This window comes from Phacochoerus africanus, chromosome 8 (genome assembly GCF_016906955.1).
Source record: "Phacochoerus africanus isolate WHEZ1 chromosome 8, ROS_Pafr_v1, whole genome shotgun sequence".
NCBI lineage: Eukaryota > Metazoa > Chordata > Mammalia > Artiodactyla > Suidae > Phacochoerus > Phacochoerus africanus.
The window spans coordinates 138005908-138139629 of record NC_062551.1 but is presented as its reverse complement, the minus strand read 5'-3'; the positions used below and the strand labels follow the sequence as shown (position 1 = coordinate 138139629).

The window sequence follows — 133722 nt, the reverse complement described above, 5'->3', positions numbered from 1 at the left end:
TATTAGGCACCTCTTTTGGGTCACCTCAAATCTTCTTGGTCTCACCATTGGCCATTGAGGTATCCACCATCGCACAACCAACTTCCTACAAGAACGTTTTGACCACACCTCACCTCCTCACAGACCTGGTCCCTGCAGCCTCCAGATCACTGCCATTGGGCACCCCTGTTGTCTTAAGGAGAGATGTCCTAAGTTCTTGCAGCTCAACCTGGCAGCTAACACCTGTGGACCTACGGAATAAATCTTTGATGAATAGAGATCAGGGGCAAGGAACAAGTTCTCCCTTCTCTACCACACCCCGAATGTCCTGAGGCACTGATATTCTCAGGGCCTCAGAAGACAATACAGTGAAACTGACTGAGCTGTCACCCCTGAGATCAAAGAGCACCCAGTTCAACATCACGCTGAGGGATTGGCTCTCCTTCCTCTTCATCACCCCCACATTCCCACTTCCATAGGATCAAATCTTTAAAGAAGCAGTAGCACACGAGCTTTTGCTTGGGCTCTGCTTTCTAGTGAGACACAGCTAGGATACACAGTGTCCAAATACATTGAATTTAAGCCACTAGTTACACTTTAGTAGGGAGTGGTTTGTGGGATGAAGGAGTGAGCAATTGGATAGTTAAATGAGAGGAAGAATGAATTGACAAAGGAGTGAAGAGATTCGGCTGGGCTGAGATCATCATTTTAGCCTCATATCTTTCAGTCCTTTTGTCTCTGTTAAAAAACTGAGGCATATTAAACATTTTAAGAATTTATTTGAGCAAAAATCTATTCAAAGTGGGCGGTGAAAAGTCAGAAGTGGTTAAGAGCACTCTACATAGAGGAACCAGGGGCAAGGCAAGACGTTTATGGAGAAGAAACAGAAACTAAGCAAGAAGTTATTTGATTGGCCTTAGCTTAGTGGTTGCCTTCCTTGGGAAAGCCTAGTTTGCTGTTTGTGATTGCTTGTGCTCAGGTTTTGATTTCCTAACCTTGAGGCATTTGCAGGTTTAGGACTTGGTTTGCTTTGGTAGGCTGCTAAGGCTTTAGAACCACCTCAGTCTGATGGCCTCCTCACTTTTTAATTTAACACTGTTTTCACTCTTTAACAGTTTCTTTTTAACATATGGGGATGTTGTGCTAACCACTAGTGTGCTTGACTATGCCCCTTTGTGAGTAACCTTATCACCAGCAACACTAGTGCTGTGTTAGCAGGGTTTTGCTACCTTTGATCTAAATTTCTCTAAGCTGACTTTTGTTCCTCTCTTTTTGATTGTTCTTATTTCTCTCATTCAGCCAATCTGCTTCCTGATTTTCTACTTTATTAGTATATTCCTATTTGGCCTTCTCATCATTACTGCTCTTCTTTTTTCCTCCTAAGTCGTGCATTCAGTATCTCTGTGGAAATGACTTTGTAAGTGCCCTTCAGGAAGTTCTATCATTTGCATGAAAATGACCAGCTTCCTGGTATTGCCTGGGTACTAACCCCCTACTTCCATCCCAAACAAACTTCTCTATGGGGCTTTTTGTTCTTTCAGTCTAAGGCTCCCTCACCCCTTACTTGGAGGTCTAATGGGTGAAATTATGTCACTGCATTTGTTTTTAACTTTTCAATGCTCATGAAATATGGGCTTCATGCATTTTTTCAGTACCAGTCTCAAAAGAATAAGAAAGCAAAACTCAAATTCTGTTATAGGAGAGCCCCACCTACCGTATTATAGTTCCTCCTTAGTTACAGTAATTGCCTGCCCATCCTTCAAGCCATAGTGCTTCACAAAGAGAACAAGGAAGCTGAATAAAAAAATGAACAAAAGAGGGCCGGATTGGAAAGGCACCAAGTTAGAGGCAAAGACGAGGATGACAAGCAATGAAGTAAAGGCATGAGGACGTTAGTCTGCCCCTCTGCTCTGCAGAACCTCAGATGTGGTTTTTGGCATCCACGTATTCACCCAAAACCTTCCTTCTCCTGTATTACAAAGTCAGTGCATTTTGGGGCAAGTTCAACTGGTCAAATCTATGCAAAGCAAGCACATTTTAAAAAATTCTAGCAATTAAAATAATTGGCTAGCTAAGAAAAGACTGTCCTAGTTAATTGGTCTCCACTGAAGAAACATTAGGCTTTAGGGAAAATGTATGCTTAATAGAAGTAATAAGTTATTAATACAAATGGAAATTCTCAAAATGTAAAATAGTGAGTAGTGAAAACTGTTCAAGTTGCTTGCTAAATCTAAATTAGTTTGTTCATTTCTCCCACACTATCCATTAAGTTGTTAGTTGATTTAAAATATGGATACAGTTCAAGAATCACAGAGAAACACCTCCTTCTTTGCAATTTTCTGTCAGATGTCTTACTACTGTATCAAAAATGATTATTCATAGTATAAGCATATGTTGCAATTAATCACAGCCATATTGTACAACGAACAGGCATGCTTCCAAATATTCTCAGAGTTCTTAGCCTGGTTAAAAATCAGATCCTCTATCCCCTTATAATTTTAAATGATCTGCCTTAAAAGTCATGTTTTCTCTTATTTTTATAGACTCCATAGAGTTCATTTTTCCTGTGGTGCTAATTTATGGTGTTTATTTGTAAACCTGGTATTAATAACTATCCAAAAAACCCACCATGCATTTAAAAGGGGGCTATTAGTAGTGTCTCCAGAGAGAAGATGACTGGTTTGGGGGGCCCCAGGGCAGCCGCCTGTCACCCTGCTGGGAAACTCAGGAGTTTCACAATAGAGTATGCAGCAGGCAAATGAGTGTTTGTTATCTTTAGTTAAGGCTTTGTTGCACGGTGTCTTTGGAGAAGTAGGATAAACCACAAGTGTGTCGCACAGAGTCCCTTTCTCCCACATCAGTGAGGGCAAAGCCTCCTTCACACCCCCTTGCCTCTAGCCCTTACCCTAGTTTCCAGCCTGCTACTCTTTTCAACTTTTTATTTAGATCATCATCACCTCACAGGAATTTGTAAAAGTGCACAGAGAGGTCCTGTGTATTCGTCACCCATTCTCCCTGATAGAATGTGTTCCAGAATGATAGAATTTCAGTTTCCTCTGTCCCTGGCTTGCATTGAAATGGTGGGCATTTTACAAATTTATTAAAGTGAAAGTACATTTTCAGAGAGAGAGAGAGAGAGAGCATGCACGTGCAGGTAAAAAAAGAGAGCCTGCCTTGCTTTACAAGTGTTTTTATATCCCCACAGCTGGACCTGAGTGGGGACCAGATTTCCCCTGCCCCAGCCCCCTATGCTGTGCATAAGGGCTGAGTGTTGTTTGATCTCATTATGGGGCATATTTGATCTTCTGATCGATTTTGCACAGGATATCTTATTTGCATGGGGAACAGGTTATATAAAGGCAGGGTGAGGAATGGGCGGAATTCCTTCCCTAGTAGGGAATGAACTGAACAACCCAGGTTGCTTGAAGTGGGGGAAGGGGCATTACACTAAGACAGGGCCAGAGGCCTTGGGGTTTAATCTCCCTGAAGGGGACTTAAAGCCTACAACATCCCCAGTGGAAAATTTGCATAACTACACTACAATTTCAAAACCTGGAAATTGATGCTGTTCTACTCCCCTGTTTAAAGGGGCCTGTTACAGCCACATGAAAAGACGCTCAACATTGCTAATTATTAGAGAAATGCAAACCAGAAGTACAGTGAGATACCATCCCACACAGGTCAGAATGGCTTTCATTTAAAAGTCTACAAACAATAAATGCTGGAGAGAGTGTGGAAAAGGGGGAACCCTCCTACACTGTTGGTAGGAATGTATGTTGGTGCAGCCACTGTGGAGAACAGTATGGAGGTTCCTCAATAAACTAAAAATAGAGGAGTTCCCAGGTAGTGCAGCAAGTTAAGGATCTGGTGTCATCACTGCTGTGACTTAACTGCTGTGGCATGGATTTGATCCATGGCCCTGGAACTTCCACATACCATGGGCATGGCCACAAAAGAAAAAAAGAAAGGAAGGAAGGAAGGAAAGAAGGAAAAGGAAGGAAGGGAGGAAGGAAGGAAGAAAGAAAAACTGAAAATAGAGTTGCCTTATGATCCAGCAATCCCACTCTTGGGCATAAATCCAGACAAAAATATAATTAAAAAAGATACACGCACCCCTGTAATCATAGCAGCATTAATCACAATAGCCAAGACATGGAAACAACCTGAATGTCCATTGACAGATGTATGGTTAAAGATGTGGTATGTATAGGTTATAGCAGTCATGTAGCTAGACATGAGCAGAGAAGACAGACCACGGGTCAGGTGGCAGGATGCGAACTATTCTATGTAGAATGGATAAACAACAAAAGTCTCATTCTGTAGCTCAGGGAACTATATTAAATATTCTGTGCTAAATCATAATAGAAAAGAATATTTTAAAAGGAATGTGTGTGTATATATGTATGTATAACTATATCACTATACAATAGCAAAAATTAACATGATATTATAAATCGACTCTATTTTAGTAAAAAATAAATAAAAATAAAGGGGACTGTTATATATCCCTAAGCAAAAAGAGGCCCTGAGCCCATCTTATTTCACCAGCTATAGTGGACAAATTGCAATAGAGTGAAAAAAATTGAAAGATACTACTCAGAAGGTAGAATAATTATTTGCTTCTCTACTCAAAAGTTTTATACAACCTAGCTGTTTCCTTGACCCATGTGTGAACTCTTCCTTGGAGTTGAAATAAGGGAAGAAATACCACTAACAAGAGCATTACAATTTTAAATGCCACTAAAAAGAGCATTACAATGTTAAATGCCAATAACAAGAGCATTGCAATTTAAAAATCTCTTCACAATCATTTTAAGACAATTGTGTTAAACCATCATTTAAGAAGCTTAAGTTGTGGAAAAAATTTGTCACAATTGCTAGTATCTTCATAGTCAACCTAAACCTTATTCTTGGGAATTTGTACCTATGAATATTTGAAAAAATACACTATCTTCCTTTACAATTAAATGATGTAATTATTTTGAAGATTGTCAAAAGTATGCCTTTTGTAATAGTAGGACTTGATACTTGGAAGAGCTTTCCCACTACAAGTAGAACCTGCATAAAATTAGATTTTTTTACTGTATTGTTGAACTTGCAGAGAATAAGGAAACGCCTTTTTTTTTTCTTTTTTTTTAAAGTAAGCTAAAATAGTCAGTGATCAGGAAAGCACTGGGGAAAAGCAAGGTTGCCCTGAGGGCAAAGGGATATTTGAACTGAAACTGGGATTAAGCCTTGCACCAACAGTGAGGGGAAAATTGATTAAAGATTGGCACATTACACTGGACCCTGAAAGAATTTTTCCCAAATTGAAATTAACTCAATACTCACAAACAAATGAGAAACAAAACACCACGAATGAAAGTAAACAGAAATAACAAGCTACCCATCCAGACCACTTAAAGATCGGATATTAGAAGAATCAGTTTCAGAATAGAAAATAACTGTATTATAAAGTACTTTAAGAACTTAAAAAATGAAATGAAATGAACTAAGAAAAAAATTAGCAAGCAGTACGAAACCATCAAAAGTGAACAACGGGCAGATTTGCAGTTAAGTAGTTAAAGGAGGGAGTGTTGGAGTAGATTATACAATTAAAATGCCTGGCAATGAAATGAAGAAACAGGTATAGTGTTGGTAGGAGATGTCTGGTGGGTTGGGATATATGCTGAGTGATAAATGGAAATATACTGGCACTATACATCTATCTTTTCATACATGTTTAAGTTTGTTTTGCTCTTACAAGAGAGTTTGCTGTTTATTTTTTATGGCTGAGGAGTATTCAATTGTATATGTGTTTGTGTGTGTGTGTGTGTGTGTGTGATTTAGCTCTTCCCAACCCCTTGGGATCAACTGAGGCACCATTTTCCAGTTGTAGACTGGACAAGTGTAGAGCATACTGGTTAGAGGTACTCACCTGAGAAGTGACCTCTTGACTTGGGTGGCTCAGGGTGCACCAAGCCTTGGGAGACACATAGGAGACACACGGGCTAGAAATTGCCAGGAGCACAACTTCTCCTGTTGAGAAGTGGCACTCAACTCTCCAGGCTGTCCAGAGGCTAAGTCAACCACAAATCTACCAAGACTCAGCTTCACAGAACTTACAGTTTGCAAATGGAGATTACGATTTGAAAAACAACAGAATCTAATTAGTATTGAGAAGCAGTCCCATCTAGAAATAGCCTCAGATGTGAAGGGAAGTATATTTACTGTAGACTAATAGGGTGTGATTCAAATACGACCTCCTCAGGTGACAGAGCAAATAATTCCAGCATTATCCTTGCAACTGTAGCATTGCGTGTTGGAAGCCCTCATCTCTGTGCTGTGGAGGACAGAATACAATCTCTGAAGCAGTGGTTCTCTATCCTAGCTCATGGGGAGCTTTAAAAGGACTGGTACCCAGACCTACTTCTCAGGGACTCTAATGGTCTGGGTGCTGGCTGGGCATCAGGATTTTTCAAAACCACTCAATGGATTCTAATGTACAGTCCAGGCTGAGAACTTTTGAGAACAGTGGTTCTCACACTTCAGCAGGAATCAGTGTCACCTGGTGGGCTTTTTCAAACACAGTTTGAACTCTAGGTTCTCAAGGTCTGGTCCCTGGCTCAGCAACATCAGCATCATGTGGGGACTTGTTAGAAACATAGATTCTCAGGTGTCTTGCAGCCGTAATGAATTGAAAACTCTAGGAGTGAGATCCAGAAAATTCTAATTTAAAAGGTCTTCTAGGTGATTCTAACGCAAGCTATACTTTGAGAACTCCTGCTCCAGATGGAGCCAGTTTGGGGGCGGGGGTGTTAAATCCCATCTGTGACACTTCCTAGCTCTATGACTTGCATATGTTACTTCTGCTTTTTGTGTCTCCATTTCATCATCTACAAAATGGGGCTACCAGGACCTTCTGCACAGCATTGTAAGGCTTCGTGAGTAAATGGTAAAATGAGTAAATTAGTAAAAGCATAATGTGTTAAGCCGTATTATACTAATTTAAATTAGGTTTCTGAAATTACATTTACAGTCTGCCTTTTAATCTCAATAGCTATCCAGAATTGAGATCTGTGGGGCCAAGCCTTGACTACAAAGAGTAATCACCTGGGAAGATTTTTTTTAAATCCTGATGCCCAAGTCTCACCCCCAGAGATTTAAAAAATCTCCTTAGGGGAAATTCTAATGTGCAGCCAAATCTGAGGACCACTGAGTTAGATTTGAGTTAGTTAAGCCGATTTGTATATGCTTAGGTGGGTTTCTAATTTGTTGAATTCTACTGGAAAGTTCTGTGCCAAGGAACCACTAACATTATGGTTAGTTCTGTGGGGAGAGTTTCCATTCATTCTCAGAGCTTCTTCTTTAATCAATAGCAGGTGTTTGTGTGTGTGCCGTAACAGGTGTTTGTGTACGCCTAAAGTAACGAGTATGTGGACTTTCTGCTATCCCTAACCATAAACCTTTGCATCCTCAGTGAGGATTACAAACAGGCAATGTCAAATCTTGGGACATCTGTAATTCAGAGGACCAAAAATGTAAAAATGTTTCACTTCAACCTCATTTGAAAACTTGCATTTCAGTGTTTGCAAAGCAAGAACAAAATGAACTGTTCTAAAAAAACAAAACAAAAAAAAGCCACCAAGTTTTAGAGAGTGAGTTTGATTAGAAGTTCTGTATCTCTAACAAGAAAAATCTGACTAGTGAGAAGCAGCATTGTGAAATAACATAGGCTCTAGACTAAAGATAGGAGTTGCAATCCTGTTTTGTCCCCTCATCAGTCTGTAGCCTATTCCTCAGACCGCTAGGTCTCTGCTTTCTCAACCTGGTACCGACAGTGGTCTTGGTGCAACCTTCGATCTCCAGTGTCGAAATTATTTCTAACATTCTATGAAAATAATGACCACTTTGTCTTCAGTTCACAAGTTCAAATACTCCCTGCATCCTATCCACATCAATTAAATTTAGGCTTAAAGTTCAGAACAACATGTAGCAATATTACCTCTGTGTTTTAGTTCTCTTACTCATTCTTTTACCAGCTATTTATTGAGCATGTGCCATGTGCTGGACACTGTTCTTGGCACAGGGAATTTGAACATGGACCAGAGCAGACCAGATCTTTTCTCTCATAGAGCTGATACTCTATTGCAGAACAAGTCGGCCTGTGTTACAGGAAATGTGATCGTCAGAACTCCACAGTTCCTTTTCCTTTCCTCACAATATCTCACACTTTTATGCTAACAGATGTACCAGAGAAGATGGTGACGGTGTGGAAGGAAGGACTGAAAACCTGGTTAAAAAAAAGCTTTTTAATAATAGTCTTAAAAAGTGAGAAAGATTGTAATAAATTATCTTATTTCTTCAAGGGGTTAAAGGGCAATTAGTTCCTTTGTGCTGCTTGTTTCCAATTGTTTGTGATTAATGTCTAAATGTCTATGGCATATGGGGGAATGGGATAGTAAGGATTAGTTTACAGAGTTAAAGAATTTGATTGCATTTTAAAAGCACAGATTGGAGAGTTCTCTTGTGGTGCAGCAGGCCAAGGATCTGAAGTTGTCACCATGATGGCTCAGGTCACTGCTGTGGCATGGGTTCAATCCCTGTTCCAGAAATTTCCACAAGCCTTGGGTGAGGCCAAAAAGAAAAAATTAAAAAGTAAAAACAGTTGTTGCTGCCATGGCGTAGTGTGTTAAAAATCCAACTGCAGTGGCTTGGGTCACTGCTGTGGAGCAGGTTAGATTCCTTGACCCACACAGTGGGTTAAAAGGATCCGGTGTTGCTGCAGCTTTGGCATAAGTTGCATCCATGTCTCAGATTCAATCCCAGGAACCTCCGTATGCGGCAGGTACAGCCATAAAATGAAAAAATAAGTAAATTGAAAAAAAAATAAAAGCACAGATTGGCAAACTACAGTCCTCAGGAAAAATCTAGCACTCCACCTTTCTTTGTAAATAAATTTTTATTGGAACACAGCCACACACATTTAAGTATAGTTTATGGCTGCTTTTGCCTTTAAATGGCAGGGTTGAGTATTTTTGACTGTATGTCCTACAAAACCTAAAATATATACTGTCTGGTTGGTACTTGAGGGAGAAAGTGTGCTGACATCCTGCCCTTTAGCACTGCATTGCTGTGTGAGCACAGTTGTTGATGCTCTGATTGTGTACTTGGACACACTCAAGGGGCATACTTCCTTCCCTAGAAACAGTCGGGCATTGTGCCAGGACTCAGAGTCCTTCCTTGAGGCATCCCCAAGCTGCATGACCTACTCATTTATTTTTCTATAATAATACAAACAAATACAAATAAGCCAAAACAAACTTTACACATTAATAAAAATTTTTGCAACTTACTGGTGAGGACTGCCATGCCTCATAACTTGAGAAACCTGTTCACCCTGTCCATAACACTGCACAAGTGCTCTTCAAATCGTTTTGCTCACTTAACACTAAGAGAGCTTTGCAAAACTGTCAGTATCTCCTCCCACATTTTTTACACTGACATCTACACATTTTTATAAATCTAAATAGTAGTTACAAATGCAATTTCTAGCATGTTATAAATGGGATGTTTTAAGATTAAGTGATCACATCTCTTTCCTAAATGTCTCCCCCAAAAGTGAAATGACATTACAATTTTTTTTTGTTTGTTTTTTAGGGCTGCACCTGCAGTATATGGAGGTTCCCAGGCTAGGGGTCAAATTGGAGCTACGGGTGCCAGCATACTCTGCAGCCACAGCAATGCCAGCTCTGAGCCACGTCTGCCACCTATACCATAGCTCACTGCAACACCGAATCATTAACCCACTGAGTGAGGCCAGGGATGGAACCCACACCTCATGGTTCCTAGTCAGATTCATTTCTGCTGTGCCACAGCAGGAATTCCAGCAATGACATCACAATTTGATATCACCTTTATCCAAGTAATAGGTGCTATGGCATGCCACACTTGTATATACTTGGCAGCTTGCACATTCATTCTACCTGGAGAGGGGTCATCTGCTGGCACACATCTGAGTCTCTCCCCAGGAAGTGCTTTGACTGAAGGTTGCTGCCTGGTCTAAGGTTATGCTCCCTCCTGGGAATGCAGCCAACATCCAGTGATTGATCTGTTGTGGGGACTCAGAAACCTGGTCCTCTTGCCTTCGTTCTGTCCTTGGAGCTGCAGAGCTCTCCACAGGATGGATGCAGTCTCCAGGGCAACTACATCACAGCCCCCCTTTCCTTTCAACCCATTTCTGCTTCCCTCACCTCCCCCACAGCGTTAATACCAAGAGTACTCCCCAATAAACCTTCTTCGTAAAAACTCTGGAGTGTTTCCTGGGGAACCTGACCATTTTCAATAGTATGAGACTTAAGCTCTCCTTTAACATGAGGTTTTTTTCTTTTTTGTCTTTTTTAGGGCCGCACCCACAGTGTATGGAAGTTCCCAGGCTAGAGATTGAATCAGAGCTACAGCTGCCGGCCTACACCACAGCCACAGTGATACCAGATCCGAGCTGCATCTTTGACCTACCCCACAGCTCATGGCAATGCCGAATCCTTAACCCACTGAGCAGGGCCAGGGATCGAACCCAAGTCCTCGTGAATACTAGTCTGTTTTGTTAACGTTGAGCCACGATGGGAACTCCAAGAGTTTTTTTCTTAGTAAACATTTCCATTTCTCCATGCCCATAGAATTTTTAGCTTACTGTAGTATATTTTCATGTTTGAAAGTTTTTTTATTGATCACCTTGTCATACTTCTCTGCAAATAAATTATTATATACATTAAAGTTTAGTTTAAAAATTTCTTATAACCTTAAGGTTCCATATGGTAAATTTCTTCTGGACTGAGCTATCCCTGCAGTAATTAGTAATGTAGATTTAATCAATACAACCTACATGTATTACAAATTTTGAGAAATCTCACACATGAAAAGTAGAAGTGCATCTTTTTTTTTAATTCTTTTTGTCTCTTTGCCATTTCTTGGGCTGCTCCCACGGCATATGGAGGTTCCCAGGCTAGAGGTCGAATCGGAGCTGTAGCCACCAGCCTACGCCAGAGCCACAGCAATGTGGGATCTGAGCCGTGTCTGCAACCTACACCTCAGCTCACAGCAATGCTGGATCCCTAACCCACTGAGCAAGGCCAGGGATTGAACCTGCAACCTCGTGGTTCCCAGTTGGATTCGTTAACCACTGAGCCACGACGGGAACTCCAGAGTGCATCTTTAAGATGGTGATTTCTAATTGTTTTGTGTATCTGAATAAATATTTCCTGCCAGAATAAGAGTGTTCAACATCAGTTCTATTCCACTTTCTGTTTTATTTGTTTAGATGTACAAGTACAGCATTTGTGCATGTCACATAAACAGGTAGATGGGAATGGAAGTAGTTTGTTATTTTGTGTAGCCATGTTCTACTTTGAATTCCTTCTGACTGATCTTACCAGAAATCAAAGACTGATAAAATACCAAAAATGATTGAAGTGGCTTATCAACTGACAAGTCAATTGGTCCTCATTTAATTTCCTTAAAAACAAGAGTTGAAAACCACTTAACTTGCAGAAGGATTTACTAAGCAGTCATTAAAGTCTCAATGCCTATGTCGTATTTCAAATTGTTCCTTTGCAGTTTGTGTTATCTCAGAGAGGACACAGTAAAATTGGTAAATGGATGAAGAGTTGGCCTCTATTACGAAGAGAGAGTGGGGACTTAGCAAAAAGGAAGACTTTGACCGCTGGCCAGCATTCGGGTCCATCTTCTGATGAAAGTACATGTGGAGATTGACATCTGCCAAGTAGCCTTACCAGTGGATCCCTTCAAAAGCTTCATCTCCCCTCAGAGGTACAGCAACATCAGCTTGAGGGTCTCTGTGTCACATTAGTACCATGCTGCTAAACAACTGTGAGATTTCTCCTATAATATGCCCTTTAGATGGCTAGCTATAATCAAATATTAATACTACCAGGAAATATTTGACAAAAGAGACAGAGAGCTGGTTCTTATTAGATTTTGGTGCCAGCTTCTCTGTCTTAGGAGTTTCTGTGTGTACCTCATTTTCCCTCATAAAAAAATGGAGCTTTGCATCATTCCAAAATATTATGTATTTAAAATATATGACATATATTTAAAACATATAATATATATTTAAAATATATAATATATGAGTTGCATAGATTATTAAACAGTCTGAGACCTCTCATAGGAATTTCAAAAGGAATGTACATTCCCAAACATCCAGCTTTTTATTATAGAGTTTATGCTTTTTGTTATTTTGAAGAGCATAGCTTTCCTGTCACAGGGCATGATATTAGAGGGAAGGAAATAACCTAAAAAAAGGGGGGGAAAAGGTATGTTTGAGAGCAACTTTTAAAGAATTCCAGCTGTGTTTATTCCCCATTCTTTTGTATCTTTTGCTGCTGGCCGTGGTAACTGGGAGCTGACTTCAAATGGCACAACTGGGTAGAACAGGAGACTAGAAGAAAATATTACCCAAGGTCAGACGGACCTCTCTTGGGCTGTCCTTGAAGCTACTGGAATATTTCACAGGCTTGATGAATCTTTTTTTACAACCTTCTTTTCTTTTCTCAAATAACCATTTCCAATGGCAATCATTGGGCCAAAGTTATTGATCTTAGAAGTTTTTTTTTTTAAGGAATTTGACTATAATTTAAATTTATAATACAAGAGTTTACAAAGCCATAGAAAACACTTAACTCAAGAAATTCAAATAACCTAATTCTGCCTATCTTTCCATTAGTTGTCTATTTTTCTCTTGAATTATTTAAATAATCTGCCATATTTTTTGACCCTGGCCGGAAATATAGCTCTCTTCTTATTGATACAGATTACACTAATGAGGATTGATTTTTACTTCTACAAATAAACAAAAATATGTAGAGATTCACATAGTATATCTTAGTATCTATTTAATATGCCTCTTCCTAGAAGGAAATGTATGTGATTTAAAAACAAATCAAAGCTTGGAGGAGTTCCCGTCATGGCACAGTGGTTAACGAATCCGACTAGGAACCATGAGGTTGCGGGTTCAATCCCTGGCCTTGGTCAGTGGGTTAATGATTCGGCGTTGCCATGAGCTGTGGTGTAGGTTGCAGATGCGGCTTGGATCCTGCGTTGCTGTGGCTCTGGTGTAGGCCGGCAGCTACAGCTCCGATTCGGCCCCTAGCTTGGGAACCTCCATATGCCACGGGAAGCGGCCCTAGAAAAGGCAAAAAAAGACAAAAAAAAAGTTTGGAGTAAGAAGACCCAAGATTGACCATGATTTTAGATAAGCCACTTAACTGAGCTTCTATATTATCTATGAAATGTGATAGCAATTTTCCTCTATGACATCATTCCATGTGTGTGAAAGACATATATGAATGCATACAGTCAGTATAAACACACATGCTGAAAAACACAACCCAGCAACCCAGTGAAAATAATTCTCTCTCTTCTACTCTATGGAGTTTAAATTTTGTGAGGAAAGGACAAAGAAGATTGTAAAAGTCTAGTCTTATTTATAAAAGACCATTCATGTCTCATCTGTAAACGTATGGTTTATTCACGCTTTTAATAATGAAACTAGGAAAACTCAGTTCAGTTGAACATACAAATAATTTGACCAACATAGTATTTGCAGAGAAAGAATTTACTTCATCAAAATATCACAAGACTGAATTTCACAAACCCACATGCAGATTGTAGAATAATTTTACATTATGTTTTGACGGAATGTGTTAAATATAAAAATAATCCAATGCAATTTCCATTTAGCACATTGTACAAAACTCATTCTTCAATGGAATTAACAAGTTTACAATCTTTCCCATAAGGTGCTATGTATTCAAAGCACTCTGTAGCAATAAGGTTGAGATCAGTGAAAAAATACTGTAAAATGCCACGGCAATGCATTCAGTAATAAATGAAATTGGATATAAAGGAGATGAAATCCACTCATAAAATGTAAGACAAAGGCGATCTATGATGTGCCATGAGTGATGCTTGTCCTCGGTAGGGGGTGGGCTGAAGGACTTCACGTATACATCATTTTACAGTCATAAGAAGAATGAGTTTAAAGCTGAGGTCGTCACTTTTGTAGTGAGTACCATTTCCTAGGGAAAAAAGAAAGAAGAGAGAGAGAGAGACAAACAGTAAAAGAAAGAGAGACAAAGTTCACAACACTTCTGCAATACATTTTCCAACTGAGACTAATCCTCAACACAATCAATAGTCCGTGACAGCAGTTTTCAGACTATAGTGTACATCAGAATTACCCAGAGGGCTTGTTAAAACACCAATTGCTATGCCACACCCACAGTTTCCAATTTAACAGACTGAGATGAAGGCAGGAATTTGTATTTGGAAGAGTTCTAGGTGATGCCAATATCCTGATCAAGGGACTACATTTTCATGGTCCATTATATCTTTGATCATTGAATGACTCCTTTATTTATTAAAATGAAACTCAACTATGAAGATAATGTGCCTGGTCCCTGGGCCATAGGGCAGATAGCATGGATTGTAAAATGACTAGGGCAGCAATTCTCAGTGTTGGCTACATGGTAGAAATCAACTGAAGAATTAACAAAACAAAACAAGACAGAAAACAGATGCCTTATACCCATCAAACACTAATTAGATCTGAATCTCTGGGGTGGGGCCAGGGGTTGAATCATTCATGAAAGTGCCCCATGAAAGTACAATGTGTAAGGTGGCTGGAGAATCATCTCCTTACATAATGAAAAGATGGCCAAACATATGTGCTCTTTGGGACACTGGTATATGAACAAAAACGTCACAAGGAAACCAAAATCCCAGGAGGCACACTGATATACAATTCTTAGTGATATGGGGGGCGGGTGTAATTTAGAAGGCAACTATGACTGTTGATTTGCAATGCACTGCAAGATTAGTTCACAGGGTTTGAAATAACAGAACTTGGGAAGGTAGGCAGCACACTAATTTAATCCAAGGTTGTTTTCCATTGAATGACATCAACCAGAGTCTAGAGTCTAGAATGTTGACATATGGGCTGATGTGCTATGTTTACCTGCTGTAATGATTGTTACTCATTTTACTCAGCTAAATTATTTACTACTATGATTTAAATTCGAGTGGCCCTATAAATAAGGCCCCTGGGGATGAAATGCCACAAGCATTTACCTGTCAGCATCAGAAAAGCAAGACTACAGAAACATGCAAAAACAAGGGGCATTTTGAAACAAGATTTACACTTCAAATTACACAATTACTCATCTGGCATACACAGAATGACTAATTTCTAAATGCAGGTGAATAAGCATGCCATGGAATCCTTTTCTGGAAGGACTTACAGGTCTGGAGCCATTTGAGTATTGAGTATACCTGGAAGGATGTTTAGGGCTCATTTTCATAGACAAAGCCACAGATTTTAAATAAAAAACTTCCATGTGTGAAACTGGGACTAACGTTGGATTAGAAATAAAAAGGAATTTCAACAAACTCATGGGGACTGGGCCTTTCAGATAATCTTTGGTAAAAGTCAAACCTTTGGAAACTATCTACTGACTTGAATATAGACATCATGTTAACAGTGTTGAACAGCAACAGCCTCACAATCCTCCCCTGGGGCCCAGCACCCTACGGAGGGTCTGCACAGCTCTTCTCAAGGTGCTCATGGTGCTACCGACCAGCACTGTCAGACTGGGAACCAGCTCTGACAAGCACAGGGATTAAAAAGGAAAAAGGTAAAAGCTAAAGTCCTGGGGAGATGCTAGGGGTACTCCTTCTCCTCCTCTCTTTAAGTCTTCCAGAAGACATGCTGAAGATATCCTGCAAAATAATAAAAAGGATAGAACTATGAACATAATCACCCAGGATGGGAGAAACCAGGCACTAGGAAATAGCAGGAACACAAGGAAATGCTAGAAATAAGTTTGGTCTTTAGTTACAATCTTCCATATTTCACGTATATACATCTATTTTACTATGTTTTAATATTTTAATACATTTTACATATTTATGCTATGTATATGATTAAACTTCACAGAATTGCAGAAATGAAGACATAGAGCCCATCTAAAGGCAAATAATTGCAAAGGGAAATGAATTCTGGAAAAGAGTTTGAGCCTCTCCTTTCCTGGCCTGTCCCTATGGCACACTCCCTGAGGGATGGATCTCATCGCTACAGAGAGCTGTGCTTGCAAAGGCAGAGGATGTGACCTAGAATTGCCAAGGGTCCCTGGATGGCTTTGGCCCTGCCTCCTTCTCACACCCCCAATCCTCCTCATCAAGGGCTCAGGGCTAAGCAGCCCAGAACTAGTGTGTGTGTGTGTGTGTGTGTGTGTGTGAGACTGACTCATAAAAGCATGAGCCAGCCCAAAGCGGAGGGATCCCAGGGCTAAGCAGCCCAGAACTGGGGTGTGTGTGTGTGTGTGTGTGTGTGTGTGTGTGAGAGACTGACTCATAAAAGCATGAGCCAGCCCAAAGAACTGGGTGTGTGTGTGTGTGTGTGTGTGTGTGTGTGTGTGTGTGTGTGTGTGTGTGTGTGAGACTGACTCATAAAAGCATGAGCCAGCCCAAAGCGGAGGGACCCCAGGTGGGGGATCTGTTTAATCCAGCAAACAGATCAGGCTTAAACTCACCGACAGCCGTGAAGTCTCTCGGGCCTTCCCGTTGTTCAGAAAACATCTACGTTCTCACTTTCTCTTAGCGCCGTATGCTCTTGCTTTGCTTGGCCTCCCGTGTCGTCAGGGTTTCCGGGGAGTGTCCCCGTGTCCTGTGGACTCTGTCTCCCCTGCTCTGACCCTCTCTCTTGGGAACATTGGAGTCTGAATTCGTCAGCAGCACCCGACTCCTGCCCAGCATCCCAGCTCCCTTTCCCTCCCACCGACTCTGCCTCCCGCGGGGTTTCAGCATCTCCTCCCTCCGGAGCCGGCCCGAGCTGTGCGGCCTTCCCTTCCAGGTCTGAAGCCCCACCCAGGGCCTCGGCCTCAGCTTCCGGCGCCCAGGTCACTGTCGCCTCCTCCCGGCCCTGCGTTATCTCCTCGCCAGCCATCTTCTTTGCAGCTGCCGTTTTCCCAAGCATTTCATCCACTTTGTGCCAAGTTTCCTCCCCGGCAACATCGGACAAGGGGGAGGCTCTATTTGCTTCTGTTTGCCCCTCAGCTGTCTTCGAATCTGACAATGCCTCCCTCTCCATCTCCGCAGCCACTCCTGAATGGAGAGCTTCCTCAGCCACAACCATGCCTTGCACGCTCCTGTCCCCTTCAGTGTCCCCAGTCATCATCACTCCTGCCCCCAGAGTGAACTCTTTACCCGCCTCCTCCGCTGGGTCCTCATCTCTCTCTTCCTGGCTCAACTTTCCCGCCTTGGGAGAATCCCCCTCAGGAACATCTTCCAGGGTCATCGCTGCGACGGCCACTGCCTCTGGCCCCTGCACAGGCCCTTCTTTATCCCTCTCCTCCCAGCCTGCAAGGCCATCTTGACCTTTGTCTGCACACTCCTGGTCCTCGCCTGCAGCCAGGAGCGGGCCCTCAGGTGTCAGCGCCTTCCCAGCTGGCTGACTTTCGGGAGCTCCTGCAACTCCCTCTCCTGCAGGGCCTGGCCCTTCATCCTGCTCTGTTCTGCCCCTGTGCCTTGTGTCCCCTGCTGCCGTCAGTCCCTCCTCTCCTCCCTCTTTCTTCAGAACTGTTCCGTTTTCCAGGGTCTTTGCAAATCCCGGAGCTGCTTCAAACAAGATCACTTCTCTCTCTCTCAGTGAATCTTCTCCTTGCAGCCCCATGTCTACAGTCAGTTCAGATGCCCTCCCAGCTGCTTCGTCCTCTGAATCACGGTCCATTTCATTTTGGGGGTCTTGAGTCTCTTCCTTGGGTCTTACTTCCTTTAGGGGTTCCCCCTCTTCCCCTTTAAACTTTTGCTCTTCTTCTAAAGTGTCTTCATCCTGAGGTGCCTTTGCCCTTCTCACCTCTTCTCTCTCCGTTTCAGTTTCCCCAGGAGGTGTTTTTGGCCTCTCAGCTTTCCTCCTCTCTCTTCCATTTAATTCCTCAGGTAATATTTCTTTGCTCTCATCTTCCTTATTAGACTCTGCATCCATCTCGGCCTCCTCTCTTTCCACATCTTCCTTACCCAGTTCTTCCAGGCTGTCCTCCGAAACCCCCACCCGAGTTGCCTCGGCCTTCTCAGCAGTCAAGGAATTCAAAGAGGTTTCAGATCCCATGACCACCTTCCTCTCTTTGGCTGGTTCCTCTCCCCCCAGTATGGCCTGTTCTAAACCCTCTTCCCTCTTGGATGGAGCATCTTCCATGAGTGCCATGTCCTCTAGGTCTGTGGATGCTTCCTCTTCACTATCCTCCATACCTGGCTTTGCAGACCCAGCCTCACTCATAGCTGCTCTCTCAGACTCTTCTTCCTCCAGCCTCCTCGCCTCCCTCAGGGATGCTGCCTCCTGAGCACCCTTGGAACCCTGCTCCTCTCCAGAAGCTGCCTTCTCCATCTCCGTCATCACTGTTTGCATCAAGGCCTCACTTTCATGAAGACCTCCTGAGGCTCTTGCTGCCTCTGGTCCTCTAGAATTTAAGTCCTCTTTATCTTGTCTTCTACCCTCTTCGGCTTCTGCCTCTGCCCCACTTGCTATCACCTGAGGGATCTCCCTTTCCTCTGTAAATGATCCTGGTGCTGGCTGCTCAGCTGTGGGCTTCCACTGCCCCAAGGGAAACTCTTTAACCCCTGCTTTTCCCCAAAGTGCTGCAGCCCTTTTTTCTTCTGTGTCAGCATCCCTGTATTGGGGAACTTCATCTCCCTGCACTGCTTCTTTCTTCTCCAGGGCATACTCTGCTGATGCAGCTTGCTTGGATTCCTTGTTTGAGCTGAGTACTGCCCTTTCCTCCACCACTAAGTTCCTATTCGGTGCTAGAAAATAAGGTTAGAAAACAAGGTTACTTTCATCAAAAGGCAGGGAGGAGATATTACATATAATCTTATAAATATGAGATATTTATACATAATATCAAGGGGCTAGTCATATTATATAGACAGCATTTCCTGGACTCTCTGATGCCATCAACTGTAATGTGCACTATGATTTAATAATGGCTTTTCATGATAAAAAGAAATGCTATCACATTTAATGGACACATTGATAATAAAGGAAAATTGAGCATGAGAAATGCTGAAAACAAACAAAAAAATCCATGCATTAGAATAATAAAATCTCTTACAGCAGAAATTGACAGAACACTATAAATGAACTATAATAAAATTTTTTTAAAAGAATAATCAAATCTCTCTCTCTCTCTCACACACACACACACACCTCCTACTTTTGTTTGAAATGTTAGGACTTGCAGAAAAACTATGCAACAAGGAAAATAGTGAGTACTTCATCTTCATAGAAATCATTGTTCCCCATAGCACCATATTATGCCTGTTCTCGGTCTATATTTCTTATACTAATGTGGGCATTTAGCAACACAATCATAATACAGTGCCAAGTGATCATTACCCCGTACATTACCCCCACATTTTAAAGCTACTATATCTAGACCTAGTCATCAAATAGCTCTATAGCTCAATGGAAGACTTTTCACTAAAGATATAAATTTGGGTTATAGGTCAGAATACCTCCCATCTACATTCAGAAACTGATGTGCCTTTGCAAAATGAGAGCACAGAGCAAGACCAGACTTTGTAGTCTGGGATAATTTTCAACATAAACAACTTTCTTGAAGTATTTTGTAAGTTTTCACCCATAATTTCCTGGCAAATCTGAGTGTGCTACCTATGATATTTCAATAAATACAAATTCAATTTGTTTCTTTAAAAGCTTCAGATAGATTTCTTATTATTTAACTAAGACATGCATTTCTGTTGCAACGATGCATGCAAAATAAATGAAGGCATGGTAAGCCAAATACCCAAAATACTTAAATTTTCCAACTGCAGAATAGCACTTAGGGAGATCGGAGCTTCTAAAATGGGCATCTCAATACTTTCTATCCATTTAATCTTTTTCATTTATAGAAGACACTGGACTAGGCTCTATAAGTTATCATACCAGGGTGTCAACCTCCGAATGATACACACTTATAAAGTAAGCAAGTATGTCTTCTCATGTTTTTTCTCTTGCTTGCCTCTTTGGCTAGACATCTCACTTCTACCCCATCACCAACAATCTCCCAGAAACCTAAAGTCTTGATTTTACTCACTTTATCCCTATTCTGATACCCCATCTTGGACTGTCTTATCACTCCGGCTCTTCTCCTAATACTACACATGGCTATCTTCTGTTGACTTCTCTTAGACTCTTGCCGACTATTAAAATAAACCATTTTAGGAGTCCCCATTGTGACTCAGTGGGTTAAGAAACTGACAGTGCCCTTGAGGATGCAGGTTTGATCCCTGGCCTCCCTCAGTGGGTTAAGCCACAAACTGTGCTATCACAAGCTGTAGTATAGGTCGCAGATGTGTTTCGGCTCTGGCATTGCTATGGCTGTGGCATAGGGTGGCAGCTGCAACTCCAATTCAAGCTCAAGCCTGGGAACTTCCATCTGTCGCAGGTGTGGCCATAAAAAGAAGAAAAAATTGAAGACAGTAATAGCTGATCTCCATTTCCCTTGAAAAAAAAATGTTTATTTGGAAGGCAATGTTTGATGTTTTCTTTCAAAGGCGCAACATAGAAGTTTCAGGTCTACCCGTGGGGTTGGTGTTGACTTCCATAGGTGGTCCTCAGCATACCACAGCAATTGTTTACTAAAATCGGCATGCTCACTCAGGGAACACGGAACCAATTCATAAGAAAGAATATAGCTCACTTTATTTCACTACGGATTATTACTGGATTTAAAACAAAATTAAATGAAAACCATGAGAAACAACATTTCTCAAGTCTCTTGTATAGTATATCTGTTTCTTTTCAAATTCCTGCTTGAGAGTATATTTAAAAATTATCAGTTAGGAAAAACACTTAAAGAAGGTCCTCTGCTTTGCTAGGCTGACCTCTAAATTTATGGATTAATTAAAGAACATTCAGGAAAACAGGGTAATAAAATTGCCTAGCCACCATATAATAATATACTGTGCCTGAATTCTAGGAGAGAACATACTAATGACACCCAGCTGAGCTACTACACACACACACACACACACACACACACACACACACACACACACACACACACACAGTCAGACATGCCATTCCTGAAGCAAGGGAGAAAGAACGATTGAAGCCCTTTTAAGAAATATCAGTACAAAAACATGACATGTTTGTTTTTGTTTTTTTTGAGAACCACCTCATGGGCTTTTGAGAAAAAAACAAACAAACAAGACATGAGAGCGAGCAATATTCAACAAATGGGGACAATCTGATTTAGTGGATGAGTGTGTACTTGGGAGTCAGACAGACCCGGGTGAGAGCGTCATTTCTGTCACTTAGTTGTATGAACGCCATAACTAACACTTCTCTAAGCCTTCATTCTCTTATCCATAAAACGGGAATAGCAACACTGTGAGAGTCCACAATAAAATGCTTAGCACAGTGCCTGACCCACAGGGAGCCCTAACAAACATTCCTTCCACACTCCCCTCACACTGCATACACTATGTGTGTGTTTTTTTTGTGTTTTGTTTTTTTGTTTGTTTAGTTTTTTTGTTTTTTTTTTGGCTTTTATGACCACACCCATGGCATACAGAGGTTCCCAGGCTAGGGGTTGAATCGGAGCTGTAGCTGATGGCCTACGCCGCAGCCACAACAACGCCAGATCCGAGCCGCATGCGTGACCTACACTACAGCTTACGGCACTGCTGGATCCTTAACCCACTGAGCGAGGCCAGGGATTGAACCTGTGTCCTCAAGGATATTAGTCAGATTCGTTTCCGCTGAGCCACAACGGAAACTGACTTTGTGGTATTTTCTTGCTTGAATCAGACTGGATAGACAACAACTACTCTGCCTGCATTGCAGAAACTTGGGGAAGTACCCTAGAAATCCTCTGGTTGAACGCCCATAATGAAAGACTTGGATTCTCAAGCTCAAGGTCCTTCTCCTGTAACTCAGCCTGTTGCATGTTCAAGTGTCACCCGACCCTCTCCACATTGCCCAAGGGGGATTGGAACTCAGGAAACCAGCATAGGTGCAAATGTCTGGCTACTGCTATTTATTGTGAGTCATATGGTCTTTTTTCTCTGTGCCTTCTGATGCATCCATGAAACTGGCTGGCTAATGTGTTTGCTGGAAAATAGATTGAAGTCTCAGATACCTCAAAGGGCTTGATGTTATCATTAAAATTGGAGAGGAGGGTAATATGACCATAGGATGTATCAAATGAAGAATCCACCCCTGATACTGTCACACACACACATACATGTATTCATCACTTTAAATCATCATCCACTAGATATAGGGAAACCTGATTTCAAGGACACAGGATATTTGACTAGATATGTATGCATCATGGTCTGTTGAGTCACTCTAATTGGCACTCTTGCAGCTGGAATACTCAGCACCAAGAGCCAGGTCATCTGCTAATGGAAATGAATTCTTCCCTAATTTAAAAAAAAAAGGGAGTTCAAATAAATCATCCTGAAATGTGCCTGGGCTTTCTGAGTCTCCAACAGTTCAGTTAGGCAAATCACTTACCTGGTCAGCTAACTGGGAGGCAGGCTATGAAATGACTGGTCTGAAAATCCCTTCCAGTATTTTTTCTTATTATTGGAAGTCCTATTTATTTCATTCTAGGCACCAATGTATTCAACAAAGAATAATAACTTTCATACCTAATGTCAGCTCTAAAGTTCCCCTTAAGACCTCTCAACCATGCCCTGCCGTCATATTCATTAGGCGAAAAAAATAAAGGTGGTAAAAGGAAGAAACAAGGATAGGAACTTGAGAGATGGAAATGGCACTGTCTTTTGCAAAGGATTTCTGAAGTTCTCTCCTAGGTCATGATGGCCCTTACCTGCACCTGCGTCAGTCTCCAACTTCCCTGAGTGTTTCTCTCCTTCATCTGCGCTGCTAACACCAGACTCAGAGTCATAGTGGCAGTGGCAGTGGCGGCCAAGATCCACAGCTTCAGCTGTTACCTGTCCAACTGATTGGAGATCATATAAAATATCAAAAAGTATAAAAATATATCCTGGGAACATTGCAAGTGGTACACTAGCACAAGGGGTTAATTTAAAAGCATTCGCATTAAAATGTGAGCCTGTTTTTAAAATGTATTAAGATTAAACAGCATTCGAGATATGATTTCAAAAAGAAAATACGATAGATCATGAAGTAAAGAAACCCATGCAAAGAAATATTTGCATTTTTTAAAAAAAAGACAACAGACAGAAGCAGTGACAGATTTGCCATATGCACATGCAATGAATGGACTGAAAAGGAGTTTGGTTGCCTTTTCCTTTCTAGAAACATGTGTTAGGGCTTTTATAACTCCAATCATCGCTGTTCTTTCAGATTTCTAAAACTACCAGAACTGACTATACTCTAAGCCTTTCCTCCATTAATAGATTTTAGTGATTTGACCTCAATATTCACTGCATGTGGACAGAGCAAAGAAACAACAACAAAAAAAGCTATTGCATGATTCCTGTAAATTTTACAGTAAAAGCTGTAGAGATCCCTGTTATCTGCAGCTGACTACTAGTCTTGAACTTCAGAAGCACGAAGACCTAAGAAGTTCAGGTCCCATACTCCATAGTAACTGTGTCATCTTGGGTACATTCTTTGGTCTAAGACTCAGCCTCAATTTACTCATCTGTCAAAAAGATAACAACTCAGTGGTTGTACTGGGAGGATTAAATGAAGTAATATCTGTAGAACATGCTTATATTTCACTCATTAGCGAGTGCCTAAGCACCTAATAAATAATAATAGATGACAATGATGAGTCTATTTTAAGGGTGATCACCCAACCTGACATGATTCTAGGTAACACTGTAATATCCCTTAAATTTGTCTTTAGTTTCTGACCAGTCCCTGTCCACATTCCTGGCCTGTCATCCCATGACCCACATCCCTAAACCCCTGACATCTATCATTGTGCCACCTCCTGGCGAACAGAAGCTCACTCAAATAACACTAGACCTGGATTTGCCCTCCTTGATATGAATGTGGTGTCTCCAAAATACCCATTCCTTCCTCCCGCCCTCCTTCTCTATATCCATCTCTTCTTTCTCTACCTCCCTTCTCTCCTCCTTTCTTGCTTTCTTTCCTCTCTGATATTCTGATCCAGGTGACCCAAAGACTGTACTTCAGGAAAAACAAAACTAGAATGTGGTCCCTTCTTCAGGGTGAATTGCTAAGGGGTAGTTAGTTACTTACAGATCCCTCTGTGTTTGGAAACAAATAGTGAAATAGCTGCCTCACATGGCTTTGGGGGGGAGGAATGGAAAGACTTAACTGTATTAACCTTAGAGATCAAATATGGAGATGAAATGAGGTGCATCATATAGTTCAAATATATTGCTTAAATTTTTTTGAATAATAGTTTTCCTCATTCATCCAACATGCCAAATAAAAAAGTTTTTTTAATAATAATACAGTTTAGAGATGACATCACCGCATGACATTTACGTCATAGCTGGGTTTTTTTAAATCGTCAACCTTTATTTTAGTAATTTAATAAACATAGTACATATAAGTTAAACATCATCTCACTTGCTATCCTAATGCTAACACTGTATAACTAGAGAGTTTACATAAACAGTATTTTAGGTCTTTGTGTCTAAATCTGCTTGGCTGACTAAGCAATAGAAATCCCAAGGATGGCAGGAAGAGGTGGGGAGGAAGTCTGATTTGGTAACAATTACGTGAAGCTTTGTTTCATCAAAACTGATGGGACATCTAGGTTTTTTCCCAAGTAGGCCACAGACTATAAAGAAATATGGTTTATTATACAAATACTGAATCATTATGCACTATACCCGAAATTTATATAATGTCGTATGTCAACTATACCCCGATGAGATAGTTTAAAACAATAATAAACAATTAGCAGCTATTGAACCAAAAGACTATTCTAAGAAGCCAAACAGTACTTGCATAATCTGAAAATTACAACTCACTCAGAATTGACTGAAGCATGTAGTCCTTCTGTCTCAGGACTGTGATCACCACTTGCCCACATCAGCTGGCTTTGCCCTGGAGGGTTAGACTTCGAAAGTCCACGAGAGCCTGTACAGTTAGGTGCTGCCTACTTCAGATTCAGGAAGAGTGGGACCCTGACATGACTTATTAGGACTTATCAAGGACTTATTAGATGTGAGATCAGAAAAGGCCTCCCTTGGTCCTGTTTTTCTCAGATGTTCTTCTGAAACTGAAACTTAAGAGCAGGAATTCAGCCAGGGTCTAAGCTTGACTGTTTTCCACCTACTGTAAAGGAGGACTATGCCTGCTGAGACTCCAGCAATGTCAGCAATGTGACCCATCACCTGTTTCCTTTATCTGTTTAGCTCTTCATCCCTCAAGGCTCTGATCCTTCACCTCACTGTAAAGTTGACCATTAGAAAGAAGCAAAGGCAATTGTCAGTTCCCACAGCTTCTGTAGCAAAATGGAAGCGGCTCATACAGAGAACCTCTTAGAAAAACACCTTTTCCATTTCAAATGATATAGGGTATTTTAAGATGTTTTTTAAACATCAAAATAATGTTGTATTGCAAGTTAGATTTTTTATTATGAAAACGAATATTTAAAAATAATACACATTGTATTTTCTCTAAATATGAAAATAGCTTTTATTACCTAAAGCTAGAAAAGATGAAAAAAAGAGTGCAAAGAAGAAAAATTACCCTGGTTTCACCACTGATAAACAATTACTAGTTAACATTTTGGTGGATTTCTATTTTTTTCACTCTTCTCTTAGAGCATCTTGTATCCCGTTATTCAGTTAGCAATATATTATAAATATTCCCACATATCATTAAGTAAGAATGATTCTTCAGTAACTGCATAGAATGCTCTAATAAGGTTTTACTAAAATTTGGTGAATGGACTGCCTGGTTTTGGATATTCAATTGTTTCCATTTATTTGTTTTTTGTGACTATAAAGCTACTTTAAATAGCACTTATAATTATTTTGGAACTTATTTCTGACTATTTCCTTAAGATGAATTTCTGGAATTGAAATTGCTGTGGCAAAGAGCATATTTTTAGAAGCTTTCAATATATGTTTCTCTATGTTTGTCAAAAAAGGAGGTATCAAATCACAGTTTCACCTATACTGATGAGAGGCATTCGTCCCCATACTATTGCCAACAGTGTCTCAATTTCCACTAATTTTTCCTAAATTTGATAACTTAGTCATTGAAAAATGGTGGCAAGGATATTGTTTTCAATATTAGTAGGCAAGCTATCTAAATTTACTCTATCTCCTGCTTGTTTTCAAACTAAACAAACGACTCCCATCTCGAAACATGCTAAGAATCTTGGGCAATTCTATTTCAGAAGAAAGTTCTGCCAAGAACTTTTCATGTGAATTTTAGCAGAGTAGATATATATCCAAGTTCATCCCAAGTTCTCGGTCACCTTGAAAACTATGCCTGTTCATTGATCATTCTTGGTACAGCCAATCAATGATCTTCCCAACAACTCACCATGACAAAATGCACAACTCACATCATGAACCACACAATAAAGATGATCCTGATGCGCTTGTGTTAACTTTGGCATTGAAACATGGATTACATGATTACAAAAACCCAGGATTAATTACAACTCAAGACCACAGCTGTTCGAAGACAACAATTTCAGAAGGCTAAAGTCTATCCTCCACACTGGAGTGAGAATAATCTTTTCAAAACTCTCAGCTCGTGTCATTTGTGTGCTTGAATTTTTCAAATGGTTTCCTGTCTCAGAATAAAATCCTCTCCATGACATATCAGTTTCTCCCTCTGGGCTCTTCTTCTACCACTCTTTGGCTTGTCCACTCTGCTCCTGTCACACTGGCTTCCTTTCCAAACCCTTCTCTCAACAACTACACCCCCAGCTTAGAGTCTTTGCATTTGCTGTGCCCTTGGCTTCCTGTGCTCCTTCTTCAGATGACAGGGTGGCTCACCCCTGCACCTCGTTCAGTCTCTTTAAATGTTCCTTCATTGAAAGAGGCCAGCCCTAAGACACTACCCCTTCCTCAAACCACCACTGTGTCTCCGTACTCTGATTTTCTTTTCTGCTAGCACTCAGCCCAGATACCCCATCACATATTTATTTTATACCTGGTACATATCTCTCCTCCTTGAATGTAAACTCCAATAAAGTGGAGGACTTTGTTACGTTCTCACCAAGAACAGTGTGGCATAAAGCAGACACCTAACCTAATATTTATCTCAGAAGAAACCTACTGAATCAAACGATACATGCTTTCACAATTTATTCAAAAATTCTATTTAGATTGTAACTCACAATACGTGATTTTCTTGTTCTTTTATCAAGACCACTCTATCCTGCCTGCATGATGATAAAATTGCATTTTATTTTAGTCCTAATGTTATTTAGGTTTATATTACCCGGCCAAGCACTATGAGTACCCCTGATTCATATATTAAAAATATAAAATGTCTACCTCTATATACATTTTACATTATACTTTCCTCTGAATATTTTATTTATATTCATAATAAATAAATTACATTAATGCCACAAATTAATGTACCTGAATTGCCCCACCATTAGAACACATAGAACATTATGTGTCACAAAATGTATTAAGACAGCTTAAACTGAAAATAACAGAAAAAAAATAAACACATTAAAATAACACTATGCCCTGCAATACTGAATTAACTCCCAAGGACACTATCTCATTGCAGCTAGCAATTAAAATCTTTTACTTTACCCACTTCACTGCATACAACATATCTTTTATATAAATTCACCTGATTTGTTTTTGGACTGGACAAAGCCCAATTAAGTGTGACATCTTATAAAATAGTTAGAAGGAAGCTATCACTTTATGTTATAGATCTGAAAGGTATGACGGTATTGAATATAGTACTTTAAAGAATTTTCCATTGCTATGATCTCAAGTGACAACAATTCAGATTAAAGCATTTGGCTTAGACACTACAAAACATCATTAATTGTATGTGATTTTTTTTAGCCCCTGGACTTATTCTTAATGTAATCACAATATTTTTTCTAAGTCTGATTGAAAATGATTAATTCAATGCTATACAAATATGAAATAGAATGATTTACACATTATCTCAGCCCCCAGTTCATTTTGACCTAAAGTTCGAATCAGGGATCTAAGTAAAATATACACATTTCAATTTTTGCCAGACTTCTGGTCTAATTTATAAAAGCTGTGTTTTGCAGCATAGTCACCAAAATGACCTTCATTTCAAACTCTGATTCTATTCCTCTCTCCTTTGGCCACCTAACTGAAGACTCAATTACGGAGGAGGAGCTAGCCATAACCTCTTCGCTTGGCATCGGCATCAATATAATGAACCACAAGTTCAAAACTTGGTTTATTTTATCTGAAATTTTCCTAGGACTATTTATTTATAGAAAGCTTTTTAAGACTGTTCATCACTTTCTTTCATCTATTGTCTTAAATATTTACAAATTTATTGCATCATTTCCTTTAGCATATGTCAAAAACACCAGCAGCCAACAGTTATAATCTACTAATCCTTTGGATTTGATAGCATAATCCTTCCTTCTACATCATTCTGAATCTTTGATATGGTCTCTGTTTGGTTTTGCTCGTTAATGTCTTATTTTCCACTGTGCTGTATTCTCTCTGCTTTTGGGCTTCTGTAACCCAGAAATTCTGTTCTTTTGTGGAAAATGGGCCATAGAAAAACTCTACCAGTTCTTACACAGAAGGCAATATATTTTTAAGAAAATTTGCAAAGTTATAAAATGTTAAAGCAATATAATGGCATCACATGTACAGTAAATACAAATAAAGTGCAATTATATATATTAATATGAAAAGATATTCAAGATGCTGTGTTAAGTGAAAAAAAGCAAGTTTAAACAAAATGTATCATGTTTCCATCTGTATATAAATATAATATCTGTATATATATATAAAATATATGGATACATATATATGTGTATATAAATAGAAAATTTTCTGGAATCATGCACACAAAAAAACTTATCCACAGTTACCTACCTCTCAGGAAGAACAGTAAAGTCTGAGCAAGGGGGAGTTCCCATTGTGACTCTGTGGAAAGGATTCTGACTAGAAACCATGAGGATGCAGGTTCGATCCCTGGCCTTGCTCAGTGGGTTAAGGATCCAGCGTTTCTGTGAGCTGTGGTGTAGGTCACGGACACGGCTCAAATCTGGCAGTTGCTGTGGCTGTGGTGTAGGCCGGAGGCTACACCTCTGATTTGACCCCCTAGCCTGTGAACCTCGATATGCCTCGGGTGCAGCCCTAAAAAGACAAAAAAAGAAAAAAAGGCTGGGCAAGAAACTTTATTTTCATTTTATTCTCATCTGTTCTACATTGTATAAGCTTTTCAACAAATCTTTCCTAAGAAAAACCTTTTTTCAATAAAATGTCTATTATCTTTCTCCAGAAATTAAACTTCATGGAACCTACCCTGAGAACACAGTTATTAATTTTAAATTACCTTAAGTAATGAGATACTAGAATACTATTAATAACAGTGAAAATAGGAAAAATAGGGAAATAGTTGAATTATGAGAAAAATCACAGAATGGAATAAACCATAGACATTAAACATATTCATGAAGATAACAATAACATAAATATGCTTATGGTGGAACATTAAGGATAAAAAGCAAAATACAACATTTTATAGAAATATGACAATGTAACTTTGTAAATTCTTAAGTTTAGAAATAAAAAGCTAAAGCAAATGTTGAAAGTAATTTGTGTGTCATGAATCTATAGATAATTTTTTTTTTCCTTACTAGGGCCTCATGTGAGGTATATGGAAGTTCCCATGCTAGGGGTTGAATGAAATCTGCAGCTGCCAGCCTACGCTGCAGCCACAGCAACGCAGAATCTCAGCCACATCTGCAACCTACATGGGCAGCCTGGAGCAACGCTGTATCCTTAACCCACTGAGCAAGGCCAGGGACCAACCTAGCATCCTCATGGATACTAGTGGGATACCCGCTGAGCCACAACAGGAACTCCTATAGATAACTTTTAAAACCGTTTTTCTCTATTTTCTAATTGTTATGTCATAAGCTGTTAAGGAAAAACAGACACTGATGAAGGGGTGTGATACATATATCAGAGCTTAAGAAAGATAAATAGTGGTAGACTTTGCCATCTAGTGTTGAACCCACTTCAATGGAAGGACAATAACAAAATATTCGAAAATTATCGATGTTATCAAGAAAACAGGTTTCCCATAATACTAGAAAAATAATAAATCTATACACTCTTCATTTCAGAAATCCGGGGAGGGGGGAATTCTCTTCCAAGTGACATGAAATTCTCTTCCTAGTCAAATGTTTCTGATTTCTATCTATCACCTAATTAGAGCCTACATCATGTGCATCTCATTTTACAAAAAGCTGTCTACTTTCATAAATTCAGGTTTTGAAGTGGAAGTAAAAGAAATAATAGTAACAGTAATAATAATGTTGACGTGTCTACTGAACGTTAACATCTCTTTTTGAACAGCACTTTGCCTAACTGTACATTTTCTAGATTATACATTGTATGTACCAGAATTGAATAATGAGATCCAAGAGCAAACATTTGAATTATTTTATAAAAGGGCTTCAAACATATTTTAATAAGAATCTTAACTCATATACGGCAAAATCCTTTTGAAAATGTTGGAAGTCTTTGTGTTGTAATTCTAAGGCAGAGGTTGGCAAACTTTTTTTGTAAAGGGCTCCTTAGTGAATCTTTAGGGCTTCGTGGGCCATAAGGTCTCTGTTTCAACTACTTAACTCTGGCCTTAGAGTACAAAAACAGCCACTGAGAATATGTATATAAATGAGCACAACTCTGTCCCAATAAAACCATTTTCTGGCACTGAAATATGAATTTTAAATAATTTTCACATGCCACTATACATTCTTCTTTTGATTTTTCCCAATCATTAAAAAAAAAAAAATCTTAGCTCACAGATCACACAAAAAGAAAAAGTGAGAGGCCAGATTTGGCCCATAGGCTGAAGTCTATCAAACAGTTCATTCTAGAGTTTTTGTCTAACTTACTCCAAGATTATATCCTTTGCCATTTCCCACTATTTAAAGTGCTTTTTATCTTCCTTCACTCCACCTTCAAAATCTTGTCTAACCTTTAAAGCCTTCCTTAAACAAGTCCTTCATGACAACTTTTAAGGTATTCATCAAATGGGACTTGTCTTTCTTTCAAGCTTCATGGCACTTGTACCTTCTGTGGTTTTATACATGACTATTGACCCCTGTCCAGTTACTTGTGTACCAAGCCTTCCTCTTAACACTATAGGAGGAACCTTCTCTTACACATTTCTTATTGACCATGACGCTCCCTGCACATAGTAGTGGAACAGAAAGATAAGTATTCAACAGCCTCAATCTCTAGCTGTTGACCCCAGTGGTTTAATAACAGCTTTTAAGTTCCTAGGATAAGAATTAGAGATGTTAAAATTATTCCTAAGTTTTAAAACAGAGGGATTTTAGTAATACTAAATGTGAACACAAATTTTACCTTGGAGTCAAAAAGAAATGCCCGCCATGTTGGCAGAGGAGACAGATGGGAGGGAAAGGACCAAGATACAGGTTATATATAGGGCACAGGGTGCTATGGGAGGGCCAAACATCTGGCAAGCATAATCCCAATGCTTGAAGGACAAAATTCGGCCCTGTAACTGTCCTCCTAAAGTTGAGAAAAGTATCAGACCTCCCATGTGTCTAAGTACCGGGACGTGATTAATCCTGGGAAAAGCCATAAGACTCTCTATGTCAAAGGGAACCATCCTCCACACCTAGGAACCTCTAGGATCAGGAAGAGAGTTTCAGAGAAGAACTCAAAGTCAAGTTTGAGTTCTCTAAGAAATTCTCCTATTTTTATCTAACTCTAAATTCCTACTGCACAGATAAAATAGGAAATCTTTAGAAACCAGAGCCTCTCTCCTTGAATTCAAATCCTAATAATGCTTTGTATTAGCCGTATAATCCTTGACACCTTACATAACCTCTCCAAGCTACAATACTGTCATCTGTGAAAAAGACATGATGCTAATAGAACCTAATTCATGGGGATATTGGGCTGTTGCGAGGATTAGATGAGTTAATATATGTAAGTGTTTAGCACTGGCACATGATAAGTGATGTTAGCTACAAATACATCTAACTGCATAATGTGACTAAGAACAAGTGGCATTGCTAATATTAAATGACCTATAAAAAGCCACACATACCCTTGCCTTCAGACATGCAGTGTTTTATTTGATTCTTGAGAGAGGATTACCATAGGAAGGAACTTACAGAAAATAGGAAACAGGCTATATAAGAATTATCAAGTAATTTTTAAAATGCAGTAGAAGGAAAATAGCAAGCTGAAAACACATGTATGATTACGTGACAAAGAGAGAAACAAGAAAACATGAATCCCTCTGGCATCATCACAATGGTAATTACCCAAGCTTGGCAGAATGCAATGACCAAAATCAGCTTCCATGCATGGGGACAATCGCAGGTCAACTCAAAGGCCATACTTACCACCTTTATCCACCCTACGGGGACCTGCCTTTTTGTCCTGCACTTTAGCAGTGCTTCCTTCCCAAAGCTTACTCTTATCCTTTTCCTTTTCTTCCTTGGAAACATGTTCCCTGGATTTCTCAGATAGCTCCTCTGCAATCACTCTGGTTCCTTTCTCCACGTCTTCTTCAAGAATGTTCTCCAAGTTTTCCTCTATTGGCAGAGGCTTGGTCTCTGCATCTGCTTTTATTATTTCTTGGTCTTCAATTTCAATTTCCAGAGAACCCTCAATTGGAAGGTGGGATTTGCCTGGCTCATCATTTTCACTCAACTCCTGAGAAGATGAACTTCTGACACTTTCATTCGGACTGTTTTCGGCATGAGCTTCCCTGTCTCCCAGTGCAGATTCATCTTCACTGCAGCTAGAATATTGGTGACTTCTGGATGAGGTTGATGAAGCAGTTTTTATATCTACAAAAATAAAAATGAGGACATCATCAGTTTTCTATAAAGTAATTGGATGATTGTGGAAAGTATGTTGGTAATTAATTACGCTAAAAAATTTTTAATATAGTTTGGTAGATTTGATACCCTTTTCCCATATATTCCACACAATTGTCATGATAAAGAAAAACCCATGTAATCTTTGTATCTATAGAAGTTTGCAATAAGGGAGTTCCTGTCGTGGCGCAGTGGTTAACGAATCTGACTAGGAACCATGAGGTTGTGGGTTCGATCCCTGGCCTTGCTCAGTGGGTTAAGGATCCGGCGTTGCCGTGAGCTGTGGTGTAGGTTGCAGATGCAGCTTGGATCCCGCGTTGCTGTGACTCTGGCATAGGCTGGCGGCTACAGCTCTGATTCGACCCCTAGCCTGGGAACCTCCATATGCTGCGGGAGTGGTCCAAGAAATGGCAAAAAGACAAAAAAAAAAAAGAAGTTTGCAATAGGAAGTCACATTTTACTGAAAACCAGCTGCATTGTATTTATTTTTTGAAAGCCATTTTATTGGAAAATCTTTGTAAGCATCCATTTTGTCAAAGAAGAAATTTAATAATCATTTATTTGTTCGGCAAGAGCACTTCTTTCATTATCATCTTGGATAGCCACAGTATTCGCTGTGCATAAGTTTAAATTTTTATCTACTGTAACACCTACCATTCTAGTATACCCTGGTAGCTGGGTATGGTAAGAAGATCTATGTATTTGCATAATACCTAGATACTACTTAATAAATATTTTGAGATAATGCTCGGGTGTGTACGTGCATGTGTGTGTATAGGTGGAGATGTCTGTCTTTTTTCTGATTCCCTAGCTGAGATGAGGACTCGTGTGCAGGTGATGTATTAAAGATGTGTGCCAGGAGAAACTCGTCTGGGCATGGGGGAAGCAGGGTAAGAAAGCGAAAAAGTCAATCAAGAGAGCTATTTCAGGCAACATCTCAGCCTCAGCCTGATCCCATGAGAACTTCTGGAGTCTAAATTATATTAGAATTTTTCCTCTCTTGAGGAAGGAGCTAGGCTTTCATACTCTGCTCCAGTAAGGGAGGGCTACAGGCCCCCCCCCCAGGGGGGACATAAGCTTCTTGGCACTTCCAGGCTTTTTTGTGCCTGAGGGTGAAGCAACTCTAGTAGCCCAGGGCTGTTCTCTGAAGAAGACAGAGGATGCAGAAGCTGGGAGATGGGCAGAGAGAATCGGAAAAAGATTCTAGGAGATCTAGGCAGTCTACTGATATGATGCTACAGATATGCAGTCTAGAAACTTACTGGAGCCAAAAATGGTTTAGTACTTACTACCCACAAAAACCTGCAAAAATCTCCAAGAAAGTAACATACACACTGAATCTTCATAAAGAAGAGGCACCACCTAAAAGTCATGGCATACATTGCCATGGGCCAGAAAAATACAAACCTGCTTTTGATTTTTTAACCGAACAGATCTGTGTTTATAATTGTTTTTTATAGAATATATTTTTCAAATGAAATAGCCCACACTTTCAAGCTGCTTAGCTTTCTTGTTTTCTCTGTGTGCTCCCGGCTCTCTTCTCTGTTTATGTTTTTTTCTGCTTGGCAGCTACACAGATGGCTATAGCAGCTGATGCAGAGTTTAAGGAAAGAAATACCTGTCTTTACGCTTATCCTCTTCCCTCCAGCCCCAACGGCTCTCCATGACAGGGCTTAGCATTTTAAGTATAGTCACTGAGACATATCAGAGTTTCCACAAAGATTCGAGAGATGCTACACAGCAGTGAAAAACAAACTCTAAAAAGCCTTTAAGCAATAGAACCCCTTAAGTGCAATTCCATTTGTTCTTATCTCCCAAATACCTTGACAGGCACCGGATGACCACTGTTTCTCAAAGGAATCACACACTTCAGCCACTTGTTCTTTATCTCCATTTTATAAAATCTGGATGTGCTATCTCTCTGTGGGGAATGCAGCAGATTAAGGACAGTTGTTCTCTATCTTCTTTGTATTAGTTCTAAAACTTCAGGGACTCTGATCGCCCCCTCCCTTAAGCATTCTCAACATTTGTTTTCTTAATAAGAAAAACAACTCCCATTTGCTAGTGCTTTGATCGGTGGCTTTCCTTAATTGTACCATTAGCGAGGACACAATGTCATATTTGCTTTGCATTTCCAAAAATATTCCTATCTACCATCTGAATGTTGACATGAGGACTCTCCTTTTTCTTTAGTACCTGCTATTAATTGTACTATTTTACTTCAAAAAGCTGAAACATGCTCTGGTTCAATTTTGAGTCTCTCTTTAAGACAAGAAAGATCAGGAAAATGGATGGCCTCTGAGTGGCGAGGGTACCTGACCTCCCATATAAACTCATTTCAGTTTTCAAATTTCTCTCTAACCTCATTGTATAACTTCGTTTCACTCTCATTTCTTACTCTCATTTTCACACAGACACCGGGGCAAGACTTTGCCTGCAAAAAAGCTTGAAATGCTTTAGGGCCATGGAATGGGATTTTCGGCACTCATTTTATTTATTCTCTTTGAAATAAAATTTTTGTGTAAAAACTTTTCTATAAAGGAACTTTTCTATAAAGGAAATTTGAGGGCTGATATGTAAATTGTTTTTCGTCATTAGGAGGGAAAAAGTTGTTTTGGAGGAATGTTAGAAAAAATCTCTGCCTCCTACCCAATTCCATTTGTCTCTTCGGTGCTCCCTCCAGGTACTGATGCTAAGTATCTGCTCTTGCTCTCTGTGGTAAAGACACGACCTGCACCCCTCGCCTGGGTTTTTGGCCAAAACCAGCAAGTTTGGTGACAAAGTTCCACGCCCTGAGCAGGTTCTCTGACTTTTCTTTCTCCACGATCAGTCCCCAAATCCCTCACTGTCTTCCCTGTTCATGGGACAATAACTAACTCTTCAGTAGTAACTATTCCCTCTTTTGCTTCACTACCATTGGATGCAAATGAGATTGAGAGAAAATCCTGTTTTTCTGTAAGACACCCTAGGTGTTCCAATCATGACTAAACTGCTCGTTAACGTTGATTTGCTTATGCTACTTAACTTCTCTAAGCCTCTATTTTTTTCTCTGTAAAATGAGGATGAATTCTAATTGCTTTCCATAAATCACTGTAGAAATTACACGAAAAAATTAATCTCACCAAATCAAATACTCATTTCTCTACGACTTTCAGTTCTCCTCCCTCTCTGATACATACATGGTAAATATATTTGAATACATTTCTTTCGTGTGGCTTCACCCCATACATTATATTAAGAATAGTAATCACAATTTCCATTTATTGAGGAAAAAAAGATAAAACCTGGTTATGATTATGCACCTACTCTGTACCAAACAATGAGGTAAGCACTTTACAAACATTTAATCCCATGGAAAAGTTATCTTCTTTTTCTATATCTAGAAAGTAAGGCCCACAGAAGTTTAAATAATAATACCAAATGTCCATTAACTATAAAGTTGTAATTTTGGTAGAATATTTCTTTTATAATGACCCGGTGTATTAAAACCAAGACCACTCTACCTGCCAAAGACCTTCAAGACAGGGAGCGCCACTGTCATGAGCCCACAAATGCTACTCTTAGCTAAATGTCCACTGTACCATCCCAGGATGACAAATGGAAAATACTTTTATGCTATTTATATATTATATATGTAAAAAGATAAGGTTGTCTTTTTATAAGAAAAAAAATGCTTTAATTGTTATGTTTTTTCCTTTGTATTTTGGGAACAGATTTTCATCCTCTCTCTCTCTCTGTCTCTCACACACACAAACACACACACCACTCCTGGCCTCTTTCTCATAAGGAGCTACTTAGTGTTTACCTCTTACTCATAGGCTCTATCACCCAAAAACTGTCCATAAAGTCTATTCTCAGCAACATGACACTTTTCCCCTCCACCTTATAACATTCATCCATGACAATATATTTTCAACTGGTGAATTAGCCCCTGGGGTTGCCAACACAAATGCAGAGGAAAGGAAGCTGTCATTCTTTTTAAACGATGGGAAGTCTCACCCATCATTCCTAAAGCAGGGTCTTCCCTTAAAGTGGCGCCAGGCCCTACACTCCATCACTCGAGGGCAGCTCAGCACAGAGTATTCATCACAGCGGCCGATGGAATTATTTGCTGGCAGTTTAAATGGGGCCGACTTGTCACAAGAGTGACAGCCTGGGCAATTGTTTGCCCTCTGGGAACAGGTGCAGGCAGGTTCAAATGAAACACATCCAAATACTAACAGCAAGATTCTTAATCATGTCAATAAAAAGGATGCACCAGTGTCTAGGATTCAGTGGTCACAATATGCTTCTTACACTTTGCAAGATGAAATGCTGTCTAGTTTTTCAATAGACTGTTTTAAGGAATCTATCATGTCATTATCATTTTTAATATACTTCTTGTTTGCTGAATGAAATCTGATTCTGATACCCTGCATGCTAAAAAGCATGTTTTTGAATAACACAGGGTCAGGTTATCAAAATAAAAAGATGGAAAAGAAAAGGCCCTGGAAGTGGGAAAAAGAAACAGTAATAAGCAATGAGATTTTATTTTAGGATAATGGCAAAGTTTTAATGTAAATACCTAGAATGCAAAGGAGCTCTAAAAAAAAGACTGTTCAATAACATTATTATCGAAAAAACAAAATAAAATGCCAGTTTAATCTTTGGCTCTTAAGTTTCTCGACATTGTGGACTAGATTTTATATGTTCTGATAGCTTTTATTACATCTGTATTTAAAATATCATATATCCTCTATCTACATAATGTACTTCTATATAATGTTTTTAATAACATTCTGATAATTATCATATAGTGTAGTTGTAACTAGATACGGCACTAACAAAAACGTGTTAGTATTCTTGGGGTTAATCAAGTAATTGCTTAATATTCACAAAATATCTTTTAGGAAATTACCTCTGTGAGGAATAACAAAGACAACACACAGTCCTAAGTTTTGTAGTGTAATTAATTTCTGTGTTATTAACTTGTGTAATTAATCTGAGGAGCAAATTTTAACACCCATGAAATAATAAGTGAAAAATGAACTACTGAATAATAGAGTTTCACAAAATAAAGAGCTCAGTGACGGCTGCCGAAGTAGAAGTCTTACGGAAGAGAAGGGGCTGAGTTGAACTAATAAGCAAAAGGCCTGGGAGTGGGTATGAGGGGGTCCAACCAGGTAGGAGAAAGGTAAATTTGGGTAAATTGAGAAAAATGTCCATTTTTAATTTCCTCTGTTTAAAAACAAGACAAAAAACAAAGAAACAAACAAAACAGAGGCTAGGGAATAGGATAAGCTGAAGTTAATGCCTCTAAAATATACATTCTTAAGGAAAACAAAACTCTTTTATTTGGGGAGTTTGCTTTAATTTTAGATAAGTAAACACTGTCTTACTTGAAGAAATGTTTCTCCAAAATCCAGGCTCTGAAGTTTGCATCTTGGTGCCACCACTTTCTGGCTGGTGAGTCACTTACCTAATCTCACCATTTCCAGTTTCCCAGCATGGAAATTAAAAGTCCTCTTTTTTTGAGGTTGTTTGAGGTAAATCAGATAATTCATGTAAAATATTTAACACAGTGCTTAGCACAAAATTGAGTCTTAAATATCACCTACAGGATTCCAATTATTTATTTGCAAGCAGTATTCAATGTTAAAGTTTACCTATCACTGCCAGTTATTCAATAATTACAGGTCTAAATGATTAAAGCTTTCCTTTCCAAGTAAGATACAAATACTGCCTACATCCCTGTCTGCTTGAATAAAAAACTGCTGTCTTGGAAACGATCCCAAGAACGCAAGTTGGTTATGCAATACACAAATAAGCCCCAGATATATTGAAATAAGGTACCAGCTCTTTATGAAATCAATACTTGATAATTCTCCATCATTATTGAAGACATAAAAATTTGAGTCCTTTGTGTTTTGAACCAGTTATATTTACATGTAAACACACTTTCAATCTTTTCCCAGGTTCAAGTCACTTGTATAGTTTCTTTAAAATTTGACTCAAGGGGCATCACTTTTCCATAGAATTCTTTAAATTTTTCCATGTCATATAGGAAAATAAATTTAAATCCAATATTCGCATTCAAATTGCGAAAAAAAGCTCACATGTTAGACATGCCTAGAAACATTAAAAAATAAGTATTAAAAGAAATTACAGAAAATTACAGGCCTAATTTAAAGCTTTATAAAAAATTTCAGTGCTTGACCATTAACACTGATTAGTTCTTTCCACTCTAATAAAGATGGTAGCAAATCTTGCTTTCAAATTTACTGAAAGTTAACATCATTCAAATTTTTCACATTGCGCTTCACTCTACTTTGACTATCAGGAAGCTTAGGATTACATTTTTAGTTCAAGTACAGTCATGGTTTCATGTTCAGTTCCTGGTAAAATTATCTTTTCTCTTACTCTAAATAATTTCTGTTCTTTATTTTATTGTCTTGAATATGTGTGCATGAAATTTTAGATAGGTTTGCTTGAATCCCTTCTTGAAGAGAATAGAACTGCAAACTAAATATTTGCTCTTGTGCTTACTAGATGACTTATTTATGCTTATATTATCCCAATATATTCCTTGAATTTAAAATTTTGAAATTTTTATATAGAATTTTGAGAGGTGAAAAAAGTGGGGGGAAATGAATAGCAATTCAAAAAGTCATCCATAATGTTATCGCATTCTAAAGCAAATGACAAAGACATATACATACTTAATTATAAGAGAGAGTTATTGTCATTACTGGCAAATGCCCAGAAAGTACCTGGGAAGATCTTTGATTTACTAAGAACCACATAGCCTTGGCCAAACCCTTTGATGAGATAAAATGAGTTCCTTCTTTGGACATTATTTTGGTAACTTAAGATGTTTTAAAAGGTCTTAAAAGTTTTAAATACACCTCAGATGATGAGGGTTTCTTTATCTACCTGAAAAGTTCTGTATTTTCCCTGCGAACATTCAGAGTCATTTTAGGCTTGAAGATTGCAAGGGAGAAACTTTGCCAAGCGCAATAATCCTTCCATAAACTAATATGCCAGCATCCTGTGTTCAAGGTAAGTTAAGGGAAAAAATGAACATAAATAAGGGAGGAACACTGAGTAGATTCCCCTGTGCTATACAGCAGGTCCCCACTGATCTCCTCGATGTTTCATAACATGTGTATATGCATGGCCGAATCACTTTGCTATACAGCAGAAGTGAATACTACACTGTAAGTCAACTTTACTTCAATAAAATGCAATTTTAAAAAATTAATAAATAAGGGAGGAATTTTCAATTTTTCCTTTAATTGAATAAGAGCCACTTTTCATTTTTCCAAAGTCACAAAAATGGTATGTTATTTGTGTGTGTGTATATATAAAGGGACGTAATAGTCTGAGATTTTTTCTTTAAAGTTGTAACTTTGTAAGTAAAAAGAAGATGTGTCACTATGAGCTTTACCTGACGCCCTGATGAAAAGTCCCAGCAAACTAAGGAAACAGAAAGGATTAAAAAGTGACTCCATAATTTGGACATCCACGGAAATGCGTTGATGAGCACCCTCTGCTCAGGCAACCAGGCTCTAAGCAGTCCCCTGAAAGAACATTATCTCATTAAACATAAGAAAAAGAAAAGTAGTGAGTACACTTGCTAAACAGCCTGTGTCACATGATAAGCTAAATAACTTGCCTTGCTTATCTTCTTCCAGTTCACTCTCAGAGCATCCAGCCCCTTCATCCTTCACGTTGTCATCAGCATCTGGTGCCTTCCGCAACAAGGTTTCACTCTCCTTTTCAGGGTCTAAATGATCTTTTTCATCATCTGAGGGTGACTTTGACATCCCATTCATCTGATCATCAGCCTGTCCTTCTTCATTAGCTTTCTCATCTTGTTTCTCCTCGTCGACTTCAAAATCTTCTTCATATTCTGAGAAAAGAAAATCTCCACAGTGAGAATGACAACAGAATGCCTAATACTGAACCAATTTCCACTTTAATGAGAACTTTGACTCCATTATCCTCTCCTCCCTGGGCCTTTCTTTGCTTCTTTTTCACACTATTAGTGAACATGGAAAACTAATAGCAAATGATCAAAGACTGCAATCAGTTACATATACAAGAGCACTAAAGAAATGAAGCTCCAAATGACAAGCCTGAAACTTCATAAAAGTTCATTTACAAATGGACATCATCATCTACCATAACCAAAAAGGACAAGAGAAGAACTTGCTGGAAAACAATAAATTAGAAATAAATTAAAAATGAAGAGAACAGGATTATAATAATGAAAGTTAATTTGGAGATCCAGTGAGGTCATATTTCATAGGAAGAATGTTCAAAATATTTGGATATCAAGTTAATGAATAGTGAAGTGGAAAAATTCAATTAATCAAGCCCAAGGCCCTGAGAAGTAATACTGTGAATAACACATTCTTTGAGAGAACAAAATGGATATCACGAAAAGGCATTATGAAGGAGTCTATATGAAGGCTAAAACTGAAATCGCATGCGTTATTCATCCCGACAATCAATAAAATAATTACATTCTAAGGATAAAAATTCTTATGAAATAGAATATTCCTGTCACTGTCGTGACTGGGCTTCATTCCCTACAGAAGTGCAACACATCTGTAGCAGAAAAAAGAAACTGTCACATCAAGTAAACGCCAGCTGTCCCCTGTGGTTATAATTTTTCACCTTTCATATTTAATTGTTCCCCTTTTTCTTCCACCAAAAACTAAAAATCTTGAAGTGACAACATGCCAAGTATAGAAAGCAAAAGGATTTCATGCAGAACCAATTAAGCCAATAAACAATTATCTTTAAAATAAAATTACAGGGAAAACAAAGGTTTCCCTATTTGTCTTTCAGTTATTGGTGAGTCTGGTTTCTTCTCCAGTGCTAGGGGCCTCTTGGGTAATTACTTGAGAGCTGTCCATCCTGCCACAATGAAAGAAACTTAATTTAGAAATGCATGCCTTGTGCATACAAAGTTCTGTTAATGCAAAAAGTGTATGAGGGCCATGTGAGAAGAAAAGTGAAATCAGATTCTGCAATGAAAAAAGGCAAATAAAGAGAACTCATCACGAGAATGTTTTCATGAAAGAGATTTAATATGGAGAAAGAGAAATGTGACTTATTATCAGCAAAACAAAATTATAAAATAAGTGAGAAGATAAAAAATTTTACTTGTATTGCATGACATAAACAGGAAATACCAATAAAAAATATTTTGATTAAAATATTTCAGGGCAAGTAATAGGAGAGTTCCTAACTTGGCCCAGTAAACTGTCAATAAGTCTTTACTTAGAACCTTTTATGTGGAAGAGGATGCAATTGAAAGACATTACAGTAACACAACTCCACTAAGGTAGCTCCAATTTTTGTTGAGGAAATAAGATGTAGGTACATAAGAAATACTGTATGAATATTACAATAGTTTTTATACATAGTCCTCAGTAATGTTAACACTACTGGGCTCAACTGCTGTGTATTTTTATGTAGGGCTCATGATTAATTATGTGAAAGAGTGTCAAATGAATGGAATGGAATCAAACAAGAGTGGAAAGTCATTTGGAGATTATGGAAAACTTCCTAGAAGGAATAATTGATATTAGCCACAGAAAACACACAGAGAGAGAAACACATTAGAAACACAGAGATATTTGCTGCTGGTCAACAGATAATCAGGGGCCAGACAGTAGATGAATAAGGGGCTGTAATTCCATCAACAGTATTACATAGTGGTGAATAGGAGGGTTTTGAAATATGTGCCCAGGTACCAATTAAAACACTTAGCTGTGTGACCTTAATCCATCTGATCCACATCATTAAAATTTAGTTTCTTCATCTGTGATATGGGTGGCACCTGCCTCACAAAGCTATGGTGAATATTAAAAGCGATAATGTAACTGGGCAGGGCCCTATGGGGCTCCTGTGCACAAAAGCCTATGTCTCCCATTGCTTTTTAGGAACTAGGCCTCACTCATCCTCCTTTACCTTCCCTGAATTCAAACAGTTGCTAATCAGAGAAGGAAGGAGCTGCAGAGACCAGGGAGGAGCAGTCCAGAGACAAAAGTACAGCCTTGAAGCAGGGTCCTGGTCCCTCCTCAAGGAATAAAAACAACAATATCTTGGAGTTCTTCTACAGAACTAAAGTCCCCAACGAATGGAAGATGTTAATGAAGCATTCTTCATTCCGGAAAGAAGGACTCCCAGAACTAGTCCTGGGACCACTTAACACCAACTCTGAAAAACAATGCAAGCTTGCACCTACCCTGATCCTTACCTGTGCCCTATTTTCCACTCCTAAACTATAAAAGTACTTCCTATTCTCTCCCAAAGGGGGGCACAGTCTTTAGGGCATTAGGCTGCTGTCCCCTCCTTTGCCTGGCAAAGCAATAAAGCTATTTCTTCTCCCTCACCCAAAACTCAAGCCTCCACATTTCTATTCGGCACTGGTGAACAGAGGCCTGAGTTTCGGCAACAGTAATTCCTAAAATATGCTTCGTACGGTGTCATGGACAGTAGTTAAAGCAGCTTTGATTCCGTGGTGGAGGGAGTTGGTCACAGAACAGAGGAAATCACATACAATATGTGCTTTACTGACAGCAATAGACTTTAACGGAGGCACCTGATTAAAATCGAGAAGTACGAGTGTCCACAATTAGGGCACAATTTCAGTTATATTATTGAAGCAGAGGAGAAAACTGAAGGACCAGGGAGTCAACCACAAGAACAATCTGTGCATCCTATTTGGCAGAAGCATCAATGTTTTCTCTTAAAATAGGAAATTCAAGGCTGCACTGGCTTTGTTCTACCCACCAGGATCATCGCATTCAAATATTAGCCTTCTATTAACCATGAGCACTATATCAGCATCACAGCTCAAAGCACACCTCTTGTGTGTCACCTACTCCTGTTTTCAATATGAATGCACTAGTGGCATGCTTTCTGGATCCCTTTTCATAATTTCTTCTGTTTCCCCGTCTCATCTTCCTTCTTCCAGAGAATGTAATTAGCTTGTTGTTTACCAACCCCACTAATGAGGAAAGCGAGTCAATGTGAGGTCAACATCAATTCAGCAGCAGCTCTCCCTGGCTGACCTCCACACAGGCTTCTTGCTGCCCTGACCATCAGTGGCTGTTCTACAGAGAGCTGAAGATGGGCTCCACTTTTTCTTCTTTTTAAATGGAAATGGGCATTTAAAGTCCATTAATGAGCCAACATAGAAGAAAGATGTAGGGAAAAGCTGTATCACAGGCATAAAGTATGCTACTCATAGCACTGGCTATGTTGGTTTAAGAAAAAAAAAAATGCAGAAACTGAACATGGCCCAAATAAACATAACTATACGTCCTGAAAGTTAAAACACATGAAAACACATCCCACTTATTAATCTTTCTGCTGTTGCTGTTGCTATCTATAGATACTTAATATTTTACAGTCTAAGAATAACGACTAGAAAGGCTCATGCAGAGAGGTAAATTGGGTCAAAGGGTTAGGAGTGAAATCTTTTTTAGATAGTCACATTATTTCAGTAATACACACACATAAGACCCCAAGGCTGTAACAACTCTGTAATTACTCCCTTGGATTTCTGAAGCCATTGGGCAGCAGCTGGATAAGGTGAGGAAGAAGAGCTCTAGGATCTGCCCCATTCCTGATGCCAGCCTTCCCCAGCCAGCCCAGCCCATGGTTATTGCTCCTTTAATCCAGGCTTTGTCTCCTGGGTCTAAGAGGGACACAAAGGCAGCTCCTCCTTCCTGATTCTTTGCACAGTTTCTTGTTTTCCTTTCCTACAGAATGCATCCTAATTCTGCTACCTTCTCTGTATATATCTGAGCCTCAGTTTCTTAACCTGTAAAATGGAGAGAGTAATAATATCTACCACATCAAAAGGTGAAGATAAGATGAAATGGTGTGTGGAGAGTGCCTGACACTTTTATTGTTATTATTATTATTACATATTATTGTTATGTGTGTGTGTGTGTGTGTGTGTGTGTTGAGGTGGCGGGGAGAAAGAATAAGAGGAGGGGCAGAAGGCAGAGGAGGAGGAAGAAGAGGAAAAGGAAGAAGGAGAGGGGAAAGGGGAGGAAAGAGAAGAGCAGAGTAAGAAGACAAGAAAGGCAGACAGGCTCTAGGGCCCCAGGCCTACATCAAATGTTTTTTATCTACGGAATACTCTATCACTGTACAATCATATAAGTTGTGCCTACCTGATGCCAAAGCATCCATTTCACCAAAGCAAGGTACATTCAAGAATGGAAAAAACAGGCAAAATTCCATTTGGTGAAAATGGTCTCTCCCAGCAGAAGTAAACAGAACCTCTGGACTGTGTCTGGACAGAGACACACAACCTCCCCTCCCCCACTCCCCAACAGAGACCTTCGACCCTCTGGACTTTGGCTGCCCTCCTCTAAGGTGGGCCACGCAGACCTCCTTACAAAACTGTCAGGGGTTCCTCAGGTGTAACAGAGCTGCCTGAAGATCAAAACTGAGTAACATTTAATGGATAATTTTGCAAATGTGTAACATCCACATTTTAAAGACTTAACCCAACAGCAGCAAAAAAGAACCTGGTGTTGGTCCTTACCGCATTTAAATATGTTTTCTTGGTCAACTTCCCAAACATCTTGTCCTGGCTTTCCTTTTCGTTCCATTTCTTCAACAGCAGTTCTCACTTCATCCACCTCTGTGTTGAGGTCCTGAGCTGAAAAAATGACTGAAGCAGAGGCTTTGCTGCCCTCCATGTCTCTCCTTCTTGGTGTCAGGTACTCTTTGCTCCTCCTCAGCTTCCCCTCACCCTTCTTCAGTTCCTCTCTTTTCTCACTACTCCTTTCTTTCCTAGGTTTTGGTGAAGTTGTTTTTTTGTCAAGGCCCATTGCAATAATGCACCTAAGAAAAACATTAAAGTTGTTGATTAGCCTTTATATAGAGCACAGTGGACTGCAAAGCTCTTTAAACCACTTATCTCTTATTCCAGAAAGAAACGTTACAAGAAACATTTTTATTATAGCACACATAGTAAATTAAACTATTTTCTCTTTATTAGTACTGAAATCTTGTAAACACAACAAATTCTTAATAGCTTTACCCACAATAATGAACAAGAGAAGAAAGTAACTTAAGAACTTAGTCTCAAACTAAATCTTGTGCCTTAAAGTATATTTGTAACCTTATAACAGAAAAATTTATATATATATATATAAATTTAAGTCCTTAAAATCATTTGCTAAAAGAACATTCAAATCTATAAATAAGAGGAAGCTAAGATAAAAATTATCATCAGAAGAAAGATGTCATTCTATCTTTGATAATTTATTATTCCAAAAATACAACAACAAAAGATTAAATACAAGGTGAATCTAAGAAACTAGCGTTCCCATCATGGTACAGTGGATTAGGATCCATAAGGATGCAGGTTCAATCCCTGGCCTCGATCGGTGGGTTAAGGATCCAGCATTGCTATGGCTGTAGGGTAGGCTGGCGGCTACAGCTCCAATTCCACCCCTAGCCTGGGAATCTCCATATGCTGCAGGTGCAGCCCTAAAATGCAAAATAATAAGAATAATAATAATAATTGATTTTTTAAGAAAGACACAGTCAAATATCATCATGCTCTTTAAGTAAACACTTCAGGAGCCTGAATGCTTATTTTAATAGAAGTGTCATTACTTTTAGAATGGCATTTTTAAGCCTATATTAAAATCTTTTGGTGATTTTTGCTAGCAGAAGCTTTTTGTTCTTTGAAAATGGCAATAATCTATAGAGGTTATAAAGTCATCCTAAGTCAAATCTGGTGAGCCAGCAGATGATCTGTTGTGAGCCACACGGGAAGTCCAGCCAGCAGATGATCTGAATTAAGGCGTTAAAAAATACCTTAAAAGATATGTTATAACAAAAGTAACACGAATAAATTCTCCTGTAGCTTTTTCCTGTCAAGTTAAATACCACAATAGGAATTCCAATAATGATAAGGTATGCATCATTAATAAAGATGACAGTTATGATCATAAGGCAAGTATTGAGCACTCCCTCTGTGCCAAGCCCTTTGCTGGGTACTTTACATACAGTATCTTCTAGGATATATTACTCCCACAGACCAGGACCTTAAGAACTATCATCACCACTCTACAACTGAGGAAACAGGCTTCAGGTGTTCCATGACTTGCCCGAGATCACCCAGCAGGTTAGGATGGAGCTGGATTCTGCTCAGGACTGTTAGACTCCCCCACCTCACACTAATGTACACCCACATTGTTAGACGACAGGTATAGCCCTCTCCAATGACTAGTTACACAGGCAAATGTTACCCAGGTGGGCTTACCATCAGGGCCAGTATACACACTCTCTTCACCAGAGACTAACACAATCTGCAGAAGTTTTCATCAAGGCCTGGAGACAATCCCTGCCCTGAAAGAGGTGCCTGGCAGTTGCCAGTCTCCACGTCTGTCCTCCTTTAGAAGGTCACGTGTCCCCTTCTCTCCATGTCACACAATTATCAGGGAACTGAGCTATTAGAGTGGGATCAGAAGGCAGTCAAGACTTGCCAGTTCAGGAAGAATAGAAACAATAGGTAAAATCTGAAAATTGTCTCAACGTGAATCAAACCCAATGGCAATTTCTTAAGCAGAAGATTTCACTGTATTTGAGCCCTCCCTAGACAAGCAGTGGCACAGGAATTGATCTTAATTAATTCTCCCAATAAGCAAATACGAGAACCCAGTTATATCACTTATCCTTTCACTATCTCCTTATACAATAAAGCTAAAAGGATATCCACTCAAAGTAACTATAGGCTGTGAAAAATGGGATAGTAAGAACACCCATATTAAGTATGATAAATATTTCTTGACTATACTGATATAATTGCTTTCCTTGGAATAAAGGCGTCATGAATCTTCAGAGACTATGATTACTAGCATCGCCTTCTGTTCAAGCTGTTCTTCCCTTATCAATGGCAACACCAAATCTATTGATTTTGAGCCTCTGATATGCTGTTACTTCCAGTTTATGTTGTGACTGTGTAGAGGTTTTGATGCCTCCCTACTGCACGCACAGACTTTTTATTGCCCATCTGCTTAAGGGAATTGGACAAACAAAGTGGGTAACATCTGTGCTCTCCTCGTCACTGACTACCTATTTGACTTCTGAGTACAATTTGAGGCGTTGATTCTGATTACTAAGGCTGAAAACAGTCCTCATTCTACTTGGTTAGGCAATTCTTCATGCGTTTCACTCTAGCGACAGAAAACTACCATGCCTCTTCCAACAGTTCCCACAATTGAGGGATGGGTATGACTATGGAACCTCCACAATTTCGAAGTGACCACTACTAAGCTTTCCTTGTTTGCTAAGGACCTAAACAAGTAATTCCAAATCCGAACTCTCTATTGTTTTATTTTACCATGTCTTCCTTCTTACCAGTATTTTTTTTTTTTCTTTTTGGCCACACCAACAACAGCCAGAGTTCCCGGGCCAGGGAGCAAACCTGAGCCATAGCAGTGACAATGCCTGATCCTTAACCTGCTGAGCCACCAGGGAACTCCAGTATTTTAACTAGTTAAAATTAATTTAATTTTTAACAATTGGAGGAATGAATGCATGTCCTTCAAAATAACTAAAGAAAGGTATTATTATAGATGTAACCTCCCAAAATTATACATTATTATAAGTGGTATCAGTTTCCTTAGGGGTAGTTTTCAACTTTCACTGGAGTTCCGCAGTGTTGGGGCTTCTCGAATAATCAGAATTGTCTCAAGTAGGGCAGAGCCAAACAAGCAAGACTGGAGCACTCATCTGCCCATCCTTGCCCCATTTAAACCAGTCTGCCTCAACTTTCATCTGATCTGCAGTAAGGAGATATCAAATAACATCACACTGTTCCATTTAGGATATTCACAGATTTCATGTGAAGAAATGATTATGAAGCTGACAAAAAGCTGAAAACCAATGTCCTATGAGACCTGCACATTTTAGTTGACAGTAATAGAGCTTACTCGTAAAATACCATAACCCTGTTGTTATTATTATTGGAAAAGGTCCAAGAAAGAAGCTGGAGGGAACCAAGTAAAATCACACAAAGAATTGTATGAAAGGGAAAGTAGATGTTATCAATCGGATTTTGGTACTGATTATTAAAACTCTATAGAAAGTATTTAGGACCAAACATTTATAGCAATTCCAAAAGAATGCAGTGTGTTCATGCATGGATGAGTGTATATAAACTCATTAGTTTTCCTGGGAGTTAAAGGGAAATCTGTTAAATGACTGCCCATAGATATGGAGACTGCACATTTGACTTGGAACAGAAAAGCACTCAGGTGGGTCCTGAATACACCTGGGCATTCCTACTACAGTGCCTTAAACCATTCACTGTCCCACTTGCTGGATGACTCTTTTATACCTCTTCTCTCTCCTAAAACTTCCAAGTTCTTCCTCCCTCAGCCTTAACCTTGGCTGATAAATTCCTGTTTGACTAGAAAACAGAAACAATCAGCAAAGAGCTTCCAGTTGGTCCCAACACATCCAACTGGTGTCTCTCTCTGCCCTATATACCATTTTATTTCTCCTACCATAGAAAAATGTTTCCCCCATCTAAGGTTAACACATCCATTTGAGCCCTAGATCCCATTCTTCTCTAGTCTACTCAAGCACTGTGCCCCAGCAGTGCTTCTCCCTCTATGTCATGCTTGATCAATGTTTTTCTCGTCTAGGTTATCAATCTTATTATCAGCTTTTAACTGTGTTATCATATCTCCCATCTTAAAAAATAATAAGACCCCTCAGATCCCTATATTCTCCTTCCTGGCTGCCACCCAATTTCCATCCTTTATAACAAAACTCTTTAATATGAGTTATCTATAATCTCTGGCCTTAGCTGTCATCCAATTGCTTCTTAAACTCCCTCCAATCAAGCTTGCATTCCTACCACTCCACTATAATGCCAAGATCACCAACAACCAATATATTACTAAATCATGCTCAATCTTTACTTGCTTCATCTATCCACCTATTCTACCCAGTTGATCATGCCCTTAGTCTGTAAACCTTTTGTTCATTTCCAGGGCATTATTTTCTCTGGGTTTTCTGTCTAATCACTGGTATTCCTTCCTAGGATTTTCCCTGGTCCCCCTTTAACAAAAGTGAACCGGATCTCATTCCACAGATATCTTTCTGCATTCCATTCTTAAGCAATCTCATCCCATCTTTAAATGGCATCTGTATGCAAACCACTCTCAAATTTCCAGCCTGGACGTCGCATCAGACCCCACGTTCACAGATGCAACTGCCTACTCAACATCTCTACTTGCATAGCTCATACATGTCTCAAATTCAGTATGTCCAAAACCAAAATCCCCTCATTCAATTCCAAAACCCACATCTTCCATAGTCTTCCCCATCTCTGCCGGAGTCCAGCTCCAGCAGCCAGGGTGTTCCTTCAGGGATGGACGGTGTCGGTGGATGCACATGGAGACAGCCTCTTTGTCCCTTCTTTCAGGGCGCTGGACTGCTCAAATTTTATTGGCATAAGTGGTTGATTATATAGACAGTTTTTTAACTACAGATTACATCATAGTGTTAAAAGTACATTGGTCAGCTTTTAGATTTTGTTTTTCAATCACATGGTACAGCAGCAATACGTCATGTTTTAAAATCTTTAGCCTAACTAAATTTAGTGAGTACAATTCAAGGACAAACAGGCACAACATATCATGTGGGAAAGAGGAGACCCAGCACCATCCATCTCATGGCCAGCCAATTCCCACAAGCCGAAGAAGTTACAGACACAAAAAATCTTGTCTTCAGACTAGTGTCTATCTTCAAAGTGTCCTTGGCAGAGAGACAGTGTGAGAAAATACAAATCAACTTAGCCAGCTATCACTAAAAGCTTCTAAAATCAAAGACAGAACTCACAGCTAGGTTTCTTTTGATCATGAATAATATGTGTCTAACGTCTATAAACTATTAAAATCCTAACTCCAAAGTTTACTGTATAACTGGTTAGTAGACAAACACTATGTTTTTAATTAAGTTGAATTTGAATAGGGAAAAGTCCTTCAGGATGAAATTCTTATCATATTATTGTTGTAATTTTGTTCAATCACAAATTACCACAGGAAAATAAGAATGGAAAATAAGAATAGTAAGTAAATAATCAGGAAAGACTGAGGAAAACTGAATAACAAATAAAACAACAGGAAAGACTAGGTCACCCGAGAAACAATCCATGTTCTCCAGCGCAAACACGGAAATTGTTTTCCCAGAAAAGCCCCAATTCTTCCCCGTCAACATCAACATGAGAGCCGTGTAACCTGAGGCCTGTCCTCGGATTGCACTGTACAGGCAGGTCTCAGCCTGCCCTCGGTTTTTCACCGTACAGGCAGGCTTCAGCCCGCCCTTGGTTTTTCACCATACAGACAGGCTTCTAACCTGCCTTTGGGTTTTTTTGCCATCAGGCAAAGTCCCTTCCTTGAGTTCCTGCATCTCCTCAGCTCCCCGCACATCTCCGTACGTGTTAACTGGACATCTTTCCCGTTATTCAGGCCAAAAGCTTTTTAATTATTTTTGACTCTGCTCTTTATCCCATTCCTGTATCCAATCCATCAATAAATCCTGTAAACTCTACCTTCAAAATACATCTAGAACCCAATCACTTGTAATTCTTTCTTCTATTCTCTCCCCTCTGGATTAAAGTTGCTTCCACCCTTCCTCCCACCCTCCCTAGTTATTTTCCCCATAGAAGCTATTGTCAGATTATGACAAGCCATTGCCCAAAACCAACCTTAGAGGCTTCCCATCTCTCTCAGAATAAAAGTCAATCTTTGCAATGACCTTAGGACTCTACAAAACTTGACCCTACTGTCTCTCTGACCTCATCTTCTATTCCTGTCCCATTCCTTACCTTTGCTCCATCCACACAAGTTTACATATACCAAGCATAAGCCTACCTCACACCCTTTGAATGCCCTTTTCCTCTACCTATAAAACTATTTGGAAAAGGAATCTTTTTTTTTTCTGGTTTCTGCTTAAAAGACATCTTACCAGAGAGGCCTTTATTTACAATCATACATAAAATAATACTGCCCTCTGACCCTTGTCCCGCCTCATTCCCTATGCCTCATCCTTTACCCTGTTTTGTGTTCATCACACTTATTAACATCTGACATACACTAATTCATTGGTGTATTATTGGTATACTGGCATGGGTTTACTGATGTGGTACCTGTTCTTTCCCTATCAGAAGGGGTTCCATGAGGACAGGTTCTTTGGTTCCCTCCCAAGTTCTAGCATGGCATAGAGTCAATTCTACATGAGGACTTTCAGGAAAGAAAGAAAAAACTTTAAAAGGCCTGAGAGCAAATCTCCTGATTTCAAACAGAATATCTAATATGAAAGCTGATAAATATCCATCAAAACTGACCTTTTATCATGCATTCTATTATCCCTGAGATTGAAATTAGGTGCATGAGAACAATCACTGGGCTATATAATAATGCAGGCACACCTTTAATATGTATAACCTATTTTCTCCAACGATATAAGCCAGTTGCTTGACACATGTTTTGGGGCTCAGCCAAAAATCAGTTACTACAAGGATTGATGGGGGAAAAAAAACCTCTCTCCTTCCTTTCAGAAACAAAACTGAAAGCATTATGAGGAAAGGAAGAGAAAGAAAAGAAACAGAATTTGAAACACCACCCGCTTTTATCCCCACTATATAATCCTTCTGGAAACCTACTTTATATCTTATACTTTTTAAAACAACACACAGGACTGTGATAAACAACTTTTACTTAAATATTTTAGGATCATCTACAATGATATCATTCTTAACAAACTGAGGTGAGAAATACATCAATAAAAGCATAAAAAGAAAAATGTACAAAACTTGCCCTCTACCAAAGGACATTTGTTTCCGTACTTGTAGCAAGGAGATGATCTCTCGACACACACAAACCCAAAGTAGCCTCTTTTGCCTCCAAGTCTGGAACCTTTTCGATGCTTATATTCACAGCAGGAGCTTAACCTATTCACCTGTATCCCATTCAGGAAGAAGGTGAGACTGAAGGGAAAACCATGGTGCCTTTTGGAAATAAATTGAAAGGTCTCTGGAATTGAAAAGGGAAATACATTAGTGAAAGCAACTGACTTTGAACTAACCTGTTCTAAATCACATTTTTCTGTTAGATAAGTACAATATTATGTTCTATGTCTCTTTTTTAAATTGAGGACAATTATTTAATCAAAAAACATATTCTATTACTTGTTTATATAATAAATACTCCAAAGCATTATAAAATTCTTTGACTTGTAATAAAATAGTAACACCTAAAATTATATAAGTCCTTAATATGGCCAGGCACTACGTCTGATTATCTTGGGTGTTATTATTTCTCAACAACTCTATGAAGTGGAAATGTTATTATCACTAGCTTCTATAATGTGGAGATTTAGGTTTAGAGAAATTCAGTTATTTATTCAAAATCATACAGTATGTGGGAGTAAGCACTTGAATCCAAACATCTCTCTAGATTCTATACCTCTATCTTGCTATGTTATCTGCTGATAAAATACATGACAAAAGACTACTGTGAGCTCAGTAATGCTTTTTTTCTTGGCTGCATTCATGGCACATGGAAGTTCCCAGGCCACGGATCTAACCATGCCACAGCAGCAACCCAAACTACCACAGTGAGAATGCTGGGTACTTAACCCACTGAGCCACATAGGAACTCTCAGTAATACTTTTAAATAAATTTCTATTTTTAGTTGTTACTTGAAACATCCTGAAAGATATATAAATGAGGCCAAATTATTCCATCTCCAATCTATTCTCAGCTCTGCCTGATTTGAGACCCCTTCTTGATCCCCAACCCACCCCAAAGTCCCACCAATAAATTAAGTATCCCTCTTGCAATCAACAATGTTTAATCATTCCAAGTCTCTATAATGATCTTTGAAGAGGTCTCACTGTAGAGGTCCCAAAACCCAATGCTAAGAGACTCTATTCTACAGAGTGACTGAGAAACCTGCTTCTCATTACACTTCTAATGTCACTTCTTATACAAGAAGCCTCCTTGGACAATTCCAATTCTACCAAAATTAGGCTTGACAATTTTTCCTCTCTGCTCAGGACACATTTCCTATTGTTGAACTTACTACAGTATGTTAAAATATGGCTACACCAGTGGTTCTCAAGCATTAGTGTGCATCAGAATCACCTGACAAGCTTATGAGAACACAAACTGCTAGGCTTTCCCCCAGAGTTTCTGATTCCATAGGACCCAAGAACTTGCATTTCTAATATAAAAAAGTATATAATATATATAAACTGAATCACTTTACTGTATAGCAGAAATTAACACAACACTGTAAATCAACTATACTTCAATTAAAAAAAAGAATTTTCATTGCTATCAAGCTGCCGTGTGAGGCTCACACTGCTAGTCCAGGGGCTCCACTTTGAGAACCCTGCTCTAGGTGTTTGTACTCTTCATATTTGTGAAATCCATGAGAGCTTAAATCGGTCCAACTTATCTTCATTTCCCCAGAACCCAGGACAATGGCCCCACTGTCCCAGATGGCCCCCAATAAATAATTAGTGAATTGTTATTTTAAATTATTCTTTCATAGTCATCTCAAAATGCTGTGTTTATACCACATTATGACCCTAAAAAAATTTAAATCAGATGCAATTTGCACTAAAGAATAAGCTTATTGCAAAGGTATTTCTACCATTTATACCTTAAGATTTGTGATGTGAAATTAAATAAACTAGGAAAGAGAAAATTGGCAAGTTAGTGTCTGGAGAAACTAAGATACAATAGATTTAAAAATCCACCTGTTTTAATGATATATATATATATATATATATATATATATATATATATATATATATATTTTGTCTTTTCTAGGGCCACAGCCGCAGCATATGGAGCTGCCCAAGCTAGGGGTCTAATCAGGGCTGTAGCCGCCGGCCTACGCCACAGCCACAGCCACATCAGATCCGAGCCGTGTCTGCAACCTACACCACAGTTCATGGCAATGCCGGATCCCTAACCCACTGAGCGAGGCCAGGGATCGAACCTGCAAACTCAGGGTTCCTAGTTGGATTCATTAACCACTGAGCCATGACGGGAACTCCAGATATATAGACTTTTAAGTGGTAACTAGAAAGCTACTGCCCTTATTACAGAAACTTGAGGGGGACATTCATGTAATATGATCCATTCTGCTGCAGCATCCCACCCTGAACTCCCTAAGCCCAGGAAGAGAGTAGAGCCAAAGAAAGGCTGAGAATGGGCACAGTTGATCAATTTCTTGATGTGACTACCCTTCCATTTGGTACCCACATGTCTGGAGAGCACATTTATCTACTATTCCATTTCTTCCGTTGTTTCTCAAACTTATTGAACAAGAATTGACACCTTGCCTTTATTCCCTTTTTATTTATAATTTTATATTTTAAAATTTAGTGACACTTTCCAACCTTTACTTCATGATTTCTGTATGGAATAGTGAAAAGACTATAGACCAGAAATCAGAAGATTTTGGACCACGTTCCAGGTCTTCACTAATTAGCTGAGTGTGAAGTGGGTAACTGGGTGGCGCCCTCTACTCCACTTCCTCACCTACTCCCCCTACCATCTGCACTTTATAGATGAGATGTTTAACTTTGCTGCACTTCAGACTTCTCATCAAATGTGTTCTCCTCCCTCAAGAAGTTAAAATTTAGCAGGAGAGACAAAAATTAATGTATCAGACTCCTAGAGTGAGGTTGCCAAATCCTTTTACTTAAAATTTTATCTCTGAAAATGCATCAAAGACTTAAACCGAGCAGCAGTTGTTCATGGCAAGGTACCGAACTTTTGGTAAGAACGATGGGAACCTGTGGCATCCTTGCCTGGGGCTGTTCCCATCATCCTCTCCAGCCACTATTTCATCAACATTGTTCTAGCAGGCAAGAGCAGGCCCTAAGTAAACAGCAGCTTCATTGGCAGCAGGGGCTGACTTGATTTGGAGCAGAAGACAAAAAGTCTTTGGTCAGTGGCATTACCAGTAATAAGTAGCAAATCTTGGAGGCAAAGTAACAGGGAGGGTCAAAGGTTCTGCTACACTGAGACTGTAGTTCTAAGTAGGGCAAGCAACAGGTCAGTGGACTGCCAGAAATTTAACAGGGAGATACAAGCAATGAGGCAGTCATCGACACATTGCAATAAGCTTTCTACACATCCCCAGCTAACTGGGAGTGGCATGGATTGGAGTAGGCCAAACCTATTCACACATCTTTGTCCTATTGGGAGCTTGAACCTGTACAAAAGAAACAAGAGAGGCTGGTAGAAAATAAAAGTTAGAACAGACTTGAAAACTGCCTAAACTCTGAGTGCACTCTAGAACCCACAGTAGTGAGTTGCATATTGCCCTCAAAAACTTCATGACCACCCAGAACCTCAGAATCTGAACTTATTTTGAAACAGAGTCTTTGTAGATATAATCAGGAAATGATCAATATGAGAGTATCCCAGATTTGTTGTCTAAATCCAATGACTGATGTCCTTATAAAAAGGGAAAGGACACACACAGATACACAAAGAATGACATGGGAGGACAGAAGCATAGTTGAAGTGATGGAGCTACATGCTGTGAAACATCTAAGATTGCTGAGAATCACCAGAAGTTGAACGAGGCAAGGGAAAATTCTTCTAGAGCTTTCACAGGGAGCATGGCTCTGCTATGACCTTGACTTTAGACTTCTTGACCTTCAGAACTGTGAGACAATAAATTTCTGTGGTTTTAAGCCACAAAATTTGGAGACATTTATTATATCTGCCCCAGGAAACTAATAAACCTACAAACAAATTCACCATCAGAAGCTGGGTGTGATACTGGCTCAAAGTATTTGAACACAACATCTAACTAATCACTGGATGATCACTAAATTATGAAAACACAGAGACACTCCTAAGAGATAAGCCTAAAAAATAAAAATGGAACTAAAAAATAATCTGAGCAAAGACATCCCCGGCTGATACTAAGGAGAGAAGGCATTTCACAGATCTGTTCTAGATAAGTTACTTAAAAAAATCCCACAAAAACAGCAAGAATAACCTGCCAGAGGGAAAAGTCAGAATCCAGAATGCATAGTTGCTCTAATACATGATTTAAAATGTTCAGTTTTCAACAACAACAACAACAATCAAAAGACATGAAGAAGCAGAAGAGAGTGTGACCCATTCTCAGAAAGAAAATGCCATCAAACCCCACCCCTAGGAAGCTGCTCAAGAGAAATGACAACTGATGTCGACATGAAAACTTGTCTTTGTACTCATTACAGCATGATGTACAGTAGTCCCACAATGGAAATAATACAAATGTCCATCAACTGGGGTGGATGAGTAAAATCTGGTATATCCATGTAATGGAATATATTCCAGTGATATGAGAAGAGAGCAACTATTGAGAGATGCTACAAATGGATGACTTTTTTTTTTTTTACAGCTGCACCTGTGGCATATGGAAGTTCACATGCTAGGGGTCGAATTGGAACTGCCCATGCCAGCCTATGTCACAGCCACAGCAACACCAGATCCGAGCTGCATCTGTGACTGTAGCTTGTTGTAACACCAGATCCTTAACCCACTGAGAGAGGCCAGGGATAAAACCTGCATCCTCATGTTCTTAACCTCCTGAGCCACAACAGGAACTCCACAAATGTTTAAAACCCTGTGCTAAATGAAAAAAAAAAAACACAAAACACCACTTAGTGTATGATTTCATCTATAAGAAATGTTCAGAAAAGGCAAATGTATGGACACTGAAAGCAGATCAATGTTCACCTGGAGCTGGCTAAGATAGGGAGGGTTAGTTGTCAACAGGTAGGTACAAAGGAACTTTTTGAAGTGAAGATGCTATAAAACTGTGATAATAGGTGCACAGTCCTATAAAATTCCTAAAAATCAGTGAACCGTACACTTACAAATGGATGAATTTTATGGAATGTAAGTAACACCTCAATAAGGGTATTTAAAAAAAACTTTAAAATGTCAATATATGATAACAAGTAAAAAACGGTTCACATTAGTCACAGGACAATGAAGTGCTTCAGTTTTCCATGTAGACTAAGAGCCAAGAGAAAAGGATAAAAATAGAGGTCAGCTGAGAAAGCTGAACAGCCTTCTTCTGAATCTTAAAAGATGGGTAAGATTTGAATTTAAAACACTCTTTTGAATTTAAAATCTTTTGTCCTATCGCAGACAAAGGAAAGACAGGATAACTGCGTGGGGCTGGGGGGAGGTAAGGGGGACAGTGAAGCAGTGTTTGTGAGGAATGCACAAATAGCTACAACCAGATCAGGTTATGGCAACACAAGAAAATGGAACAGAAAAGGAAGGGATTATAACAGAGCCAGAAAAAAAGTTACTTTGTTCCTTGTATCCACATGAACCCAAGAGGCCAAGGTTTGCCTTGTTTGTAAGGTAAACAAAAACGTCTGTGAAAAACTGTACTCTTTACAAGTAGCCAAAATATTCAGTAATATAATAACAATCAATCTGTGGCCTGATGGCTAAAATCAAATTGCAAGACATCATGAATTACTCTGATAATAAAAGATGCACTTGCCATGTTTCTAAATAATTAATTGTATTGTTATTCTCATCCAAAAGCAAGAGAAATTAATGAATGCCACATTTTTAATGAGTTTACTGCTCCAGGCATAACGTTAAACGCCCTTTTTTAAAAACAGAAATCTTCTGAAAACCTATTCACATTTCACTGAATCATGCAGTGCTTTGATTTGTAAAAAGGGCAGATTCTTTTCAGTCTAGCTAAATTGCTAAGACTGCTGAACCACAAGTCAACTCTGAGCCACCCAACTTTTCAATTTTGAACAATTACTTTTCTGGCAATCAAGGGCAAGCTGAGACAAAATTATTGTGTGGACAGGATTCAATTATTTAGGTCCCCATTCCATCCTGTTATTCAAGATTGTCCAATGATATAACAAAAAGTCAGTCCTGGGATCAATATGCATGCAAAATAACACTTAGCCAGTAACACTCTCCCATAACCTTTGGTTTTGCAATCTTATCACAGAATGTATATCATCTCTGAGATAGTCATGCAGCTAAGCCTTGTTCTTTCTTCATTTTCCAACAGTCAAATAGCCATTACATGTGATAATGAATTCTGTTGAATAAAGTGTGATCTAAGACTCAGGAAAAGTTTCATTATGTTAACTCCAAATTTTAGACTATAGCTAATTTCAGCAATTCTTTGAAAATAATAATTTAAAGTGATACATTAAAAAAAAAAGTGTATCTGGTCACTATCATCAGGGGTTTCTTATCCCTCAAATTATGAAAATACAGGGAACTCTTTGCTACTGAGAATAGCTAACTGGGGCTGGATAGTACTAAAGGACGGTCCTGCACCTATTCAAGAGGTTGGGATCTGCTCTTGACCCTGCCCAGAGCTGGACATGTGACCTTGGGAAGCCACTGTACCTCTGGATTCTTCTCACTTTACTCATTTACAAAATGGAAGGAATGAGGAGTTCCCTTCGTGGCGCAGTGGTTAACGAATCCGACTAGGAACCATGAGGTTGCAGGTTCGATCCCTGGTGTCACTCAGTGGGTTAAGGATCTGGCATTGCTGTGAGCTGTGGTGTAGGTTGCAGACGCGGCTCGGATCCCGTGTTGCTGTGGCTCTGGTGTAGGCCAGTGGCTACAGCTCTGATTCGACCCCTAGCCTGGGAACCTCCATATGCCGCAGGAGCGGCCCAAAGAAATAGCAAAAAGACAAAAAAAAAACAAAAACAAAAACAAAAACAACCCCAAAAAAACAAAATGGAAGGAATGAGCTTCAAATGCCAGGACAAAATGAAACAAAGTAAATCATCTTTCAGCCAAGCATATAAAATGGGAAAAAAAAATAGTTGAGCATTCTTGTTTAAAAATAAACGTTATATATTTTTTATAAAGAAAAATGTTTTTTTAATTATAATTCATTATAATATGTAACATTTTACTTTCAGTTAAAACCAACATTCAAGTGTTTATCCTTTCTTGTGTTGGAAGATTTTAAATGTTTTATCCCTGGAATTTCCTGGTGGCCTAGCAGTTAAGGGATTTGGCAGTCACACTGCTGTGATGTGGGTCAATCGCTGACCCCAGAACTTCTGCATGCTGTGGGTGTGGCCAATAAATAAATAAATACTTTATCCTTAAATATATGTAATTCTCTTTAAGTACCTGAATTTTAAAAAATTAAGTCACTGTTTTTGATTGATGAGGGAAATCAAAAAAGTCAAAAGTAACAACTCCATCTTTGCCCCCACCTCCTCCCTTAACCTCTAAGTCACTATCAAGATTATCTAAATATGAATAGCTTTTAATTAGTAAAAACACTATTACTTTCGAGACAAAGTGTTTTAAGCAAGGCAATTGCAAATATAATCCTGTAACAAGTCTTTCTTTGAACTGCTGTTCCATAGAACTAAATATTGACAAAAACCTACTTCGATACAATTATGTGAAACCTTACATTGGATATAAAAGTTATCTTATGCTAACAAACATGGATTTATCATCAAATGAAAGTGAAAATGTACTAAAAAAACATTTAGCCAAACCTTGTACCACATTATTTAGGTGTGATTCACCTTTAAGTTTATTGGGTTTGTGACTTTTATCTTGACATACTTCTAAAGAACAAATTGCCAATCTGGTATTTTCCTCTTAGAATAATGTATGATATAATTCACCATGGCAAGCCAAATAGTTAACTTGCAATTTGGGGGACAGTTTATTCATGCAACATTTTAACAGTCATATATCTCTATCTCAAAATTAATCTGTTACTGGGTTAAATCACTCCAAATTCTTTCTTCCACAATCTGCAAGAGTAATTGCTGCTTCAATTTCAATCATGGAGCAGTAAATCTGGATTTACTCTTAGGCAGCTGGCTTATAAGTCCCTGGATATGCATAATTTCATAGAGTGATTGAAATCATTTTGATATTACATCAACAATAGCTTATCTATAGCATCAATTGCAAGTAATTAAAAAATTCACATTTCATGTATACCTTTTTCAAGTAGTTTGCCTTTGTAGACACACAGGTTTTCCCCACCACAGTGCTGTTGATAAACTTTTATTTCATCCCGGAAATCTGAGTGATCATGAGCTAGGTGCACATTTTTCCCCAGATAGATCATTGTAATAGCTGCATTACTATGCAGTGGTGTTTTATGAATCCTTCTTGAGTCCTAGGATCAACAAAAAAGGGGGCTTATGAACTAATTACCTTCTAATCAGAGTGTGATGACGTAATACTAAAAATAGAAAAGGCTACTTGTATGTACCTAGCAACAAAACCTTTCAAAACCATCAATCTCTACAGTGCAGAAAAAGTCAAGCCTGTTGCAAAATAAATCCCTTTAACAATTAGAACATATATACACATTTTGGTTTCGTATTTTTAATGTGATGCTGGGGATGTGGACCAAGTTTGTCACTTTTTATTTTAGGTATGTGTCTGTGTTTTACACACAACAAAAATATCAATGATGCGAAGAGGACACTATTCTTGGCGCTTAGCTGGTTCTCATATAAAATTCAAAGTAAATTAATGAAATTTAATTTAATTTAATTTATTTATTTATTTATTTATTTTTTTGTCTTTTTGCCATTTCTTGGGCTGCTCCGGCGGCATATGGGAGGTTCCCGGGCTAGGGGTCTAATCGGAGCTGTAGCCACCAGTCTACGCCAGAGCCACAGCAACGCGGGATCCGAGCCGAGTCTGTGACCTACACCACAGCTCACGGCAATGCCGGATTGTTAACCCACTGAGCAAGGGCAGGGACCGAACCCGCAACCTCATGGTTCCTAGTCAGATTCGTTAACCACTGCGCCACAATGGGAAGTCCCTGAAATTTAATTTTAAACTTAATTTCATAATTTCATTCTAACCTGAATAGACATTAACTGTGATTTAGCCATTGTTTTTGCAATCGAGTGTTTACCTTTATATTTGAGCCCTGACAACACATCCTTCCCTGAGCTTATTCTATGTGAAAGGGAGAGGCACACATTTGAGTCCTTCTGTGGTTACTTACCCTGAGGGACAGGAACAATGTATATTGTAGACCCGAGATTACCCAGTTTCACAGGAGGCATTCAGTTCAATGACAAACCAATATTACTAATATTACTTTTAATATCAAACCATGTACTGAACCAAAAAATACCACCTCATAAACGTATCTGATAGTCTGTGTCATTGGCCAATCTAAATTCTTTATAAGATAAAGAATTCATTTTAAATTCTTACAGGTCAGAGACAAAATCCTCAAAGACTGGCTTCTTAGTTTATAGTCTAAGTATTTTCTTAGTTGTGAATGAGCATAGTGTTTGCCTAACCTCTAAGAAGAAGACGAGGAAAGAGAAGCAAGAAAAGGAAGAAGATGTGGAGAAAGAGGAATGGCTCCTCGAGAGGTTTTAGGAGGTTCTGGTAAGAACGCTGTAGGCAGGCTTCAAGAACTATGCAGATGCCAGGCATTACTTTTCATCTATTTCACTTTTCTAAAAGTCAATTTTTAGCTAAATGAAAAATGTGAGAACAACAACTTTCAGTGAATCTAAGACAAGTATTTGAGTTTCATTTCACTGAATTACAGATGCCTTAGAAGCACACATTTTATTAAGAACGACAAAGCAGCAAAAAAAATTTTCCGAAGGAACTACTAAAATAGTTCCATCTCCAAACCCATTCCCTTCCACCTCAGCGGATTTTTTTTTCCTCCTTCAATTCTCTTTCTCTGAAGCCAAAATCAGAGGACGTGAATGTGATGAAATGAAATTCTGCAAACAGTCTGAAAAGTGGAAATGAGTAGGAAAGTCTGAGATTTAAAATTTGAGCAAATTGTCTTGCCTGTGGACAAACAGGCTCCTATATAGAAAAATAATCAAGAGAAATATTTCAGGGAGTTCTCATCGTGGCGCAGTGGTTAACGAATCCGACTAGGAACCATGAGGTTGTGGGTTCAATCCTTGGCCTTGCTCAGTGGGTTAACGATCCAGCGTTTCCATGAGCTGTGGTGTAGGTCGCAGACGTGGCTCGGATCCCGTGTTGCTGTGGCTGTAGCATAGGCCCGTGGCTCCAGCTCTGATTCGACCCCTAGCCTGGGAACCTCCATATGCCGCAGGAGCGGCCCAAGAAATGGCAAAAAGATAAAAAAAAAAAAAAAAAGAAATATTTCAGGAACATCAGGAGACATGAAGGTAAATCAGCAAACTGGATCATTCTTTGCAGATCAGAAACATCTCCTTGAGTCACAGCTGAAAGCAAGGGGATGATGGCAGGCCTGGCTCCTGGCTGCAAAGCCATCCTCTTGCCTGAGCACTGCACGGTTATGACATGCATGTGTGCAGCCCAAAGCACAATCACTGGCCTAAGGTTAATTAAGGGCCAAGCTCCCACTAGGGCATTTCATGATATGATGGATTAAATAAGAGCATCCCATTTTGTTAGGCAATACTTTCTTAAGTGGCATGGATTCAGAGGTAGCCTTGTGAGCTTCTGGGAGCTCAGCACTATATAAACACAAGGTAAGAGTGAGATTTGAGTGGAGGAAAGGCTTCCTCATATGTGCAAAGTGAAAAAGTGGATGGAGGAATATTTAAAAATAAAGGAAAGGACAGCTCTTCACCCTTTTGATTTATCTTATTGATAGTTTTTTCTGCTAATGTATATTCCTGATAGCAACATCTCTTTTCTCTTGGGTCTGATTGCTTCATTCCTTTTTAAAATATTCCCCAATTATTGCCACCAAGTGACCTTTTCGGGGTTCTAATAGAAGGCCCCAGTGACAGCTCATGATTAAACACATGCACTAAGAAAGGAGCAATTGTTTCTTTCAGTTGACTAAATTGCCTCTATATTTACCATCTTCCAAGGTTATAAGGATCCCAGACTGATGAAACTTTAACAAGGTTTAATGGCCCTTTCTGCTGTCCTCAAGCAAGTATCAAAACCTGCCATGAAAAGTCAGTTGCATTTTAAGAACAGGAGCCAGTCTCATGGCCCTGCACAACTAAAGGTTAGTTCACTTGCTTGCTTGACCAGCTGCTTATGACTTTCCTCCTTTCTTTTCAGATTTCCCAGGCAAGCACAATTCAAACTGACAAATAAATAGCAAGCCTATTGAGTGGTTAACCAGTCAACCATTTATATATTTGTAATATTTAGCATTCAGTTGATACATTAAATTTTCACTGGCATCTCTTTATCCCTGCCTAGGTCTGTGTGGGAGGTGAATTTAAGAGATCATATAGATGTCAAAGAGAATTTTTTTTTCCTCTCTTTAGGGCTGCACCTGCAACAAATGGAAGTCCCTGGGCTAGGGGTTGAATTGGAGCTCAAGCTGCCAGCCTGTGCCACAGCCATGGCAATGCCAGATCCTTAAACACTGAGTAAGGCCAGGGATCGAACCCACATCCCCACAGACACTACTTAGCCAAGACTTGACAAGCTCTGGACAATCATAAAGTCTTACCTGGACCCCTGTAATAAACTCCTAGGTAGTATGCTATTTTAAAAAAGAAAGAGATGTCAAAATAATTGACTGTCACTAGATCATGTGACTCCCCTGCTTAAAGTCCTCTAAGGAGTCCCCATGTCCATGGGATAAGGTCCAACACTTCTCAGACAGTAAAATAATGTCTTGTACTCTCTAACTCCTGCTATCTTTCAATAATTTCTTGTGTTACATCTAAAGGTCCAGCAACTGAACTAACTGTAGTGGCCTAAACATGACCAACATGCTTTTAATCTCAAGGCCTATATGACTGCATGTCACATGGCATTGAAACTACTTCCCTGGCAGCTTCCTGGACCACTGGGCTGTGAACACTGCGGCGCTCTTCCTCTGGATTGTGTCAGAACTACCTCTCCGTAAGACCTGAATCATACTCAACATGGGGACTGAGTGACACTCTCTATGGCCAGGGTTTTTGTCAATCTTTTATCAAGCTTAATTCACAAAAGTGGTATTTAACAGATCATGAATCGGTTTTCTTGTTTGGTAGCTACTGAGTTCCTATAAATGTAGGAAGCTTCAGATTCAGGGTGGGTCCACCTACTTAGCTTTTGTCTCTGCAAAGGTCAGAATGTGGAATCCCTGATGGTTCCATGGCTGTGTCCAGTCAGATCAACATTTATTAGGCCTTTCTTAGGTGTCAACACTGGCAAGACACAGGGGCAGAAAGATCAGAAAGATACTGTCCTTACCTAAGCTAAAAAGTATAACAAAAAGTTAAATTTTTTGCATGGATAACAAAATAATACCCACTTATGAACACAGTACTAATAAACATTATTAGTACTAATGCCTGCCCTAATAAGCTTCATAATCTGGAAGCAGAAGAAATAAAAGTCCATAAGTATGTATTATAAGCAGAATATATTAAGGGACATAAGAAAGGTCATAATGTCCTTTTGAAGGGATGAAGAGATGGAATCCTATTACTATGTATAGAAATGTAGTGTAGAGCATAAAGCCTTTAGGGGGAGCACGGAAAGGTGGGTATGAAAACACATTCTTCTTATCTCTCAGGCACCCACAAGTCAATTTGTAGAAAAAGAATTTCTGGCAGAAAGTAATTTTTAAAAAGCATAGACCTGAGATGGGGAAGTGGTGGACCAACTGGCCAAAGGTGTAGGAGGTAGTTCGTTTTGGCTTGGAGAGGAGCAGAGAGAAAGCTGGAAAGGGGCCAAACCCTGAAAGCCCTTGAATGCTAGCTTGTCCTTTAATTCTGATGTTTTTACATCTGGGTCCTTATTGACCCTAGGACACTCCCTCCCTCTGGGCTAACTGGTTTCCAGAGATAGTAAATGACTTGCCTGGGAGACCGTTTATCATGTGCAAACTAACCTACTGAGAGTCTGTATCCACCTTCCTCCAACCTCTAATACTCTGGGCCAACATTCCCCAGACCAACGACCAGGCACCAGACAATTCAGGACAGCCCAACACCAGAGCCTGCTAAAATCATTCATACCATCCATTCCTAAGCCTGCTTACTCTGCCTCACCCATTCCTTCTTCAGAAACCACAAGAGAGGTACTTTCTCACCTTTTTTCCCACCCCGTACTGGACAACCCTGTTACTTCCCTGGGTGTCCCTGCATGGTCTGGTGTGATGGTTAATTTATTTATCAACTTAGCTGAGCCATAGGGCCCAGATATGTGGTTGAACAATATTCTGGACGGCATCCTCTCTAAAATACATAGACATGTCCCTTCTGCTTGAGAACTGTAAGTGACAAATTGTCTTTTCAAAGGCAGTTGTCTCCTGATCTATAGGTCTCAACATACCTGAATGATAATAAAACTGACATTTCCAAACAGTCAGCCAGAAGAATAACTCGCTTTCATTAGGAAAGGGGAAGCTAGTGAAAGGTTTCAAGCAGGGGAGAAACAAGTTGGGAGCTATTCTGCAGTTTAACACCATTACATAGAATCTATTACTGCTGAGATGAGCTTAACTCTGATTACTCTCTTCCTCCCCTTCGCCTTTAACCCTCTGCTCCCCTATTCAATCTTCTAACTTCCTACTCATCTTTCAGGCACCTGTAACTTCATAGAGATTGTCTAGAGTCTAGGAGGTATATATAGGGGACCTCGAACAGATATGGGGAAAGCCACAGACTAGTTCATGCCTGGAGAAGCCATTTGCCTTCTCTTTCACAAAAACATAGAAAAAACTAAACTGCGTTTTATTCTTTTAATTGATAGGCATGATGGTTAAGTAGGTTCTTATTTGAAAGTCTGTATTTTCACATCTATAAACACTACCTCTAGGACCATCCACATTTTCAGTGGGCTGCTATGCGGAGGAGGTGACCCGAAGTCCTGAGCGAAAACACAAAAATCTGCAGATGGGTGAGGTACACCTCAGAGCACAATCTAACTAGTCTCATAGATTCTATAAAAGCTTTATAAAGCTCTTCAGGTGTTTCTTACTGCTGTTTTTTCTTTTTAGGGCCATACCTGTGGCATATGCAAGTTTCTGGGCTAGGGATTGAATCGGAGCTGCAGTTACAGGCCTACACCACAGCTACGGCAACACCAGATCTAAGTCACATCTGCAAAACTATGCTGCAGCTTGTGGCAACACCAGATCTGTAACCCACTGAGCAGAGCTAGGGATTGAACCCACATTCTCATGGATACTAGGCAGATTCCTAACCCACAGAGCTACAATGGGAACTCCTCTGCAGGTGTTAGATCTCCACATTATAAAGCAACAGGGCATGGAAGCAATGTGCTGAGCTGTGAGATCTACACTCTGTCATTTGGCTTCATGGATCTTGGCCCAAAGACACAGACCACAGAAGCCAGGGCCCCTGTTCTATACACTCACAGAGGAACAGGTGGTGGGCCACCAACAGGCCATATTTCTTTGCCCCTTTCTTTCTCTTACCTCTTTCTTTCAAAAGCATTTGAAAGATGCTTTGGGATGGTAATCATAAAATGAAAGAATGAATTTAATGTAGAAATTAGTCATGAGAGCCTCTCCTTAAATGAAACCTTTCTACAGAAAAATTAATATAAATCTAAATGCTAAAGTGCATGATGTACCACACTGTGCCAATTTTATTCTGAATGCTAGGACCTAGGAGCTAGTGACAGATCCAAGAGACATCTAGAAAGCTATTGAAGCCACGTGGAAAATGACCATGTTTTGAATAGAAAGACAAGTGTCAAGGTCTAAGCCTATGGTGATGGCTAAGTGTAGGGGTGAAGATGAAAGAGACACAAAGGAGCAAGAGAAGAATTAAAGGTGAGAGCAAAGGTGAAAGTAAAGTGCTATGGAGGCAAGAGAAGGAAGTTTCAAGGAAGAGGCAAAAAATAGCATAAAATGTTACTATAAAAAAAATTACCATGATATTACAACTAAGATGGTAGAAGTAAGTCTACATATGCCACTAAAAAAAAAGATGTCATCAGGAGTTCCCTGGTTGCTCAGCAGACTAAGGATCCAGTGCTGTCATTGCTGTGGCTTGGGTTCAATCTGTGGCCCAGGAACTTCTGCATGCCATGGGCATGGTCAAAAAATAAAAGTTAAAAAAAAGTGTCATTAGAACCAAGCTCACTTATTAAAGGAACAGAGGTTTTCAGATTGAAATAAATGCAAAGCACCCATATGCTACAAAACACATTGAAAGCCTAAAGTTTTAAAGACACTGAAAGACCATAAGTAGAAGGAATGTGTATATATATTATTCCTATAATTCATATATGTTATTATTCCTATATAATATCTAAAGAAAACAAGAATTGCTATTAGAGGAGTTCCCGTCATGGCACAGTGGTTAACAAATCCGACTAGGAACCATGAGGTTTTGGGTTCGATCCCTGCCCTTGCTCAGTGGGTTGATGATCCGGCGTTGCCATGAGCTGTGATGTAGGTTGCAGACGTGGCTCGGATCCCGCATTGGTGTGGCTCTGGCGTAGGCTGGCGGCTACAGCTCCGATTAGACCCCTAGCCTGGGAACCTCCATATGCCGAGGGAGCGGCCCTAGAAAAGGCAAAAAGACAAAAAAAAAAAAAAAGAATTGCTATTAGACAAAACAGATGTTAAGGCCAAAAGTAATAAGCAATAAAAAGGATCATTGTTTTAATAATAAGGACCCACTTCATCAGTAAGATAAAGTATCCTAAATTTGACAGCATTTAACCAGGTATTCTCAACATTTACAATGAAGAACTTGACATAATTACAAGGAGAAATTGATAAATCCACAACTATACAGAATGAATTATCACTAGAACTCAGGGATAAAGAGACCAAGCAGATTAAAAAAGAATGCTAAGGATGAAAAATATGAACAATACAACTGGACATTCTGCTCCCAACAGTTAGAGAATCATATTCTTTACAAAAACTGAACATATATTGGCCCTCAAAGCAAGTCTCCACAAGTATGAAAGAACCAAAATCATACAGAATAGGAATAAGCTGCTTTTTAAAAATAAGCTTCAGGAGCTCCCTTTGGCCTAGCAGGTTAAGGACCTGGCATTATCACTGCTGTGGCATGAGTTCAATCCCTGGCCTGGGAACTTCCACATGCCAGGTGTGGAAAAAAAAAAAAAAAAAAAAGATGGCAAAAAAAGTAACATTCGTTGAACATAAGAGGTCTAGGATCTAAAATACATCAGGAAAAGAAAAATGTCAATAGAATGTAAGACAAAACTAAAGAAATCTCCCAGCAAGCAGAACAAAAAGGCAAAAAAGTAGAAAATAAGAGAGAAAAAAAGCTAAGAATATTAATGCATCAGTGAGTAGTTCCAACATCTCAAAATAGGGATCCTAAAGAGAGTTTGAAAAAAATAAGACCAAGTCAGACTGCAGACTTGTGAACTTAAGAGCCAGGCATGCCAAAGTCTGTCAGAGCCAGGACGCCTAATGACACCTGCTGGGTTTCTAACCCGAATGCGATGCCCAGGGGGAGCCGGCTTGGATGCTTATCTGCACATTGCCTGTTATGACCAAGGATGGAGAATTTGCTGCTCTCTCCTCTGTGCCCTGCTACAGAAGCCCATTCACCTGACCACATTCCTGCTGGATGTCCAGTGTCTGCCTCACATGAAGACATCATTAGAAATTCCCATTGTGGCTCATCGGAAATGAACCCAACTAGTATCCATGAGGATGCCAGTTCGATCCCTGGACCCGACCAGTGGGTTAAGGATACGGTGTTGCCCTGAGCTGTGGTGTAGGTCACAGACACGGCTTGGATCTGGTGTTGCTGTGGTTGTGGCAAAGGCCGGCAGCTGTAGCTCCAATTCAACCCCTATCCTGGGAATTTCCACATGCCATGGGTGTGGCCCTAAAAAGCAAAACAAAAAACAAAAAACATCATTAGATGATGCCCTGACTCTGGTGAGCCCCATTTTCCTAGGACACACTCATGACATGACCTCTCCCACTTCCCCAGAGGGGGCTCTTAAAACTGTCAAGGAACCAAACCCAGAGACTTTACTCAGTGTATTTTCTCCCGAAAATACTATCCTTTCATTACAATGCTAGGTTTGAGCTCATATCTGAAGTTTTATGCAAATAAGTAACAGAACTCCAAAGGAAACCAGAGACTCAGTTAACAAAGGTAGCAGTATAGTGGTTGCTCTGAGAAGGAGTGGACGATATGACAGGGCAGGAATAGGGGGCTCATCATATGACAAAAGCGTCCTGCTTTGTTGAACAGTAATGGTGTATACATACTGTTTACCTGTTGTTTAACTTATTTAAATTTTTTTAAAAGTATGACCAGGTAGAGTTTATCCCAGTAATATATATTTAACATCAGAAAATCAAATGCTGCCATCAAATAAGAATGATGAGGAAGTCACTGTTTTTGCAAGTAGAGGATAGTCATAGCCTTCAAGAGAGCCTGTTTGTTGGCCTGGTAGAGACCAATGCCAGCATGCAAAGAATTCAAAGTCAGGTAGTAGATTGGTAGATGCTATCACTATCACTACTCCAAATATTCACTGCCCCTCTCTATGAGAGGGTGATGTTTCTACCTTCATTGCTGCCACACCCGTGGCATACGGAAGTTCCCAGGATAGGAGTCAAATCAGAGCTGCAGTCGCAGGCCTACACCACAGCCATGACAACACCAGATCTGAGCCATGCCTGCGACCTACACCACCGCTCCGGCAACACTGGATCCTTTACTCACTGAGCAAGGCCAGGGATTGAACCTACGTCCTCATGGATACTAGTTGGGTTTGTAACCCACTGAGCCACAATGGGAACTCCTCATGTGTCACTCCTGAATGCAATCTTAAAAGCATTCCAGTGCTTTGCTGTCCACAAAGCCAATATAACTGAGACAGGGACTACTCATTCAGTCTGGGTGCCAGAATTACAGGTGATCCGCAACAGACAAAAATGAGCAAAAGAACTAAACCTTTATTGTAAACTCACTTGCCTGGGCTTGTTAGCTTAAGCTACAGTAAACTACTCTCCAGAGAACTGTGTAGTAAGAAAGGAGAAAACAGAAGTCTCCGGCTGCAGACTGTGACGAAAGGACTTAGTTACTTTCTATAAGACCTGGGTATGTTGAGAGATAGAGATGAATATTAGAGGAAGGAATAAAAATCCAAACAGGAGGAGAAGGACAGAGAGGAGAAGGTAAGGTGTCATGGCAGTGGAAAAGGATAAGATCAAGGAACAAGGTAGGGGGTGGGCCTCAGAGCTGAGGATACACCACTCAGTCAGAGACCATAGCAAAGAAACAGAACTGGTGAAAGGTGAATTGAAAGGAGGAAAGGAAGGTAGTCTCCATTTTTGGAGAAGGTTATTGGTGAGGAAAGTTACTGGTGAGTTAGCGAGCTGCTGGGAGGGAGATGCAGACAAGGGGTAAATAAAGCATTCGAATGAGGCTGGTATTGAAGAGCCACATGCGATATTGACACTTCACTCCCTGATTCTCCATCAGTGAAGTGTTGCCCAGCCATCTCGTTAATCATCACAAAAATTACATAGGATTGCTATTTACTGGATACTTCTACCATAAAAATTAAGAGATCTTTGCCTTCATACTAGCCTGTATCTTTCTAAAGTGTAACTGGCCTTAGGACTATTTTCTTTATCAGTATTTTGAGGAATGAATACAATAAACTACATTTTCAAGAACATTGAAAGGGAATCTTTTCTAGATATTATAAAGTAACTTGCCAGAAATCATTAAAAATGAGCTTTAACAATTATTTTATATGGTAAATTAGGGTTTTTAATATATTTAAGTCTCTGAATTTTCCCAAATTAAATGTTTAAAATACTTGCCGACAACATGAGATTGAATGGGCACATTAAAGGAAATAAATGATTTGGAAATGGGTACAGTATAAACTAAATTTGAGTACAAGATTTACTTGATTTTTTAAAATCAATTACACTAAATTACTCAACTGAACTACTCAAATATTTGGTTTCAGATTCATTCCAGCTTATAATTACTACATTTATAAAATTATTAGATTTCTTTATGCAAGGCATTTTGCATTCAATTTCCCTAGGTTCTTTTACTGCATATCTAGAACTCGAATAGTACAATGCATATCAGTGCTAAAATAATAAAGGAAAGCTTGATTCCATAATCACCCTAGTAAAGAGAGGTTCCAAGCCATTTGGAGCAGTGGTTGGACGAAATCTTCTCTTTCTCCATGTTTCAGGTCTATTTTCCCTTGTGATTTTTCCACTGGGGGGAGGAGGTGGAGGAGGAATAGGCATCATGTAATGGTTAATGGCCGGAAATTGATATCGATTCATTGCCTGGGGATTGTCCATGGAGTTCCTGAACTTCATCACTGCCTTCTTGCCCTGTAATCACATTTCGTGACATGAGAACCAGTGAAGTGGAAGAGGTGACCCAACATAACCCCAGATTAAAGACAAGACTATGATTGACACTGCATGCAAACATGACTGATAGCAATAGGCAAATTCTTCAATCTGTTGGAAAATGGCATTTTGTAGTATCCATAGCAAATTAAGTTTTCATGAATTTTTAACCATAAGTATATTTTAAAACCAAACATAGAGTGATGGCATTTTTATAGTACTTTTGAGATTTTCCTACAACAATCCATTAAATCAATGGGGACCCAATAGAATTAAGCAATTTAAAATCAAAAAGTTTGAAGTGTTGTACGTTGAAGCAGGATTGGATAGTCGTACTTTATTTATATTGATTTCACCCACCCAGATGTTATAATATTCCTTGATAATATGGTTTCAGGGAAATAAAAACCCAGACTCTGACCCAAAGACTCTATTCAGCTTATTTTCTCCTAGAAATTCAACTTGTAGGAATAAATCTCACCCAGATAACCACACAGAAACACTTATGTAAATGTGTATACACACACACACACACACACACACACACACGCAAGTGCACATGTATGCCTAAAAAATTTAATTGATCCAAGTCCATCAATAGGAAGATATTTAATATTTGCTTTGTTCTTATAATACATTCTTTCCAGACTTTATAAAGAGTAGTCTGGATCTATTCATACTGAATCGTAACATAAAAATGTCCATGCAGTGTTATTGTGCATTTCTTTTAAATAATTTATATTTGGATTTTGATAAATCAGAGATGATGAAGACTTTGAACAGAGGGTTGCCTTCGGGATTTGGATTATTAAAAATTATTATTTTCCATTTTATATATCTTTGTATTATTTGCACGTTTAGTCAACATGTATTATTACCCTAATGACTAAAATAACCAAAGATAGAATCAAAAACTATGTTAAATTTTTTAGGTATATGTGAGTCTGAATTTTCACCAATCAGTAATTTTTATATATCTGAGGTAGTTTTCTGAACTTTAAGGTATCTTTACTCATTTTTATCCAGTTTAAACCAATTTACTTGGTATTGTTTGAAATTCATTTTCATCCAATTTATTCTTTATTTTGAGATGCTTAAATTGTGATGTTATTTTTAAGAAAGGGAAGTCATTCTCCAAACATTTCTCATTGCTAAAAAAACAAAAGCAGGTTAAGCAAAGGCATCTGTAGTCCATATTTTGATTGAAAACAACATTTATGTGAAGAGAAAGGGATTTAAATAGATATTTACCAAGGGGCTTAGAATTGTTAGAATGCTTGACACTGCAGGTATTATTTATGTTCTCATTTTTCTTTTCTTACATTTTCCAATTTTTGTGTGATGGTGTGCATAGACATTGTAATAACAAATAAATATTAAAGAAGTGAAAATAAGATAATAAAACAATAAAATCAATGAGTCCAGAACTTTCTGGACTTGGGGTTTTAATTTCTAAGTACTTATCAATCAATAGCATGCCTTATTTGGAAATGGTTTAGTAAATTAAAAAAATAATAATAATCCTCTGTTTCTTACCTTGCTTTTTTACCCCAAAGCATCTTGGATAGCTTCCCATGCTGGTACAAATAATTTCACCTTATTTTTAAACATAATGTAATATTCTACAACATCTTAAAACAATAAATTCTTAGGTATCTTCAAAGTGTTCACTATCGTCAATATTACCCTCTTAAATATTCCTGAATCTATTTCTTTCCACGTGTGTGTGTTCCTAGGATAAATTCCTGTATGTTAAAATGCTTGAGCATGTTCACTTAAGATGCTGATATTCTCATATCAACATCAAATAGTTGTACCAATTTCTAGTCCTATCAAAAGTGTATAAGAAACTCTCATTCTAAGGATAATCATTTTTCAATCAAGTTATTATTTTTATTCAATTCCATCTCAACCAACCTGTTTTGGCCAAGTTGCTTTGGCCTACATCAAAGATCCTCATTCCTCATACTTAGAAAATTTGATCTGCTTAAGTCTGTTGCACCTTCAAACAATTCCCACATGCATATCTTTTACTCTTTTAGTGGGTGCCCACTACATACTCAGCAATCATACAGACTAATGTTCTTTAGGGATTCTTTGTCTGACTTTATATCAAATCATTTTCATCATCAACACCATTATAAAAATTGCATGTCTTTTCAGGCAGTATATTTTGTCTATGTACATCAAACTGTAAGCTCCAGTAAGTTAGAGGATTTGGTCTGCACTGATAATTGGCATATCACCAATGGCTGGAGCATAGTAAGGGCCCTATAGATTTCACTGGATGAAGAGTGTAAATTTAGCTAGTTGAAATCAACACAGAATTGATCTCAATCTTGTCAGTGCATGTAAGCTACCATTAAGTGCCTATTCCTTACTCACTAACACTCTGAAACTTGGAAATGGTAAAAGGCCCTGTGCAGATTTAAGGAATATATCTCCCCAGTGGCTCAGAGAAGATTTGGAAAATCACCGGAAAGAAAAATCGTTCCCTACCAGAAGAATTTGAAATTACCTGATTGAAAGTGTTCACATATCTAACAGAAAACTGAGTCCAATCAAGTAGAGTTAATAGAAATAGCTTAGAAAAGAATTATAATCACCTTGGCAAATATGGAAAGTACCCATTTGAGTACTATCTGGGGGAGAGGAAATACCACCCATTGGACTCTGAATATTTCCAGTCCTAAAGGCAAAGTTATCCCTGGAGGATACACAGGGCTTTAGCCAAAGACCTTTGAGCTTTCTGGTACCTTTGGCAAGCTCATTCCTAAGATGAGACAGGTGCACCAGGCCCTCATAACTTGATGCCACTGACATTCCGTTCTACCACACCCCTCATTCTGATTCCATACTCACCAGGCAACCTTCTCATTGTGATCTGGCTTCCCATGCAGGTCTGCCCACGGGGGGAAAACGTACTGCTTCTACAAGCTTTGATTTATTGGCTATCTGGTGAATTAATGACCCCTAATTATGATTTGATTCCCTATTTTGATTTACTATCATGAGAAAAATGGGCTTGTCATGTATTATTTTAGTTAGCCTAAGACAATCTCTCAGGGCCTGACCATTCCGGAACACTAAGCTAGTCCAGGAATGGACACTAAAGCTACTAAACAGGAACTCTCTGGACATTGAAAGTGGAGACCAGATCCTAGAAAGTGTAAACCTAATTGGCTTACGACCTAACAAGTTCCTGCCTAGTTCTAAGCAGTCTTCCCTAGACGAAATGCCACCACTTTTGGTTTAACTTCTTCTTCTTTCCAAGAAACTGCTATTAAATTCATTTTTAATTTTGTGAAACCTTTGTTAAGGTTTGTAAAGAGTACTTCACAAGCTGAGAAGCATAGTAACTGGATTAAAATATTATTTATGATATTAGGGTTATATTTATACATTTAATGTGAAAAATAATCACTTATATCTGAATTAATTTCTTTGTGTCAAGGTTATCTGTCAGCTTTAGATAAAAAAAATCTTAATTTCATGTCTCATGCTTCATAATAATGAATGTATCTAAATTTATCCATTTGAACATAGTTACAATTGTACTTATAACCCGGTTCTTTCTTAAGCTGGCAAATGTTTCTCTGTGGGCTTGGAAATACAAACAATACCTTCCCTAATAACCAAATGTCCCAACTATCCTTCCCTGTTTAAGTAACTCATATTTTATGGCTACCATACCTCCTTCCTGTGCTCTCTTAAAGTAAGTGAAAATTACCTGAGATGTAACCTTGAAAAGGAAGTGGAGTCAAGCATCTGCATGTGATTAATTCACGAATCTTTTTTAAGATGGACATTCTTTTCCTTCTATATCCAAACTTCTCTAGAGTCAAACTTGAAGCAATTTCATACACTGATGGTAAAGTAAGTCAGCATGCAAATGCAAACCTATTCTTGGAAAGTTTCATTTTCTAGGTTTCATGCATTTAAAATTTGGAAGCAGTCAACACTGGGTCTATTCTGATATAAGTCATACTTAGCTATAAAAAGTTCCTTTTTGTTTTTCATATAATCTTTCAAATTAATGAGAGATCATCTTACATTATTACTTATCTATTCCTTACTTTTTCCCCAATTACACAAAAATTATAGGCCTTCCAATTAATTAAACAAGTACATAGTAAGTACTTAATGAGCGCACAATATAAATTTCACTGAATAGATAAATTGAATCGAGCAACATTAAAACTGTGGTAATCCAATATTCTAATCAAAGATAAAAAGAATTCTTGAAGAAATAACCTTTACCCCAATGGGAAATGGAGCTTCATTTTCCAGCAGTGTGGTTTTTGATCTAGACCCTGATGTTACCTTTGGAACAGTTCCTACTGCAGGAGTCCTGGGAAGAGGTTGTAATCGAATTGGAGGCTGCATATTTCCTGGAGCAGTGTATGGTCGAGGGGCTGTCTAGACAATTAGGGGGAAAAAAATTCCATTTAAATTAGTATCTTGACATGTTTCCAGAACCAATTAATAACTCAACAAATTGCCTGGAGTAATTAATGGTGCTGTTTTACTGAACAGATTAAACTTTAATTATGTCCTTCCATTATACATACCCCTATGACCCAAAGTATTTGTTAAAACATATGGTGTGGAAGTCCTTCTCATATCTAAATGCCACAATTACAGAGTGTATTAGATAAAGGAGGTGTTCTCTGTTAGGCTCCTGCATTTTATTTATACTATAAACTCGCTGACAATACGTAATTGATTCTGTGCATAGCATGGCTTTGCTCAATTAAATGTTAAGTTGACTAAAGTTCCTATTTTAGAGATCTAAAGGGATATGATTGGAATGAACTCATTTTTGTTTAAATGTTCTCAGTGTTACTGTCCAGGGTTCTTGGCCTTCTTCATCAATGGAAATTGTTAAGAGACCAGACAGGAAAATTCAGGCAAGGCTTTATTGGGGGTCCCGCTGCAGCAGGGGAGAAGGAAACAACAGGTTCCCTTGCTTGTTCACCTGCTCAGGGTGGAGGGGGTTGTAAGCTGGCTCCTTTTATGGGGTGGGGGTGGAAGCAGGCCCAGGAGTCGGCCAGAGGGGTGGCTGAGGTGGTCTGCCCACCCTTTGGTAGGGTTGTGTTCGGTGGGTGCACTGTACCCTGCTTTTGCTTTCAACACTCTGCTTTTGCTCTCAGTTCTTCAGAAGTGGCAGTTGGGCTTTTAGTTTTTTTTTTTTTTGTATCTTCTTGTCCATAATTTGTCCCAACTGTGCATGTATACAGTTATTTTTAGACCCTTCTAGTATCTTTGTATTTTGTTGCTCCAGGAGATGTTTGTCCAGGTGCAAGCATTGCAGCCACTGCCCCAAAGAGTCCCAGATCGTGACCTTCCTCATCAACATAAATTCTAGTCTGAGTCCTTTAAGTCTAAGGTTGGTGCTGAAGCAAAAAGCAACCAATATGATTCAAAAAGAGGAAAGGGGAGTGCTTAGCTCTAATGCATCACCATTTAGTTAGCCTCTTCCATGAAATATTAGGAAAACAAAAATGAAAAATAGTCACTGGCAGCTTTGGAAAACACTATAAAGATGGCGATGTTTTCCAGGCTGCGTATTTTCCATTTGCCCCTCTTCTCTGTCTTCTCTGTTCCGCTCTGGCTGCTGGGAGTCATTTCTTCATGGACCACACCAACTACACCAACTTTGCCAGTGAAAGACACTAGCAGGAGGTCAAAAGGTAAGAGGGAAGGAGAATGGAACCATAATGCTCCTGGACCCTTCCCACCAAGGTCATGATGGTACAGCTGGCTCCCTCTACCAAAGTCCACAGCTCCTGTCAGGAAGTCCTCTCCCAGAACCCACCTGCTGGTTCTGGTACCCAGTCCCTTCATTTCCCCCTTAGGTCTTTGTGGTGTGGTTTCCTATTGTGCTCACCCCAGCATGCTTTACATCCCTAGTTGGTTTTCCTTAAACCTCCTGCATTTTTGTAAATAGTTTCTTTATTAAACCCTTCCTAATTACCCTATTTGTGTGAGCCATCTGTTTCCTGCTGAGACCCTGACTGATGTATTTTCTAATCAAGAATGCACTGCAGAGAACACCAAAAGTGCCAGTTCAGAACATTAGATGTGCCTTTGGGGGCACTGACAGAACATTGTAACTTTAGCATAAAGATCAGCAATGTTTCAAAAATGGAAAAAAACAAGATGCTTGGCCCAGTTGTTCTATTACAATAGAACAGTAGAAAATCTATTAAGAATAATACATGCAAATTTGGTTAAGAGGGTATGAGAAGGACAGTATATAAATGATTCATGAATAAGCTTAATTACAATGACTCTAAAGCATAGTGACAACAAATATTCAACTCTGGAAATGTGTTGTATAGATGCATTAAAAATGGTGATAGGGCAGCTCCCACCAGCAAAAACTGGTCTTAATGCCATCTCCACAAGCATGTCATATGCTGTTAAAGCTCTGAGTTTGTTAAGTCAACATTTGTTGAATTCCAACTCTAAATGAAAAAGTAAAATGAGTAACGTAAGTAAATGAAAAAGTAAAAAAAAGTAACGTCTAATGGCAACACAGGACAATTAGTGCCAAATGACCACTGAACACTGTCAAAGAGACAATAACAACAAAACACCTGAGAACCAACAGAACCGAGATCTAAAAGTTAGTAATAAGCCAGTGAGGCTAGTAAAATTAAAGTTTCACAGGAGCAGTTATATCTTATCCAAATGGATGAGCAAGAGAAGAAGATGAACAGACAAGAGGAAGGGTAAATTTGAACGTCCAAGTAAGAAGATCCAATTGTGGGCCAGACATGGGAAGGGTGGCAAAGATGATATCCCCCAGTATCTGTTTTCCCTTCCTCATATAAAGAATATTCATTAGAGAACATGACTATCACAAGTAAAGACCATATTTTCTAGCATCTCTTGCAACTCTGTATAGATGTATGCCTCCGTGTTGGCCAACAAGATGTAAGGAGAAGTTATACGTGAAACTTGCAGACCATGCCCTTAGAAGAAATGTGTCTTCATTTTCCCTTTATCCCCTTCTCTCTGGCTGAAATATCCACAGGTGATACACCACCTTGGCTTATGTGAATGAAGGCAACACATAAATTTGGCAGATCAATGACACAAAAGGAATTAGCTTTTGAAGACTTATAGAGTAGAGATAGCACAGGTGCTGAGGCTCAGGTGTGTGTGTTGGGGTAGGGAGTGCATCCTTATATTAAAGTCATTATTTTGGTCTCTGCACACAAACCTAGACAGAAAGCCAAGTGGACTGACTAGAGGAGTATTTGATTTAAAGAAACAGGACAGGAGTTCCCACTGTTGCACAACAGGATTGGCAGCATCTTGGGAGCACTGGGACACAGGTTTGATCCCTGGCCTGGGGCAGCGGGTCAGAGGATCCAGCATTGCTGCAGCTGCAGCTTAGGTCACAACTGTGACTTGGATCTGATCCCTGGCTCAGGAACTTCCTATGCCATGGGGTGGCCAAAAAGAAAAAAGAAAAAAGAAACAGGACATAAGCCTCTCTGAGCCAAGAGGTGAAAGGTCTTAAAACCTACAAAGAGAAATCAAAACTAGAAGCTTTCTGAACAAGCGGATCAGATCACCCAAAAGAATTATTTTGATCTCTGTCAAACAGATATGCCTTAAGACTCTCTCCTGTCAAAAAATTCAACTGAACACAAAAACATTAAATATAGGATTCAAAAAGCAGGTTACTATAAACTAGAACGTGATCTATTCGCTGCTGCCATCTAAATTTTACTTTCCCACATTTGCATACAGTTATCATTCAGCTAGATGAATGTGGCAGTCAAATGTTTAACTGATTACATGTATCTCTCAAAACAAATCTGCACCATTCAACTAACAGCTGTGAGCTACAAACTGTAGTAGTTCACATCAGAAGCCACCTTAAATTTGCTATATTTTAAACTGTTCGTAATACATTTTCTTGGAGTAAATACGGCACTTTAGCTTAACATTTTCAATACTGTACCAGGACGTGAATTGAAATTGACTACCTGGTGATTACTCAGCTGAGCTGAGCATTTCTAATTTCTAAAGAAGATCTCTGGGAGTGAATTTTCTAAGCTTGTACAAAATTAGTTGAATGACTTTCCACAGTTTTAATGGAAGGGTGCCGCTAAAAGCCTACATGCTATTTTGAAAGTTTAGGTGCAATTAGTGACCAAATGCAATAACTATTCACTGAATGCTTTCCTTATTCACTCAAGAAAATTAAAAGAGAAAAACTGATGGCAATATCCCAAAAGGAATATCATTTTCTTCTTCATGGCACCTGGCAGTCAGGAGTCAGATTTAGAGGATACATCACCACACTGGAAAACAAAAAGAAGGACCTGAATTTCTGTAAAATGGGAGCTACAATTCCAAGATCACAATAGGTATCCCTTATAGGCAGAAGCGCCGCAGGGGGTGATCAAGTGAAGAATCCTGGCTTACCAGACAGAAAGGTTTCTAAAGTGCTGGTGCCAGTGTTTCCTGTAATTTTCAAATTACTTTCTCACTCCTGCCACATTAAGATCTCCTGGATGTATCATAAACTACTTATTGAGGCTGTTCAGCTGGAAAATTGAAAAGAAAGCCTTTCAAGGGTTTTTCCTCTCTGAAACAGGTGGGAAGATAGAAAACGGCACTTGATTGTTTCTTTTGTTTCACCCAGGAAAAGCTTTTGAGAGTCTAGCAAAGTTGCCACCCAATCAAAGAATTATTTGTGTACATATACATTTAAATGAAGCCTGGAAATACAACAAAGGGAAGACAGTTGCTTTTCATAACTTGAGCTGTTCATCGGGAAATGTCAAAACATATTTACCTTTTGAAAATGTCAAAGCTTAACACTTTATGTGATGAATCTACTTCAGCAATCTGTGAAAGCATTGCAATTCCTCTATAAATATTGTGCAATCCCAAAAGAAAAATCCATGCTAACAAGGAAATAGATTAGGCCACACAAAGCAGGAATAAAGATGTAATCAAGCGATTCATTTACAACCTAAACCATCGACCTCCAGCAAATATTTTGCAGATCTTTTCCTGTATCTATATTGTTTCAAGCTGCCTTACCTTCCTTCATGCAAATGCCACTCCCAGGTTATAGATGAATAGAACTGGAAGAAATGTCATTGTGAAATTTCTTTAAATAGAATTTCTATACTATAATTATTTTTAGAGTATGTGCACACACTTTTGATAAAAGAAGTTCAAATATAAGTATCTGGCCCAACATGTTCAGTATCACTGAATTTGTGTGCATAAAGAAGTTTACAGAGAAGGTGAGAGTGGAAGAAACAGCAAGAACAAATCCAGAGGTCAAAAAATATAGAACATATATGGAACACCAGCAGTTCAATTGTGCTACATTGTAGGGTGCTAAAGGGTAATTGTGAGAGCTAAACTGATGTCATATCTTGGGGTCTTAAATGTCAGGTGCAAGAGTCTGGGCTTTTCTATAGGTGACATAGAGCCAGTGAAGGTATTTGGGCATGTAAGAAAACTAATCTAGCAGTACCAAAACGGATTTGACAGCGGTAATATTGATTGAAGGTGAGACATTCAGTAGAGGCAATGGTGAACGGATACAAGACTTGTGTTTTCATCCAGTAAGATTCCTAGAATGATACCCAGAGAGTATTCTTTCTGAGCGTAATAAGAAATCATAAATTAATTAGTTGGCATGGTAGAGGTTAGAGTGTTGAATATGACTCACCTGTGTTATTGGACAGGCATGCCCTTCATCAACCAGAACACCATGGCTGCGGTTCGTCTTGGGACCAAGAGGGGGGTGGGGAGACAGGATTGGCATGTTATTTTCTATAGTCCATCTTGTGTTTTCTCCCTAGAATAAGAAAATAATTTAACAAATTAATGCATGATTAGTAATCTAGTTAGTGCCTGTCAGAAGTACTTCCTCGTTTTTTTCAAAAGTGTTCCTTCTCAGGACTATCTTCTCCTAGCCAGGAGACGTTTCCATAGCTGGACTTGGGAGTTGGGTGTGGCCGTGAGAGGCGGGAAACTGGGTGTGCTTTATCCAAAGAAATAGCTGTGCTCCAAGTAATAGCTACAAATGCAGTGTGTCCTTAGTTTTAGCAAGAATATTATTTAAGGAGTTCCCATTGTGGCTCGGTGGAATCGAACCTGACTAGTATCCATGAGGACATGGGTTGGATCCCTGGCCTCGATCAGTGGGTTAAGAATCTTAAGGTACCACGAGCTGTGGTGTAGGCCAGCAGCTGCAACTCTGATTCGACCCCTAGCCTGGGAACTTCCATATGCCTTGAGTGGGGCCCTAAAAAGAAGAAAAAAAAGAATATTATTGAATCTGCTTTAAGTGGATCACTACAAGAAGTACAGTGTCCCTCACTCCTCTGATGGGCAGAGACTACAGGAAAGTATGACTTGTCTGCCTGAAAAATAATTAAATAATGCCATCCACAAAGGGTTATATATTACATAAAGGGGACCTAAAACATAGGTCTTTTGCCAAGTGCAGCTATAGGTGAAAACTGTTACAAATAAAAATTGTACAGGGAGGAAATGGAATGTCTATCAGGAATTTCTGCCAATGCTGTAACATGCCCATGTACCTGGTTAGTGTGCCTGGCAATCTGGGTGAGAGTGAATAGAGTACAGTTTCAGGCAGTGCTAGTCACCCTTTACTTCCAGTACCCATTTTCTCCATCAACATTTCAGCAGATGAATTATAGAACTCAATTTATCTGCTGAGAATCTGGAACTCAAGTCCTTGATACAGGACGATTGGCAAAGTTGATTTAACCACAAAACTCCACACACCAACTTTTCTGATCTTGAAAAGCTGACGTATCTTCTATTAATTAACAACGCTTTTGTGTTGAATAACTTTTGACTAGATAAAATAGATAGAGTCTATCAGGCAGGAAGGAAAATTACTGTTTCCTATGGCAAGTTATTCTACAGAAGTTTTACGAACATTCATCAGTTTGTGAAACGTGTCTTAAGCCCCACATTTGTTAACACTACACAGAAAATGAAGAACACCACGCGGGTTTAAATGGCTCAAGAAACTGAGTAAAACTGCCAACCTGAACTGAAACCTTGCAAACATGCCTAATTGAATCTCTCATCTCTTGATTTAAATAAAGTAGAAAACAAGGAATTTTAAAATGCCTTCACAGCATGTCTGAATCTTAAGCTTTTGATTGCTAATGCAGATCTTTCCTACCATATATTTTCAAGGATCATGTTCACATGACAACCTACCATTGGATAGTTCTTAAAATGCGCTGTTTCCCATCACACTGGGAACGTCACCATCTATTTTTACCTTCTTATGACAAACAAATCTTTTGGTTTCTATCACAAATCAATAAATTAAACACAAAAGCAAAATTCCAAACTTGAAAAGAATGTCTTGAAGTTTTTCTTTGAATGACTTGTGCCTTATACAATTTCTCTTACATGGCAAATTCCTATTTTGTCACAATCTTCCATAATAATAGTGGCCAAGATTTAAGCTTGGCGGAACCAACCTTTGACCTCAATTATGTATTACTCCGTAATAAATTGCCCCCATGGAACTTCAATAATAATAGTACCACTGGCCTTCAAAATCATGAAATAATATTATGAAGTAAAAGAGTTACCTTAACTCCTTACCTTAAATCTCTGAATTCGCTCCTTCCTAGCCAAGGTCTCCAGTTTCTTTTTAATTTCAAGCTGATGGTAACGCTAAGCATATAGGAAAGAGCGGAAGAGAGAATCATAACAATTATAGCAAAGAGTTTTTTAGGGGAAAATAATCCCAGCAGCTCACTATATTCTCAATGACCTCTCTTGTCATTGAGATGAAAAAGAATCACCTGTATAAGTGTGCAAGTGGGAATATAAATTGGTACAATTCTGTGAAAAGCCAATTCCTAACATACATTAAGCAGTTAAAAGTGTTTCTACTTATAACCAATAAATTTCACTTCTAAACCTAGGGCAAAATCTGAATAATAGAAAAAAAAATGTTTTATGCACAAGATGCTGTCTAAATGGTTTTTTTGTTTTTCCTTCAAAGCAAAAATTCAGAAGCAATATAAACTTTAAAGGGAATGGTTAAGTACATCCACACAATTGAATAAAATTACTAAGATAAGGTTCATAAAGATTTGTTTAAAAAATGGAAACTGCATGTCATGCCGTTAAAAGTAGGATGCAGAATTGCACAGAAATATGGTTGTATTGATCGAGTTCATACTGGGTGCCCGTCCTTGTGCTGGGCAAGTGCTTTGGGAACAATTCCAATTGCTAAACAGGATCGTTTTACCAATGAAGAATTGGAGGCAGAGAGAGGATCATGAACTTGCCCCTGGTCACACAGCTAGTCAGTGGTAGAACTGTAATTTGAACCTTGGTCTGACACTAACTTCCTGTTTGGCTTTTCCCCCCCCAAAAAACCATGTTCCTCTCACAACATAGCATGTTTTTATTATGCCTAAATATGACTAGGGGAGTTCTTGCTGTGGTGAAGTGGGTTAAGAATCTGACTACAGCAGCTCTGGTAGCTGTGGAGACACAACAGGTGGCTCGGATTCAATCCCTGGCCCAGGAACTTCCATATGCCATGAGTGTGGCCATTAAGTTAAAAAAAAATATATATATATATATATAGGCAAGAGACTAAAAGGAAATCTGAGTATATTAACAGCTGTTATCTCTGAGAGGAGAGATTACATAGGGTTTTCTTTTTTATGATCTCTTGTGTTTTCTTATTTTTCAGGAATATATTAATTATATAACTTAAAAATAAACCTCACCTAAAAATGATCTGCTTACAATTTGCTTTAAAATCATTCAGATGCATTTGAAAATATCTGATTTACTGGCTCTTTTAAAAAGTGTTTTTTCTCAGTTCTTGATCCCCTCCTGCTGTCTTGGGACTCTGCAGACTCAAATCATTCCTTCCTGGGTATCATCAATCCTCTTCTTAAAACCTTTCTTCTCTCCTTCTTTCCTCTTATCTCATCCACTTATCACTAAACGTTATTAAATTCACTATCAATCATCTTCCATTTATTCTCAACTCACCACAGTCACCCGCTCCCACCCTCACTCTTCTTTCTGTTCCTGAAACTACATTCACCAAAGCCATCAACGTCTCTGTCCTCCAGGTCAAAGGTAATTTCTTTTATTTTCCCAGTAGTCATCTTATTTAACCATTCTTCAGTTTGTGAGACCCTCCTAGTTCCCAGGCCACCGTTTGATCAGGTTTTCCCACCACTTGAGGCTCTTTTCTGGCCCATATTGTTGTTCCTGATCTCCTACAATGCACACCCCAAGCCAGAAGCCTCGGAGCAGCTCTGGGTGCCTCCTTCGCCCTCCTGGTCCAGATCTCCATGGACAGCTGCATCGCTCCAGCATTTCCCTTCCTGCCGTCAGCCCACACCCTCTGGCAACAGCTTCCTAATTGACCTCCCATCTCCAATCTTTTCCAGCTCATTAATCCATCTTCCACATTTTTAGCAACATCATCTTTCTAAAACGGCTCTGCTCATTTATTTCACTCCCCTGCTGAAAAATGTTTCATCGCCTCATCACCTACACTCCAAACGTAGCTGTGAACGGAAAGCCTCCAGAAACGAGGCCCCTACTTATTGGAGAGTATCACTTCCTGCCACTCTTTCAACCAACCAACAGTGCAGTCTGGCCTCAGTGAGCTTTCCTTTCCATCCACAAGGTCCCTTCACACCTCTGTAACTTCATACCCGATACCTGCATTCTCTGGAATGCCTTTCTTGTGCTTGCATGTTGAGTCTCACTCTAGGTTCAGTTCAAAGAGCAGGACCTCTGTTCAGCTTCCTCTGACTCTCACAGAGACAAGTCATCATTCCCTGCTTTTCTGAGCTCAGTCTGTTTTTTCCTCTCTTCTAGCATTTGATCTCTTTCTACAGCATTTTTTTAAAAAATTGTATCTCGCGGCTACATCACACAGCCCCATACTGGTACATGGTAAGCCTGCAATTAATGTTTATTGCATGAATGAATACATGAATATTAATACAACAACATTAGTAAACAGCATCAGCATAAACTGATGTGAGGCAAATGTGACAATTTAGAAATATTTTATTTTTAAATTATATTAAAATATATATAATTAAATATTTTACATAATAGCATTTATATAAGATATTTACTTCAAACTTTAAGAATACATAAAGACTCTTGGATCTCCCTGGTGGCTCAGAGGGAGGATCTGGTGTTGGCACTGCTGTGGCAAGTGTTCAGTCCCTGGCCCAGGACTTTCCACATGCCTCAGGCGAAACAAACAAACAAAATGCATATAGACTCTTTAATAATAGCATATTTAACAATTATTATGTGTCTGTTATATGAAATTTTGGAAGACCAAGGTTCAGGGATTCAAGACTAATACAGAAATTGGTGCCTACTAATTAAGCTTGAAATTACGTATAGATTAATTTTACACTACATTTTCTAAACATTAGTTGTGAAATTCCAAAAAATACTTTTATAAGAAGGGAACTGGAGTAGGGTCATAAATAATAATTCTACGTAATTCATGCACATGATATAAATCACAAAATGAATTCCTAAATTAACAGATCATGCACATATGAAGTAAATGCAATACTTGCTCAATTTAATAGTCACATAATAACAAGTATTTTCAGTGGCAGTACACTTCCTATTGGCTTACTGATGATTCTACAGTTGTTCATAAATGTTTACTGCACCTACAGGTCAATGGTTTTATGAGCCGAGTTTTCTGATTTACGGCTACATGGTCAAATCAAGAAGTGACATGTTTATTCACAGACATTAAAACTGTGTTGATGCATGATGCTGAAAGTTCCATGGAGCAAGGCTAAAATAATTTATCAAGTTAGCTAGATATCCTACTAAAAATACCATGTCAGATAAAAAAAAAAAAAGTTGCTGATGCTTGGGTTGTGAATCTAGGCTGACCAATTTGACCTAAAGTAGGAGGGACAACAGATGTTTCAGTGACTGTTCCCTGAAACATAGCATACGCCCTGAGCTTCAGAGTCTTAAAAGAATAACAAATCTGAAATAATTCATGACAGTAGCATTACTGATATTTAAACAGATTGTCACCTTTTTTTTAGCAAATGGAAATTGAGGTACAGATGGTGAGGTCTGGTGTGTTTTAGAGTAGCCATTACGGATTAAAAAATCTACACTTGTTAAATTAAATATCACAAAATTTATAATAATGTCCATATTCTTCCCTAACTGAAATGGAAAAATGCTTACTTCAGCATCTTGTCCCCTCACTACCTAGATAGATATATTTCTCAGATGACCTTGTTCCACTCCTTTTAAGTGAAAAACAGGAAGAACTCCTCTCCTTCGGTACAGAAAGTACTATTAATTATCATACTAGAAAATATCAACTGTAAAGAAAACAGTTAATACTTGTACCTCCATATCAAGAACCTTATGGAAAATAGCCTGGGCTAAGCATTCCCGGATGTATTTCTGGTGATCCCTCTTCATGATATTTAGTTTGTATTCCTTTTCAGAAAGTATTCTTCCATTTCTTGTGATCTGTCATGAATAAATGAAACATTACATAGAAATACAAAGTAGAAAATGCATTGTTAGTTGCCTATAGGAGAGAGCCAGAGAGACAGACAGTCAATCAGACAGACGGAGAAAGAGGCAGTGTCTTTTAAGCCTAACGGAGTATAGTACCATGGTTGATAAACTTTCACTTATAATGAATATTTCATGAGGTAAAAAAAAGAGAAAGGCAGTTTCATATACCCATCATTGTGAAAACACATACAGGTGGTGCTCTTGACGTTTAAAACAAGGTTTTCATTACAGTAACAACTTTCCCTTGATGGAACCCAGGTGTTCTTTTCATTTCTCTTTTTTGGAACACATTCGGGAAGAAGGGATGGGGTGCTACCTTGAAACAATGAATAGGAGCGGTGATCACAGGACTGATGATCTCACAGGAAATACCCTGAAGGGCAAAAAATGTAAGCTACAGAGGCTCTCATCGGTATGTTTTTAAAGTAATTTGTTTCATTACTTTGTTTTCACACTGTTTCTTCCACTCTCCAGCCCAGAATTGTAATTCAATTTGCTGTGATTTAGGTATTTTCAGATTATGCACGACTGTAAATATAAAATAATTCAAATTGGTTTCGAGCGATATCATGGTCGAGTCCCAGGAGTGGTAGTTGCTGATTTTTTATTTACATTTTTCTTTTCCTTTATTCCTTTCTATGGGCGTTTCCGTTGTATTTTCCTGCATCTTCTCTAAACTGAGGATGTCATCCTTTCTGAATAATCATCTTGCTGCTTTTCACTTATTTAAACTCTGTTCTTTCACACCTAAAGTCCACATATTTCTTAATTTTGATAACTAGCTTTTTAGCACTGTGGTTGCAACTTATTGGAGTGCTGAGATCAGCTAGAGTTGTAGAGCTGTGTACAAGTGATTGGTTATTGACCATCTTTTGGGGGGGGGCGCACCTGCGGGATATGGATGTTGCCAGGCTAGTGGTCTAATCAGAGCTATAGTTGCTGGCCTACACCACAGCCACAGCAACACGGGATCCGAGCCGTGTCCGAGACCTACAGCATAGCTCACGGCAGCGCCAGATCCTTAACTCACTGACCAAGGCCTGGTATCAAACCCACATCCTCATGGTTACTACTTAGATTCGTTTCCACTGAGCCATGATGGGAACTCCTGATCATTTTTTTTTTTATGAATGCATTTTCTAATAGAAGAAAGGAGTGTGGTTGTAGCAAGTGTGCTTGGAATTACAAATCACTCAGTTACAGTTTTTGAAATGTGTTGTCCATTGGAAATCATGGCACATCTATCCAGTCGGGAAAAACTGTTGGGAACATCCTATGGCCCCCATAGCACTGCACTTGCTATTGTTTGCTCCTCAAGGAGCATCTAATCTCCCCAACTAGGTGCTCCTATAGGGCAGAAGTTCTTAAACTTGAACCAGCACCTGAAGAATCACCTGGAAGACAAGTTTAAAAAGATGGATGGACCCCACCACACAGTTTCTGACTCAACAGATCTGGGGCTCTAGAATGTGCATTTTCTAACAAGTTCCCAGGTGACACTGAATACTCCTGATTCAGGGACTATGTGTGAACAACCGCCTTAGAGAAAAGAATGTATTCTTGTTTGAATTGCCATGCCCATAATCAGTGTGCTTGATAATAATAAGTGCTAGTTCATGATGTTGATAAATAAATACAAAATCCTTCCCATTTAGTTATTCATTCATTATTTTTAGCCACCTCTGCAGCATGTAGAAGTTCCCAGGCAAGGGATCGAACCCATGCCACAGCTGTGACCTGAGCCACAGCAGCGACAGTGCCAGATCTTTGACTGACACCAGGGAACTCCAAGGTGTTCCCATTTATATATGAAGCTCAGAGACTGTTATCCAAAGAAGTAGTGTTAATAGTAACCTCAATAATCACAACCAGCATTTATTACACATCTCTAATAGTCACAACAATCCTGGGGGCTAGGTATCATTATCTTTATTATCTTCCTTCAATTGAAGAAGCTGGAGCTGAGAACGTCAGGGTGCATTTTGCTGACAATTCTGCCTAGTAAATGGTAGAGCAAGGTTTCAGCCAGGTCTGTCTGATAATAAAGCCCCAGGAGACAAAAAGCAAGTTCTCTGAGATCTACCCAGACAGAGTGCCAAGCACATAAACAATTAGAAATGTAATGCATATCCTTTCAACTCCATGGCAACAAGAGTTAAGGAAACCTACCATGTTTTAAGAAAGTAAACAGCTAAAATCATTAGTCACACTTTTCTATAACCATATTCCTTACTTCGAACAGAAAACTATAGTATTTTTAAAAGGCTTTCTCATTATAGACATTTAGAGAAGTGGAAACTTTGTGGAAATGATAGTTTTGAAGCTAATGAAAGACACTAATTTATCAATAAACCATTACAGAAAATGAAAGAGTTTGTAAAAATTTAAAAGAAAAATTTTGAACTGTTTATTTCTTCCACACCATATCCTGCGATTATTAAAAACAATATTTTTTTCTGAGGACAGTAAAATTTTCTCTATCCTTATTCCCTAACCTCCCTAATAGTTCCTAGTTTGTACAATAAGTTCAATAAATATGTGATGAATAAATGAGTAAATAAACAAATGAAATATGCTATTGAAAACTCATAGGGATTTTTCTCAATAATTTATAAGTTGCTTGCCTTAGCATCATCATGACTTCTCTTCCTATCTTTTGAAAAACACAGCCTCAAATAGATAAACCAGAGCCTTGGAAAGTAAGTAATTTTTCTAAAGCGAGGGAAGGGAAAAGATGTCACCGATAAGCTCGAAGAGGAAACCAGAAAATATAGAGAATTATTGGACTTAATGAAACAAGAGGGCAGGTAGAAAGCAAACCAAATCTTACCAGCCCTGATCTTAAGAGATGCCGCCTTATCCTCGTGTTGTTAAAATATCCAGCCAGGTGTTTATCGGTAAGGCTATTATATGCTGCAAGTAATCTGGAACACAAAAATGAAACCATAAGGATTTGTAAAGTGTTGCTTGATAACCAAGGCAATTCTTGACCCTATCATCCCCCAACTGTACATTATCATTCTCTCATCCAGCCAGCCAGTCATTCACATATGTGTTTAATGAAAAGGTATTGTATGCCTACTGTTTTCTAGGTTTGATAACAACTGGGAGACAGTCCTGATGCTGTTTTAGCCCATGGACAAGTATAGAAATAAGACATGAACAATTTAATTGGTTGTGAAAAATCCAATAACAGAAATATGCAAAAAGCCTTAGGGACACAGATAAGGAGAATAACCACCAACTCTGATCACTGAGAAAGTCTTCATGGAAGAAGCCTGATGGAAAAGTAGGGGTTCCTTCAGAGGACTCTGCAGCCTCTTGTTACACACCCTAAATTCTAGGAACTCGGATTTACTTGTGTCCCCTGAACAAATTTCCTCCTGTCTTCAGGATACAAGGTACATACAGCCCCTCTACAGGGAAGGCCTCCCCTTTACCAGGTATTAGCTAATGGAGAACACCTGTGATGCACATCTCTTCTCCCAGGAGACATCCCCGACACAAACTAGGTGTGCTGTGCTACCTCTCACTCTGCTCCTCTAAGACCTTGAGATCCATTACAATATCCGTCCATAATGCATATCCATTATACTATCCATTACAATACTCACTACATATTCATATAATATGTTATTGTTCATTCCTTAGTCTACTCCTGTAGGTTCACAAACTGGCCCACACACACGAAGAGCAAGGGAAGAACGAAAAAGAGGCAGCCATTGCAGATTGGAGAGCGACAGGTTTAATAAGCAAGAGAACTTACCTAAGAGGCTTATCTTGGGCAGTTGCAAGACTAGTAGATCTCTGCACTTTCCCACTAGAATCTTAAAAGTTTATATAGAGGCCTGACTGGGCCCAGTCATGTATAAGGTCCTGATGGTTTCAACAGCACATTACTCTCTCAAGATTGCACCCCTTAAAATGGTTCCCACTGTGGGAACGGTGGGCAGAACATATATTCCAAAAACAGGGGAGGGGGGAGGGGCCTCTGACTTCCCAGGTCCAGTCTGAAGTGGTTGCATGGTTTCAATGACCTCCTCCAACACCTCTGCTAGATTTGAAGACCAAGATAGCAAATTATTCTTGGTGTCCCTACTGATGTTATTTATTATGTATCTCAATAATGATGTGTTCAACACACAAAGGTACCATTTTGTTTGGGATTCATTCTTAACTGGTACAAATTTCTAAGTTTAAGCTCAGCAGTTTATATATCTAGACACTTTCATTAATTCCACATTGAGAACCAAAATACTTTTTTTCATGGATTTCTGTTGATTTTTAGAGTCTTTCATTTTTTCTTTTTATTTTTTTTTCATTTTTAAAAGTTTTATTGAAGTATAGTTGATTTACAATGTGATAATTTCTGTTGTACAACAAAGCGATTCGGTTATACCTGTACACACAACCATTCTCTTTCAGATTCCTTTCCCATATAGACCATCACAGAATATTGGGTAGAGTTCTTGGTGCTATACAGCAGGTCTCTGTTGGCCATTCATTGGCGGATAAACTGTTTCCTTAGTTACATGCTATATACCATGGTAGATGGTCAATATAAGTCTATAAATAATAGTTCGAAGATATTTTTTCCAAGTTTTAACCTATCCTTTATTATTATCTTACAAAAGTAGGTACACATATACATATGCATGTAAATATACTTGTATGCACACATTATACACATACATAAATGTGAGTGTATGTATATACGGACAGACACAGAAACAGAAACAAAGAAAGAGAAAGAGGCAGAGAAAGAGAACATACAAGCCTAAACACAGCCCTAATATAAAGTTACCCTAAAAAATGCACACCCTATTACCTGCAACCAAGATTTATAATCTATACAGTTTATAAGCAACTGATCCTTAACTTAATCTGAGACCAGAGCAAGGACCAAGCAAATGTCTTTAGCAACAATTTTATTTAGCTCTTTGCACTGGAGATGGTATCAGTGACTTTTTCCAGTCTCTTTTCTCCTTAATGCCCATCTCAGGCAAGTTTCATGCTGTCAAACGGTAAGGAAAGTTTAATTTTGTCCTCAAAAGAGACTGGAAAGCAGTCACAAAGCCCAGGAGCCAAGGTGCCACATGAGAGTTGCAGACACATGAACAACTGCGGAAACCATTATTTCACTGGGCTTACACAGAAAGACAACCTGAGGGCTTCAGTAATGCACATACAAAACCAACTCTGGCTAATGCTTTGAAACCATCTTTTAAATGAACTGTCTTGGTGTCTTATAGTTCATCAAAGGTTTCTTGTCTCCGAAAGGTCAATGTTGTATCCCTTACCCTTTCTGAATCTCAGAATACCTTTTCAGCAACTCATTTCAGAAAGGTGAGCAGGTGTCTCTCAGTCCTAACAATCATGATCCCACAGTTCACATATTTTTAAGGTAAATCATTAGACTGTGATCATATATTGTCTTCTGTCTGTTTTTCAAGCACACGTTTTAAAAAAAATCAGTATTTTGGGAAGAGCTGTGAGTGCTAAAACCTTGAGTAAATAAAGTAGGGTCAAAATGTTAGGAAATGTGGGAGTTCCCATCATCTGACTAGGAACCATGAGGTTGAAGGTTTGATCCCTGGCCTTGTTCAGTGGGTTAAGGATCCAGCATTATTGTGAGCTGTGGTGTAGGTTGCAGACACAGCTCAGATCCTGCGTTGCTGTGGCTCTGGCGTAGGCTTGGCAGCTACAGCTCCAATGAGACCCCTAGGCTGGGAACCTCCATATGCCGTGGGTGTGGCCTTAGAAAAGGCAAAAAGAACAACAACAACAACAAAAAAACACAAAGTTAGGAAATGTGGACCTCAACTTCTCTATTGACTGTATAATATTCCGTTCCTTTAATTCAAACATTGAAACCTTTTTAATACTTAGGTCCTTAGCCAGTATTAAAGGACCTAAGGTCCTCTGGTACCACCTCATTCTAATTTTGCTCTCTCAGGCACTTACTGAAAGAGCATGTATGTGTGTGAGGCCCCTCCAGTCTTACTGACAGGTGGACTAGATCTGGATGAGTTGAAACCTTTGTACAGATCAGTTGTTTCACCTTTCCCTGTTTAGGAGATTGAAGGTCCCTGGTTGGGATGCCATTTGTAAGGCATCTTCTTCCATGACTATGAATAATAACCAGCTGGGTGCATCCAGGCTCAGTCATTTATTTTTTTCAGACAATGCCCTAATTTTTTTAACTGGAACTTTAGTTAAATGAGTTCTTTGATAACAAGAAACTAACCTAAATTATATAAAGATTTAGTAAAATGGCTGTTATGGATTGAATATTTGTTTCCCCCTAAAATCCACAGGTTGAAACCCCATCTCCTTCTATGTGATGGTATTAGAAGGTGTGGCATTTGAGAGGTGACTAGGTCATGGGAGTGGAGCCTCCATGAATGGGATCAGTGCCCTTATAAAAGAGATCCCAGAGGGCTCCCCTGCCCTTCTACCATGTGAGGACATAGCAAAAGAATGGCCATTTATGAATCAGAAAGCAGATTCTCACCAGACACTGAATCTGCTGATGCCCTGATCTTGAACTTATCTTCCTCCAGAACTGTGAGAAATAAATTTCTGTGGTTTAAGCCACCCAGCGTATGGCATTCTGTCATAGCAGCCTGAACAAACCAAGACAGCAGCTAATGCAAATATGTCCAGTATTTACATAAAAATGTCACCCTGGAGTTCCCGTCGTGGCGCAGTGGTTAACGAATCCGACTAGGAACCATGAGGTTGCAGGTTCGGTCCCTGCCCTTGCTCAGTGGGTTAAGGATCCAGCGTTGCTGTGAGCTGTGGTGTAGGTCGCAGACGCGGCTCGGATCCTGCGTTGCTGTGGCTCTGGCGTAGGCCAGTGGCTACAGCTCCGATTCGACCCCTAGCCTGGGAACCTCCATATGCCGCAGGAGCGGCCCAAGAAATGGCAAAAAGACAAAAAAAAAAAAGTCACCCTCATTCTGCCCAGCAAGCTTCCTTCACGGTGATGGTAGTAATCCTATGTCTCAGGCACAACCGTAGTCTGTCCCATCCTTTTCTCTCTGCTCTTTATGCGGTTCATATGGGTTTGCAGCCTCCCCTTGCTTATACTCAATTACAAGAGCTTTAGTGCCCCAACCTCACCTAGATTTAGTAGCATTCTTCCGATGTTTCTGCCTTTGTCCTCTCCACTTACTGCCACCGTTTCTCTCTCTCTCTCTCTCTCAAACACACACACACACACACACACACACACACACACACGCACATACATTTCTTTCTTGCACTCAGCACAACCCTGGGCCAGATGAGGTCCCCTCAGCTGGGCTTGGGATTGTATTGCACCTTGAGTACCCCAATCCCTTTGTAAGTTACTGTCTGCATCTGTTGTCAAAGCTGGACTTCCTGGTCACACTATCTCAGTCCTGTGATCCTCTCTTGCTCCCGTCCATAAGATCAACAGCTGCACTGGTCACAGCAACCACCAGGTCACTGTGACACAATCACTCAAAAGCCATGCTCTTCAAACAAAGGCCCATAAATAACTGGCCAGACTAGTCTAACTCGTTGGCTTCCTTACAGGACAGATGAGGCTATTTACCCAACCCCTGTGCACTGGGTGGAGAACAACCCACTTTCGGGCTCAATGCACTGTGGGAAACTGTCCACCAGGAAACAAAACAACCCTGTCTCTATGGTGGTTCCTGTTTCCCCTCAATCCACACCTCCCTGTCCCTGCGGTGCCTGAGTGTTAAGGAGCAAGTGTTGAGTCACTAGGAGTGCCACCTGCCCAGCTGCATCCTGATTTTAGCACTTGACCCTTGAACCTCTGCCTCCCACCATGTAGATGATATCATTGGGGCTCTGAAGTAATAAGATCAATTCCTATCAATCCCTCCATTGGCCTCCAAAGAGTGAGTCTATCCCATAAAAACCCAGACTAAAAGGAAAGGCATGGTAACATTAATCACAAACATCTATGGAGTACTGATGATTTTCAGGACATTCTGTGCAGCACCAGGGGCTTAGGGATGGCACAGACACTGCACTCACAGAGTTCCCAAGCTAGTGGGGAGGTATGCATACACATACATTGTGTGTGTGTATGTGTGTGAGTATGCACTTGATTTCTTTCTGTCACAGGCTAACTATTTCACAGTGGTTGCTGAGTATCTGAGTGTCCCCATTGCCGGGCACTGTGCCCTCAGCTGGGGAAGGAGTGTAATAATTCTTTCCAGTTTGCAGATTACAAAGCAGCTCCACATACATAGTCTCATTTGTTTTCTTTTAGGCCTCTGGAAAGTGAGCAATAGCTAACTGTTACAGCTCTTCCATCTTCCTAACACGGAAAAACTCCAAAAATAGAGTATTGCTTACTGTGATTCAGTCCAAGGTATCTATCTAGGATCACACTGATAGAGGAACCTCTTGTCGCTGGTAGTGTACTTGAACCCCACCCTCCTCTCCCATCAGGCCAGTCCCCACACTGTCTACTTCTGTGGACAGAGAAGGATGTAGTAGTTAAGACTCCAGCTCCAGTCCAATCCTGGTTCCACCCTGACTAGCTCCACACCTGGGGCCAGGTGACTTAACCTCCCTATGCCTTGACTGCTCTACCTTTCACAAAACACCCAACAGTAGCATAATTCAGCCAGGTTCTCTGCCACTTTACAACAAGGATCAGCTTTCCTCCAGTTTCCATATTCTTCATTTCTGTCTGAGACACTGAGACATTATAAGAATGGCCTTTTCCATCTATATTTCTACCAATGTTGCACAGATGATGTCCTATGTTACACTTTCATATCTTTTTTTTTTTTTTTTAGGGCCGCACCTGAGGCATATGGATGTTCCCAGGCTAGGGGTCAAATCGGAGCTGTAGCTGCTGGCCTGTGCCACAGCCTCAAGCCATGTAGGATCCGAGCCGCTTCTGCAACCTACACAGCAGCTTGTAGCAATGACAGATTGTTATCTCACTGAGCAAGGCCAGGGGTCAAACCCAAGTCCTCATGGATACTAGTTGGATTCATTACCACTGAGCCACAGCCGGACATGATATGCTATGTTAGAAGAGGGATGCTATCTCTCCAACTCTCTCTCTCTTTTTCTTTGAGTCCTCTCCAGAATCATCTTTAAAAGTCTTGTTGGGAGAAAATATTTGTAAATCATGTATCTGATAAGGGGTTAATATCCAAAATATATAAAGATCATACAACTCAACAACAAAAGCAAAATCAAAAACCCAAATAGTTGAATTAGAAAATAGGTAGAGGACCTGAACAGGTATTTTTCCAGGGAAGACATACAATTGGCTAACAGGTACATGAAAAGCCATCAAATGCCATTAGCCATCAGGGAAATGCAAATCAAATCCACAGTGAGATATTACCTCACATTTGTCAGGATGGCTGTTGCTGAGGATGTGGAAAAAATGGAATCCTTGTACACTGTTGGTAGGAATGTAAATTGGAGCAGTCACTATGGAAAACAGTATGAGGTTTCTCAAAAAATAAAAAATAGAATTATCAAATGATCTAGCATCTCAATTCTAAGTACATCTTCAAAGGAAATAAAATCACTATCTCAAAGAGGTATCCGTACCCCCATGTTCACTGCAGCATTATTCACAATAGCCAAGATAAGGAAACAAGCAGCCTTCAACAGATGAATGGATAAAGCAAGTCTGATACACACTCGCTGGAATATTATCCAGCCATAAAAATGGGGGAAATTCTGCCATTGTGGCAACATGGATGGACTCTGAAGGTATTCTGTTAAGTGAAATAAGTCAGATGGTGAGATGAATACTGTATGGTCTCATAAGTTGATCTAAAAAGCCAGAGAATAGAATGGTGGTTGCCAGAGGCTCAGGGGTGGGGAAAAGGGTGAGATGTTGATTAAAGGGTACAAATTTCCAATCAATGATGAATACATTCTAAGAATGTAACGTACAGCATAGTGACTTTAGTTAACAATACCATATTGCATAACCAATATTGCTATGAAAGTAGATCTTAAATGAGCTCAACACAAAAAAAAGTGGTGAATTATTTGAGATACTGGAAGCATTAACTAAATTTACTGTGCAAATCATTTTACAATATATACATGTATCAAATAATCACATTGTATACCTTAAACTTACACAATATATTCTCTGTCAGTTATATCTCAATAAAGCTGGGGAGGAAGGATTGGTGTCTCAAAATTTCCTTCTACCCATTACCAGTTCCAAAACTGTTTCCACATTTTCAGATAGTTGTTATAGCAATACCCTGCTTTTTGGTACCAATTTCTGTCTTAGTCTGTGCAAGTTTGTAACTGAATAGGTTGAGTGATTTAAACAACAAAAATTTATTTTTCACAGTTCTGGAAAATGAAAGTTCAAGATTAGGGGGCCAGCATGGTCAGGTTCTTGTTGAAGGTTCTCTTCCTGGTTTATAGACAGCCACATGGCACAGAGAAACAGAGAGACAAATTATCTGATGCCTCTGGCTGTAAGGGCACGAATCCCATCACTAGGGTTCCATCCTCATGACCTATTTTCCAGAAGCCCCATTTCCAGATATCATCACACTGGGGACTGTGATTTCAACATATGAATTTGAGGAGTATACAAACATGAGGCCAGAAAAAAGGCATAACTGTCTCCATTTTGTAGATGAGGAAAATAAGACTTAGGTCAAGTCTCTTGCCAAAGATTATGTAACCTAAAACCTGTTCCTGATAATATACACCAAGTCACAACGAAACACACTCATAAGGACTTGCTAAGGTGGAGATGAGGACTCTAGGTATAATAATGGGGAAATGTGAATCATTAAAGATTCACAGAGATGTAATTCCACCAATTTTTAGTACATAGACAAGAAAACTTTATATAAAAATTCTTTGTATGAAAATTAAGAAATGCACTACTTTCATTCATAATTAGCCATATCACTAGCATAAAAACAATGTACTGAAATCTTTAAATCACCCTACTCTCCTAAAGACATATATACATATATACATTTCTGCATTCAACTTTACACTACAAATTTCCTGGCAAACTTGTTCAGAGAGAATATAAAGAATATTTTTAACACAACCAGTTTAGTCTATCTCCAAATTATGACTGAACCTATCTGAATTAATGAAATTTTTATTCGTTTACTATTGCTCTGTAACAAACTATTGCATACTAGAAACTTAAAATGACACAAATTTATTATCTTATAGTTTTGGATATCAGAAGTCCAATGTAGGTCTCAATGGGTTAAAATTAAGGTGTCAGAAGGGCTGAATTCCTTCCTAAAGCTCTAAGGAGTATTCTTGTTTTCTTCTTTCTACATTCTAGAGGTTGCCCACATTCCCTGGCTCCTAGCTCCCTTCCATTGCCAAAGCCAGCCAAGAATTTCTTACTATGTCATCTCTCTGATTCTAGCTCTTCAGCCTCCTCCTTTCCTTTCCCATTTAGGGATCTTTGTGCTTACTCACACTGGGTCCACCCTTATTTTAAGATCAGCTGATTAGCAACCTTAATTCCATCTGCAACCTTAATTCCTGCTTGCCGTGTAAAGTAATATATTCACATTAATCTGAGGATTAAGACATGGACATCTTTGGTGGCCATTTTTCTGGGGACCACAAGGTTTTCCTATATACATGCCAAACAGTAGGGAGCAGAAACAACGGGACACTGAATGTGATGGTGACTGGTCTGTGATCTATATTGTTCAGGGATTAATCACATCAATGGTCCCTGCTTTCAAAAAGTACACTTCCCAGATGGAGAAAGGCTATTATTGGTGCCACACTAAATGGACAAAACAAATGGGAACCTACTTTGCTGATCTAATTTTCATGTGCCAAATGAAAGCACTAAAACAAAAGAACAAGAGATACATCAAGGAGCATTTCAAATAATTTATATTTTTTTTCTCAGTAAGGATAATCATATAGAGGTAATTTGCTTTAGGTGAATCTAATATGTGAAAAGAGAGATTTGCTCATAGTATGTAATAACATTCATGTCAAACACTATTCAGCACTTAACATATGTTATTAAATTCAATTACACAAAATATTTAGAAGAAATTTTCCAATTACTATGACATACCATTGATTGTAACCTGCAAAAGACATTAGTAATATGCAAATGTGAAAAAAAATCACTTTGTATTAATGAAGTAGATTACTGTTCTTGCTTACTACTACGTATATACAGATGCTTCTGGGGAAGAGAAAAAAATAAGGCATAAAGAAGAATATGGCAGGGTCCCTACTGTTAAGAACCTCAAAATGAGGTTAGAGAAAAGGATTTTATGCATAAAACAATTAGAAAGCATATAAAAGTATACTCAAAAGGCACTAGCAGTGGTGTGTTGGAGCTTGCTCATATCAGCTCTCATGAGATAATGGTTAAAATTTTAGGAATTCTGAAAGCTGTTGTTAGCTTGTAATTGGCCATCCTGGGAGCATTTACACCACAGAAATTGGAAAACTCTACAAACCAGGGCCCTTTTTTCTTTCTGAAAAGCCAGTTTACCAGCATACCACTGACTAAACTTAAAAATAAGTGACAAGATATATCATGTGGGATAAATAAAATAATTCATTATATGAGTCAACATACAGAAGTACCCTGTACATACTTTTAATCCAGAAATTCATCTTCTGTATGTAATATCTGACTAAAGGGGCTCACATTCCCACTCAACTCTTTCCTATCCCTAACAAAAAGAACATAATGCCTCCAATAAATACATTGACATTTTTCAGCAGCATTTCAATCAAGAAATTTTACGCAAGATATCTTTTTTCATCATCACAAATGAAAGGTTCAACTCACCTACCAATCTGGAAAAACTAATTATACAATTTTATGCTCAACAGAATCAAGTGAGATTTAGGTGAATGAACACAGTTTTATTACTAAGGATGAGAAGCCTAATGGAGAGGTGCTTTGCTTTTCAGAGGTCACTAAATATGCAATTTGTAGAGTTTGATAGTGTCCAAAGGGGGCCTACATCAAATCTCACTGCCAAGCAGGCTTCTAGCTAGATAAAATGTTTCTGTGACTCACATATCCAGAGCTTGTACTGGGAAGGCAAGTTAAACAATCACAGGATATTGTGGCTTGACTGCTTTTATGACAGTTAACACAGAATCAAGCTCCGGCCACCAACCCAAATGCCTCTCAATGTCCACCAGAAAAGATTTGCAAGAATCCCCTGAGGAGTTCCCATCGTGGCTCAGTGGTTAACGAATCTGACTAGGAACCATGAGGTTTCAGGTTCGATCCCTGGCCTTGTTCAGCAAGTCAAGGATCCGGTGTTGCTGTGAGCTGTGGTGTAAGTTACAGACACGGCTTGGATCCCGAGTTGCTGTGGCTCTGGTGTAGCCTGGTGGCTACAGATCCGGTTAGACCCCTAGCCTGGGAACCTCCATATGCCATGGATGTGGCCCTAAAAAGACAAAAAGGACCAAAAAAAAAAAAGAATCCCCTGAATTCCACTCAAGCCACCCAAAACAAGTTGAAGATTTTGAATCTCAGGGAGAAGAGTCTTAGCAAAGTTAGTAAAATCTAAACTGAAACACCCTCTCTATCTGAAGGCAGTACTAATAACCAGAAAAAAGCTTCCTACCAATAAAAACTGCATGCCTGTAATTTAAAAGTGAGGAAATTTTAAAAACATGTGACCAGACATCTTAACTCTTAAGAGGTGTTGTGATTTTCCTGTAATTATTTAAGGCAAATAAATCTCTGTCAAACACTCTGTGCCCAAAGTAAACTTGATGAGATTTAAAAAGGATGAGATTTAAAAAGGATGAGATTTGGAGCCAGAGGCTTGAGGTCAAATTCTAACTCTACCCTTTTAGGAGTTCCTGTCATGGCGCAGTGGTTAATGAATCTGACTAGGAACCATGAAGTTGCAGGTTCGATCCTGTGGCCTTGATCAGTGGGTTAAAGATCCATTGTTGCTGTGGCTCTGGCTTAGGCCGGTGGCTACAGCTCCGATTAGACCCCTAGCCTGGGAACCTCCATATGCCATGGGAGCAGTCCTCAAAAAGGCAAACAAACAAAAAAATTCTAACTCTATCCTTTTAAAAGAGGCTTGACCCTGGAGAATTCCATCTTCTTCCCTTTACAATTATTATCACCGTGAAGTAAAATGGTGTGTGTTTCTTGCAGAGGATGATCTACGTTTACTGGTCTGGATATAGATTTACCTGGAGCCACCACATCCTTGGATTACAGAAATTCATATGGAAAGTTTTAGTCAATACCCTCTGATTATACTCAGGAAATAGAGGTTCTAAAAGTAGGCATGACTCATCAGTAAACTCAGAGCAAAGACCTCACAAAGAAGATGAGAATGTCACAGCAATTCCCATAGAATTGTCCCTAGCCTTTCCTAAGGTCCTTGTCTTGCTACTTTCCACCAGAATTTCTTTCATCCATGTTTAGTCACTCCATTTAGATTCATATAAGATTCTTCCCTGTACACTTCTCACAAGTTGTGATGTAGAGCCATGACCACAGTAAACACTCAGTCAGAATGTGCTGAATGAATGAATCAATCAGTTAATAGAAACAAAATTTATTGATCCAATTCCTCAACATATACACTTTTAAAAAAATCCATGTGTAAGAATCACAACATTTCTTCTGCTTCAGGCTAATTACTTAATCTATAACAAAAGAGATTCAAAAGTATGCTTTACATATTTGGGCTTTTTTTGATGCAGAATGTTCAGTGTGGATGATCTTGCTGACAGTATTAGTTTTGTTGTTTTGTTTTCGTCAAATAGGTCCTTTTGTAGTGTGCCACAAAATTGCATTAGAGGAAAAAGTTCTAAGGGAGGCAGGAAAACAAACAATCAAACTTTTGAAAAAAGCTGAAGACCAGTACAGAAGAGGAACTGATGTAAGGGTCAATTATTTTCCAACCCTTAATAAGAAAACTCTTTGCCAACTAAAATTAAACCGTGAGTCTCTGCTGCCTGCCACTTTATACAGGGTGACTGAACTGATATGGTATAAATGATGTTATATTATATTCCTCATTCTTTTTTATTTGCATCCAAATCTGCCAGATCTCAGCAGGTATGCTAAATATTGATTTATAATTTCTCTCAGCTTATTCTAATGACACCAGCCAGATGTGAAGCATAATATTATTTTATTTATGGCCTTAATATGATGGTTTGGAGTGACTAGTAAAGACAAAGCTAGTCTCCAAACTATGCTGACTTCTGGCAAAATAGTTTTGCAATGCTCACAGATGAGGCAATAGGAAAACAGTATATGGGGACTTAGTGGGCCTGGGACACTAAGGGTGTCTAGTTCTTTACAGGAACTGATTTGAGCCTCCAGACTCTTCTCTGGTGACTTAAGAATATTACATCTTTGAATAACAACAACAACAAAAATGTGGCCACTTAAAAAAATATTCATTAATAGAAAAGTAATATCCAAATTCAGGGAGACAATGAAGCTGTTTGGAGGGAAGGTGACCAGTAGAAAGTTCTAGAAATCAACATTTGTATCACTAGTATTTATAGATCCTTTATTTATCTCTTTGTAGGGTACAGTAAACACTCTATATAATATGCACTGTATATTTTAATTCTCAAAACAACCCTGCAAAGTACGGTTATCCTCCCTCTTCATGGAGGAGTAAACTGAGAAGTAGAGGTTAGATAACTAGCTTACAACTACCTAAAGGCAGATTTGGGATTCAAATCAGGGACTGTCCTGCTTTAATCACTAAACTGCACTGTGTTCTACAAGGTACAACAGTCCTGCAGAGCCCAGGTTAGAGAAGGAAGGACATGAGAGATATCTGATAAGTGGAATGGTGAGCCTGTGAAAGATGCTAAGGTAGGAGCTGAGCGGAAGTTCAGGAAGGATATTTTGGCTCAATAAAAGGAAAACTGTTGGAAAAATCAAAGGAAGGGTGTGTTAGATGGTATGTCCCATGTTCCTGGGACTGCATGGTTTTGTGATAGCAGTGAAGGGTTTTAAGCAGGGAATGGTATGACCGGATTATTCCAACTCTCCTTTTAACACCAAAATCCTCTTGCTGTGTCTTGAGGAGGCAGAGGTTTTGTTGAGAGTTTGCTCTCTCTAGTCTGATTTCCTGAGCTTGAATCTTAACTAGATCATTTAGCAGATGAGCAATCAGGGGCAAAGTACCTAACTTCCCCGTGCCTTATATCTTCCTCTGAAAATGGAAATAATAATAGTGCTACTTTAGAAACATAAAGAGCATCAAAGGAGTCAGTATGATAAAGCATTAACGATTTACCCAGCACATAGTAAATGTTCAATGAATATCAGAAGTTACCATTGAGTATATCCCTCCCCTCCTATCATCACTTTATTTTATTTTTTTCTGTCTTTTTAGGGCCGCACCTGCAACATATGGAAGTTCCCAGACTTGGGATCAAAACAGGGCTGTAGCCACTGGCCTATGCCACAGCCACAGCAACACCAGATCCGAGCCTCGTCTGCAACCTACACCATGCTCACGGCAATGCTGGATCCTTAACCCACTGAGCGAGGCCAGGGATCAAACCTGCGTCCTCATGGATACTAGCCAGATTTGTTTATGCTGAGCCATAACAGGAACTGCTATCGTCACTTTAGACCCAAGCTGGAATAATACTATATAGGTAAAACTAACTACTTCTTAAAAACTTCCACCAGGCGTACTTTCTTCCCATATTTAACTTCTTCCATTGGCAGGAAAACCTTCCTCAAGGAGGCTACACTTAAAATCTACTTTTATTTGTTCCTCAGAAAGTGGTTAATCATTATTCTCTTGGGGAAGGGGTCATATAAATCAAAACACTATCTTTTGGAAGTTAGAAAGCTAGGGTCCTTAACTGTCTTTTGTTTATACTATTAACTCCAGGGGGGCATTGACTTTGTCCTACTCACCAGGGCCCAGTGTTCCAGTTACACACAAAAATGGAACATATTTTTTTGAAAAAAATAGACCTTGTTCCTTTTGAAGAGCCTTGAATTCTTTCTAGGTATTTAGAAATACCCATTTTGAGTTAACAAGTCAGAAAATGGCAGTCTTTTAGAGAGGATCTGAAAACCCTCCATGCTGTCCTACTTTTAATGGAATCAGAAACCCAAGTCAAAGAGGTAACTTTGGAGAGCGGGTAATATTTCTTGAAATCCAATATGGAGGTAATCATTTCCTCCGTTCCATGAAGATCCTATTTGCTTTGACTACATTAGTCCAAGTTAAGACACAAAATATTACCAAGTAGTAACGCCACTCCTTGATGTCACAGCTGGTTACATTTGGAAAGCCTCTTTTTTTTCTTTCTTTTTTTAAAGTGTTATTGAATACAGTTGATTTACAATGTTGTGATAATTTCTGCTGTACAACAAAGAGATTCAGTTGTACACTTATTCATATCCATTCTCTTTCAGATTCTTTTCCAACATGGATTATCACAGAATATCCAGTAGAGTTCTCTGTGCTATGCAGCAGCTCCCCTTTGGCCAGTCACTCCATATGCCTCAGGGTGCCTATGCCAATCCCAAACCCCCAGTCCATCCCTCCCATCCCCCTACCTGTTCCTTTTGGTAATCATAAATTTTTTCAGAGTCTGTGAGTCTGTTTCTGTTCTGCAAATAAGTTCATTTGTATCCTTTTTTTTAGATTCCACATATAAGTGATATCATATGATGTTAGGCAAGCCTCTATTTTCCCTTCTCATCATCTAATGTGAAAATTTCTATGGAAACTCCTATTCAAATTACTTCTAAACAAAATTCAAATTCACTAAAAGAATATTGAACTTTGATTCTATGTGCTTTCTGATGCCCAAATCTCTCAAAGCCAGTTTTATGTTCACATTTACTATTCAGCCCTTTTGCTGGGTCAGTGACAATCATGGCTGACAACTCTAGGCAGGGAGCTGACCTATCAGTGAACAACCAACAAATACCTAATGAGTCAGTCCCACAAGCAGGTGTGCACTTGGCAAAAAACGATGCTGTGTTTTCTAAATGTACTTCTGGGGACATCATAGGAAGGAAAAAACTAAAATTGTAGTAAAGAGTTTGTCAAATCTCTGATTTATGTCCACCAAAGTTTTAGCCCGTTTCACAAAAGCTGGTTCTTTGGACATGTCATGCCATTTCTAGTCATTTTCCAGACCATGTTAGCAGTGGGTGATCCACTCGCCCTCACCCTATGGAATCAGAAAGATCCAGTTTAAGTCTTCTATTGCAACATTTACTCTATGAGTTTCAACAAATTGTTTAAACACTATAACCCTCAGTTTCCTCCTCTGTACAAGAGGGGGATAATATTGCCTTAACCATAGAGCTTCAGTTAAATATTAATAAAATAATGCCAGTAAAGCACTTAGCATCATTACGGCATAATGCTTAGCTTTGTTTTATTCTCTTATTTTTTTTTCTTTTTAGGGCTGTACCAGTAGCATATGGCAGTTCCCAGGCTAAGGGTTGAATCAGAGCCACAACTGAGGCCTATGCCATAGCAACACTGGATCTGAGCCACATCTGTCACCTACATCACAGCTTGTGGCAATGCCAGATCCTTAACCTACTGAGAAAGGCCATCCTCATAGACATTAGTCAGGGTCTTAACCCGCTGAGCCACAATGGGAATTCCAGCATTGTTTTATTCTTTTTTTTTTTTTTTTTTTTTGCTTTTTAGGGCTGCAATTGCAGCACATGGAGGTTCCTAGGCTAGGGGTTGACTAGGAGCTACAGCTGCTGGCCTATACCACAGCCACAACCACACAGGATCTGAGCCATGTCAGTGATCTACATCACAGCTCATGGCAATGCCAGGTCATTAACCCACGGAGCAATGCTAGGGATGGAACCCGCACCTTCACGGATGCTAGTCGGGTTCATTACTGCTGAACCACAACAGGAACTCCCAGCACTGTTTTATTCTTAAATGAACCACATATACATCTGCCTTTGCTCTAAAATGGGTAAACACACTGTGCTTTGTGATCACAGAGGAGGTACCTCAAGACTTGAGAGGAGGGGAACAATTTAAAAAAATCAGGAATGAAATGAAGTCTGAGCTAGTAGAAGGAAACCTATTAAATGCCAGGCCATGAAAGGAAGGGGTGAGGGAATTTATATCAAGACTGTGCTACAACACTGCTCGTCTACTCTACTCCAACAAACTTAAAAAATAAAAATAAAATAGTAAAATATAAATGAATGAATGAATGAATGAATGAATCTTAGGATCCTTTGGTAGGGGATGGAGACTGTACTAGGAATAGGGAATAGATGCAAAGGCCCAGGTATGAGAGAGCAATGGGCCCAGCCTTTACCCTCCTGCCAGAGTTTTCTTCTGCCACAGGTGGAGCTCCTATTTCCATGTCCAGTATGTGCGCGGGCACGCGCGCGCGCGCGCGCACACACACACACACACACACACACACACACACTTCCAGAGGCCCTGTGGGACACATGGAGGATTTCACTGGGCTTCAAAGGCCAGAGGATAAAACTGAGAGGAGACTGGTCAGCACACCTGTGGCCAGACATGAGATTCATACAGTTATTTTATACAACAAATACAAAGTGCTTATTAGGTAACAGGTTGTGCTGTTGTAAAGTTATGATGCTGTACAAGCACAGTCCCTGCCCTCAAAATACTTAAAATTCAACTGAGAAAATAGAAGCATACTTCAGAGATATTGCAGCTTTGGTTACAGATCACTGCAATAAATAGAATGTTGCAATAAAGCAAAAATCATAATAAAGTGAGTCACACATTTTTTTTGCTTTACCAGTGTATAAAAATATTATGTTTACACTATGCTATAGTCCAGTAAGTGTGCAATAGCATTAAGTAAAAAGTAAACTAAATAAATAGCATTTATTAAAAAAATACTTTATCACTTAAAAAAGGCTAGCTATCATGTAAGCCTTCAGGGAGTTGTAATTTTTTTGCTGGTGGAGGATCTTGCCTTAATATTGATGGCTGCTGACCAATCAGGGTAGTCATTGCCAAAGGCTGGGCATGGCAATTTCTTAAAATAAGACAATAGAGTTTGCCATATTAGTGGCAATTTCTTTCATGAACAATTTCTCTGCAGCAAGCAACACCGTTTGATAGCATTTTACCCACAGAACTTTTTTTCAAAATTAGGTCAATTCCCTCAAACCTTGCCCCTGTTTTATCAGTTAAATTTATGTAATATTCTAAATCTTTTACTGACAGGAATCTTCATAGAATCTTCAACAGAAACCACTTTCTTTGCTCATTCTGAGATGTGATTCCTCATCCATTGAAGTTTTACTCTGAGATTGCAGCAATTCAGTCACATCTTCAGGCCTCACTTCTAATTCTGGTTCTCTTGCTAGTTCTACCACATCTGCAGTTACTTCATCCACTGAAGTCTTGAACCCCTCAAAGTCATCCCTGAGGGTTGGAATCCAACTTCTGTTAATGTTGATATTTTGACCTCTTTCCATGAATTATGAATAGTCTTAATGGCATCTAGAATGGTGAATCCTTTCCAGAAGATTTTTAATTTATTTTGCCCAAATCTATCAGAGGAATCATTACCTAGGGCAGCTATAGCCTTATGAAATGCATTTCTTAAATAATAAGATGTGAAAGCTGAGATTACTCCTTGTTCCATGGGCTGCAGGATGGATGTTGTGTTAGCAGACATGAAAACAACATTAATCTCATTGTGCATCTCCATTGGAGCTCTTGGGTGACCAGGTGCATTTTCAATGATTATCAATGCATTATCAGCCATATTTTGAAAGGAATATTTTTCTGAGCAAGAGGTCCCAACAATGGGCTTAAAATATTCAGTAAACCATGTTGTAAGCAGATGTGCTACCATCTAGGCTTTGTTGCCCCATTAACACAACGCAGGCAGAGTAGACTTTGCATAATTCTTAAGGGCCCTAGGATTCTCTGAGCGGTAAATGAGCACTGGCTTCAATTTAAAGTCACCAGCTGTGTTAGCCCCTAATAAGAGCATCAGCATGCTTAGAAGACAGGCCTTAACTTCTCTCTAGCTATGAAAGTCCTCGGTAGCATCTTCTCCCAACATAACCTTGCTGGTCTACATTGAAAATCTATTGTTTAGTGTAGCCACCTTAATTAATTATTTTAGCTGGATCTTCTAGACAATTCGCTGCAGTTTCTACATCAAGCACTTGCTGCTTCACTTTGTATTTTTATCTTATGGAAATGGCTTCTTTCCTCATGAACCAAGCTCTGCAATCTTTGAACTTTTCTTCTGCAGTTTCTTCACCTTGTTCAGCCTTCATAGGATTGAGGATAATTGGGGCTTTGCTCTGGATTAGCTGTGTCCAGTTTGATCTTCTATCCAGGTCACTAAAACTTTCTCCATATCAACAATAAGACTGTTTCATTTTCTTATCAATCATGTGTTCACTAGAGTAGCACTTTTACTTTCCTTCAAGAATTTGTCCTTTGCATTCACAACCTGGCTGTTTGACGCAAGATGCCTACCTTTCAGCCTATCTCAGCTTTCAACTTGCCCTTCTCACTAAGCTTAACCATGTCTAGCTTTTGAATTAAAGTGGGGGTAGTATGATGCTTCCTTTCACTTGAACACTTAGAGGCCACTGCAGGGTTATTAGTTGGCCTAATTTCAATATTGTTATGTCTCAGGGAATAGGGAGGCCCAGAGAGATGAAGACAGATGGGGAAGGGCTGGTTGGTAGAGCAGTCAGAACACAAACATTTACCAATTAGTTTTGCCATCTTATATGAGCCTGTTCATGGCACCCCAAACAATTACAATAGTAACATCAAAGATCACTCATCACAGATCATGATAACAAATGTATCACAATGAAAAAATTAAAATATTGCAAGAATTACCAAAATGTGACGCAGAGACACAAAGAGTACATATGCTATTGGAAAAAAATGGTGCCGATAAACTTCTCCATGAAGGGTTGCCACAAACCTTCAATTTGTAAAAATAAATAAATAAATAAACAAACCCACAATATCCTTGAAGGGCAATCAAGTGAAGCTCTATAAATAAGGTCTCCCTGTATTAGCAGGGTAGTCTGATATGCTATAGTCATAACAGTTACCATCTATTATGCCCGGCATGCATGATTTCATTTAATCTTCAAAACACCCTCAATGTCGGATTTTTTAACCCCATTTCACAAATAATTGAACTATGCTCACACAAGACAGGTGTCCCAGAAGAACTAAAATCTGAACTAGGTCTTAAATGACAAGTCAAGGGTTGAGGGAGGGAGTAAAATGTGAATGAGGCAGAAGTACTGTCCAGACTCTGCTCAGAAGTGTGAACATCACATACAAAACTTCCCAAAGAGAGATAGCACAAATTCCTGGTACTCAAGTTTAAACGTGTTAACTGTTTATCCTAGAATTAGTGCAACCACAGAGAGTTGCATTCTATAACAGCAGTAAATAGTCAATTAGGTCAGTTACATATTATCTGTCAAATAGGTTCTGGTGGGTTGTCCTGGCTTAGAAACCTGATCACTATTTATACTTGATCTTGGAATATAATCTCATAGATGCAAAGAGCCCACTTAAAACAACAACAACAACAACAACAACAAAAACCCTAGCCACTAATGAGGGTAACAGCAATAGAATCACCATGTGTGTTGGGTGGGAAAGGGTAATATCATCAACCTTCTTTAAAAATCTCTTCATTCCTCTAAAATGTAACTCTTATGTGCAGTAGTGAGATTTAAAATAGTCACGGACATCTGGTCAAAGGTTAAAGAGGTTGACTAAATTTAAAATGATTAATCATTAAAAATAGAATATGCATAATATTTCACCAGTCCTTCTAGCATTTGTCAATGTCAAAGTAATGATGCAGTTTCCTGAGTTTGTCCTGAATTCCTGAATTAGAAAAGTAAGTATTCTGGAGAAGTACAAACGCTCTGGGTCATAGTTTTCATTTTTATTAGAATTCTCAGTTGTTCAGATCATGGTTTCTCTAAAGGGGTAACCTCATTTTAGGGGTTATGAATAGGTGGGTCAGTGCTAATTTTCATTGTAAAAATTCATGAATTTAAGAACAGGTTACCATTTAAAATAAGTTTAACTGAACAAGAAAGTGATTTATGGACTAAAATTCCTTCCTCATCTTCCCTCCCAATTCGTTAGGGCTATCTCTGCTTATTTTGAGCTATGCATTGATGTTGATGGACTTTGAGAGTTAAAGCTCAAGAAAGACTTAAGGATGTGTTAACTAATCTTATTAATCATTTCAAAATATATATGTATATAAAATCATCACCATTTCACACCTTAAACTTACACAGTGTTATTTGTCAATTATATCTCAATCAAGCTGGAAAAACAAAACTAGAGAAAAAAACAAAGAGACAAAAAAAAAAAGACTTAAGAAACATATGCTTTGCACAAAGATCAAAGTACATACACAGGAGCTGCCATTCATTGCATCTCTAATATGTGCCAACATTCCTACAGGGAGGTATTTATTGCCCCATTTTTTTTGAAAAAGGAAAGTGAGATACAGAGAAATTAACTGTCTTAAGTTCACATAAGGCACAGCTGAGATTCAAGCCTATATCTTTCTGACTTCAAAAATGTTCCTCTCTTTCATATTTTTAAAATGAAACATTGATTTTCCTTTTGGAATTTCATTCCCTTTTCATTTAGAAGAACACAGAAAAATAAGGACAATTCTCAGACAGTTCGAATCCTGCAAACACTCCAAACCCTTGTTCATGTCCTATTTGAAATGTTCTAGCCTTGGAGCTGAAATAGCTCAGTTGGGACAGTGATAGACTAAAATGCCCACACTCCCCACTACAATTTAATTTCCTTGGGTCCCTTCTCCTAGCTTCCTTCTTGAGCCCCCCTGCTCTCTGTCACAGGACTTTGGGATGTGGTTCCTGCTCCATGCTCTTGCATTTGGCCTTAAAACCTCAGACATTTTTTTTCTTCCCTAAATCATTATCCTCACCATGGACTACAACTTCAAACTCCTATCCACAGACTGCAGCCTGTGATTAGCCTCACCCACTCCCTCAGCCTACTTCAGATTCTGCAAGATTCCAGCCAAGGTCAAGGCTCTAAGTCTCATTTGACTGAGTGAAAAGGATAATTTGTAGGAAAGAATTTCACCGTGATAACCTTAAATAAATCTATAGGGATTGTTGTGAAATAGTCATTTGCTGGAAGTTTGAGAAAGAGATTCCCATTTCAAGGAGAAGAACTACTCAAACTCACTTTTATAAAGGTTTAGGAGATGAACAAAAATAAATCTGAAATTACTTTCTGATTTAGAATTGAGGGCAAAGATCTTTCCGTCAAAAAAGAAAAACCCTAGTGTATACCCCTGGTGTTGTATCCAAGGTTCCAAAAAAATGAGCAAGAAAGAATAAATGGAAGTTAAAGACAAAACCAAATTTGAGGTGTCGACTTCTCAGGCCAGGCCAGCTTTTGTTTGGTTTTATAGCATCTTTGCCTGCACCTAAGAACATGCCAACTAAATAAACAAGGAATGTTGCTGTCTTCTCTCACTTATTCAAAGTCAGAACTGGCTGCTACTGCCCTGGCAATGATAATCCTATGTTTTAGAGAATACTTTTTATTTTCTTTAAATATGTCCATGTATATTAAAGTCTTCTCCCAAATTAATCTCCCTAGGATGCCTCGTCCAGTTAATCCAACTCTACATCTAGCTCAGAAATTGAGTATGCACATTCTCCTGCAGAAAGCTGGCCTTACTCATGTGTATTGTATCCAAACTAACAGACCCTATGTTTGCATATTAATACCTACTCTGTACCAGGAACAATGCTAAATGCTTTGAAGTATTTCATTCAATCCACACAATAACCTACAAAGCAGACATAATCTCCCTAAGAATGAAAAACAAAAACAAAAACAAAAACCAATCAACAGATGATACAGAATTTATGTAGGGTCACACAGCCACTATGTGGCAAATCTGAACTCAGACTATACACATCCCGTGCCAGACAGCTCATCGCTAAAGCACTGGGCTGGACACTGTTGACCAGAAGCCATTCCCAAACCCTTCTTCCTTGCCTATCACCCACAGAAGTTAGGAAAGTCAACTCTCTTCTTTTCCACTCTCTCTTCTAACAAGGCATGTTCACTGATGGAGTTCTGGGCAACAAATGTAAAAGAAAGTCTTCTGAAAGGTTTTGAAAATGTTTTCCTCCCTGATTTAAAAAAAAAAAAAAATAGGCGTTCCCATCATGGCACAGTGGAAACGAATCTGACTAGGAACGATGAGGTTGCGGGTTCGATCCCTGGCCTTGCTCAGTGGGTTAAGGATCTGTCATTGCCATGAGCTGTGGTGTATAGGTCACAGACACAGCTCAGATCTGGTGTTGTTGTGTCTGTGGCGTAGGCCAGCAGTTGTAACCCTGATTAGACCCCTAGCCTGGGAACATCCACATGCCAAGGGTGCGGCCCTAAAAAGCCAAAAAAAAAAAAAAGTTATTTTTTTCACTCATATTTTCCCTTTCTGTTTGGGATGGTTTTATAAAGATACTGTGCATGGATATAGGGTAGTCATCTTGGTACCACAAGGCAAAGACGAGGAAAATTGTGGAGATAAGGACTGTGATATTATGATAAAATAAAATCACCTACCTTTAGACTACTTGTGAAATAAATAGTTAAGTGTTGCTATTTATTTTAAGCAATAGAATAATGGCTTGGTTTAAGTCCCTACTCATTTGGTTTTCTGTTACTTGCAACTAAACATATTCCTGACTGATACCTATAAATTGCCCTGCTGTCCAAGGATGGCAAAACTCAATGAAGGTCAGTGACTTTTACATCTTTTTTAAAAACTCACTATTGAGGTCTTTTCAAGAACTCAAATGAATTTCTGGAAGAGAGTAAATACTGACTATGGTAACTCAGTGACTAGCACTTACTGAGCCAAGACCTGGGGATGCGTGAACAAGCAAAATGTGTGGGGAGGTGGGGTCTCACCCTCAAAGAGTTTGCAGTTTAGAAGGGAAATATGAAGACAATTGGAAGGCCACTAGGTAAGTTCCTACAAGGTACTTGCTGGTAGAACTTTAAGACAGTAGAGTCTACACAGATATAGAGAACAGATGTGTGGACTTGTGGTTGCTCAGGGGGAAGGGGTGTTGGGGAGGGAAAGATTAGGAGTTTGGGATGAACAGAGGCAAACTATTATATATAGGATGGCTAAACAACAAGGTCCTACTGTATAGCATAGGGAACTATATTCAATATCCTGTAATAAAGCTTAATAGAAAAGAATGTGAATAGGAATATATATATACACATATGTACAAATGAATCACTTTGCTGTACAGAAGAAATTGACACATCGTAAATCAACTATACATCGATAATTTTTTTTAATGTTAAGAAAGAGTAGAGTCTTCAAAACAGCTTTTTAAACAGTAGAGCTTTCTCAGTATAGCTTTTAAAATAGGAATAATCCACAGTAAAATGGTGAAGAAAGAAAATGACCAAAATGCTAACTATGATTATTTATGGATGGTAGGATTTCAAGAGATTTTTATTTTCTTCTCAGAATTGTTCTGCTTTAAGTAGAAAATTTTCAAAATACAGATAAGTACAAGGAGGATAATAAAAAATCTCTTATGTTGCTAGTACCCAGAGATTTGAGATTCCTTCTAAGTCTATTATTCTAATTTACAGCAGATTAGTTTTATTTGAATCTAAACAACAGAAACAATATTATTGTAAATATCTTAGAGCAAGCTATGAAGAGAGACAACTTCTTAAAATGAGAGCCACATAATATTCACAAATATGAAATATTACAATCCGTGACAGAGAGAATGCCAAATTAACTGCTACTATAAAACATTATGATTCAATTCAATTTAAAATCCTTAGTTTTTAATGCTGTTTCATAACTACTATGCGCAATTTATATTGTCTGTTTAGTTCCCTGCTGTGTCTTCTCTTGTTTCAATATTTTGCCTTAAGAATTTTCATTAATTTATAAATGTTTATTACTATTATAAGAAAATAATAACAGTCACAGAAAAATGGATCACCAGCTTAAAATGTTCAATTTTCTATCCCAAGTAGTGTCAGACACTGAGAGGTGGTGGGGAGTAATTTGATTACTAATCAGACTTAAAGGAAAAGCTCAGTACTTACCAGTAGAGATCATTGACTTATTGCCTTAATTATTTCTCCTCTCTAGTCTTTTAATCATATTTTCCATTTGCTTTGATTTTTATCTCCCTTTTGAACTTCTGGCTTCCAATCTCCATTCCCAATGACCCTCATATTGTTAAATCATTTATTTTCAGAGACCATACATTTCTCATAAAAGCCATTTTCAACTTTATCAGGAAAAAGTTAAAAAAAAATAAAGCATCAGGAGTTATATAGAATTAGTGTGCTAGGGCTGCCATAACAAAGTACTGTGGACAGAATGGCTTACACAGAAATGTATTGTCTCACAGTTCTGGAAGTTAGTCCAGCATCAAGTTGTCAACAGAGTTGGTTTCTTCCAAGGGCCATGAGGGAAGGATCTGCTCCAGCCTCTCTCTTTGGCTTATAGGTGGTCACCTTCTCCCTGTACCTTCACATGGTCTTCTCCCTACATGTGCATGTCTGTATCCTAATCTCCTCTCCTTATAAGGACTTCAGTCATATTAGATTAGGACCCACCCCCACTGACCTCATTTAACTCTTTAAAGACCCCACCTCCAAATACAGTCATTATCTGAGGTAGTGGGTGTTAGGACTTCAACAGATGAACTTGTGGGGGAGAGGAGAGACACAATTCAGCCCCAAACACAGGCATAACCAGAGTGGTGATCAATTTAAGTATGTAGCATGGATTCAGACAAAAGTAACAAAGAATATGTTTCCTGGGTACAAAAAAATGCAGGCTGCTGCATTTTGAACCTGAATTATCTGAGCTGATAAACAGGAAAGGCTCAGTGATGATCCATCTAAACAGCCAACAGATACCTTCTTGATCCCACCGTGTCTACATAGGCAGTAGGGATGGAGGAGAAGAGGATAATGAAACTTTCCAAAAAGAATTCCCCAGAGCACAGAGCAGAAAAAGAAACTGTACCTCCCAGTAATTTTCCCATAGAACAGAAAAGACTTAACTCTACAAAAGGAACAGGAGAGAAGAAGTCAACAAGATGTGAACCCAACAGACAATGAGAAATTATTTAAAAATCCAGATTCCTACATTACACTTTGAAATGTTCTTCACTATTTTTTTTAACCCTTTTTGGCCATATCCACAGAATAAAGAACTTCCCAGGCCAGGGATCAAATCCAAAGCCATAGCTGCAATCTACATCATAGCTGTAGCAATGCCAGATCCCTAACCCACTGTGCCACAGAGGGAACTCCTACAATGTTCTTCATTTTTAAAGTATGTTTCTTGTGGCTCACTATAAAAGCAATGATTTGACAACAATTTTGGAAAAAACTTTTAATCCTCATACTGATAGAATCTCTGTAAGGCATGATTTTTCAAACTGTGTCTACTGAACTTGTCACATCTTTTCCTCTTTTCTCTGGAAAGACATTAATCCAGAAAAGCAAGCTCCCAGGTGAACTGCTTTAATCCAAATATATTTTCTGATACAAAACTTTGGAGCAATGGTGTTGTCAATGAAGGATGTGTTCCCTAATTGGGACTCCTGCAAAAAAAGTGAGCTTGGCTAGTGAAGAAACAAGTGGCTTCTGCTCAGCCAGAAACCACGATATAAATGGCATCCTATCATACATTTGGGTTGACATTTTTTAGTCAATACAAGATAGGAATGTAAAAGTTATGCTTAAAAATCATTAATGTAGGAGTTCCTATTGTGGTCTACCAGAAACGAATCTGTCTAGTATCCATGAGGATGCAGGTTTGATCCCTGGCCTTCCTCAGTGGGTTGGGGATCCAGCATTGTCGTGAACTGCACTGTAGGTCACAGACATGGCTTGGATCTGGTGTTGCTGTGTGGCTGTGGTGTAGGCAGACAGCTGTAGCTCTGATTTGACCCCAAGCCTAGGAACTTCCACATGCTATGTGTGTGGCCCTGAAAAGCAATAAATAAATAAATATCATTAATTTAATTCATAAAGTACAATATACATGATTTTGTGTATACCACATTACTCAGTATTCTTTATGCTTAAGTTTGAGAACCATGGAGCTAGACCAAAGCAAGGAATGAAAGAAGAATCAAAATCCACTGTCTATACATGCAAATAATTCTCTTTTGAGGGCATGAAGTCTTGTTTAATGCAATCAGGAACAATAATTGATCACTTAAACAAAAAATTAAGTTAATAAATAAGTATATATAAATAAGTTTACCTTAGTTTATTTAATTGAAAGCATAAAGGTATGTCTTTCACTATTTTTTGTAGTGCCAAGGATTTCATTCTTTTTTTTTTTGTCTTTTTAGGGTAACACCTGCAGTACATGGAGGTTCCTGGGCTAGGGGTCGTATCGGAGCTTTAGCCGCTGGCCTACACCACAGCCACAGCAACGCTGGATCCTTAACCCAATGAGTGAGGCCAGGGATCAAACTTAGGTCATTCCTCATGGATGCTAGTCAGATTTGTTTCCTGTTCCACAGGAACTCCCCAAGGATTTCATTTTGAATGACTCAACTGACCCTCCTCTTTCCTTATCTTTTAAAAAAATATAAATCATATTCATAAAATATCATTTGGGATTTCAAGTTTAAAGAAAGGTGGCAAAGACACTTGCAAACCAATATGAATGTGGAATGCTAAATTTTTTTCTTTTTCACAAATTTTATCCATACCTAATTTAACAGTTTGTTTTAAACTGATGGACATTTATGGAATCATCCCAAAGGATACACAAAGTATACACAACTATTTGTGTGGCAAAATGAGTAAGCCATTGGAAGGAAAGAGTCAATAATTCAGTCTGTGCACTACTTCTCTTGGTCTGTACCAAAATTAGCAACTAAAGTTTAAAAGATTATTTCAGTAGTATATTCCAGATTCTGAAGTTTTTGTTGAAAATGGTATTTCTAAAAATGAAAAGTCTTGAAAACATATAAACACTCCAGGTCCGGACTATTTGAAGCTGATTTTAGAATTGAAACTTGGGTCAGAGTTTTATTTTCTTGTCTCCCTGAAAAACTTGAGGTAGTTATTCATAATCAAAATAAGTTGGGGAAGTCTGTACTTCTTGCAGCTAGAGATGCCTTTCTTCAGTAAAGACTGAGAGAAAGTGTGGGCTGCTCCAGCAGCCTGCATTTGGCAGTACCCTGTGTTCTACACCAGAAGTTTATAAACTGGAATATGTATCCCCCTCCCCCGGGTTACCCAGAGACTTTCCTAGGAGAACCCAGGTAAGGACTGTTTTAGGGGAATCAACTTTTAGACCCTCAGGTTTCCTCTCTACTCTCCTAAAACTGGTCTGCATAAAAAATGCACCTCCAAGTCATGTTAATCCAGCCTCCTTCCTTTCTGTTTTATAATCATCTTTCTACTTTCACAAAAGAAAGGCAGACCTCTCACCACATGATGTCTTATTAGCCTGTACTGAACTTAGAAAAACACCTGTGAAATAAAAGGACAATCTGAAATAGTATGCAGATGTGGATACAATAAATGGTTTTTGTGACTGAGCAAAAATAAGTCGTTTCCAAGTCTTTGCTTCCAACGCAATTGAAGGAGGACCTAATTAAGGACCTTCTGTAATTTGAAAGATCATTAAAAACATTTTTGGGTGATAGAGCACTGTTTTTTTTTTTTTTTTTTTTTTTTGCCTGTAACTCTGAAAAAAAAATCAAACAATTGAGTGCTATTGTATTAAAAAAAAAAAAAAAAAAACCAAACCTCTTTCTGTTCCAATCTACCTATAGTTTGTTAAGCAAAGGGATAAGAGGAAACATCTCAACTATAAAAAAAAAAAAGAACAGACTTTATAACAAAATGATCTGGGAGGAAGTCAAGACAAATGAGCATGTTCAATTTACCTCATTTAACCAGAAATAATTTACTCCTTGAAGTCAAATTGTTAATATTTAATAGGAGAGTGAATAGAAACAACCCAACTTGAATTCAAATAATTAATTACTTCAAGTCTGAAATTCTGCGTCCCAGATACTTTTGGTGGTAGAAGTGAGTGGTAACCAACAAACATACTAAGAAATGCCACTAGTCATAAAAAGTACTACACTGTTTGCTAAGAAGGGAGAGACACCATAAGTCTAATGAACGTTCATCACCATATATAGTTATAAATTGTGTGTATGATAAGAACTTTTAAGATCTACTCCCTTAGCCACGTCCAAATTTAAAATATAGTATTATTAACTACTGTCACCGTGATGTACATTACATCTGCATGACTTATTTTATAACCAGAAGTCTGTGCCTTTTGACTAACTTCACACATTTTTCTATCCCCCACCCACCACCAATCTATTTTCCGTATCTATCAGTTCATTTTGTTGTTGTCATCGCTGTTGTTGTTTTAGATTCCATGTGCAAGTGAGATCATTTGGTATTTGTGGTGATTATTTTGCAATATATACATACACTGAATCATTATGTTGTATACCTGCAATTAGTATAATGTCATATGTTAATTATTTCTCAATTTTTAAAAATACCGTGTTGGATTTTGTGTGTGTGTGTGTGTGTGTATGTCTTTTTGCCTTTTTTCTAGGGCTGCTCCCTTGGCATATGGAGGTTCCCAGGCTAAGGGTCTAATCGGAGCTGTAGCCACCGGCCTACGCCAGAGCCACAGCAACACGAGATCCGAGCCGCGTCTGCAACCTACACCACAGCTCACGGCAACGCTGGATCCTTAACCCACTGAGCAAGGCCAGGGACTGAACCTGCAACCTCATGGTTCCTAGTCAGATTCATTAACCACTTAGCCACAACAAGAACTCCCGTGTTGGATTTTTTAAAAGAAGGCAGAGACAAAGTGCAATGGACACTCTAATTGTAAACGACATGGTAGATTTATAAGCTTTGCCACTCTGGGATATATATAACCACTATCTGAAAATTGGCAAATTTACTGCCAATTTGTACTCTGTCTTTAATTACAAAGGACTGAGTTATCAGGGAGTACCTTTACTCTTTCTATACCATACTTCAGTATACTGTCACTACAGCAATACCTCTCTACATTAAAAAGGTAAAAATTGATAAATCTAAACACCCCCAAATCTTCTAAACCTTGGAATAATCTTTCCAAATACACTTCTGCATTTGTATTTTGTCATAAACGATAATGCTTCCATTCTTCTAGTTTCTCAAAGCAAATTTACAGATAAGTGTGACTATCTCTACTTAGAGCCAAGTGTATCTTTCACACAGGGAGCCAAATGCACATGGATTCAGTGATGATCCTTTGAAGGAGTCAGAAGAGCCATATCATTTTATTCTCATGCATGACTGAGGGGTATAAAATCCCCATTCCACCTCTAGGACTAGTGCACAACGTACACCCACACAAACAAACAGCAACTCAGGATGAGATTTAACAACTAGAGGGACTATCAATTGAAATTTTCCACTCTAAAACAATTTCATTAGAGATGGCAGTGCCAGAAACGGTATTTTATAGTTGACTTCCCATAAATTACAATGCAGCTCAGAATCAAAGACTCTATTATAAATCTTTGGCAGAAGTTTTTAAGACCATTTTTATTTACTCCAAACTCTATCTGAACAAAGTCAGCACAGGCCCTTTGCAATTTTTACGTCAAGTGTTTCATGTTGTGATTAAGGAAGCAGTGGAACTCAAAGGAAGCACCAAGAGAAAGTATCAGGGCGTCCCTTATTGATTGGGGAATTTTAGGGATTTAAAATTTGTTTTGTTGTACAACTGCACTTTATTGCCACTTTATCCTTAACATGTAATAAATACGAACTGCTTCAGTAATGATGGAAAAGCTTTCTCAGCTTTAATGAAAACTTTTATTTGCTACTGAAACTTTTATTATTTCCAAATGTTAGCATAGACCAGAAAAACAATGACTACTTACAGTGAGGCAGAATTTTGGCAGTTTGAATAATTTTGTTCTTGGGCGAATTTTAAGGCAGAGTGGCTATACTTATACTTTATTGTTTTCAATTATTTTTCATGAACTAAATATACATACATACATGTAGACACTATCTCAAAAGTATTTTCTAATTACATATCAAAATACTAGATGGCTAGGTAGGGCCATCACCTGTCAGAGGTTGGTCTGATCTATGTAAGAATTTCTATGTACTTAGGGTTCCCCCGACATCTCAGCGCTTGAACGTGAGATGCAGTGTGATGTGATGGTTAATCACAAGGTCTCTGAAGCTGGACTCCTCCACTTTTCATTCCAGCCCTGACTCCTCCAACCTGTGAAACCTTTGGGAACATCTCAGTCCTCACTTTCTTTATCTGTGAAAATAAAGGTGACTAAAATCTGCCTTATGGAGCGGGTGGGAAGATGAATGAGCTATTTCTTGTAAAGCAGTAGACTAGAGCCTGGCACATGGTAAGTAGTTGATAAATGTTTCACCCTAATATGGTTTTCTTTTGTGACTCCATCCACCTCTAGACTGGATGAATTGTCAGGTGGTATCATTCATTCCAAACATCTGTTGAGCATTTCTTTATATAGGGTACTGTCCTAGGCAAAGAGGGCACAAAGATGAATGAGATACTGTGCCTACAATTTTAGTGCAAGATGACTGTTGCATCTTAACATCTTTCTTCCAGAGTACCATGAAGCACACTCTTGCTAGAGCACATATATTCCTTTTTTTCCAAGCACTTGGAACTAATGGACCTTCAGAAAAATTTCACTTCAGTTTCTGAAATCTTAATCATGCACAATTTAATAAGCAGCTACAGGTTTTTCCACATTTGAAAACAGATGATTAAATGGTCTAATCAGATTCTCACTTAGCCAAAAACTTGAAAAACATAGGAAGACAACCATGACTGACACATTCATTTTCTTGAATGTGGACACACTGCAAAGAGCAGCTGCAGAAAAACAGTACCGTTTACATCCCAAGGACCCAGGACAACTAAAACTGCACAGGAGTTCAGCATCAAAAGGTTCAAGTCCCTAAACTACATTCAACTTGAGATAAAATAAGAAGCTTGTTTAGGCACAGCTACATCACTTTCCAAAAAAGTTCTGGAACTGACTTCCAATATGGCACCTTATATGCCTTTAGGTTTTTTTTTTTTTTTTCAGTTTCGTTTATGTCTTACATTCAGAGAATTCATTAAAAAGTAAAATCTTTAAGTCTGACTATAAATCCAAAGCACAAGGACTAATATGGTATTTCAGACATCACGAACTCCAAATGATCTTAAATATGTTGTCCTCTGCTAATTTGCTACTCTTGAAAATGTGCAATAAATTCAATTAAAAAGGAAAGCATCTTCAAATTAGTTGCAAGATCAACTAGGATATTATCTGGTTACAAGATGTATCAACATAAAAAACCATCTAATACGCACTACATTGTTTAATTCAGAAGGAAATTGGATATTCTCTCTTCCAATAAAAGGGCCAAGACGTTGGGCTTTATTTATTTTTTTCCAACAGTCAATAATGACTGTGTTAACTTTCTAAAATAGATTGAATAATTGCCAAAATAGGTCTTCTGAGGAGTCACCCTGCCCAAAGCAACTGGAAGGTTATGTGTAAACACACAAGCACACGTCTTCCTTCTTCCTTCTTGCTTTCCTGCATCCTATCACCTCCCCTGGTCACAGTACTTCTAAATATCCACTATGATCCTTTTGAGACAGAGCAGTTTAAAATCCTGACATAAGGGGCACCCCTCACAATGAAACCTGCCTTGATATTAAATCACCTCACATCCCATTTGTATGGAAGACGCCACAGCGAGAATTTATTTCTGAGCCCCCTTTCTCCAAAAGAATGTCTATTTTGGTGACCTCCACTTTTGCATTTAAGCACGTATCTTCCGCAACAGAGGATCCTGTTGATCCCAGCTAACATCCCTGCTTAATGTGTGCGTTTTTCACATCCATTTTTTAATCCTTCCAGAGTGAAAATTTCAAAGGGGGCGAACGTCAGTGAAAGGAGCGAGGAAGGGGAGGGAGGAGATACGAAGCCTGGGATTTCTGCCATCCTCGCTGCGACCCAGAATCCGTATTATTTTCCTCCTCTCCCCAGCCCCCTCTCTCCCGCTCTCGCCCCTTCCCTCCGCAGCAGGAGGGGGGGCGGCGGAGGGGCCGCTGGCTGCAGCCGCCACCTGCTGCGGCGTGGAAAAGCTCCAGTTGTCACTTACCCAGCGGGGTGAGAATGGCTCATTTTTGCAGGATCCTTTTTGGACCCGCGGCAGGTGCGCAGGGTGGGTGCGTGGGGCCCGATCACGCTGACGCCGCGACAGTAGCGCTTGCAGAGCGGCTCCGCACTGCGGTGGCCGGTGCACTGCGGTCGCCAGCGCGCAGAGCGCTGGGGCTGGGCCGCCGCCGCCCCTGGGCGCCCAGGCTGCACGCAGCCTCCTTGGCCCCCACCAGCGGCGGTATCCACAGCCTCACGGTTACTAAGGCGGGAGGGAGGGCGAGCACCGAGGCTCTGGAGAAGGCCAGTCACTGCTGGAAAGGAATCTGGGGAAGCTGGAAGCGAAGCTCTACTTCCAGCCCTTTTTCTGGGCCCAGATGTGGGAGGAGACCTAGGCCCCTATTCTGTAGCTCTGAGGCATGGGTTCCCTAGGCACCTGCGGTGTGAACACACACACACACACACACACACACACACACACACCTCTGTTTAAGCTGGTATGCTTCCTGCCAGGCCCTAGGGAACCAAGGGCTAACTGGCAACTGAGAGGAAGGTAATTAAGAGCAGGGAGCAGCTACAGTGTGATACCTTGGTTTCTAGTTGTGAAACAGACCCTCGATTGCAAGTTCAAGGGTAAGAAAGACGCTTTGGGTTTTGATTTTGTTTCTGCAACTGCAAGAAATTTCAATTGATCCTCCCTGGAAAATCCCCATTCTTGCTCCTAGCTGAGGTCCCTATTTCAGAAAGGCCAGGCTGACAGTTCAGACATTCAGAAGGTGGGAAAGATGTTCGATGAAGCATGCTGGCACCCAGAACTGAACTTCTATTTGAACCCAGTTGGGAGAATGCAGGACTTAGATGAAGAAGTCTGGATTTACTTAGGAGGGCCTTGGTGTGAAGGTCATTTAAAACTCTGCATTCTGATGAGCTATACCTACTCCTGTTTTAGCTGTGTCAGGTTCTTTGCTGGGTCATTTGATCTCTGACCTCAGGCTTCTCATGTAAAAGTGAAGGATTAGACACATCCTTGGTGACCGAACTCTCTGTGGATCTCAATTCTAGCTCAGACTCACAAGTGGGGAGGGTGTCACCTCATTAATGACATTCTGCTTCCCCACACATCTAAAGGCCCACAGAGCTTGTCAGAATCCGGTCTCTGTGGCATGACATTCAAGACCCTTTGTCATCTGTCCCCTGCATCCTTCATCAGTCTCACTATGGCCACTTTCTCCACCTCTACTACCCGAGTCTCTAGCAAAACAAAATCTTGCACTATCTTTCTCATGGAAACTTGCTTCTACCCTGACTTCCTGACAAACTTCTATTCATCCTTCAACACTTAACCTCAAACCCTACCTTCTTTGACGTCCCCAAATGTTTTGCTGACTTCCACCTCTGGAGCCCCATTCTGCCTGGACATAATCTCTGTTTCACACTCACTTACTGACCTATGGCTGCCTTTTCTACTTAAACAGGCACTTCTCTATTTCATGATGTATATCTATGTTATTTTGCTGCATTCTCAGAGGCAAACAACAATGCAGCAAAGTCTGGAGTGAGTATGAATGAAGGAAAAAAAAAAAAAAAACCTCTTCAAAGTGGTAGCATTTTTACTGAGTATTTGCTAAATGCCCTCCCCAGCCTTTTATTGCACTTACTAATTGTGCCACATCTCATTTAACCCTCACCTCTACTCTCTGAGGTAGGTTTTCTCCCCCATTTCATAAGACAAACTAAGGCACAGGGAAGTTCATTATTTTGCCTGAGGTCTATAATAACTCCTACATGGGGAAACTGGGATTCAGATACAAACATGCCTGGTTCCAAAGCCCATAAGTGTTTTTAAACATTTAAAAATTCCTTTTCCCATAACTCCTGTGCATTGCTGCAGAAGGCAAATTTTCTCTACTATCAAGAGTTTTCTGACCTGAAAGACCATGAGTCATCCCAGTGGAGACAAAATTGGAATCAAATTAAACAGCTTAAGTCCTGAGGCCGAGGACTCAGGCAGCTTTGAGGAACATATGGCTAGAGCAGCTAGAGAGAAGCAGAGGCTGTCAAAGAAGGAAGAGGTGAGATATGAAAGTGGCATCTTATGCTTAAACAAGGAAATTCTAGAGATACCTAGTCACTGCACAGTCATAAATGGGACTTGAACCGGCTCTTCCTCAAAATGCTTACCCTCACAGACTGTGGTTCCCATTGGAGGGTGTCCATCATGATCATTTTAACTAGATTTCACCTGCATCAAAATTGGGAGGGAGGTAGAAAGGACTAGAGAGAGATATTATAATTTTCCCAAGTACTACCAACCCCTAAGGATGTGTAAATAGTACAATCCTATACAGGTACTAGTTGTTACATATTAATTCGTTTGTGTAAATAGAAAATGGTGTTCTCTAACTGGTGGAATGGGAAAGGACATTAAAATACACTATTTAGATACTCAGGACTCTGTAGAAAAGATCCCTGGCATTCAGCTGACAGCAAGGTACCCTCAGCAGCATGTATTAATTCATAAATGGGGTTTGAGTTCTCCACCCCTGTGAGCTGCACAATTTCACATCCCTGATGAAAACTGCAAGGAAGCTACTAATTTTCACTTCAGAAAATGCTCACTGTGAAATATATTGGGAATTTAGCCAGAAGGAATTTTTATGTTAATTTTTAGTGTGGAGAGAGGAAAAGAGGAAGAAAAGAAAAAAAAAAACTAAATTAAACTGTTTCAGAGACCAAATAGTCACTGGAGTCATTTTCATTTTCTCACAGGAAAACAAGTTCCCTGATGTCCCCAGTAGTATCATAAATTTATAAAAAGATTTTTGTTTTGTAGAAAGACTTGTGTAGTTGGGGTTTGGGGGCAGGAGATTGATAGAAGCAGGAGAGAAGAAAGACAAGGATCACTCCTAGGGTGCTGTCGGATCTCTGCTTTGGTTGAACACGAGCTAGACTTAGGTCACAGATCAAACCATTAGTGACCATTTCCTAGGTCAGGAGTGAGAAATCTATGGCCCAAGGGTCAAATCCAGGCCACTGCTTGTTTTTGTGCAGCCCACAGCTAAGAATAGTTGCTACATTTATAAACGGTTGGGAAAAAAATCAAAAGAAGAATAACATCATAAGATATATTAAAATTACATGAAATGAATATTTTAATATCCATAAGTAAAGTTTTGTTGGACGAATCACACACTTGTTTTTGAATCACCTATAGCTGCTTTAGTGCTACAAAGGCAGAATGGAATAGTTGCAACAGTGACCTTATGACTCACAAAATCTAAAATATTTACTATCTGGTCCTTTACAGAGAAAGTTTGCCCACCCCTGGCTTAGATTGTTACTGAAATCAGAGAGATAATTTTACCCTCTGGACTTTGAGAACAGATAATACATCTTTCACCTTTTATACCAGCACCAACCACAGTGCCTCTCACAGAGTACATGCTCAAAAAACAAATGAAGGAACGAATAAACAGGAGGAATAAGTTTTCCTATGGGTTTATCTTTCTCCCACATATAAAGTCAGAGTTCCCTGGTACCTCAGCAAGTTAAGAATCTGACATCGTCACTGCTGTGGTGCAGGTTCCATCCCTGGCCTGGGAATTTCTGAATGCCATGGGGATAGCCAAAAAAAAAAAAAACAATCAAGTCATCAAGATTTTCTCCTTGAACATAACAGATACACATGATGACTCAGTGTGACACAGGGTTCCCTTCTTTTAGTAGCATCTTATTATTCCCCAGCAGGAAGTAGGTAATGTAAGCATTTCATCAGGACATAACTGTCAGATGGTTAAGTTTGCAAGAGAGCTTCCTAATTTATTAACTTTTACTAACTACTGGCCTTCCTTAACCAATAGAAACTGATAAGAGGTCAGGAAGAAATTCAGGCCAGGCTTAACTGGGGCTCCTGCTACAACAGGAAGGAGTGAAAACAAGCAACAGTTTCCCTTGTTCACTTGTTGCTTCCTTATATGGGGTGAGGGTAGGGGGGGGCGGTCCAGGAGTTGGGCCAGAGGGGTGGTCTGCCCATCCCACTGGTGGTGTTGTGTGCAGAGGGCATGCATAGTACCCTGTTTTTGCTCTCAGCTCTCCAAAAGTGGCAGTTGGTTTTTAGTCTTTTTGTATCTTATTGTCCATAATTTGCCCCAACCAGGCATGCACCTGGTTATTTTTAGACCTTTATAGTTTCTTTCTAATTTGTTGCTCGAGAATTTTGTCCAGGTGCAATCACTGCAGCAAAGGGTCTCAGTTCCCAGGTCCCAGCCTGACTCAGTACCTTACATCCTCCAATGTTAGCTTGGGACCTTCAAAGCTGTAGCACTGAGAAGGTGGAAAATGAAGAACAAATGTACAAGGATTTAACTTCAAACCTGAATTGTTTTCCAGATTTCCCTAATAAGCTTCCCTAATTAGCTTAATTCTAATGAGCCACTTAGTGAAGCATGGCATTCGGTATAGGAATGGTTGAGAGGGCATGTATAAGGGATAGAGTAACAAACTCAATGGGACATTCCTAATTTAGAGTTCTAAGTACCCAGGATAGGTGAGATGTCTCCAGATCGTTCTACCTGTATTTCTCAGCTGAAGGAATCTACAGACAGATTGGAATGGGGCAGTCAATGGACTTACTTAGTGACCATAGGAAATCAATGGTATTTACTATGCCTGAGGTCTCAAAGATGAGCAGAGCTCCTGTCTGCCCTGAAGTTTGAAGTCTACTGGCTACAGAGATGTGCAGACAAAGAATGACAAAGTAAAGTGCCAAGTGCTGTGATGGAAGTACACATGAGGTGCAATTCAGTCGTGCCTGTTGACTAATGGTCCTCTTCTACCCACATCCCCCATTTCCAGCCACACACCCACTCTTTGTGATCTTGAACATCACTCCTCACTAATCACATTATTGTTTCATCTATCCTTGACACCTTGATTAGTCCTCACCATCCTCTCCCAGAGATTCCATGTCAGGAGAGGGAAAAGGCTGGCCATGATGGAGAAGAGAAGAAGAGAGAAACAGAGGCTGTTGGGAAGGCATAACCACAAAGAAGCCTATGAGAGGAATAAAAAATATCTGTGTTTTAATTGTTTTTAAGCAATTATATTGAACAGTTTTAACTAAAGAACCCCCAGGGGTTAACTAAAGAACTTGGCCAGGTAGATGGGACTTGGTGGGAAGAGGATGTTTTTCCAAGCCAAGACCTCCCCATTTAAACCTTTCAAGCTGAGAATGGATTCAGTCAGTGCCTGGAGATGCTGACCTGGTATCCGTGACCCAAACATTAATGGAGGTTTTTGATTTGGAACAGGAAAAAAAGGAAGAGGAGGAAAAGAAGAGTTAGGAGACATGGCTTCATCAAGGAAATGGAACTTGAACAGGGCTCACGTGTGTCAAACCACTGCTTAGGGCCACTTCCTCCAAGTGGTTTGTCTGTACTGAGCCTGCTGCATACGCAAATACTGTGTTGTTTGCTTGCAGGTCTTATGTCCTCCAACCCCAAGCTAAGCTTCTGCTCTCTCCTTAAGTGCCAACCAAATTGCCACGAATTTAGGAAGTTAAGAATTTGCTGAATAAGTGATATAAGGACTGTAATCCATGTTTCGCTAGATGCTCCATTCGGAGGAGAGGATGTGAAGCAGGTGATATAATAAGAGAAATAAATAATTATTTCCCTGCCTCTGGGCCCACCCATGTGTGAGTGAATTCACTAGACGTTAACAAGCTTACCATGTCTGTGATCATCCACCAGTATCCAAAAATACTTTCTAAGTCAGAGGCATTGAATTTGGGAAGAGGAGCTGAGCAGAACCATCACGAAGGTGCAATGCAAAGGGAGACTAGGTTTGCTAACTTGACCCAATGTTTCCTAAGATGCTACAGATAACTGACAGCAGTGTTTGCCATGAGAAACAGTGTACATGGAACTACACACAGGCTCCACTTGGCCTAATAGAAGAGAATATCCATTGACTTTACTGTGTATCAGACACTGTGCTAATTGCTTCAATTCCTTGAATCCTCACACTCTACGGAGGGTGTTATTTTTATCCCTGTTTTATAGATGAAGAAACAGATTCAGTTAAGTTAAATACCACCTATTAAGCTGCACAACTGAAGTTGAAATTCCATGTTCTGTGATTCCATTTTGCTCTCTTCCCTCCTACCTCCCAGAGATAAGGAAGCATAAGCACACTTGGAGAGGGTACTGACTGTAAGGTCACTGATCGCAAGGAAAGTTGCGCTCAGTTGTACCAACTGTTCTCCCAGCTCTCCCCATGCACAGTGGCTCAATGTGGCTGGAGAAAATAAGCCAAAGAGCAGGAATTTCATTTATTACCACACATCTGTTATCTGACAGAGTAAACAGAATGTTTCCCATCCTCTAGCCCTTAAGAGCAATCGTCTCTAAAAAGTTTTACAGCTTCATTTGGTTTAAATGCCACTGGACTTGGCTCTTCCATAGAAGCAAACAGCACTGATCTTCAAGCATTTTGGCATCATAAACTGCTGACTGAATTTTCTTTTCTCTAGCCCAAAGGAAAGGGGGAATGTACATACTCTGAACAATGGAGCTGATTGTATGGACAGAAATACTGCACTTCTTAAACTAAGCTTAGAAATAGAATCATGCTCTAGTCACTTATGATGGAGCATGATAACGTGAGAAAAAAGAATGTGTACATGTATGTTTAACTGCGTCACCATGCTGTACAATAGAAAAAAAAATGTATTGGGGAAATAACAATTAAAAAAAAAAGAAATAGAATCATGGCATTGAGCAGAAGACTGGGATTATTCATATGGGAGACAGAGGATAGTCAAGCTCATGAAACAAAACCATCTGAACTCTAGTATCTATTTTTAAATAAAGATACAGCTTTATTACTTACAAATTCATGTGATAACTCAAACTTGATTAAGGTCTTAATCCTAAAATTAAGGTGCTACCTGATAAGGTCTTTGAGAAACAAATAGTGACTGAGGTTTTTGAGTGTGTAATTAACATATTAGGTTAATGTAAATAAGCACCCCAGAAGAGTTTGAGTATGCTTTCACAAATAATTGCTCAATCAACGCTTTCTCCCTAAGAGCACAAAGGTTAAAAAAAAAAAAAAAGTATTGTCACTGTTGAAGTGATCACAGATTCTGAATTAATGTGTCTTTCCTATCACACATAGAAATGGATGTGGGGACCAAGCATCAAAGAGCATACAAAGGGGAAAATACCGCTCTGTAGTGGGGGCTGGAGACAGAGATTATTCACCAGTCAACAGTAGGAAAACCCAAACAGTGAGAATAAATCAATAGGTAGGTGGGTCCCCATAGATGGCCCAAAGTCAGAATTGTGGGGTTTCTCCCTTCCTCTACGTTTCTTTTTTAAAATGTAAGTTTTTCTTTCATTTTCCAAAGACCACTGCAGATTCCACGGTTGGTAGAGGAGGAGGAATCATGATACAGGGTTTATTGTCTGCACCTGTGCAGGGCTGTCACCATAGAGAGTTTTATCCCTGAGCTAAATGGTCAGGCAGACGGGGACACAGGAGAAGGGCTCTGATGAGCCAGAGTCCCACATCATTGGACATGGGAGCAGGATATTGAACGGCTTTGTCCCTCTGAGGTATTCTACAGGCTCCCACAGCAACTGAGACTATTTCCTCAGCTATAAGCCAAAGGGGGGGAAGTAAGCCATTAACACCAGCGTGTGCTAGGTATGGAGAAGCAGGGGAAAGAAGTTAAGAGGAGAAATACAGCTTGACTGACTTAAAAGGCACTAGGTGACAAAAAAAGAGGCAAAGTGTTAAATGGAAGGTTCTTACTTAGTTTCAATTATCCACAATCACAGAAAGTTGGAAATGCACTTTGCATGGCATCACGTCTTTGCAAATAGACTAGAACAGTTATGCACATGATATTTATTTACTCATTTTTTTAAGGCTGCACCTGCAGCATATGGAAGTTCCCAGGCTAGGGGTTGAAATCAGAGCTACAGCTGCTGGCCTACACCACAGCCACAGTGATGCCAGATCCAAGCTGCATCTGCAACCTACACCATAGCTCATGACAGTGCCAGAGCCTTAACCCACTGAGCAAGGCCAGGGATCAAACCTGCATCCTCAAGGATACTAGTCAGGTTTGTTTCTGTTGTGGCACAAAGGGAATTCTGCATATGTGATATTTAGATTGTGAGAATTTTCTTCAGAAAATACCAATAAGGCCATGTTATAAAGAACTGGTTTAAGAAGACAAAGAAGGATCTGACTCCCCTATTCTGTCCATGTGTGAATCAGAGACCTGGGTTGGAGCTGGAGTTCTGTCAATGTGAGAGAGGCTTCCACTACTCACCTATGTCTGCTTCTTCTCCACTTCAGGTGGGGCTTGCACCTTGCACAATTCTATCACCTTGAAGTTAGGCACGGCCATAGGACTACTTCATTCTAGCCAGTGAAATAGGAGAGAAAAATGATGAGTGTCACTTCAGGGTAGAATTGTTTGAGGGCTCCTACAAGATTCTCCATCTTTTTCCCCTGGGCCCAGTGATCAGTGACATTCCAGATGGTGGTGCTTTTCTCAGCCTGTTACCCAAATCGAGGACAACCTGCAGCAGAGCCCCCTGCAGACTCGTGCTAGACATGAATGAAAATGAGGAACAAACCTTTGCATTCAGAAGCTACTGCAATCTGAGGGTTATTGGCTATTGTCTTATAGTGACTAAGACAGCCATAGAATAGATGGGTGACTTTGGGAAAGCTATGATAAGCTCCATCCCTTGGTTTTCTCATCAGAAAATGAGGAGGGGTTGGTATATGGCAAGTTTTCAGAAAATGGCTGCCTGATCATCCTCACAATAAGAGCTACACTAGGAGTTCCCGTGTGGGGCAGTGGTTAACGAATCCGACTAGGAACCATGAGGTTGGGGGTTCGATCCCTGGCCTTGCTCAGTGGGCTAAGGATCCGGCATTGCTGTGAGCTGTGGTGTAGGTCGCAGACACGGCTCAGATCCCGCATTGCTGTGGCTCTGGCATAGGCCGGCGGCTACAGCTCCGATTAGACCCCTACCTGGGAACCTCCAAGTGCTGCTGGAGCAGCTCAAGAAAAGGTAAAAAGAAAAAAAAAAAAAGCTACACTATGCCAGGCACTGTTTTGCCTTTACATACGTCATCTCTCAGCCTCACACCAACCTTCTGAGTGAGGTGTTACTGATCTTTCTAGGGAGATGAAACCAAGCTTTAAAGAGATTTACTAACTTAATGAAGATCAACCAGTTTGTAAGTAACAGAACCAGGGCTCCTCCTCCTCTAAAAGTAACTGATTCACCTCTAAACAAGTGAGAACTTAGTTACAATATATGAGTAATGAAGATAAACATCTGAAAATTAAGGAAAATTAAAAGGGAAGAAATTACTTAGAGTTTTAAATCATCATCTTCCATATACAGGACATCTTTCACAAAAGACTTGGTTTTGATTACAGCCAAAGCCTAATCTGAGGTTGCCAATTGCTAAGGGTTTGATTACAGCCAAAGCCTAATCTGAGGTTGCCAATTGCTAAGAGTTTTTTTTTTTTAATTTATTCTTATTTTTATTTTTATTTTTTTTTCTTTTGTATTTTTTTTTTTTTATTTTCCCACTGTACAGCAAGGGGGTCAGGTTATCCTTACATGTATACATTACAATTATATTTTCCCCCACCCTTCCTTCTGTTGCAACATGAGTATCTAGACAAAGTTCTCAATGCTATTCAGCAGGATCTCCTTATAAATCTATTCTAAATTGTGTCTGATAAGCCCAAGCTCCCAATCCCTCCCAATCCCTCTCTAAGGGTTTTTTAAAGTAATAATACGGGTTTACCAGCTATTCTCAGGATTACCACAACTCTGGAAGAAATACTGTACTTGCAGAGGACAACAGGGCTAAGCTAAATAAAAATAGTGGGTTTTCTTCTTTCTTTTTTATCAGAATGTATGGGACATCTCATTGTGATACATCTGACTTTCTCATAGGAAGAAAATACTTGTTATTCTTGACTAAAAATGCAGTCTTTTTCAAAATATTAGGTTTTCCAGGATTAAAAATAAGATACAAGGGGGAGTTACTGTCGTGGCTCAGGGGGTTATGAACTCGACTAATATCCATGAGGATGTGGGTTTGATCTCCAGCATCTGCAGCTCTGATTTGACGCCTAGCCTGGGAACCTCCCTATGCCACAGGTGCAGCCCTAGAAAGCATTAAGTAAATAAATAAATAAATAAATAAGATACAAGGAGTCCTTGGTTATAAAAAGGTTGTTAAATGAGCAAATCTCAAATTTTGGCTAGGACAAGCCTAAATTTACTTTTTTCCAATTTTTTTTGCAACTTAGCTCCTATTAACCCAGGTTGTCCCCTA

General features: G+C 39.2%; 1 protein-coding gene across 2 annotated transcripts; it reads right to left on the bottom strand.

The window, feature by feature from the left end:
* Positions 1 to 13484: 13484 nt before the first annotated feature.
* Positions 13485 to 123591, bottom strand: ERICH3 (glutamate rich 3). 2 transcript variants are annotated; one of them, XM_047788634.1, is made up of 15 exons: positions 123341 to 123591; positions 90880 to 90973; positions 87873 to 87998; positions 84078 to 84149; positions 82150 to 82278; positions 76695 to 76853; positions 72195 to 72413; positions 61109 to 61289; positions 52942 to 53128; positions 45610 to 45911; positions 40705 to 40941; positions 32571 to 33020; positions 22878 to 23009; positions 16569 to 18834; positions 13485 to 15756 (listed from the first exon to the last, which is right to left on the bottom strand). In XM_047788634.1, the coding sequence occupies exons 1-14, from the start codon at positions 123361 to 123363 to the stop codon at positions 16604 to 16606; spliced, it is 4542 nt and encodes a 1513-aa protein (XP_047644590.1). In that variant the 5' UTR covers positions 123364 to 123591; the 3' UTR covers positions 13485 to 15756; positions 16569 to 16603. The 2 variants fall into 2 exon arrangements, with proteins under 2 accessions (XP_047644590.1, XP_047644591.1); XM_047788635.1 differs by having other exon boundaries at positions 13485 to 14057; positions 123341 to 123576.
* Between the last annotated feature and the right edge of the window lie 10131 nt (positions 123592 to 133722).

What these genes read in the sequence shown, in the direction of transcription:
- ERICH3 (XM_047788634.1), bottom strand. Translation starts at nt 123,363, where the DNA reads ATGAGCCATTCTCACCCCGCTGG. An exon ending in ATGCCTGTCCAATAACACAG is followed by an intron (nt 76,854 to 82,149) that starts GTGAGTCATATT and finishes CTAATTGTCTAG; the next exon opens with ACAGCCCCTCGACCATACAC. An exon ending in ACTGGAAGAAGATAAGCAAG is followed by an intron (nt 33,021 to 40,704) that starts GCAAGTTATTTA and finishes TTATTTTTGTAG; the next exon opens with ATATAAAAACTGCTTCATCA.